At 43.0% G+C, this 134,984-nt stretch overlaps 2 protein-coding genes across 3 annotated transcripts; one reads left to right on the forward strand and one right to left on the reverse strand.

Annotated features, from left to right (window-relative positions):
• Positions 1-46,358: 46,358 nt before the first annotated feature.
• Positions 46,359-93,516, forward strand: CDCP1 (CUB domain containing protein 1). 2 transcript variants are annotated; one of them, XM_030551170.1, is made up of 9 exons: positions 46,359-47,962; positions 63,062-63,271; positions 68,330-68,686; positions 70,284-70,652; positions 83,968-84,195; positions 85,016-85,396; positions 85,860-86,225; positions 90,695-90,779; positions 91,880-93,516. In XM_030551170.1, the coding sequence occupies exons 1-9, from the start codon at positions 47,890-47,892 to the stop codon at positions 92,340-92,342; spliced, it is 2,532 nt and encodes an 843-aa protein (XP_030407030.1). In that variant the 5' UTR covers positions 46,359-47,889; the 3' UTR covers positions 92,343-93,516. The 2 variants fall into 2 exon arrangements, with proteins under 2 accessions (XP_030407030.1, XP_030407031.1); XM_030551171.1 differs by lacking the exon at positions 90,695-90,779 and having other exon boundaries at positions 91,880-92,114.
• Positions 93,517-122,176: 28,660 nt separating this feature from the next.
• On the reverse strand, positions 122,177-132,300 carry CLEC3B (C-type lectin domain family 3 member B). The gene is made up of 3 exons (XM_030551172.1): positions 132,079-132,300; positions 127,676-127,774; positions 122,177-124,298 (listed from the first exon to the last, which is right to left on the reverse strand). The coding sequence occupies exons 1-3, from the start codon at positions 132,182-132,184 to the stop codon at positions 123,898-123,900; spliced, it is 606 nt and encodes a 201-aa protein (XP_030407032.1). The 5' UTR covers positions 132,185-132,300; the 3' UTR covers positions 122,177-123,897.
• Between the last annotated feature and the right edge of the window lie 2,684 nt (positions 132,301-134,984).

A 134,984-nucleotide genomic window follows, 5' to 3' on the forward strand; every position in this document is an offset into this window, starting at 1 on the left:
TGAATTGTTTCTTCTTTCTTGGGATGCAGGCTTCTGATAGTTTATGCAACTTTGACTTGAAGTAATTCCAGGCTTCCTCCATGTTTAAATCCACAAGTTCTTCAGTCCAATCCACATCCTTAACTAATTTCCTTAATTTTTTTAAGTTAGCCCTTTTGAAATAAAAAAACTCTAGTCACAGATCTATTTTTGTTTATCCTTCCATTTAGTTTGAACTGAATTAGCTCATGATCACTTGAACCAAGGTTGTCCCCTACAACCATTTCTTCTATGAGGTCTTCACTACTCACCAAAACTAAATCTGAAATGTCATCCCCTCCTGTTGGTTCAGCAACTACTTGGTGAAGGAATCCATCAGCTATCGCATCCAGGAAAATCTGAGCCCTGTTATTATTACTAGCACTTATCCTCCAGTCTATTGAGAAGTTAAACTCTCCCATGATCACACAATTCCCATTAGTATTTACTTAATTAAAAACATTCAAGAGGTCTCTATCCATATCGAAATCAGATCCAGATGGTCTATAGCATACCCCAAGCACTATCCCAGGGGAGGCTCTAGTAGCTTTCTTCCCCAATGTGATTTTTGCCCAGACAGACTCTGTCTTATCCATTCCATCACTTCTTATTTCTTTACAGCAGTGGTCCCCAACGTAGTGCCCGCAGGCGCCATGTTCTCTGTTCCCAGCAGGTGCGGGTCCTGCCTAGCTCCCAGCAGGGGAGAGAAGCCACAGCCCCATGCCTGCCGGGGACACAGAACTCTGGGGCTGCAGGCGCTGGTGTTTTCAGTCCCCGGCAGGTGCAGGGCTCACCTAGTGCCCAGCAGAGAAGAGAAACTGGGGCCCTGCACCTGCTGGGGACCGAGTACTCCAGGGCTGCGGGCGCCGGTGTTGTCTGTCCTTGTGGCTTTTCTCTGGCTTCTCTCTTGATTCATATATTATGTAATATTAAATATATTTTTTTGTATTATTTAATGTACAAATACAAAATAAGCCTTGAAAAATTGTTGGCGCCCACCACGCTCTTCTGAAAACATGAATGTGCTACTGGTCACGAAAAGGTTGGGGACCACTGCTTTACAGTCTACCTCATCATGGATATGCAATGCTACTCCACCACCTTTGCCTTTATTTCTGTCTTTCCTAAACAGCACATACCCTTCAATACCTGTACCCCAGTCATGACTACTGTTCCACCATGTTTCTGTTATCCCTGTAATATCTGGTTTCACTTTCTGCTCCAATAATTCTAGTTCCTCCATTTTGTTACCTAGGCTCCTTGCATTGGTGTACAAATATCTTAATTTTTGCTGTTTGGATTCACTCACATTCTTTACCTGATTAGGCCCGGACATTCTACCACCAGTATCACCTATTAGACTGGTAGCTACACTACCCTTCCTCCTTATGTCCATTCTCCTACCTGCGACTGTATCATTGCTTACTTCATTTTCTTCCCTCTCAATGTTAAAGTCCAGCATGGAGATTACCTGGACAACTCCCAACCATTTTCCCCAAATTACTAGTTTAAAGCTCTCTTAATCGTTTGTGCCAGCCTCCATCTTAGAAGGCAATTTTCCTCCCTACTCAGGTGAAGTCCATCCCAAGAGAACAGTCCTCTGTCCATGAATGCATCCCAGTGGACATACATCCCAAAGCCCTCCTTATAGCACCACTGCCTAAGCCATCTCTTGATCATTATAATCTTGTCACACCTTTGTTGACCTTCTCTAGGAACAAGCAGAATCCCACTGAAGATCACCTGAGCCTCAATTTCCTTAAGCATCCTCCCCAGCCTGGCATAGTATCCTTTGATATGTTCCAGTGAGAATCTAGCTGTATCATTTGTTCCCACATGAAGGACAATCAGTGGATTCTTTCCCACTCCCTTTAGGATCCTCTTTAGCCTCAGGTCCACATCCCATATTTTAGCACCCAGCAGACAGCACACCCTTCTGTTCTCTGGATCAGCTCTGGTTACAGGCCTGTCTATTCTCCTCAGTAAGGAGTCCTGCCTTTTCCTGGTGACGGTGCAATTCTCCAGTCTATCCCGTTCCCTCTGGCTGCAAGTCCTCTCGATTCCTATTCTCCTTTGCAATCCTCTGTTACCCAACCTGTATCCTCCTGGGGCTCATATTGTGTTGTTATCTCCATTGACTCTTCCCCTCTTCCTATAGGACTAGCTGCTCTTCTTTTCTTCCTTGCCCTCCCACCTCCAGTGACCATCAGCTTTGCCCCTTCTTCATTTTCCAACTCCACAAATCTGTTCCTGAGCTCTATTTCTCCTTCAGTAGCCCTTATTTTCTTCTGTCTGGTTCTTTTAGTCACATGCTTCCACTGTCCACTTTCCTCACCCAGCAATCTCCCCTCAGAGTTCTTTGGTCCTGCTTCCATCTGCAAGTCTGAGCTTTTCCCTTCAGCCCCCTCATATCTTTGCTCCATCATCTGCTCTAACCCTCGTCTAAACTCAGCCAGAGTTTCCACCTGCATCTCCAATCCTCGGATCATTTCTTCCATCAGCTCTTTCAGGCAGCACTTCATGCATATGAAACTCTTTTCAGGTATCCCCGTCCAGGATCATGTACATATCACAGCTTCCACATCCAGTCATCTTCACTGTGTCTTCCACCGCTTCGGTCACTACCACTGCTGCCTCTGTATCTGTCATAGTCTTCTCACCTAAGTCCTGCTAGTCCAGGAAACACGAACCAAACCAAAACACCACCACCCACAGCAAAACGAACCTCCAACAAGCACCACAACGCTGCCAGACCACCACACAGTCCCTTCACTAGCCTGTCTGTTCCTCTGCCTGGTTCTCCTAGTCTTCCCCCCAAACTCTCCTTACAAACTCCCACTCAAAGTCTCCTGTTTACCGCTCTGTTTGCTAGCTCCTGTGCCACTGCCTGACTGTCTGGCTACCTTTACAGGACCCCTAATCAGCAGAGCCAGCTCCAGGCACCAGCTAAGGAAGCAGGTGCTTGGGGAAACCAATATCAAGGGGCAGCACTCTGACCGCTACTGGGGTGACACGTCCGGGTCTTCGCAGCAATTCAGCGGTGGGTCCCTCAGTCCCTGTCGGAACGAAGGACCTGCTGCTGAATTGCCATCAAAGAGTGGAGCGGCGTGATTGCTCTGCCACGGCATTATTATTTTTTTTTTTTGCTACTTGCGGCAGCAGAAAACCTGGAGCCAGCCCTGTAATCAGAGAAGCCCTGCACCATAATCAGGGCTCAGCTTCTCTCCCAGCACACTGCCTCTACCTGCCTCTACAAATGCCTTCTTCTCCAACAGAACTCCCACTCAAACTCTGGTTTACAGCTCTATTTGCTGGCTCCTGTGCCGCTGCAGCTGTCTAAATATGGAAGCAACAGACCCAAATAAACTGATGCATGTCTTTAAGAATCTGGATCATCAGCTAGTTTTGGATTTTAACTATATACAGAGTTGGTGTCTATGCTTTTTCCTCTTTCACTACCACTGTAATTTTTATAATTTATTTTAAAGGGATGAGTCTAAGCCATATTCCCACCTGGATTTGTTTTTAAAACCAGTTGTTATCAGTGACTGCACAAGAGGAGGATTAATAGCCCAAATATAATTATTCTTATTCTCAGTGGTTCCTATATGAGACCTTGTTTTGTGTAATAAGAAGTTAAAGTGGGGTGGGAGGGGAGGTACAGGGCAGGGAAGGATGATGAAAAGACAAAAAAAAATCAGTTATTTTTTCTCTGTTAAATATTTTGTAAATCTGGTTCTCTTATAAATTATACTTAGTTTATTCTAGCATTTATTTGCTGAAAAGCAAGGATTAATGTTGGAGCATTAAAATCTTTGTTTCTTTATATTTGATGCAAGTTTATTATCTTTTACTTTTTGGTTCCAAGAATCAACAAATTCTTTCCCTAAAAAGATTTAGCATTAGGGGTTAGTATACTTGTTGAGGTTATATGCTCAGTGCTAGACTAGTAAATTGTTGGTTCAGGTCTAGCATAAAGGATTGGTTTTATATATATTTTTAAAAAATATTTATGCTTTAAAAGAATAGTAGCAGGTAGGTACACAGTTTTTAGAAATGACATAATTATAGACATTGTTACTTAGTGCAGAGTATTTCAACATGATAAGAATATACATGGGCAACTGAGGCACTATTATTATACAAGAATGTATAGGGTTATTTGGAGCATTATTATCATATATTAATAGGTCAACAATAGTGAGTGTAGTCTTTTTTAATACACGCATAAGTACATATGTGTTCGGACAGAATTGCTGTACTCAGATAAATATACAGGTGTTATTTATTCAGAATCCAGTTCAGCAACTCTTATTACATTAATTAGTAACTACAGTGGCCCCACTGAGCTCAATAGGACTATTTGTGATGGTAAATACTGCTCAGCATGAGTAAGGGTTGCTGAACAAAGCCCTGAATGAACTTAGTTCATTTAGACTACTCAGCATCACTACAGGCTGCAGAATCCAGCCCTCCATATGGGCAAAGTTATGTGGTCCTTAGAGTTTTCTATTGATTTCAATGGGCTTTGGATCAAACCTTAATCAAGCAATGAAATCAATGGGAGTTTTGCTCAATTGAAAACCACAGAAGCTGGTTATATGATTCTGGTTCAGAATCTGGTTCTATAAATGGACTTCTTTCTAGTTATAATAGCAACTTTTGCTGGTGAGAGAGACAAGCTTTTGAGCTACATAGAGCTCTTCTTCATGTCTGGGAAAGGTATTTAGAGTGTCACAACTAAATACAAGATCAAGCAGATAGTTTAGCAGAACTATTAGCACATATTCTAAGAGACCACTCAAGGTGAAGCTCAAAAGCTTGTCTCTCTCGCCAACAGAAGTTGGTCCAATTAAAGCTATTACCTCACCCACTTTGTCTCTCTTAATATCGTGGGATTGACAAGGCTACAGCAACACTGCATAACATATAGTTTAGCTGAGTAGTTTTACCTGAAGTTTACTGTCATTCTTTTTTTTTTTTTAAATGTACTATGAGTAGATCATAACACAAAGGCCAGCATTCCTCAGACCAGTCTTGGGGCTGACAAATCTGTGCTGTGATTTCTTCTGTTTCTCAAACTGGTAGAAAAATTGCAATAATTTTTTATGGAATTTTTAAATTGATTTCTTTTTCAAAATTTCCCAAAATAATTTTTTGGTTTTTCAACAGAAAAAATAAAATCTGTTTTTTAGAAACCATTTTTGGTAAAACAAAATCAGATTGGAAGATTTTGACCCAGATGAAAAACTTCCTTTTTTTGGTCAAAATGCCATTTCTCATATTTCTTGTATGTCATTTAGCAACATTCTAAATGCAAAGTTTTCTTCAGTGATTTGGAGTCAGTTACATTTTGAAGGGTGAACATGCTTAGAAAAGCTAAGGATGGCTCTGGCTGATAAATTGCTCAATGTCAGTTTTGAAATCTTAAATATTAACATAGTTATGTTAGTTAAAATGAGCAGAATAAACTATCTCAAAGGAGAAGCCTGGGGAAAAATCTGGGATGCCAGAAATGTTTACTAGATATAATCAGATTCAGTTTGATTAGAATTGTGTCCAAACTAAACTGATCTAAATACCCTCAAACTCTGATAAAGTTTAGCTCCAGATCTTAACTTGGTAGCTGGTACATTTTTTTATAATAAGCCAAATCAATTCTCTAGATTAGAATACCATTGAATGTTTGGAAAGTCTGAATTCAAATCCATACTTCTAGTTTTAGTCTTTGTATTATCTCAGTAGGGTAGTGATTTAAGGGGTGAAGCTGGAATGGCTGACTTTCCCCCCAAATTCTGCCTCTGGTTTGCGATATCCAGTGCCTTGGGTATTTCTATACTTGACATGCACTTAGACTCTCTATGAATTCACTACTTCTTAGTAGCTTTGATCTATAATTCCTCTTTCGTTAGGTAATCAGTGAACCATAAATGCATCATACCTTGTTGTAGGAAGGATTTCTCTCTGTAAGTTAAATTGCATTTTTGTTCACTGTAAGGTGAGACCCCCTGGAAATACTGGGAGTTTTATCTATCTGATGTACCTGCTGGTGTTGCTAAGCAAAATGAAGCTGTTAAAATGGAAAGATAGGAAAGAAGAACAATGAAGAATAAAAGCAAGCAAAGAAACAAAAAGAACAGGAGAAAGACAATGTATGAATCAATTTGTGTCTACTAAGCAGTTTAGAAAAGAATATAGACTGTGGAAGAGACAAATTAAGATCACAGAGAAATAAAAAAAGTATACCGGTAAGATACACGGGTTAAAATTAAGGGGCCTTATTCTGCATTTCTTACTCAAGCTAAACTTCCATTGACTTCATTGAGGTTAGCCCAAAGAAGGACTGCAGGATCAGGCCAACAAACTATAGGTAGAAACTCATGGACAGACACAGACAAAAGAGCTGGAAAAGCAATGGATGGACAGAGAATAAGGCAGGCTAATAATATTAAAATGTATATATTTTTAATCAATGTAACAAGTGAAGAAGAAACATTCTACTAATTCTTGGAAATAAAACAACCCATATAACTGGTAAAGGGACTGCACTGTAATATCCATGCCAACTCTATTTTTGACATCTTCAAGGTTATAAGGAAACCAGGCTACAACCGTTTTTTATATAAAGTAATATTGCTATTGAATGCTCCTGCAGTTGCAGATCTAAGTAAGAGATAGAGTCCTATCCTTTACTCCAGCAAGACTTCTACTAATATCAAGGTTGGGCCCAAAGACTGTAATATAATTTGCACAGATGAATGAGAGTTCACAAATTATATCATTTTCTTGTTATTGCTCTTAGAACTGATTTGATGATGATTGGTACTAAAATTAATGCTGAGATTTGGTTAATCAAAGAAGGATGTTGCTGTTACGGAATGTTATAAAAATAGCAATTGTGTCACTCTGCATTCAGCTTAGTATAGCAGAAAGCCTGAATTGTCTCTTACTCTCAAATAGTTGACTATAGATAGGTCTTTGGAAGAGACCTTATTAACCAAGTTCTGAGTACTCTGAGCAGGCCTTGAAGAACCCTCTGCCCTTTCTCTAAGAGTAAGAGTTTGCCCTGGTGCCCTTGGCCCACTGCCATCAGTCTACTGCCCCATGACATGATCTGCTCCATGCCAGATGTGCACGTTTCTCATTATCTAGTGCTGGGCTTGAAACATTGATTTTAGACACCTACTAGCCCAAGAAGTAAGTCTGCTAGCCTGGAGAAAAAATACCTAGGTGACCATGTCTCCCAAGCCAGATCGCTGCAATTTAAAAGATTGAACAGGTGTGTTCTGTTTATTACGTATTGCAGCATATAGCCAATCAATCTATTATTTAATATATTTTAAAATGTCACTTTTTTAATGCCAATTGCTTGTTAATATATCATTTCCTCCCTTGCCTAACTCTTCTTTTCCTTTTCTATAATGTTTGAAGTGTTTGTTCTTTCTTTCTCTCTCCATCTCCCCTCTCTTTTCCTTGTCTTCTTTATCTCCTTCCCCATATTTTCTCTCTTCATTTTTCTCACACATCTTCCCCACAGATTTCTCTCTCAATAACATATATATTTTAATAACTTACCCCATCAATGTCTCCTGCTTTTCCACCCATTCCCGCACCCATCCTTCCACACAACCATACCTTGTCAGACGCAGGACTTGGAAATGTTACCCAAACACATAACCAGAGGATTAACAGACATCTACTAGCCAAAATCAACATGATAGAAGAAGGTCCCATCGTCCAGGGTCAAAACCCCAGTGGGAAGTTAATTCTTCTCCCTCATCAACTAACAGGAAAAGAGAAGCTGTTGGGATTTCTACCTGGGTACTGTCCCTTGACAGCGGTCAGGGCCCCCAACTTTTGTATGATCCTTTGACTTGTGAGAATCTAATACACTTGAAGCTGTCCCTCACTGCCAATCCTCTCTAGCTTCTGGGAATGGAGGAAGGGCTTTCCCACTCTCTGTTTCCCCTCTCTTCCAACAGCTTCCTGGGTGAGTGGTGGGGATTCTGTTACTCTACCTTTCTCCCAGTCCTGGGATGTGTGTTTATCATCAGATTGATTCTGAACAGCCATGGTCAGTTGCAGTTTGGAGAAGCTCTGCACAGCTGCAGAGGCACTGGAGCTATCTGTCTTCACACTTCGGAAGACAGTACTGCATCAATTTATACTCCATTCACATTTGCAGCCATATGAGTGAGAGAAAATTAATTTTTGTTTTGAATTAAAGTTTGGATTCATTCTGAAGAAGCTGACGGCCCTTACTGCAGGGAGTTATGCTAGTGGAATAATTTGTATAGTGAGGGCACTGAAAACCATTGAACCAAACGATAAACGCTGTATATGACGGAAACCACTTCAAGCCAGGGTGTGCGGCAGCGTCCCCTGCACCCCTAGTTCCAGCACCTATGATTCTGGAGCCACAGTTGTGTCCCATGTCAAACATCTCTCTACAAAATGTCACTACCTATTTCCTATCCAGGCAGTGGAACTCACAGCCTCCCACCAGCAGACTGTCATCAGAACAGTTCTGGCCATCAGCCTGCATGGAGTGAGGCAAGAGGAGTATAACTCTGAAGGATTTTAGCTGTAGAAGGAAGTCATTCCTGTGACAAGTTCCAGCTCTAGGAGTCTTGGCAGTGGGAATGACAACACACTTCCTTTTTCTGCAGAGTAGAGTGGTAGCCAAAGTTACTGTGATTGGAACTGAAGATGTAGACTTCCCCCCCGCCACACACAAAATACAGAAAGAACAGGACATTGGATACTCTGTTCTCCACATATATCTAAGGGAGCAAACCAGAGTGGATTTCAATGGCACTACAAAGGTGAGTAAGAGATGCAAGGCTTGGGCTCTAAGCAACCCTCCATAAATTAGTTCATAGAAAACAAAGAGCCCATTTCTGTATATGTAACTGCATTGACTCCAATGGGAACTGCACCACTCTAACTGAGGGTAGAAATGAGTCCTACAGTAAATACTGAGTATTTGATGGCATTTTCAGCATAGTCTATTTATTCTCAACCAATTATGCACGACTCTTTTGACATATCCTAATGTGCCTCAGGTTATCCTTTTGCTTACGTTCAGTTGATCCTGTACTATTTTCCATAATCTACAGGGCTATCAGACAGTGGCTCCATGGCCTTCTGTTTTCAGCCTTAAAAATGAATATGCAATACCAAATAATTCACAAAAATGATATAGGACAACATTGCTGGCCCAGTAACTGAGAGTGTTTTAAATCCTGGGTAAATCAGACTTACAGTTGGGAAACATGAAAATATTAATATATTTCTGTAGAAACTTTAAAACATCAAAATATGGAGTGCAAAAGGGTAAGGTCAACTGTAAGCCTCAAGCTTTCATGGCAGCTTCACAGCTTAAGAGTGTGTCTGTCATTAGCTGGTGTAAATCATAGTTGGGCTGCAGCTATTTCCAGATTTCTCTGATCTTGGGCTCTGCAGTGAAGCCAATTACCCATCACAGCACACACAAAATATCTTTAGAAGTACTGTTCCCAGTTCAGTACTGGAACAGCATCATTTACATTTCTGTTGGCGTAGCTTGAGGATTAGCGTCACAGAGAACACAAAATGTAGCTATTGTTTTCTCCATGGGTCATTTTCATTTTCTGCCCCCCCAAACTGCCCACACAGTTGTGGTTATTTAGGAAATACTGATCTCGTCAGATAGAACTTGCTACAGGCTGATACTAAACACAATTTCTCCGGACCAGAGGCAGCACATGAATTGCACGTTTGAGATTTCATTTTGCTGATATATTGTCATAGCCTGGAACACATGACTTGGGCAAAGAATTAAATCAGTACCATTTGGCATGATTTTAAGAAACTGACCTTTATTCATTCAGTCATGAGGCACTGAGCAGCCAGTCATGAGTATGTGTCAGAGGTTTGCCTCTGTGTTTACCCCTTATAGGTTTTAAAAGATGCTTCTGCCATTCCTTTAAAAAGAGTTCAGATCTGATGAATTCAATATACAAAGCTAGCAGGCTATACATTTCTACATTAGCTTGGAGGACAGGATTACTTCATGGAGCTGAAGGGAGGGACATTGCATGAAGTGTGTCTATCATGTAAGATAACAAAGCTGACTCTCTTTTCATAAATATCCAGTGAAGTCCAACTTTAATCAGCACTTTAAACTTCTCTCAGGTGCTCAGAGGTTACATCAAATGTCAATTCCTAAATAAAAAAGCTAAGACTCTCAGCAGACACTTAGGTAGTCTAATCATGGAAAATCTCCTGCTTACCCATCTCCAGACTCCCATCAGCACATAACCAACAATCTTACTCACTACATGACTGTTTTGAAACAGTGCCATATTGTAGGCACCAAGGGACAATGGACAAGGGCAGGCTTGCTCACAAATCAGATCCTCCTCACAATGACACTGATTCAGCACAGGTGGATTTTACAGTGACTTAAGCAAATGTTTAAGTGCTTTGTTAACCCAGGGTCTAAGTCATTAGTGAACAGCAGCCATTATAAGGGGCAGGGGAGGGAAATACCCCTGCCTCTGTGGGGAAGTAAGTGGAATATGTCAGGGAATAGGCTATCATTAGGGCATGCCTGAGTGGCACATTTACATGAGGGGAGGAATAGCTCAGTGGTTTGAGCATTGGCCTGTTAAACCCAGGGTTGTGAGTTTAATCCTTGAGGTGACCATTTAGGGATCAGGGACAAAAATCTGTTAAGGGATTGGTCCTGCTTTGAGCAGGGGGTTGGACTAGATGACCTCCAGAGGTCCCTTCTAACCCTGATATTCTGTGAGGGTGGGGATGCAGATAGCTTTATGCGGATAAGCATGTGCTCTTCTGGAGTGAGGACTTTCTATGTCTGAACATCTTACCAGCTTGTAGAGACAGAGACAGGCCTGGAGTCACTGCACCAACGTGGCTCTAGCGTGATCTTCCATCCCACACTGGGATTTACCAGCTGTGGGGAGGATAAGCTTGGCAGCAGAGCCAGAGCCAGGACCAAGAGTTGCATGAGACCGACCTCTCAGTTTGAAAGAGGAGTTGCTGGCAAAGGTAACCCATGTCATCCCAGAGCAATGCCAAGAGTGAGTAAGATGATCTTTATGGAGTAAATTACTTTAACAGCTTACTCAGGAACCAAGAGCAGGTCTTTAGCCATTGTCAAAGGAACAACAGCTTGGTGGCATAGGAAAGAGTTAAACCATGGAGCACAATGTGTTTCATATGTGTGACTAGGCCTTTATTCTTAACAGTCATTGCCTTGTCACCACCTGTGTAAACTGCATTTCACTTTCCCTAGTGAATGTGGAGATCTGTGACTGCTTCCTGCAGCATCTCAATCATTCTTCTATTGTAAATATTGGCACAACTTCACAAAAGCCCAGGTCTTCTGCAGAGCTTCAGAAACTAACTTCACAAACACTAAGCCGTGCAATGCCAAAGATTTTGGCTGACTCAGCAAGTTGAATTACTGAGAAATCACTTTCCTGAATTTTGAAAGCAGTTGTTTTTGGACCTCCTTAGCTGTTACACCAAAACAGTGTGAAACCATGTTATCTGACAAAGGTGCTGCCTTCAATATGGTAGTTACTGCACTGGGCCTTATAATTTCAAAACAACATCTACTGTGCTGGAAAGAATAGTACTTTCTGCAAAGGTTTGCACCTTACAGTGCTGCATGATTCATAGAGATATCAGATATGATGGCCAAAGGGCATTTGTGTTGCCATTGCCAGTTTGAGTAATCCAGTCTTCTTGATTGTTCAGGGGTTCAAGTTTTCTAAGGAAAATATCCTCAAGTTTATCTTTCACTGGTGGATGTTTGGTTTCTAAATTTCACAACAACTCCAAAGGCTTCCTGTTCTCACCAGCCAGCACTTCAGAACACCCTACATGCTGGGGTTTGAAATGATCAATGTAAAATCACATGCCATTTATTTCTACTGTATTTTGGCTTTTTCTTTCCTGAGCCCTCGGACAAAAACTGCCACTGTTCTTTTCACAAAAGGGATCCAATTTTCTCAGTCATCTTTGGCCAGAACTGAGCTCCAACTAAACAGTGGATGCAACACTGTTGTGTGAGGCTCAGCTATAGCTTAAAGCTCCCAGTGATTACAATTAACATGCCTGGTGTTTCAATTCAGAGATACATTTTGTCGTGATCTGTGTACAGGGATACTTATACCTCACATTATTAATAATCAATAATGAATTTGTACATGTACCATCTACAGAATATGGCATCTACAAAATACCACCAAACCCCACACACCATTTGGTTTAAAGGTCAAAGTTGCAATCAGATTACCAGCTGCATCTCAACAATTGCTCAGAACAAATGCAAAAATGGGTGAGAGAGAAATGTTAAAAGCATAGGTATGAATAATTGATTGAGGCATTTTAATACAAACTGGATCTCTGTGATTAATTATAGAGAAGCTGGAAATGGCAACAATATTTACTAACAGAATTGGTCCCTGCTGACACTCTAAAAAGGTTACTGAGAAAGCGGTATTGTGTGCAAAAAACCCCATCAAGATCACAAATAGACTTTGCAAATGCTACTTTCACCACCCCTCTTGGGTGAGTTAGACCTTTTGCTGATTTCATATATTAAATGTAGTCTATGCCAATCAATAGCTGTCAAAATGTTTGTGGAGGCCATAGCAATTAATGTGCCAGCCCACACATCACTAACACACTGGGTGTCAAATGATATTCCACATTTGAGAAAGAGCATCGACTGATTTCCAGAGCACTCACTCATGACACTGTTTTCCAGTGCAGGCATATTACAACAGAGCATACACATGGTTGGTGTTTTGGCACCCTGTGAGCCTGTAACATCTTTGTGGCATGGTTAGAGACTTCAGTTTCTCCTCAGTGCCTGGATGTCTGAAAAAATACTAGCACTCTGCACAGGTCTGAGCTGTGTGTCAAGCACACTGCAGATTCAATTCTGGCACTCCTGCCCACCCCACAGTCTGGTGGTTATAACTTCAAAAGGGACATTGGAGTTATATACAACAGTTCTAATGTATAATACTAGTTCTGCATGGCTCACATTTCTATAAAAATCTCTACAAATCATCTAGGTGACAAATGCTCAGGTGTTAGTTTCCTTATTTCCATGACAGTGATCATTTCTCTGGCATTGGGCATCTCTTAAACCCATCATAACAAATTACTGGCATGTAACTTCTAGGATTGGGGTCATTTGTTGTGCTAGTAATGTCTCCATGGGTCAGGAAAATATTGTAAATTAGTCAGAAAGCTGGGCAGACAACTCCCTTTGTCAAGCTCCCAGTAACTCCAGGAGCTTGACAAAATTGAATAGATGATCACAAGTCCTAGAACAACAGACAATGCAAAGGGAAGTGATGTCCTTCAACCGTTCCTAAATGTTTCCTCTGCGGCCTTTTTTCGTTGCTTTGTTGTTAATGGGGTGTGTGCTCATTTCATCATTTGACAGATAGGCCTCATTGTTTCGCATTCCTTGCAGCGAAGGGATCATGTCTGGAGACACTGTTCACTCCTGTATGATTTTTCAGGAACACCCTTTGGAGCGTTTCTCCATCTTCCTCAGCGCTCTTAAATGTGTCAGAAAACAAGTGACTAATACATGACAATTGGAGAGCACATACACAGCTCTATATATCCCAACAGGCCGTCTGTTGACAGGGACAGTGGAACAATCACATTAATCAGACACATCAGTGATTGAAAAAGACTTGTGTGATCAGCAATACACCTGTGAGAACAATGGGGGAGAACTCTCATTATTTAATCCTGGCAGCTTTCACATAACAGGTGCAGTGTGTTGTTCCCATGTACAGTGCATGTTTTCACCAACAGTAATTAGCCCACATTCCAAAGACCACACAGTGTATCATCCTGAAACTGAATTCACCTCTGATTTTATAAAGGGGGCGGGGAAGGTGGGAATCTATTTTCCAGCACATGGAGACACTAACTCCATGGATACTCCAGCCCTGGAGCGCACACAGAAAAAAATTAGTGGGTGCTTAGCACCCACTGGCGCCCAAGCTCCCCGCCAATCTCCATCCACTCTCACTTGTGGGCAGCTCCGCCAATCAACTCCTTCCCTTCCCTTCCAGTGCTTCCTGCTTGCTGCCAATCAGCTGTTCTGTGGTATACAGGAGGTGCCGGGAGGGAGCATGAAGAGTGGGGATGTGGCACACTCGGGAAGACATGGGAAAGAGGTGGGGTGGGAGCAGAGTGAGGGCAGGAAGAGGCAGGGTGGGGTGGAGGTTTGGGGGTAGGGGTGGAGTGAAGGCAGGGGCTGAGCCCCTCCCGGGGAAAATTAGAAGCCAGAGCCTGTGGCAGGTTGCATGAAATGGCGTTGTGGACGTGTGCAACCGGGGCTCGGCCCTCTCTGAGGGCGGAGGGGAGCGACACCGGCCCGCTACATGTGGTCGGGTCCAGCCCTCTGCTTCAGGGCTGGGCGACAATGCACAGTCACTTGGGAGATCAGGCCTTCTGCTGCAAGGCTGAGCAACAGTATGCAGTCAACTGGGGACTCAGGCCCTCTGCTACAGGGCTGAGCAACAATATACAGTCAGTTATGAGCTCAGGCCCTCTGTTTCAGTGCTGGGCAGCAATATACAGTCAATTAGGGTCTCAGGCCTTCTGCTGCAAGGCTGAGCAACAATATACATTCAGTTAGGATAAAGCCCAGGCCCTGGCTCAGGGAGGGGCAACACTCAGCTCCGGACTCAGGCCCTTCAGGAGGGGCTGAGCAAACAACTAGCCTTGATGGCCTCCTCAGGCCAGGGAGAGGGGGAGTCTGCCACCCTTGAAGGGGTGGCAGGGGGAACGCAGGCCCTCCCACTCCACTGCGTTCCAGCCCAGGGCCCTAGTAGCAGCTATCACTGCCAACGGTCAGTGGGGATCCTGACCGAAACACACTGACATAGGCTCAGGTGAATCTGCAGCCTGACTGGGGTCGGTTGCCCCCGGGCTACTTCCAATTCCCCCCTCTGGGCCTGCCTGGTCTGTGGTGTCCACTCCCGGGAAGTCCAACAGCCTGGGCTCCTCGCGGCCGGGGCTGGGTGGTAGGTCCGGCAGCTCCTCTGGGAAATCCGGCCAGGCTTGCTCCGGGGGTTCCTCGGGGTAACAGCAGGGACAGGGAAGTTCCAGCGGCTCCTCCCAGTAGCGGGCACGGGGAAGCTCCAGCCAGTCAAGGCAACTGCCCTGGGCCCCAGCAGCTTCCCAGTCCTGAGCTCCCTGTGGCAGGTCTGCTCCCAGCGGTGGCTGCGCTCTAACTGAGCTCTGACGGCCGGCTTTTATGCTTCAGGGTCGCCGCCTGACCCTCTGAGGGGCGGGCTCACTGCCCTGTAGCCCCGCCCACTCAGGCATCTGGCGGGGCTCGCCCTCTCCTGGGCAGGAGAGGAGCCACACCGGCCCGCTACAGGCGTTTACTACCTTTATAATAATAGATACTTTGTAACACTCTGACTGACTTACCACAAATCTTCTGCTAATGAATACAGACTAGCCAGAACTCTCAACCTGCCAATGCCCAACTGTGTGATGCAACATATCAAAGACCATAACAGAGGGACATAAATTATTTCTCTCTCAAAATGAGGTACAGTTAAGAGGTATGAGAGTTGTTATAAAGAATGAACCTATACATAGTGGGAGCAAAGAGACAGCCAGCCAGCCACAAATATTTATATGGCACATCCTCATTTGTTCTATGGAGACACAGACTTGCTTTACCAGTGGCATGATTTATGCTGTAATCAGCCTAAGTAATGATTTGCTATCAAATACTAGCCTGTCAGGTGAAAGAGAATGATTCATGGCAAGTTCGGTAGCAGATCCATAATGAAAATGCACATCAACCAACTGTCATTAATTCATAGTGTCATGATGCGTCACTAACCGCTGAGTGCACACAGCCTAAACAGAACTTACCAAAATCACTTTCATTGCCTCAGTGTCTACATGCTTTTGTCTGAACATTGAAGCACAGATATTGCTCTTTCCTTCACTAGAGTTGGAGCCTGTGCCTGTGATGGCCCTTCAAAAGCTATTTGTTTCACAGGTACATGCATCTCCTGGACGTTTCTTCTGGCATCATGCCACTTATATTTGCACTGTCACTTTGCATTGCCTGGCCTAGTAGGCCTACTTGTCTGATCAATCCCCAATGAAGGCTGGAACAATTATATTAACAATCCAGTGGAAAATGAATAGATTTCACCTTTATATTAAAAAAAGTTCTATTTACAAATGGCTTATAATGGGTTAATAAATGATACATGTTCTAAGCATGTTACAGACATGTGTAGTATGTGTTATACACGGTTATGAGCAACCTGGATCTGCTGGATTCTATAACAATCCACAACAATTGATTAACCATATATTAAAACATGTATTAATTATTTATTAACTCTTCATAGATCATTTAGAAATGGAACCTTAATATGAAATGTGACCAATAATTAGTAAAGGCTTGATTCTCTTCTCACACCAGTTTTATCCTGGGGTATATAACTCTGTCGACTTCAACAGAGTTTCTCCTGAATTACATTGGTGTAAATGAGATCAGAACCAGGCTCTTTGTATCTCAGCCAAACAGGACAAAAATCTTCTGACAATTCCTGAGAAGCCAGGAAACAGGCTTTCCTGATGTGCTCTACCTGAGAAGCCAATACCCCAGGCGCAAGCTTGGATCCAGCCCTGCCCAACAAACACAAATAATGGAAGACCCACAGGATCCCACTGACAATGGTCCATCATCCACCCACCATGGGATCAACTGAGGCTTCCAACCTCATGCCTAAGAGAGACTAAGGCTAAATCTGTACATGGTGCTAGGGGTTTGATTCCCAGCTTGCGTAGACATACTTGCACTAGCTCTTATTAAGTTAGCTCACTAAAAATACTTGTGTAGTAGCTCTGGTAACAAGGGCAGCCATGACTGGCGGCATGGACTAGCCACCCCGAGTATATACCCACAGGGTCCAGGCTGGTTTGTATTCAGGGCAGCTCACCTGTGCTGCTGCCGCCCATGCTACTGCAGCTACACTCTGGTTAGGATGCTAGCTTGATGAGAATAGCAGGAGTATGTCTACACAAGCTGGGAGTCACACCCCTAGCTATTAGTGTAGCCATAGCTTATGTAACAGTATGTAATTAACCCAAGACACAATCATACCCAGTCACTTGTTCTAACTGAGTTGTAAATTGTCCCCTGGCATTCTGCCACAGTAACTTGCCTACATGTAATATTAGTGCCAGTTAATAAGTAAATCACCAGTAGGATGGATACAGGGAATATTTACTTGCCTCACAGGAGTGTTTTGAGATAACTTACTATAGCTTTTATGTAACACTTTACATTTCCAAAGTGCTGTTTAAATGTTAACTAATTTATCATTACTGGAGGGAATCACTTCACTTAAAGCTCTGGGATGACATATATACTCATCACTATTGACATCTGTATCTATGTAAATACAGTTAAATCAGAATATATCTAGTTGTCTAGCTTGTGATAACACCTCATCTTCTGAACTACTGATTTATTGTGCAGGCTGGTAACGTAATAGAGGTTTGTGGTATTTTGCCAGTGCCAATGTGCTGAACTGTTTTTTGTGTACAGGGCCTGCTCCCCATTTGTTATTTTTCAGTTCCTTGTATTTATTTACTGTGTCTGATATATGTACAGTGGGTTCCTAAAGCCACAAAGTTCAGATACAATAAAGAATGACAAGAAATGGAACTTCCATAGCCAGTCAAAATATCCTTCATTAAACTTCACGGAGAGATTGTTAAAACTAACTGTTAGTCTCTTTGAGTTCCATCAATTAGAACAAAGATTTGCACAGTACATTAATTACTAATTACTATTTGCTGTGCTTAGAGAATTTTTTTCCCAGCAGTACAATCATTACATTTCCCATTTTTAATTCCCAAACACAAATGATGTACAAACCGTGTTTGCCAACAGCCCCAGCAAGTGTTCTTTTACTTTGACTATGGAGGATACACAAGAGAAAGAAAAACACAATCTGTCTAAACTTCATTGCAGGCTAGATGATTTTGCTGCAGATCTTTCACACTGATATTAACAGGACAAAAGTGAAGAATTACACAAAGGGTGAAAGCAGGAATGTATGTTGATAGTCCTCACCTTGGAAGTCTATAATGAGCAGAGGAAGTGCTACTGTAAATGCTACAGTAGGTTAGTACATTAGCCTTTGACATTTGGCAATCCAAGCTAAACATTTGGACTTGGAAGGTTGGTCTGGTGGTCACACACAAGTTCCCCATTTGTGCACATCAAATATCAGCATGCAATCTGATACTGACAGTCTCTGTTCAAAGAGACCCCAGAGCACCAGGATTGAGATGATTTAGTATAGCTCCATGTAGGAAAGTTTGCACACAACTTGATGCTTGGTTGAGCAAGTGCTATTAGGCATCCATTTTAATGAGAACTAAATGAATCTGCACAATTAATTAAAAAATCCATCCGGGGTAGGGAAAGCATTTGTCCCATAGCATTGTCACAGGATTATTATGATAAACCATAATAATCACTGGATCACATCAGTGGTCAATCCAATCCTTTATTGCAATCAGGTGCTTCAGAGAAAGTTCCTACCTAACTCCGTTAGTTAATGGCTTTTGTCCTAAAGCATGAGGAATTAGACTCCTTGTAAATTTGCATTGTCTCTAAAGCAAATGTCAGTGTTCATATAAAGGAACCTGTGTGATGTGCTGCAATTTTCAAAGAAAGGATCTATAGCAGGGTGGTTACCCTACTCCTGCCCTAAAAGGCTTAAACCAGCCAAGGGAGGGGGCTGTGGTCAAGAAAGCAGCTCTAAAAGGCTGGGCTGATTGGGGGAAGTGGCTGCAGCTGGGGCCATGCCCCAAACAGACTCAGTTGGCCCTATAAAGGCAGAGAAGCCAGGGGTAGACAACAGTTTTCCCACTGCAGGGAGAAGGACCTGGCTGCAGTGAGCTAGAGACTGGGTCCCTGAGTGGAGCAGGGCTGGGGCATTCCAGCCTGGAAAGCCCCAGGCTGTGGCCCAGCACAAGGCCAACAGGTACTGGGGGTTGCAGAGGGCAGCCCAAGGGTAGGCAAAGGCAGCAGGTCAAACCCAACCTTGCCAGTGATGAGTAGGCTGATACTGCTGTCTGCCCCAGCATGTGGGGGCTAGACAATGACTGGCAGTAGCCTGATACTGAGGCAAGGTGGGGACAGTGGGTTGGGAGTTCCCTGGTGACCCAGATTGGAGGGGTTACTGCTATGGGGCAGCACTCCAGGTAAATGGGGCACTGGGGTCCAGGGAGGGACATGGGGGGCCAGAGGACAGGTGGATCACTGACCTGCAGAGCGTGCTCCAGAGCTGGAATGAGCTACTTCCTGGAAGTGACCAGCAGGAGGTGCTGCAGGGGTGAGTCTGCACATCTACAGGATCCAAGTCCTATTTGGGTCCAGGAACAGCAGTTAAAGGTCTGTAACTCAACCCTTCTGTGCCCCCCCCCAATAAACAAATAAATAAAAATACTTCAGTTCAGGTCAAATAGAAAACTTTTTTTTATTTTTTTGGCTAAAATTTGAAAAAGTTTGTTTCAAGTCAAATGAAATATTTTGTGACCTCAAAATAAACTGTTACACTTTGGGGCATTTTAAGAAAATCGAAGGAAATAAAGAGTGAGATTCATAAAAACCAGAGAAGGAGAAAGTCATCCCCTAATGCCCACTAGCCCAATGGTTACCGTACTCACATGGGATATTAGAGACTTGGGTTTGAATTCCTCTTCTGGAGCAGGGACTTGAATCCAGGTCTCCCCTCTCCCATGTTGACTGTTAGGCCAATGGGCTCTTTGCCAAGTAAAGGCCTATTGTTAAGTGAACTAAGCCCCTAGCAAAGCTCTGAGAATAATTTGTAATAACAATGCAGCATGATGAAATTAAGATGTTGATCTTTATTATTAGTACTAAGAATTGAAAGCTAGTTGCTTCATGTAATATCCTGTTTATCAAAGCAATTGTTTTATCTGCAAAAATGTTCTAACTGCATTTTCATATGGAAAATCTGGTTATTGCAATATGTGCTTGGAAATGTTTCAAACAAAGGGGATATGAGTAACTGTTAACTTACAACTTCCTCCTTTTTTAAAATTTATCGACAGCTAATCTCAACATAGTCTTGTTTGTGGAATTGGTCTTTGAACCGCTTGTGACATCAATAGCAAGCTTGGCTTTCCACAAAGCTGAGGGTATTCTTAGCAAATATCTATTTGTGTTTGTGCCCTGTTTCAATAGAGGTGATCATGCTTGGAGGTGCCATCATCTGCCTCATCAATTAAACCATTATGCACTGCTACTTAAGGCTGATCCTGTATCCACAAAAAGTATCAAATATAAAGGTAGTACCCAGGTAAGTATCTTAAGCACTGGACTATTGGGTAGAAGGGTAGCAACAGCACTACTCAACCACTGGGTTTGTGAATGGCACCTAACTCCAAGCTGAATTTAGCCCCCCCAAATGTTTATGTACAAAACTATTGGATAAATTTGTGTTGCATTTGCACATAGCTTCAGTTGACCTGAAACTGCAATTTTTTGGCAAATCAACTATACGTCTGGAAAATTTTTGTCCAGCTCAAAATAGGAATTAATTCTCTGCGAGTGGAGCTACTGTTTTTAGTTGCTCAGACAAGGGAAATTGTTTTGGAGCTGTAGGTCCTGAATCTTAATACTACTAATGTTGCAGATCTGTGCAATGATGCATAACATTAGTAGATAGGTGTGGGAAAACAGGAATGGTTTCAACATTTTAGAAGCACTTCCATAGCCGGTGAAGCATGCTTTGAGAACATTAGATGGAAAGTGCTCTATGCTAGAAATATCACTCAGTATTAGAACAGGCTAACAATGCTTTTACACTCACAAGGTGGTGGTGTGCCCATTCCCACTGCAACAGTTCTTAACCTTTTCACTCCAGTACCATAGGTATCTTTGATTAAAGAAGAAAAATTTAGAAATGCCACATGGTGGCTGTTCCTTTAAGGGGAATCAAGGCGTAACCTTAGCTGTAACTAATCAGTTGCTACCCGGTTCATGTTGGAGGCCAGGGATAAGGTGATACCTGGAAGATCATCTGCTCCTCACACAAGCTAATAAGAGGTGTAGGGAGTAGCAAATCCTTGGATTAAGTCTTCAGGAGCCCATGAATTGAGGGAAAGAATTTAGACAGAGGTCTATAGAGTGTAATCATGCAGGCAGCAGACTAGGAAGGAGTGTAAGAGGAAGAGCTGCAGGGATTAGATGGGGTTTTCCAGGAGCCCAAATCTGGGGGAAAAGAACACAATTGGGATATTGAACTTGTGTGAAACTGTTTGATTTTGAAGAAATAAAATTGAAGAAAAGGGACTGAAATCCTGAAGCTGGAGACTTCTTTGGTGCACAAGCCTGTGTGGTAGCCCACTGGTTTACAGGAAACATTTCTAATGTATCAGGACACCGGTCTCAAAGGGGAAAATGGATTGACCCAAAAATAGTTCAGAACCAAGCTACACATATAAGCAGAATGAAGAATTATGGGCCATTGACTTGAACGGAGCTGTGTTGATTTGCCTGAATTGAGGATTAGCCCCTATATTTTTCCATTTAGGCTACATCTACACTGCACACCACTGGCAGTGCTGTGTAGGATACATGTAGCTACATGCCACAGTGAGAAGCCAGCTGTGGCCACACTGCAGTGTGTGGCTATAGGTCAGTTAAAGATCCCAGCAGGAGGGAAAACATTTAACAACTCCCCACTGCTGGAGCCCTTCGCTGCCAGAGCCTTTTCTTGCTGCAGTGGACAGGGCTGGTGCAACCATTTAGGCAGCCTAGGCAGTCGCCTAGGGAACTAGGATTTGGGGGGCACCATTTTCTTCAGCAGCAACCGCAGAGGCCAGATCTTTGGCCACCCCAGTCACCGCTGGCATTTAAGTGGAGGGAGCTGGGGCTGGGAAGTGCGAGGAGGGCTGCCTGCAGCAAATAGGGGAAAGGGGTCGACATGCAGGGGAACTTCCTGCCCTAGCTCACCCCTGCCCTCGCCGCCTCCCCGAGCACGCCATGGCTGCTTCACTTCTCCTGCCTCCCAGGCTTGCAGTGCCTAAGCTGATTGGTGCCACAAGCCTGGAAGGCGGGAGAAGTGAAGCAGCCATGGTGTGCTCGGGGAGGAGGTGGGGCAGGGGGGGTACCTCAAGGTGGAGAGCTGCTGCAGAGGGGAGGCTCCTCAGGGCAGGGGAGGGCACAAGGTTAAAGTTTCACCTAGAGTGCTAAACATCCTTGCACTGGCCCTGGTAGCAGGAAGGCAGCAGGGAAACCGCCCTGGCAGGGTCTTTCCTTGTGGTGCAGAAATCTCTAGCTTCAGGGATGCAGCAGGACACTACAGTGCTAGAAATAGCAGTATAACCAGGGAGCCGTGGCTTGGGCAAGCAGAGAGCCATGTAGGGTATGTACTTCAGGTGCGTCTGTCCTCTACTTACCTAAGCTGTATGTCACCAGCTACATTGCTATTTATACCTGTGCTGGGGGAGCTACATGGGAATGTAGCCTACATGCCAATGAAAGAAGTATGCAGTGTAGAGGTACCGTTAAAGTTCTGTGTCCAAACTTTATTTTGTGTAAGTCAGGCATAACTCCAATGACATCAGCAGAATTACTCTAGATATACACTAGGGTAACTGAGGGCAGAATTTAAATCCATGAATTTATGAGGATCTTACTTTCGTGGACTCCCAAAACAAGAGCCCTGTATCATCCATAAACACACATACATCTGGAATAACTATAATTGGAGCTGAGGGAATAGCAGAAGGTATCTTCTGCAAATGAGCTGTAATTTGAAAGCAAATTTCAATGCAGTTGTGTTTGCAAACCTATGAGCAGTCAAGCTTTACTGGCCCATATACTCATGAAAAAAATTGTAGATCACATCTGATGGTTATACAATTGTGCAATATATGATTCACACTGTTGGTTAAAATTGTCAAACTCTCATGGCTTTTTTTCTATTCCTTGAGAGGACAGTTTATGCAACTAACCAAAAGAGTGACTACTGTGACAGTTAATATTACAGTAAATAGCTTACTAATAATGGCAAGGTTGAGGGGCAGTTTGGGATGGTCTATGTAGCTAACATAAAGCTATAGCAATAATTGTAAACTATCAAGACCTTGCCCACTTATGTTCTACCCCTTCCCCTACCTTTGTTCATCTGACCTTTTTAGATTGTAAAACCCAGATTCTCAAGTATTTAGGTGCCTAACTATTTTTGAAAAGCTGAGCCTAAGGTCTCTGGGCTAGGACTGTGGCTTCCTATATGTTTGTACAGTGCCAAGGAAACTTGTGGTGGTGCTCAAATAATAAATAAAATACAAGAAAAGATACCACTTAAAATGTGTGGGGTTCCTAACAGGTGTTCTTCCTGGGGCAACACAGCTATGTGTTGCTCCAAAAGGCTCCATCTAGCCCATTGTATGTCCAGTACCATAATGAACTACTGTGTAGTATGGGTATGGTCCAGGGCCAGCTCTAGGTTTTTTGCTGCCCCAAGCAAAGTAATTTTTGGCTGCCCCCCACCCCAACCCTGGGCTTCCCCCACCAATGCTGACTCCGCCCACTCCTCCCTTGCCTCCAGCATTGGCAGAGTTGGGGTAAGCAGCAGGGCTCCCAGGCTGTGCCTCAGCCCAGGGTCCCAGAGCTCAGGTCTATAGAATCGGGTTCCCAGGGCTCATGCTATGGCACTAAAAATAGCAATGTAGACATTATCCCCCACTTTTCTGGGCTTCAGAGCCTGAATGGAAACATCTACATTGTTGTTTTTTTAGTGGTGGAGCATGAGCCCTGTGAGTCCAAGTCTGTAGACCCTGGCTCTGTGACTCACTGCTGCTGGGGGGTTTTGTGCAGGGTGGGCCCAGCCACAGTGTATCACCTGCTATAATGCTTAATTTTTTTTCTCGTGTCATTCAGAAGAAAATGCCATTAAAGTCAGCAGAACTACATCAGTGTGAAACCGATATGAGATCAGAAAGAGGCCTTTAAACTACAGAACTTTTGATCTTCTAAGTACTTAACAAAAAATAATTAATGACTTAAGTGGCCAAATCGCTGCTTTGCTGCTCTAGTACAAGCAATACAGTGATAAAATGAACTCTTAAAAATAAGAGGAGGTACCTTTTGATATAAAGTTCTGTTTTCCAAGATCCTGGTGTTAACCCCATCTTGAATTCATACTGACTGATTAAAAAAGATGAACTGGGGCCAATGGAAATCCCAGATGAATTACATTCGGAAAATATCTAGGTAATGGACTATAGATTTCACTCCATTTGTCTGACCCACAAAAACATTGAGAAGTCACACACATCACTTTAAAAAAATATCTTAATATAGAAAGTGGTTGAGGTGTTTGGGGTTTCAGTCAGCCTGGTATGGGATTGTGTAACTGTCTGCCCTGAAAGTATGGGTGCTTCCATGAAGTGCTGCTTTGGCTCAGAGTCCTGCCATCAGCAGCACAGTGACTTCATCCTGGCTTCCACCAGCCTGCTGACTCCTTGCAACATGACACCAACAACCCTTCCAGCTCCACATCCCCAAAACTCTCTCTCACAATGTTTAATCCCTCTCACTGGACTATCACAGAAGTTATCAAGGTTGCTGCCTCCAAAGAGGCAGAGCACACGCTAGCCTGGTAGTTTGACTGAAGACAAACACTTCAGTTTAATACACAGCACTAGCTTTAGACACTCACAAAAATCAGTGACTGTGAAGGCCCTTGATCCAAAAAAAGACCCCCAGGGCAGGTGATAGATGTTCAATTTTATTTTCTAGTAAGTAAAAACATGATTTTTTCATTTGCATGTTGAATATAGTGCAAGTGAAAGGTCAGACTGACAACCCTATCAACTGAGGGCTTTGACATACTCACAGAACAGGTATGGCATGAACAATACTCTCCATTCACACTGCCCCACCAACATGCCTCAGCCCAGACCCAGAAGGCTGAAAGAAAGGATTGTCCAGTGGTTAGGACACTAACCTGAGGCTTGGGTTCAAGGTCCTGCTCTGCCACAGACTTTCTGTCTGACTTTGGGCAAGTCATTTAGTTTCTTTGGGCCTCCATTCCCCATCTGTGAAATGGGGATAAACAGCACTGTCCTTGTTCACAAGCCACTGAACAGTTGATAATACATTTTTACTACTACCCATGCCAGGTTTGATACAGTGAGTATGACTCATGCTTACTGTATCAAACCTGGCATGGGTAGCATGTATTGTAAGTTCTCACTGAAATAAATGCTGCTCCCCCACATAATGGCTTCTCCTCCCAGCCTGCCTTGTCCTTGCCCCAGCTTTCCCTTCCTCCAGACTGCTTCTTCCCCACTGCTCCTGTTGCCCCCTCCCTGTCCTTTTCTCCCAACATCCAACTCCCTCAGAACAATGAAAGTTGTTTTTTTCCCCACAGCTAGAGACCTGGCTTTGGGAAATTCACAATTAAACCACTGTTTACAGCGACTGTTTCAGAAACAGCGACTCATTCTAGTGCTCACATTTTAACTTCAATTACCTTTCTCGTCCCAAGGAAACACACAGTGCACATTATTGGGGGATAATTGTTAAAAGCTGAAATAATAGCACTGCGATTCCCAGCATGCAATGTGGGTAGTGCTTATTTCCCAGAGTGCAGCAGATACATCACTGCTTGTTTTCTAATCAGGCAATTGAGCTTATGCTGATGTGATGATGGCTATATTCACTCTGTAATCAGCAGCCACCTCTAAGCCCCATTTTAAATTAAATTGGGGCCTCGTTTTCTTCTTGCTTTACAATAAACATTAACATGAGTGATGCTTCATTTAACAGAGAGAGCAATCTGAACACTGAATACTGGGAAGCCCTTTATCTACCAAGCGCAATTAAAAAGTAGAAAGGAGTGTTACAATTACAGGAAAATCTATGCTGCTAAAAGCTTCCTTCAAACCCATCACTTTGAGACACAGTTAGCCCTGTAATTTTTACCCCTCAGTATAAGTTCACTTTTTTTTTTTTTAAGGGGAAATAATGTTCTACTTCTATTTCTTATTGCAGACTAGCCCTCCTGTGCATTACTCCGAGGTATGAAAATCCTCACCCAAATGCAATGTTTTTCAGAATCTCAAATTGACAAAATGCAGTCTGAGCTTCATGCATTGGGATTCCTCATCGTGCAAATTCTTCTTGTCTGGAAACCTCATGGAGGGAGATTGGGTTTATGCATAAAATGGCCTGGGTGATAACTTCTTAACAAGCTGAAGAACATGGTTTCATCCAATTCAGTCCCAAGTTTGTCCTGATCTATACTAGAAAGTTTTGACAGCATAGCTGCCAGTCAGGAGTGAGTGATTCCTGCCCCCTAATCTTCTGACAAACATAGCTGTGCCAGCAAAAGCCACAGTGTAGATGCAATTACATTGGCAAAAAACAGAAAATCCAGGTGTTTGCCAGTATATCTTATTCCATTAAGGAATCTGGCATCTCCACTGGTGGGCAGTGTGTGGGAGTGCCAATATAGCTATACTGGTATGTATATAAACCCTTTTAAGTATAGACAAGGCCTCGGTTTCCTCAAAGTGCACATCTGAAGTATAAGTGAATGAATATACCCAATTTGTACAAAGCTACAGAGCTACTATTACATTTTCATACAGTCTTAATGCATTATCAATGAGGAGTTGTGCAATTTCTTTTTGAAGCTGGAAGGATTACTTATTTTAACACAGACACAAGAACTATCTGCAGCTTTTCAGACACAATTTTTCTTAGAGCTGGTCAAATTACTCCTTATAATAATTTATCTGATGAACTGTCCCCATTTTAGTGTTCGCAAATTGTCTATGAGCACAGGCCGGTTGTAATTTTTATGAATTTATTCATTACTCCTAATTGTTGAAGGGACAAGTTATGTGAATTCATTGTAGCCTATGGTTTGGTCACAAAATGGCTGCTAGGATGACTGCCATGTGCATTATAAGCCTGGTACCCTAGCCAGGTCACATGGTGTTTCTGTACCCTGACTCAAAGTTCTAGGCTTTATAAACAGCAGAAACCTCTCTCTCTTTCTTTGCAAATTGTTTGTGAACATTTGTAGCTGTTTGGCCAAATCTAATGGGCAAATAATAAAAAGAACATTTGCAGTTTCAGCTCAGCTGTGCATTTCTGCTCTGCCCTTTGAAATGTTCGCCAGCCAGCCAAACTCCCTCAGGTTCCAAGTGTTCATTTATTCATTACTCTAACTTCACTGAGTTTTGTATTAATTACCTGAACAGCCTGAGAGCTTTGGTTTTGTTTCCTTTCTTATGCCTGAGTTTGTTTTTATTAGTATCAGAGGGGTAGCCATGATAGTCTGGATCTGTAAAAAGCACCAAAGAGTCCTGTTTGTCTATAAGGTGCCACAGGACTCTTCGATGCTTTTTATTAGTAGTTTCCTTCGCACGGTTGTTTACTAAAATCAAGAAAAATGATGGTTTTGTGGAATTTTAAGATGTATCTGTCTATTATGCGGTGATTTTTCTTGAGCACTTGCTTGCATAAATGGAGTGATTAGACACATTCAGGCCAAATCCTGCTCCTCTTTGCAAACCCTTAGTGAACAGACTTTGGCCAGGGTTTCTCTGTAGGAGCTGGGGGGCAGAACCCCTCCCTCCTCTGTCAACCAGTCTAACACCAGGGGAATCGCTCTTCAGACTTTATTGCAGCTTATGAAGAAGGAAAGCATTGAAATGATACCTGAATGTTACCAAAGAAATCTCATTTCATTTTTCTATTTCAATGGTTTTTTAGGCTTTCCTGACAAGGCTTTGGAGCCATGCTAACAGAACACAGCAGTGCAAAAAGAGCAATTGAAAATTAACACTTAAAAAGCATATAATAAGCAGTACAATATATATTTTGCCTGCAAGTCTCCTTTTATATAACAGGATTAATTTTTAGAGACACCGCAATTAAACTAAACAGAACAAGGTGAGATACTGCATGTGATACAGAGCTAGCGAGAGTCTGAGTAATAGCTGAAGGAGGTGGATACAGGGAAAAGACTTGAATAGGCATATTTTTGTGTACATTAGTAATAGAAAGGAAAACAAAGAACAAACAGATGCATAATAGTTGTTTCAGGTAAATAGCTGCTGAGGGCAAGTTCAGTGAGAGCTTTCTAGAGTGGAGAAAAGATGAAAGACAGGAGTGACTGCAAGAATAAGACTTCAGAGGCAGTGAAAAAGGCTGGTTTGTGATTAAGGCACTGGACTGGGCCCTAGGAGATCTGGTTCAAATCCTAGCTCTACTGCAGATTCCTTAGCCTCTCTGTTCCCCATTAGTAAAATGAGGCTAATAATACTCCCCTTGTCTATTTCGACTGTAAACTCTTCAGGGCAGTGTATGTGTATCAAGCACAACGGAGTTCTTTCGGTGCTACCTCTAAACTGTTACAGTTAGCACAAATAATTAGGGTGACCAGATGGCTCAGTTTTTATAGGGACTGTCCTGATATTTGGGTCTTTCTTATACAGGCTCCTATTAGCCCCCCACCCCCGTCCCAATTTTTCACATTTGCTGTCTGGTCACCCTACAAATAATACATTTACAAAAGAAGTTTGCTGGCAACCAGAATTAATCTTAGTATTTCAAATTATGATGGCACTTGTTTTCTTGAGAATCACATCCATTATATTTACCAGAAGGAAGCACCGTGGTTGTCGTCATCACTGTGACTGTGACAATGCATGGCTATTATAAAATTTCAAGACAGAAGCACTGTAGGCAGTGAGAAATTTGAGGAGCTCTCAATACTCGGAGAGCTCTGAAGCATAAGGAATTCCTTGAAAGTCAGTAATTCACAGAATTCTTTCTTCTTGCTACTTGAAGGGAATCCTTTTCAACAGGACAATGAAGGGTAGTTGCTGCCCAGTGGCGTTAGTTCACTTTTAGAGGAGTCATGTGGACAACCTCTTTAGCTCTACCTCCCACTTTAACCGGCACAATTTTTTTATTTTGAACAAAATCATATTAAGTTAGTGAAAGACACTCCCAAATTTGGTTGTCTCCAACAAGACACTATACCAATGAATGAAATATAGAGAAATATAGAGCTTTTCCACAAGAAAAGAGTGATTTGGAGCCAAAATATCTCAGAGGAACCCATTCATTTCATGGTATAAATGGTTAATACCACCAAGTGTATAATTGACTTATAATCATGTTGGAAATCCTGATGTAGAAATAAGTTAACGAGTAATTCCTTCCTTCCTTCCTAGCATTTAGATATCTAATAGCCTTATTTGCAAACTTAAATACAGTCGACAGATATCTAAATACTATAATTTGCATACACAATTAATTGTACCTTCAATTTTCATCCAGAGTTAGTTGAAGCCACAAAATTGTATCTACAAACTTAGGGCCCCGTTTGGGAAAGTACTTAACAAGGTGCTTAAAAACCTTTCCTAAATAAGGATGTTTTCCTAAACTGGTGCACTAGAGGCTATCTTTTCAAAATGTGGCCCATTAGTTGAAGTCTCTATTAAGCATGCATAAACTGTAATTTTTCAAAGGATTTTAATGTGGCCAAGTTTGGGCAGATTTTCATGGGGATGGCAAAAGGCACATCCTGACAAAGGCCACTCCCCTGCCAAATTTCAAGACCTACTCCAACACAAAGAGGTACCACAGCTTTTCAAAGAAGAGGTCATCAGAATTTTTTTAAATGGGCAAATCAATGTATTTTTCCCTAGTCTCATTCTTGGAAACAGCTGAACCATTTTGACTGACATTTTCCAGAAAAATTCAGCCTGAAGCACATGGCATGGAATATTTCAACCCAAATGGATCAAGTTTGCAAAGTTACAAGCAACTGAAAACAGGGTCTAACAATGGGACCTGCCAGGCAATCTTAATAATAGGTGGTGCTACCAGACCTGCCTATCATATAATAAATTAATACCATGTGATACATTTGGAGTATCTCCTACTATATAAGACTTTCATCTCATTCCTGGGAGGGGTCCTATGATAAGGCTTTCAGCTTCTCTTGAGTTTTTGGGTCTCACCTACCATGTACCTCCAATTGCATATATACTATTAATTTATACAAAACATCCAGGTCTATTTATTGAGTTCAGCTTCACAGCAAGAAAAGAAATCACTGTGAGAGCATTAGTCAATCATTTCCTCAACCGCCTCTATTAAACACAGAGAAATGTATAATCCAAAATAACTTTTAAACCTCAATTTAGCATATTGTTTCATTACAATTAATGAAACACACTTTTTTAGGTTAGCTTCAATGCTAAAATGATCTGAGGTGTTTCCAGATTTCTGTGCTGTATTTCCTCACTAAGCAAGCTGATGGGGGCACTGTGATATTACACAGGGTACAATCTGGACTGTTGAACCGCTGTGTCACCTTAACTCTCTAGCCTGGGGTGCCTTTTATACTGCTTTGCTGTCAGAACACTCACTCTTGGCCTGCTCACAAAGCACTCAGCATGTAAATTCACTCTCAGATAAATACAAGGGCACTCTAAGCAGTCATTCATGAATTACATATAGGGCAACACACACATGGTCTCTAGTCCCAGCCTTGTTCCCCCAGAAATGTGCATCTTGTACTGTCCAGCACACTACTGAACAATGCAAACTCACAGAAAGTCCATCATTTCATCAAAGGAAAATGAAATATGCACCAGTTTTATTATCCCAAATGGAGTTTCCCACACTGTAATCAGAGTGATCAGCTAAAGTGAACTATTACCAGCAGGAGAGAGAAAAACTTTTTATAGTAGTAATCAAAATGGTCCGTTTCCAGCAGTTGACAAGAAGGTGTGAGGAACTGTGTGTGTGGTGGGGGGCGGGAATAAACATGGGGAAACAAGCTCTAACTTCAGCCTAAACTCGTAGTGTAGACCAAGGCTTAGTCTCACTTAAACCCTAGTTTGAGGGCTAAAGTGGTATCTAAATGGCATATAGATACTGTATCACAGGATCTCTGTGCAGGGGTGAATTTCATGCTGGGAGACTTAACTGAGCAAGTCCAGCAGGATTGCTTCATAGGGCAGAGGGGAAAGCCAAGATATCAACACAGCTAAAGAAAATAATTTTCAGACATAGACTAGATGCTTATAACATATCCAACTAGGCAGCAAGAAGCCAAAATTCTGCTTCTCTCTTTTTCAACATGCTTCTGCCAGTTATAGGGAAAATTTGAATTTGGAAGACGATTTCAGTGATTTTTTTACCATGGAACTTTTCTGCTGCAGCAATATTCTAAAAAATATATTTTCTCTGTTCAGGTCTTATATATAGCTTTGCTAGGGAAAACGTAGCAGGCTCACTCTGTAAATGCTTGTCAGAGAGAGATCAGTACCCTCTGCTGAAGTGGCTTGAATAAGGAAAGGGAAAAAAATTGAGTCTTTTTGTACATGTTTACATTTTCTCACCCTAGCCAGCATTATTTCCTTGGTCCCCAAATTTATATGTAAAATAATTGTTCACAATTATTCGATTTCTTAAAATAAATCTTCCAGGAGTTTGATAAGCCTTCTTCATATAAAATAAATGTTAGCAAGGTCTAACTTTAAAATCTTAGGATCACAGTTCCCTAAAAAGGTGGTGAAATTCTCTACTCCTTTTCGGGAACATTGGTTGCTATTGGAAAGTCAGCATCTGGCAACAGTTACCAGCATACAAATCTCCGTAATTCTCCCCCCCCCCCCATTAGAAAGAAACTACATGGTATCTGTTGGCAAACATTAATTTTCTAGAAATGACCAGTGTACTCCTATCAGATGTATGTTTTGACCTGAATTTGATTTGCAGCCATATCAGTTTGTGTATTAAGTAGTTTGTTGTCTTAATGTTGGTAGTACAGTTATTATAAATTATTGTTATGAGCTGGGTGAAACCTAGTTATGGGCTGAGTTAAAACCTCATTCAAACCGATGTGTAAATACACCCTTCATTTAAGATAGCTGTAAGAGACAGTTAAGGGACCACACCTAAAACAAGGCCTAACAGAATCTGCCAACAAACTAGGTGGGTGGAGGATTTCAGTATTGTGACCAGTTGTGGTCACATAGCAACTGAGAACAGAAAGAAAGGCAGAGGGAAGAAAAAGCAGGGAAGCCAAACAGTAGCCTGTGAGAACAGTGTGATCCTGGGAAAAGCCATAGAGAGAACTTTTAGGTCTACTGGCTAAGGAGGGCTGAGCCTGTAAGCTGAGAAACTGCTCATTTGTTCGTGGTTCCTGCTGTGTTCAGAGAAGCAGGACATTGTAAATTCCTTGTAAACAAACAAGATAGCATCAAAGAGAATACCAGACTCCATCAATTTCTCCTTCTAACTGGAACATTCCTAGAGCCCTGAAAGTTGACTGGAGGTGGGGTCAAAAAGGGATAATGTTGTTTCTTATTTGCATAGTGCCCAAAAGAGTGGTATGTGCTCTGCAGACATATAATAAAACAAGTCCTTGCCTCAAAGAGTTTACTGTCTCAGTAGTACTAGATTCTGCAGTCTTAGTTTTCTCTACTGTGTTTATGCCTTCCACATATATATTTTCAATTTCCATGTTATTTTGCTGCTCTTCCTCTCCCCTCCCGTCTCCTGAGGGAGAGGCCATTGTTGTTTCTGTAGTGGAGCCTTTTTTGGGGGGCCCCTGCCTCCTCCTACCAAAAGACAAGGTAGCTCTGTTATCTAGCTGGTTTTGAAAAAAATAAAGACAGAATGGAATCCATAACTATCTGTGGTTCTTATATGGCTCTCCTTCCCATAGAATCTGAGCGACTCACACCTTTAGTGTATTCATCCTCAAAACATCCCTGGGAGGTAGGGAAGTGCTATCATCCTCATTTGACAGATGGGAAAATGAAAGGCAAGGTAACTTGCCTAAGGTCCCATAGGAAGGCTGTGATGAAGTGGGGAATTGACCCCAGCACCCTAACCACTGGACTATCATTCTTCTAACAGCAGGAATTGCTTCTATGTATTTTTGAAACAACCATCACTGTAGAGGCACTGGCTGAGGCCAAATTCTAACCTTCTGCCTCAATAGAGAAAAATGGCTTCCTGTCAGCCTATTCACCTGGTGTTTTAGAATTAAAGGACTACCAGGAAATAGTTTTCTTTACTTTTGGACATTTCCGAGCACTCATTATCTTGAATCTTGCCAATAAAACAGATCACATAAGCATATGAGTATTCTTATATAGTGGGGATTACATTGTTGGGCTAGGACTTTCAAAGTGCCCCAAAGGAGTCCCACTGACTCTCAAGTAAGCCTTAGCCCCCAGTGAAAAACTTCAATGTATAAGAAAAACAGAGTTAGCTTGTGCTGTGTCCTGGCTGATTGATTGTTGGCCCTGCCTTCAGCCCCATTCAAAATCTACAGCTAGATTTCATTTTGAATCATGATTTGCTGTTATTACATGGAATAACTAGTGGTGCCTAAAGAGAAGAACTGAGTCAGTCCTGTCATGTTAGTAGACATAAAATGAGATCACTTTACAACTCTGTCCACAATTTTGTGATGGTGGCAACAGGTGAAACAAGCACAAATGTCCATGTAAAGCTTTTAGTTGTATAAAAATATTGTTGTGACTTTCCTTCCTCAATGACAGAAAAAAAATCCACTCACACTGACCACAAAAGCAATCCATTAGGTAATGTAGAAGTGTATTTGATACATAAACAAATGCTACTGATGATGACCATAAGTATTGCATCTAAGGGCATGTCTACACTACAAAGTTGTCAACTTACTGTAAGTCGACATCCAACCGTTGCAGTAATGAAGTTGGTCATGCATGTCCACACCATTCTCATTGTGTCAGTGGAGTGTGTCCTCATTAGTAGCGCATGCATCGATGCAGAGAACAGTGCACAATGGGTAGCTATCCCACAGTGCAACTAGCTGCACAAGGTTTGGAGAAGGGCTTGCAATGCCTCATGGAACCAAAACATTATTGCGGGGGGGGGGAGGGGAAAACGGTTTAAATCCCCCACAATGCAGTTTCCTTCCTCCCTCCCCTGATATCAACAACAAACAACCCATACTTTTCCGTGCCTTTTTTCAAAAGGCTGGCTTAGCTGTGTGTAGGCCATAGCCTGAGAAGCGTGAAATCTGCTCAGCTGTCCACTGTTGTTGTGAGCATTACAAACACCTCGTGCCTTATCTTGCAGTATTTCCAGAGCCAAGACAGGAGCTGTTGTATGGAACATTGCAATGTCCTTCAACCAGCCCTACTGTAAGTCGTAGAATGAAATAATTCTCGGTTGCTGCTGTCAGTCACGCACAGCTGAACACGATGGAGCACCATTTCTGGTCCTGAGAAACAAGCACTGACTGGCGGGATTGCATAGTTTTGCAGGCTGGAGTGCGTTTGGGGCATTCAACCATCATGATCAGCTGAGCTGGTGAACTCTCCAAGCTGATCAAACAGGAAATGGGAATTCAAAGCTTCCCAGGGGAGGGGCTGTTTCCTGTGTACGTGGCTGCTGTGCAGTGGAGTTGTAAACTATCAGCAGAGCAGTCACAGTAGAGCATTGTGGGACACCTCCTCAAGACCAATTCAGTTTACTTAAACCATGCTGCGTCTACACTGCCTCTCTGTCGACATATCAACATTGAATTAAGCACTATGCCTCTCACGAAGGTGGGGTAATTAAGTTGACATAGCAGACAAGTTACGTTGGCAGAAAGGACCTGATAGTATAGGTCAATGTAAGGTGGCTCCAATCGACCTAAGTTTGTAGTGTAGACCAGGCCTTAGTTCTGTCAATTCTGAGAGGGTACTAGTGTGGTCACATTCCTAAAGAGACTTTGTAATACAGTAATCCATCCTGACAGACCTGAGCCAGTACAGTAGAGCTGAATTCCCACAGACTTAGGGGAATCATGAATTTGTATCCAGATGAGATCTTCTCAGCTCTGCATCCATCTCTATAAGGCCCTTATTTTACATGAAGATCTGTGAAGGGAGACACCCAAACTCCTGTGGAGTTCCACTGGGGGTTCTGTTCGGGTGACCAGACAGCAAGTGTGAAAAATTGAGACAGGAGGTGGGGGGTAATAAGAGCCTATATAAGAAAAAGACCCCAAAATCAGGTCTTTGTCTTATGTCCCTATAAATTCGAGACATCTGGTCACCCTAGGTTCTGTAAAGGTACAGGGATCCATGGATTTTCTTGCAAGATTGGGGCCTAAAATGCAACCAAATAAGAACACCTGATCCAACTCCCCTTGGATTTTAGTGAAGTCTGGATCAAGCTCCAAACTTCTCAGATTTTATAATACAATGTGTTTGGGGGATCCTCACTTTCTTGCCACTTTCCATATTGCTCAAAATAGTTTCAGCATTTGCTCACATCTTTCCTATAGTCAAAGCAACTATTTCCAAGGAAGTCTTGGCAGTTTCAGATGGGGAGTAACATCTCTAGCTCTGGTCTCCTAGACAACCTGCCTTAACTTTTCCTTGATTATACATCACCACAAATTTCTGTGCGAGCACAGTAGTATCTTTAATTATTCATTTTGCTGTTAAGACACATTCAGCTGGGACTGTAAGTATTTTACCAGGCTATGATTGGATTCAAATGACAGCAGGAAATGTGGGAGTTAAAACTCATCTGGGGGTTCTGAACCTGGGAAGGAAAGACCATGTTAAGCTCTAACTGTGTCTTCTTGAACTGGATCATTTAAGTAGCTCTCTCTTTCCAACATGGCTGTTTTTAAAGATATAACAGGTATAGCTGATGTAGGTTTCTAACCAGGCTGCAATTCTGCATGGAATTAACTGCAAAAAAGTCTGGAATTTGCCAAAAGTAAGCAAGTCCATTCTCTGTTAAAGCACTCTTTCTCTGTATGCAAAACAAAGCCTCTCTAGCTCTCTTCAGAAAACAGACATTTAAAAATATATACACAGCAAGTTCAGTAATCTTTCCACATGCTGAACTGACTTATTCCTTGACTACTTACAGTATGTCAGAATGTCCTTGTCAATGTGAGAAATAAAATCTGTAACATATTCAAATCAAGGATTGCACAATTTGGACCTAAGGAATGGCAACTTTTGCAGCACAGACCAAGGATGTACAGCAAGTATCCTAGCGTGATTGGTTATGAAGTGTCTGTTCAATGAAAACATTACAGTTACAAACCTCGACCAAATTGTGTCTTTGAGTAGGAACTCTTTTTTACCATCTGATAAAAATGGGGGTTTTGCCTGCATAGGGACTGGAAAATCAGGCTCATCCATTTCAACGGACGCATGGGAAAATTAGACAGTATCTGTTCTTACACATTAAACATTTAATTTAAAAATAGTGTTAAAGGAAATAAAGATGCGTAAACTGTCAGTTCTCCATTGTCAATAGGGTCTTGCAGGAAAATAGAGTATACCAGTGGTTCCCAAACTTGTTCCACCGCTTGTGCAGGGAAAACACTTGGGGGGCCGGGCCAGTTTGTTTACCTGCCATGTCCAAAGGTTCGGCCGATAGCGGCTCCCAGTGGACGCAGTTCGCTGCTCCAGGCTAACGGGAGCCACTGGAAGCGGCGCGGGCCAAGGGACATACTGGCTGCTGCTTTCAGCAGCTCCCGTTGACCTGGAGCAGCGAACAGCGGCCACTGGGAGCTGCGATCGACCAACCTGGAGGACACGGCAGGTAAACAAACCAGCCCAGTCTGCCAGGGTCTTTCCTTGCACAGGCAGGGAAACAAGTCTGGGAACTACTGGAGTAGACAATACCTGAATTTCTACTCTAAAAACCAAAGAGACCCCTAGGACCGACATGACTACAACTACACTGCAAAGAGACTCCTGTTACCACACATTCCCTATCTCTTGTTTCTTTGTTTTTGTTAGTGGAAAAAAAATCATTGCAGCCCTGATTTAGGAAAGCATTCTTTTTTCAGGACAGCATGTAAATACATGCTTATAGGAAAGGACTTAAGTGTGTGCTTAAGTGCTATCCTGAATCAGGGGAAATATTCCTTCTCTATACATTACAAAGAAGCAAAAAAGGCTCAAAATTATTGGTTTTCTCTGTAGGTCCCCTTAAAAGTGGGACTGAGCAACAGGGGATGGATCACTTGATGATTACCTCTTCATTCCCTCTATGGTGCCTGGCATTCCCTCTGGGTATCCTGCCCAGCATACTGGTCTAGATGGATCTTTGGTCTCACCCAGTATGGCTGTTCTTGTGTTAGTAAGAAGGAGATAAAAGGTATAAACATAAGGTAAGGGAAGTCACTAGAGGCAGCAATTATCTCCTGTGCTACTATAACCTTAGGGCATATTTCACACACTCATTTTCACAGGAAAATTGCAAACTATCCATTCGATTAAGCAATCAAGCTAATTGATCCAAAAGTAACTTTACTCTGCTGTGTATTTTTTGCAGCACAAAATCATTTAACAAATTACAACAATTTTTCCTAAACTTACTGCAAAACATACCTGCTAAGTCAAATTGGAGATATCATCAAGAGAATATTAAACATTTTGGCCAGGATAACCTCTTTTAAAAGCATAAACTGAATTGATGTGTGATTTTTTCGATGAAACACACCTGAACCAAAGCTCCAGATCCGTGCACCCCTAATCTTTGAAGCTGCTCAAAATCTAATCAGAATCTGGATCCAAATTGCAAATTGTCCCTACCAAGGATGGTTTTAAGATTAACTGTGGGTTGGGTTTTTGACCAAAAAATTGCATACCGTATGCCATCAGCCTATGAAAGAAGGTGATTAACTATCTAATGATTCCAAATTGTTACTAAAATGATAAGTATCATTATTATTATTATTATTGGGCCCAATTCTGCCATCACTATTCCTCATGAGTATTACATGTCCAATTCTCAATTCTGAGTTTAGGCCTTGTTTACGCTGACAAGTTTCTGCACAGTAAAGCAGCTTTCTGCATTGTAACTCTCGAGATATAAACACTGCCAAGCCACGTAGTGCACAGAAACTGCGCAGTTGCAGCGCTGTAAAAATAACCACCCCAATGAGAGGCATACAGCTTTCTGTGCTGGGGCTACAGCACCACAGTGCCAGTGTAGACACCCTGGTTGATTACATTGCTGCAATTGGCCTCCGGGAGGTGTCCCAAAATTACTGTTATTGCCTCTCTGGTCATTGGTTTGAACTCTACTGCCCTGCCCTCAAGTGACCGTCATCCTCACCCTGTAAATTCCTTTGGAATTTTGAAAGTCCTCTTCCTGTTTCCTCAGTGATAGGTGCAGTGGTCTCAGTGCATCTTTCCAGATGGCCAGCCCTGCTCCACGCACCAGGTGATCCCCCACTTGGAGCAGTGCCGAGCTGCTGGACCTCATCAGCATTTGGGGAGAGGAGGCTGTTCAGGCCCAGCTGCGCTCTAGCCGTAGGAATTATGATACCTATGGACAGATTTCACGATGCATAACAGAAAAGGGCCATGACTTGGACCCACTGCAGTGCAGGGTCAAAGTGAAGGAGCTGTGGAACGCCTACCACAAGGTGCGGGAAGCAAACTACTACTCCAGTGCTGTATCCCCGAGCTGCTGGTTCTACAAAGAGCTGGACATGATACTCGGTGGCGACCCCATCTCCCCTGCAAAGGCCACTGTGGATACTTCGGTGGCTCAAGTGCCAGTCAAGAGTGGACTGAGCCAGGAGGAGGAAATCTTGGGCAAGGATGTGGAGAGGGAGGGGGACCCAGAGGCAGAGGATGACTCAGAGGTCAGAGATGCAGCCAGGAGCTCTTTTCTACCCCAGAGAAGGCCAGCCAGTCTTTTCAGTTGGAGCTTGGTGAAGCACAAACAGGAGAGGAGGCCCCTGGTAAGTGGATTTGATTTTGAGAATTGCTGAAGCGAGTTGTTGGGGGCAGGAGCAGGGCTGTCCTTACCCATACGCAAAGTACGCAGCTGCATAGGGTACCAGGAAATTTGGTGCCAACCCCTGCTCTGGCTCTTCCCCAGGGCCTCCGCCGCACCCCAGCCCAGCCCTGCCCCCACTCCCCTGAGCTCTGCAGCAGGGCCAGGGCTGCATTCACCAGTGGCGGGAAGTGTAGCAATCCAGCCCCAGCTGTGACACTAGTGAGTGCTGGAGAGTGGTTCCCCTCTGCCCCCCCAAGCCAGTCCCGCCCCCTGTGGAGGCCTGGGGCCCACCTTGCAGAGGCCTGGGGCCAGCCCCCCTGCTCTGCCATGCAGAGGCCTGGGGCCCCACCCCACCCCATGAGGGGGCTGCAAAGGGACCCAGAATAGCTAGGGATGGCCTGGGCAGGAGGATTGCAGAAAGCAGGCTTATGTCTGTATGAGGCGTGTACGCCACATGCCTAGTCTGAGCGGTGAAACAGGCTGTTGATTGACTCACTTCACAGGAATCTGCCTCAGAGATCTCCATGAAACTCTCATGGAGATACTGGGCAATCTGCTGCTGCAGGTTCTTTGGCAGAACTGGTTTGTTTCTTGCCCCAGTTAACGGTAACTTTCCCATACCACTCTACCACCACAGGGCGGGGACCATGGCTGCACACAGGTGATCTGCATAAGGGCCAGGGCAGAAGCCGCAGTCTTGGGGAAGACCCTCCCCTGATTTCCTGCTCACCCTCAGCAGTGAGATATCTTCAATAATGAACACAGCCTGTGGAAAATGTGGGGACAGGAATGATCATCAGGCGCCACCTGCAGTGCTGGCTCTCCGCAAGAGCCACATGCCCAGTGTACAGTAGGGTCCGTCCGGGAACACTGATTTACCCTGCCCCTGCGGCTACTCACCATTTTGGGGGTCTTATGGCTCATGTGCTTGCCTGGGGTCAGCCGGTTAGTGACGGGTATGTGAATAGAGGCTGTGTTTTAAATCACTGAATCGGTGGTCTGTGTGTTGCAAACAATACTGCTTCTGTAAAATGTTGCATTTTGGCTTCACAGAGAGGACCTTGGGAGCGCAGCCTCCCTCTTTATCACCGGCTGAATGGCTGCACAGAATTAGAAAGAGGCCATGAAGAACTAAGGAGGACTTCCTGCGTGAGGTCATGATGAATTCCGCGGCTGAAAAACAGGCCAAAAGGAGAATGTGGTGTGCCAGAATGAAGCCACAGAGCAGCTCTTAAACATTCTGGAGTGCCAAGCGGACACGCTCCAGGTAATACTAGCACTGCAAACTGAGCAGCTCCGTGCCCGCCCTCTCCTGCAGCCATTGTTGCAAAACTCTTTCCCATGCACCCCCCAGACACCGCCGACACACTCTTATCAACCTCCTGGTTCCAGTCTGTACCCGCGGCATTCCACTCCTCCCCACTCACAGTCCAGCACTGTGAACTCCCAGTACCCACTGCACTCAACACCTGTCCCTCTGCAGTTTAGCCCTGTTGAAGTACAGTACCTGCTGCACTGTACTCCAGAGGAGAAGGTTGGATATGATCCCTGGACATACACAAATCTTTAACAGTCCCAGGACTTCACCTCCTCCTGGGACCATCCCTTCTCCCTTCCCCCTCAGTGCTGATGTGTTTTTGTTTGTCTCTCTCCTCCAGTTGTTTTTTAATAAATGAATTGTGTTGGTTTGAAAGCAATCTTTATTCTATTGATTGAAAGCAAACGGAGCCCTGCAAAGCAACAGGCAATTATCTTAAACGTTCATATTGCATCGTCTGCCCCAATCACAATCACCTCCCAGCATTACAAGCACTGCACTCCTGAGCATAGCAACAAATATTAGTGGCTTTCAGCTTCAACTTGCTGCCTCAAGGCATCCCTGATCCTTATGGCCCAGCACTGTGCCCCTGTAATAGTCCTGGTCTCTGGCTGTTCAAATTCAGCCTCCAGGTGCTGAGCCCTGAGTGAAGTGGTCCAGCCCTGACTGAAGCTTTCACCCTTCCCTTCACAAATATTATGGCATGTACAGCACACGGCTATAAGCATAGGAATATTGTCATTGGCCAGGTCCAGCTTCCCATATAGGCAGTGCCAGTCGGCCTTTAAATGGCCAAAACCACACTCAACAGTCATTCTGCACTTGTTCAGCATATTGTTGAACCTCTCCTTGCTGCTGTCAAGGTGCCCCATGTATGGCTTCATAAGCCACGGCATTAAGGGGGAGGCAGGGTCTCCCAGGATCACAATGGGCATTCTGACTTCCCCTATGGTGATCTGGTCTGAAAAGAAAGTCCCTGCTTGCAGCTTCCTGAACAGGGCAGTGTTCCGAAAGATGCATACGTCATGCATTTTACTGGCCCAGCTTGCGTTAATGTCCGTGGAATGCCCACAGTGATCCACAAGCTCCTGGAGAACCATAGAGAAATACCCCTTCTGATTACTGTACTTCATAGCTAGGTGGTCTGGTGCCAGAATTGGACTATGCATGCCAACTATTGCCTCTTCGCAATTAGGGAATCCCATTTGTGGAAAGCCATCCACAATGTCATGCACGTTGCCCAGAGTCACGGTCTTTTGGAGCAGGATGCGATTAATGGCCCTGCATACTTCTGTCAACACGAGTCCAACGGTCAACTTTCCCACTCCAAACTGGTTAACAATCGATCAGTAGCAGTCTGGAGTAGCCAGCTTCCACAGTGCAATCGCCATGCGCTTCTCCAGTGGCAGGGTGTCATAACCTAGTCCCAGATTTGGTCCTTAGCGTCCAAAATATGGGGGTTAGCATGAAAACCTCCAAGCTTAGTTACCAGCTTGGACCTGGTAAAGCTGCCACCACCCAAAAAATTAGTGTTTTGGGGCACTCTAGTCCCCCCAAACCTTCCCTGGGGACCCCAAGACCCAAATCCCTTGAGTCTCACAACAAAGGGAAATAAACCTTTTCCCTTCCCCCCTCCAGGTGTTCCTGGAGAGATGCACAGAAGCAAGCTCCGTGAATCTAAACAGAGGGATTCCACCCTCCCCGTTTCCAGCCTTGGAAAACAGAAGTACCGAGAGCTAATCTCTCTTCCCCCCTCACCCAGAGGGAATGCAAAGTCAGGCTAGTAAATCTAACACACACAGATTTCCCCCCGACTTCTTCCTCCCACCAATTCCCTGGTGAGCACAGACTCAATTTCCTGGAGTTCCCCACTAAAGAAAAACTCCAACAGGTCTTAAAGAGAAAGCTTTATGTAAAAAAGAAAAAAAATACATAAAAATGGTCTCTCTGTATTAAGGTGACAAATACAGGGTCAATTGCTTAAAAGAAATATGAATAAACAGCCTTATTCAAAAAGAATACAATTCAAAACATTCCAGCAACTATACCCATGTAAATACAAAAGAAAACAATAGAAACCTTACTGCCTTACTATATTTGTACTTACAACTTGGAAATAGAAGATTAGAAAGCAGGAAATAGAAATCCTCTCATAGCCGAGAGAGAGACAGACAGAAGACAAAGAACTCAGACACAAACTTCCCTCCACCCAGATTTGAAAAAGTCTTGTTTCCTGATTGGTCCTCTGGTCAGGTGTTTCGGGTTACTTTTTTTCAGGTGAAAGAGACATTAACCCTTAGCTATTTGTTTATGACACAGGGCAGATCTCATTCTCGTGTCCTTGTGCCACAGGGCTGGGGCGAGCTCATTACATAGTCCCATTAATGTGAGTTTCCTCATCCGAAAGTTCTGCAGTCACTGCTTTTCATCCCAGATGTGCATGATGATGTGATCTCACCACTCAGTGCTTGTTTCCTGAGCCCAAACATGGCATTCAACTGTGATCAACACCTCCGTGAATGGCACATGCAGTCTTGTGTTGTAGCTAGTAGGTGTGGCAAGATCAATGTCACACTCCTCTTGCCTTTGTAGTTTAAGGAATAACTCCACTGTCACTCATGACATGTTAGTCAGAGAGAGCAGCATACTGGTCAACAGTTTGGGATCCATTCCTGCAGACCGAAGAGGCAGAGTGCGCTGTACACAAATTGTTGAAAGATGGTGCCAAATGCAGATGGAAGCACAGGGATTGCTGGGATGCAAAGCAATGCATCACAGGGCATTGGGACAGAACCCAGGATGCCCCGTGACCCCCTCCACCTTCCCACAACTCTTAGTGGCAGAAGAGGAAAAGATGCTCTGTAGCATAGCTACCCAGAGTGCACCGCTCCAAATACCGCCGCAAGTGCCGCTAGTCTGAATACACTATTGTGCAGGCAGCTGACAGTGTGAACTCACAACAGCAGTTTCCCTTCAGCACTCTCTGAGCAGTGTTGTAACTGCCTGCGCTGTAACTCTGCCAGTGTTGACATACCCTTAGACTGGCCTCCCAGGTTCTCTAATTTTTCTCACAGAAAGATTCATTAAATACTCTCCATGTCTCTTTAAGCTTGTTTTTGTTTATCTGTCTATCTGGATTAAGAGCACTGTGATAACTACTGGCTTGAAAATTAATCAAATGAACTTTTTCTGGTTAGGGCAGTGACAAAATTTAATTGTGACTCTCACCAGTGGTTTAGCAGCATATTTTATTAGCAGAATTTTCTCCCCGGAGACCGTGGGAGTAAGCCTATGTTCATATAGTTATTGCTTTAATGATTCTCATTATAAATGAAAAAAGAGGGAAATGGAATCTCTCATTAGTATTTCAGCAGGCAGGAACCATTGGTTCATTACTGGGCTTGTTTGCTTGTCCTGTATTTTTTTTATGGTGGTAAAAATGTTGAAAGAGAAATTTTTTACCCTCTCAAAAATTCTGATTTATGGGGGATTTTTTTAACTCCATTTATAATTTTTCAATATTTCTATTAGGCAGTTTTTTCTAAGGGTTTCTCCTCAAAACTATGCAGCTCCTTCCCTCAAAGGATGAGGGAAGGAGCTGCCCCAAATGGTATGTGCCCCATAAAGCACAGAAGAGGAACTGCAGGAAAAGTTTTGGAATATTATATTACAGAAGCATTAGCTGCCACTGCAAGCTCTGAAAAATGCATCTCCATGAGGGGTCATGGAGAGAAATGATAGGGTGACAGCTGACAGCAACACAGTTACTGACTCAGCTGTATTTTTATGTCTACTGATCAGACACAAGAGGGTGGAAAGGATGAGTCTCTTGCTGGACAGTGATCTGTAATGGTGGGGCTCGGTATAGCTATAGCCAACCCCCTGGCTTCTTGCAACACTCCTTCCTTCAGTCTTGTGGCCCAGATGAGAGAAAACAGCTGTTTGAGAACTTCCCAACAAAACAGATTTTCATCAGAAACTGCTGATTCATCAAAACCTAAATGTTTTGTGAAAAAGTACTGGTTTTGATGATCTTCTAATTAACCATCCTGGCTTCCTACCAGCTTGTCTGGTGGGCTGCTGAGGAGCCCAGGCTTCCAAAGTAACCCTGCTATGTGGACTGCTTTGTGGCCAGGGACCCCCGAGTTTCTGGGGTCTACAGCTCTGGGGCACTCCCACCACATGATCTGCCTTAGAGTTGGGGAATCCAGGGGGACTGCCACGTAGACTGCCCTGGGGCCTTGGCTTCTAGTCCACATGGTGGGACTGGCATAGAGCGATGGATGCTGGAAGCCTCTGATGGCAAAGGGCCTGAAAGCCCTGTTCTAGCTGGGGTTTAGCTCCTGGCTCCACAGCATGAAGCCTTGGAAGCCCTAAGAACCCCTTCTTGAGTTGGGGCACTCCGGACTCCTGAGCTTCCTGCCATGGAACTGGGAGCCTGAAAGCCCCAACTTACAAGCTCTGAGGTTCCCAGCTACTAAGGCTCCCAGGGTTTTGAGCATCCTGGCTCCCCTTCACTGATTCAGCATGATCAGGGAAGAAAAATTCTGCTCTGAATCAGGCAAAGCAGAGACTTGAATCTGGGTTTCTCATATCCTACACAGCATCCTCACATCACCACACACACACCCACCTTCCCAAATAAAAAAGCTCGGGTTTTGATCCAAAAGCGGATATTTTGACTCAATTCTTTTTTAATGAAAATGTTCTAGAGGTTTAGGTTGTCTACCAGGGTGGAACAAAACCTTGAAAGTTGCAGCTAAACAGAACTGCCATCCTCCAGTCAGCTATAGTTCTTAGTTTAGATCAGAAACAAGTAGGAGGAGCTAGTGTCATGTGACCCACAGTTTGAAAATCAATATTCTACAAGAATTCACTGGAGATAAACAAAAGAATCAACACCATTTCTTCTTCCTAGGTCAGGCTAATGCAGTAAATAAGCATGTGGGTTGTTGTGTCAGATGTATTGTAATTATTGTGAATTTAGGGAATTATTTGTCAATTGCATTAGGAAAAATAGACATAGGGACAAATTCTGCTCTCAGTTATACACATACAACTGCACTGAAGTCAAGCAGAGATCCTGAGAGACACATTAGGCCCTATCATCTCCAACTCTAAGGCTCCTTTTCAGAAAGGATCTTCCTTAAAGTTCCTTAAACAAACAAAAATCACAAGAATGTTCACCCTTTCAGCCAGGCATTCTCAAGCTAAAGTAATGGCTGTATTTCCTAGCAAAGCCCTGTAACAGGACACGTAAAAGGGAGAGGTTCATCTGCAGAGGCTAGCAAGCAGCAGCTTGAAAGTCTGATTGATCACATCCAAGTGTTAGTCAATCATTGGTGACGAGTGCTTCCCCAGATCTCTGCACTGACATGGTATATTGGTGACTTTAATAGAATACTTTGTGCAAAAAACCCTTGTTTTCTGTTTCTTCTCCCCGCCTTTTTTCTTATTTCTTCATTTAAAAAAATAAGATGAAACAATTAAGGTGACCACAATGCTGACTGGATAATGTAACAGTAAACTGAACTCAGCATTTCGGTAAGCTTTGCGAAGAGAACAGTATTAGTCACCCACCAACTGACTGCCACAGTAGGGCCTTGCCTTTGCTCAGGAATAGCTCCAATTCAGCAACAGGGGCCAGCAATCAGAGTAGTTGCACCAGTGCTGACCCCTCAACAAGGGCAAGCCAGGGCTTTGCATGCACTGATTGAGCTAATCAAGGTTTATCCTAAATAAGAGGCTGATTTTCAAAAAGGACTGCCATTCAGAGGTGCCCACAGAGAAATTAAGGATCCCAACTCCAGAAGATATTTTTGAAGCCCAATTTTTGAATCTCTTGGCCTCCATTCCTCCCTTTCTTGTCTGCTTAATCTCTTACTTTGAATACAATTTAGATTTGTTTTGTAAAATTGCCACTGTAATACACAATGGACTGAGGGAGTACATGAAAAAATGTATACACATATACATATGAGTTTTCTTCTATGAATTATTTATTTATCATGGGCCTGATCCAGCTCTATTTAATGTTAATGGACTTTTTGCCACTGACATCAATAGCAGCAGGATTGATCCCTTTTGCATCAACTTTGGAAAAAAGTGCAATTACTTTACTTCATAGAATCATGTTTTTCCCCCCCTCTCTAATTACTATCTCCTAACAGTAAAGGATTATTCTTTATAGTATATTCTTCAGTGCTTTTCAGAGTCCAGTTTTACATGATTCAAGCAATGGTGTTTTCACTTGTTTCCTTAAGAAACCACTATACAGTATAGTTTAGTACGTCTCACGAGGTAATTATTCTTGATGTTTCACCTACATTATTCCTTTTCAGTTTCATCCCATTACTTCTAGATACAGCCCCCTTTGCCCACCCTAAACATGACATTTTATGGAGCTTTCACATTTCAAATCTTTTAGGCAGCTTAATCCATCTTCCCTCATTATTCAGGGAATATTAAAAAGTAAATTGGCAAAACTGATAGATTTAAAGGAGCAAAGCAATACTCAAAGCGTCCCTTTGAACCTTCAGAAAAATAAAAACAAGCCTAGATGCTAGCACATCAGCCCAATGATCCTCCAGAATTCGTCAGAAACTCCAAAGAACTTTGAGATGATCTCAAGGCTCTTACAGTATACAGTCCTCTGGGGAAAAGGCATGTAACTTCTAGTAAGTCTGAGCACAGGTCTAGGGGAGTCAGCAAGTCGTCTTGGTTCTGCCAATGGCTAGCCGGGCAGCACTGGGCAAGTATCTAAAACTCTGTGTCTCAGTCCCCCATCGGTCAAATAGGGGTAATGCTTAGCTACTTCTAAGGGGGGATGCCATGAAGATTAATTAATTAACGTTTGCAAATCATTCGAAAATGAAAAGGGATAGATAAGTCACAGTGCTAAGAATAATTACAAACATACAGAGGCTGTTCAAGACAATCCGCACCCTGCGCTAACCTTCAGTGCGATGCCCTTCTCCTTTCCCAAGAACACAGATTTACAATGCAGGGGGAGAGGGCAGAAGGCAAGTCTCTCTGGAGGGAGACTTTCGGGGGGGGGGGCACCTCAAAGTGGAGGCAGTCCAAGGTGCTGCCCAGCTTTCAGCGCTGTCCTGAGGTATCCTGTGGCAGCTGTCATTCAAATGGGGAGCCTCACGCCTGGCCCAGTGCCAGCCGGGGTAACTCTCTTCCGCCAAACTAACCCGCCTCCTTCCATCGTTTCAGCGGGACTCGGTACCCTTCCCCGCTTCCCGCCCTATAGCAGGGGCTGTGCGCTGTCCAACAGCTGCCGCCCCCCAGCGCAGAGGTGGCTGCCCCCAGTGCTGGGCAGGCGGCGCTTGGAGGCCGTGGGACGGAGCAGTGACTAATGACCGCTGCAGTGCCCGCTCCCGGCTCGCCAGCGGCGGCTTCTCCGCAGCGCAGGAGGAAGGGGCGGAGTTTCACCTGGAGCCGGCGGGGAGGAGCGGGGCCGCCTGCTGTCTCGCAGGTACAGGGCGGAGCAGGAAGCAGCGGGCGCTCGTGGCTGTAGGGAGCCCCCCCCCACGTCCGCACCTGAGGAGCAGCAGCAGCCGCCTGCGCGCCGTGGAGGCCCGTGCCCGGCTGGGGCTGCTGATGCTGGGAGATGGCGGGTGGCCGGTCCGTGGCGCTGGCGGCCGGGCTCCTCCTGGCCGCGGCTCAGCTCCTGCAGCTGGCCGGTAAGCGGCGAGGGGCGCGGGCCGGGCGGTGCCCCCAGCCGGGGCGGGAGAGGCGGCGCGGGCTGGGCTGGGCTGGGAAGTTACGGGGCAGCCTCCCTGGGGGGCCGGGGCGCGGGGTGCAGCGAGCCCCTGGCGCAGGCACCGCTGCAGAGCGTGCCCGGGAGGGCGCCTCGGGGCTTCAGCCTGGGGCTCTCCACGAGCCTTTTCTCCCCGGCCCGAAGAGGTTAGAACCGCCTGGCTGCTGGCCGTGCTGTGGGTCCCAGGCTACTCCCGAGCCATGGTGCGGGCCCAGCTTCTGTCGGTGGGAGGGACGCGTGTCCCAGAGCTCTGGCCTGGACCCGAGGAAGAGCTCTGTGCGGCTCCAGAGCTTGTCTCTCCCCGACTAAAGTTGGTCCAAGAAAAGAGAGTGACTCTCCCAGCTTGCCTCTTGGCCTTGTAACTATTCTAAAGAGCCATCAGTCATCACTGATGGGTGCGGGGATGGGCTTACACCAGGCATGTATTTAGCCCTTCACCCCCACCCCAGGTTCTTGCTTTTCCCTCTCCAGAGTCTTTCTTAACACTTCAGTGGAGGAAAGACAGCTCAGTTAGTTTCGGTCTGGCCTTCTTGGACAGAATTTACAACAGTGTTTTGAGAGGAGAGTCACCAGTTGCTTTTATTTGTATATCCCTGTGCAAAAGTTTTGGGTTTTGTGTCTAAGAGGCAGAGCCAACTTTTTTAAAGGGGGCAGCAGCTCTTGGTGCCTTGATGAAATTGTCCATCCTGTTAAAAACTGACTCGTGCGTGTGTGTTTCATGCAGACAGAAAAGCTATTCATTGCATGCTCATTTTTTAAATAATACATGAAGATCTCATTTAGATGCTAATGACATACGCCAGTAATTTGTTTGCCAAAGATGATTGCTCCCTGCTTTGCCCTTATTTCATGTGGCTGTGCTAATGTGTTGCAGTGAGCTGAGAAAAGCCGTTAGCTTTAAATCTCAGTCAAGATACAGTGACAATTGTAGATGCAGTGGTGTAAAATAAAAGTAAAGTTTGTTTTAGCTTGGAATACTTTAAAACTGCATTCATAATTGAATAACTGCATAGTATCTTAATTTTAAACTGTTGCCTTCATATCTAGAATCCCATAAACGTTGATGCTCCTCTCTTAAAAACTTTCAGATAGTCTAAATCTGAGGTAATTTGAACTCAATGGTACTTTTAAAAATGAGAAGTATTTTAATACTTCCACTTTTCAAAAAGCTTTTGTAACTTAGAGCTTTAACTGCATACAGTTCTTATCTTTTCTTAGCTTTCTTTATACTACCCCACAATGGGAGCTATATTTCCTATGATGTGTGTAAATACTAATAAACCCTATGAGAGTTTGATGTGCACTAGTATTGGCATTCAGCTGCCAGAATTAGTGTGGTGCATTTCTATTTAGGGTGACTCTGAGTTTTAAGAGAAACAAGTTCCTTAAATGACTCAAATTGTGTTCTGGCATTTTGGGATATAATTTCAACAATAATATATGGAAAGGAGAACACATTGTTTTTTTTCTTACCTGAAAATGTCTTGATTTCTTAAGTATAGGAAGAGAGAGACATTATCTGATCCTGCAACCCGTACTCTCGCAAGAAGTCTCATTGAAGCCTTCCAAACAGATAGAGGGAAAGGAAAGGGAATTGCTACCATAAGTAAGGGTTGCAGATTTGTGCCCAAAAGTTATATTGCATTACTGGGATGCTTGATATTACCCAGCACCACCAATTATCTCTCATTACAAATTTTATTAAATTCTGTCCTATAACACTGAAGAAATTCAGACTTGATTTTTGTAAATTTCCATAAACTGTCTGCTGGTAGGACTGGAGTAGGCAGAGCAGAGATACAACATGATCTGCATGCACATCCACAAACCTTTAAAAAAAAAAAGTTTTTTTTAAAAAAGCATTGAAGCTTACTTCTAGTATTATCAGCCTTGATAATTGCAAAGTTTGAATATGGAAAAAACACAGGGTCCATACAGTGTGACCTGAAATTCATGCCTATTCAGTACTTCCGCTACCTTGGAGAGGGATAGGCCATATTATTCAGGATAATCATGGCTTTGCGCCAGGTAAGCATAGCTAAATGTTGACTAAATAACCAGACAGCATTGTGATTAAGCTTGTAAACTGTCTAGTCTAAAATTTCCAAATGATATATTTTCATCTGTTTGGAAGGATTTGTGAACATAGCCCCTAAGTATCAAATTATAACTATACTCCCAAGTCTCTTCAAAGGATGATGAAGCAATACATCTATGGGGCACCCCTTCTTTAGAAAAGAAACAGAGCTCAGTTTCATATATTTCTTTGTAAAAGGGAGAAAACCCGAGCATCCCCAAGGCCTCTCATAACCTCAGTAGCTAATAAACTTTAAAATCATGGTTTATTTTTGGCATATGACACTATGGATCTAGATCTTCATTGAGGTGTAGGGCACCCTGTTAACCTTCTGGGAAAACAAACTTCCTCCTTTTTGGTCTCCCTGGCACATAATGTTGCTCTCTCTGGTCTCCCTGGCACATATGACTATTCAAACTCTCTCTCACCTACTGATTTGGCTGTGCTACCACCCCCTTTGTGTCTTTGCTCTAGTTCTCTCTTACACACCACATAACGTTTAAACTTCTTGTCTTTGCTTTTAAGACCCCACTCAACTACATCCTCTGTCACCTCCTCTTCCTTTATACCTTTTATGTGCCTGTACAGGGTGGGTAAAAAACATCCAGATCAGAATTAACCATTCACTTGCCCTGCTGTTATTTTTTTACACCTATTTTATGCAGGAGTAAATGACTACTTAGATTGCAAGGCAGTGGGGAATTGAGTCCTCCAAGTATGTTTGGTGATTAGCAGAACCAAGCTGTGAGACAGAAAACTGGCTTGTTATTTGAAATGGGAGTTCTGGTTGCTGTCTCTATCCCCAATTTATTTTGATCTTTGAATTCTAAAAGCCTTTTCTGAAATTTAGAATATAAAATAACATGTGCATAGTATACAATTGTCTTAGAGTGGTAGCAAACAAAATTCCAGAGTAAAATTGTACATATGCGGAATTGTTGGGGCAGGATAAATTAGAGACTGGAGGGCGAGGTAGGGAAAAGGACAAGTAGTCTATTTTTGATTTCAAAAAATATGTTTTGTTGTTTGTACAGAGGCATAGTCTAGTGCTTGGAGTGCAGGTCTGGAAGTCAAGAAATATAGGTTCTTTTTCTTGACTGCTGCTGACAGTATGACCTTGGACAACTCATGGAACCACTGTGTTCCTCAGTCTGTAAAATGAGGTTGATATAGTTATCTACTTCGCAGGGGTGTAATGAAGATCAGTAATGGTTGTTTGTTTCTTGGAGATCCTTCACTAGATAGTACAAAGTATATTTACTCAGGCTGGTTGAAAATTTTCTATTGAAACAGTTTGAGGGAAAACGGGGGTTTTGATTAAACAACATTTTAAGAAAATTGTCTGCCTCTTGTGGATTATTTTTTTTAAATGATGTAAAAACTGAATGCCAAAAACTGAAATATTTCAATTTGGATATGCTACTGTAGGGCTTCATGGGAGTGTTAGTTTGATTGCTTCATGTTCTCATTCCTTTGTATGGACTGTACTGCCTATTGGACTACATCTCCCATAATGCAGCACAGCCAGGGCTTGGTGTCCATGGTGCATCATAGGAGATGCAGTCCAGCCAGGGAGCTCAGCCTATGGAGGGGAATGGGAACATGACACACCCAAACTACAATTTCCCAGAAGCATCATTACAGCATTTCTGAATTGAAATATTTCTGTTTCTGGATGAAACACTTCAGTAAAAAAAACAAAAACAAAAAACAACTTTCCATGAGAAGCAAAAATAAAACACTTTCTGACCAGCTTTAATATTAACTTCAGTTTTGGATTTACAGTCTGTAGTTATATAGAATGACTCTTCAATCCAGAAGGGAGTTACTAAGGAGGAAAGGGATTCTTCACCTTTAAGAAATTCTTGCCTGGTCTTGGGAATTGAAAATAGAATAGAACATTCTTTTTCTTTGTGTTTGTATTTCCCTTTCTTTGCCTTAAAATCACCACAGCTGGAATGTTGTTCTTTCCCCTATTGTAACGTGTTCATGTGAATGAGTCATTTTTTAAGGGAATTTTCTTTTTGTGATTCAGAACACTCAATACAAGGAATCTTTCATACAAATAACTGCATATTTCAAAACACTTCTTAATGCTTTGCCTTCTGACACCCACCCATCCCCATCACTTCAACCTATCTTTTCCTCCATGGGCCTGTCTACACTTGAAACTTTACAGCTGTGCAGCTGCTGAGAGGCACCTCCTTAGAGGCAGTAGCTAAGTCACTTGAAAAAGTCTTCTATCAACCTAGCGCTGTCTACAGCAGGTATCAGGTAAGTTTGTCGCTTAGGAGTGTGGATTTTTCACACCCCTGAGTGACGTCACTAGTTTGACCTAACTTTTTAGTGTAGGCCAGGCCTCATCAAACTACAGTTGAGAGGCTACAGTATTTCGTACAGAGGGAAAAGTTGCAAAGTGGGCATTCTCATGGATTCTACACTGATATATGGCTGGAATTACAGTCGCATCATTTCTGTTAGCTAAATTGTTTTATAAAACTAAACTGAAGTGTAAATCAAGAAGCAATGATCTCTACATCATGGTGATGCTCATTCCAGTCAAGTACGGCTGATTACAGATCCATCTGGGGTGCCATCAGCACCATTCATGGGTTTAATTAGAAGCAGTGTGTGTGTCTCTCTCTCCCCCACCCCTCCCGCCCCCCTCTGGAACTGATCAAGGTCTTGCTGCTAAAAATCCCCTGGAAGAGCTATGGATTTTTTTGCTACCCATGATTTAAATTATTTTTTGCCATCTTCAGAAGATTCTCTTGTCCCCCCAACATATATCATGCTAAAGGGCCCCCTACTCAACTACACCTTTGTTGATCTTCCTATCAGGATCCTGTGCCACTCATTCATTTAACATGCATTATTCTAATTATTTTCAAAGCAACCTCCATGTTTTTCAGATGCAGTTTTGCACTCACAGTAAATTACCTGTAATTAGTTTCTTAATTTATTAAATAAATAATATTTATTTAAATGATAAATATATATTTATTTAATAAATTAAGAAACTAATTACAGGTAAATCTCTCCCTCAGAGATGGTTCAATAAGCTTCTTTCACAGACTAGACTCCTTCCTAGTCTGTGACAATCCTTTCCCCTGGTACAATTCTTGTTACTTTATTAGGCTTAGACTTGCATGTTTTTGCTTTATTTTGCTTGGTAACTTACTTTGTTCTGTCTTTTATTACTTGAAACCACATAAATCCTATTTTTTATACTTAATAAAATCTCTTTTGTTTATTATTGAACCCAGAGAAAGTGATTAATACCTGAGGGAGCAAACAGCTGTGCATATCTCTCTATCAGTGTTATAGAGGGTGGACAATTTGAGTTTACCCTGTATAAGCTTTCTACAGAGTAAAACAGATTTATTTGGGGTTTGGATCCCACTGGGAGCTGGGTGTCTGGGTGCTGGAGATCGGAAATGTGCTGAGCAGTTTTTAGTTAAAGTCTTCCGCTTTGGGAGCTTGGACCAGACCTGGGTCTGCGCTGCAGCAGACTAGCATGTTGGGCTAAACAAGGCAGGGTTATGGACTCCCAAGCTGGCAGGGAAAACAAGCTCAGAGGTAATCTCAGCACATCAGATGACAGTCCCAAGGGGATCTCTGTGACCGAACCCATCACAATGTGTCTTATCTGGATTAAGTTGCAGCCAGTTAGCTCTTATCCAGGCCCCACGTTCATAAAGACATAAGGATTTGTTCCACTGCTCTGGCCCAGTAGGCATGATGGAAATAGAGCCAGCTGTCAATAGTATTCTGAGCGGATCACAGTCCATGTCTTGTCACTAATTCTCCCAGAGGCCCCATGTACACATGGGATGACCATATGGATTACTATGTTATCCTGCATGAGAGAATGCTCAAACCGGAGGATCAATTGCCCACAGGTACCATCTGGGCTCTCTTGGTTTAAAAAAAAAAAAAAGAATAGAACCATTTGAGCAACTCAGTCTACTTCTGCTAGAGTCTGCAAGCAAGTCAAGAAAGACTTTTAAACAACAATATAAACGGCTGTTCACTGATCTAAAAGAATCAGCATGGACACCTCATCCATTACCTGGAAGAGATGCCACAGCTTGTGCAGTTTCCACCTTTATAAATAAGCCTATAGCCAGATTCTCCTTGTAAAGGAAATCCGAAGACTCTGGTATCCACTTGAACTGCCTTGCCAAAAGATCCTCCATTACTCTTCCAAAAATGGGAAATGGACATACATTGATAGCCAGATTGTCAGTTCCAGAAGTTGGTTCCTTAAGCAGTGGTCTCACAGTTGCTTCTTTTGAGAACCACTTGTACCCTTCCCTCACCCTGTGGCCAAGCACTGATAATCTCAGCCAACAAAAGTCCCAGTATTTCTGTAGCAATTTTCACCAGCCAGAAAGGACAAGGCTTTGCTAATTATAAATTCACTATATTGGAAGCCAAAGAACAGAGGGAGAGAGTAGCAGGACTGTGCATGAAAATGGAGAGCCCAGTTAGACTAATGCCAACCTTGAAATTCCAGTTCTGAGTTCTCTCTGGGATGCCAACTTCTCATTGTCATGTAGACTCGGCTAGGGATACACTGAGTAAGAAAGCTCAGTCATGGGTAGTCTTATTACAAAATAGGTTTGATGTGGTGGCTTAATGTTTGTAAAGGTTATAGATACCAGAGTAAACATGTCTTCGTTGCGTTCCTTTCGCTGGGGCCAGTCTGACACTTCTTTATCCTGTTGCTGTGTACTCAATATTTTTTGTCTTGTGCTGCATACTTTTACAAAATTAGTAGTCAGCACAGAACTAGCATGGTGACTAAACTACCACTTCCTATGAGAACCCTACATGGGACTATTTTTTTTTTTTTTAATCCCACTCACATCCCATCCTGCAATACCTACTTCCACTCCCACCTGCTCCTGCATTGCTTTTTGCCTTTTTATTCTGCTCTCACCTGCAAAAACCTTAGATCATGCTAATCCCTCAAGAAACAGAGTCCTCCATGCTACTTTTAAAAAAATAGGGGGGAGGGCGAGTTTGTTAATATATTACATAGATAAATGGAATTCAGGCACAATTTTTATGTGGTAAACTGACGAGAGATTTAGTGTTTTCCTGCAAATTACTGCAGTCTAGGTATTTTGCACACCCAATCCTGCATGCTACGAAGTACATTTTACCCACTCCTGCTCCTATGGCAGTGGGTCCTGCAGGACCTGCGGGATCCTAGTCCTGCTGCAGGGCTCTACTTCCTACCTTTTTATACATGTAACAAAATGTAGTGTTTTCCTGGAGTAAAAGGAGAACTTCTGTAATAACAATTAATCTTGACAGACCCAAAATGTGTCTTAAAATTTTTAATAATCTTCATTCAGAAAAAGGATTCATTTCTCAAAGTCAAGTGCTGAAACCTATGCAATTAAAGAAACACACAAGGTACTTTACAAATCTTAACTACATAGACCCCTGTTCTGTAAAGCCTCGTGCTTGTGCTGAAAGTTAAGGATGTGAGTAGTCCCACTGGACTCAATAAATCTTTTCAGGATTGGGGCCTCAATTGTCACCATGACCTCCTGAAGACAATCTGCTTTCCATTCTGTAGTATGAATCCTCTAACCCTAATAAACTAGATGCTAAAATTAGGCCCAAACTGAAAAAGGTCATTGAGTTACCAAAGGAACAAGATTGCCACCAGAAAAATAAACAAGTACTGTAGGATGTTTAGATTGTACGTGTAAACAACAGCCTGTTTCCTTTGTAAGTGAATACTTCAGACTGATCCTGCTCTTTGCTGTATTTGTGACGAACAGATAAAATCAGTTTTAGCCACCAATGAATGTGACAATGGGGATCTGAATCCTTGTTTGTACTATTTCCCTCAATCTTGGCTTGTTTAGTTTTGATTTTGTCAAGCGATCATTTTCAAATGGCCCAATAGGTCTGTAGTGTGGTGTCAAGTCACTAACATCTTGCTCTGCTGGTTAAGGTCGCTAAACAAAACAAATCTGGTTAGGTGGCTCATTTTATCTTCACTATCTTAGAATATCAGGGTTGGAAGGGATCTCAGGAGGTCATCCAGTCCAACCCCCCCTGCTCAAAGGAGGACCAATTCCCAGATAGATTTTTGCCCAGATCCCTAAATGTCTCCCTCAAGGATTGAGCTCACAACCCTGGATTTAGCAGGCTAATGCTCAAACCACTGAGCTATCCCTCCCTCCACTATATCTTTCAAGTCATCAGCAACACTAATCAGCCTTGCAGATGGAATTGGGAGGGACTGCAGATTTCATTGGAGACTACAGATAAACTTGATAAGTTTTAAACTCAAGAAAACGAGCTTCAATAGGCAAATGTAAAAAGGGTTCGTTGAGGAAAGTATAATGAAATAAACGTTTGTGAAATAAAGGCTAATCAATAACATACTACAAACAGATTTTAGAGTTGTTATTTCAGTATCAATTTATTTTCCACAACATCATTACCCATTATTATTGCAAATATAAACAAATGCTACATTGGGATGTAGTACAAGGAGACTGCATTGTAAATCAAGTGAGATAATTCCACAGCTGTTACTGGTAGTTGGGCTGCTGTTGAGGTTGTGTCTTTATTAAATTGTATATTATAAGACAAATCGGAGATTGTTCAGAGCAATGAAATTGATGAAAGTTCTGGAAGAGTAAGACTGACAGTGGAAGGCTGGCGGAGATGAGTGTGTTCAGACTCAGGGATAGGGTGACCAGATAATAGCTTAAAAATATCAGGACCACTGTAGGGGGAGCACCTTTTTAATTGTTACACTCACCATGTCTGGGTCTTTGGTGGCACTCCAGTGGTAGGTCCTTCAGTCACTGATGGTCTTCGGCGGCATTTCGGCAGCGGGTAATAAATCTTGCTGCCAAACAAAGAAGTACCCGCCACCGAAATGCCACCGAAGACCATCAGCGAGTGAAGGACCTGCTGCTGAAATGCCGCTGAAGACACAGATGTGCCAGGTGAGTGTAAGAATTGAAAAGGCACTCCCCCTGCCTCTCACTGCCGCCTAAGCAAAAAAAAACAACCCTGGCCACCATGCCTGAAACCAAATGTCGGGACGCCATTTCTCCCGATCGTACTTCAGTCGGGACGTGGGACAAACTGCTCAATATTGGGACCATCCCGATTTTTATCGGAATGTCTGGTCACCCTACTGAGGGAAGGCATTACTGAGAAATAAAGGGACATTACCAAGAGAACAAGGATCAATTATTAATAAGGAGCCTAGGCCTGAACAAAAAGTAATGAGTTTAAGTGGTAGTGGGAAAAATTTAGGGTTAATATTAGGCAGTGGAATAAACTGTCAATGATAGCTGCAGAATTGCCATTGTTTGAGGAAGCCAGGGCTAGATTAGACACCTGTCTGTCCGAGATGATTTAGGAAGTCACTTAAATCAATCCTTCCACAATGCAAGGGCCGGACTGGGTGGTCTGCCAAGGGCTCCCTCTATCTCAAAATCTGTATGACATTGTGTGGATGAAGAGTAACTGTCTTTTTATTTCTTCTTGCTTGTTAAATATCCTGTGAGTCATTGTACCAAGCAGCATTTAAGGTACATGGAAATTCCGTCCTTACAAACAGCATATACAATTCTTGGTATCCTTATAAGGAGACGTGTGGAGAAAAGCATAGACAAAGACAGATCAGTATGAGTCATGATCATGGTGCTTACAAAGCACCACAATAGAAGTAATTTATATACTCTTGTCTGCCTGCTCTGTAGTATATTTTCTAAGCTATTCAGTCCAAAATGTTAAATGACTCTGGGATCACTGGATGCATTTTTGTTTGTGTATGAGCTTCTTTCTTTTAAGGTCTTAAAGAAGATGACATTTGATTCAGTAAATTACACTAATCTAATGTTTGTAATAAAGACATTGCTGATGTTCCGGTACTGTGCTCTCAATCATTTTGGACAGTAAGCATATCTTCAGAGTTTTATCTTAGGACGGTGTTTATGCAATGATCTGGCTTCATGTGTCTCTCTATGCAGATTTTTAGTAGCTGGCCCCAGCAAAGATAAGAGCCTGTTACTTTGTCACGGTCAATAGCATTATCTCTTTCTATCTCAAGATGGTAAAGACTCCTGCTTTGGGGCCCTAATTCAGGAATGCATTTTTAAAGTTATCATTAAGTAATCATGTGTTTAAAGTTAAGGATATGCTTTAGTTCTTGTGGGATGTGGTGAATAGCAACGTACACGGATGTGCTTTCCGGAATCATAGAGTTTGGTGCTTGATCTCTGTTAAAGACCACAGTGTCTGTGCTCTGTCCTGGTTTGTTGCAAGAATAATTATGCTATTTCACGTTTCCAGAGGCTATAAAGGGAAAAGTGAAAGCTAGGACCATTATCCTTGGAAAATAGGCTTTTTTTATTTCTAACCAAGAGTTGAATGTGAAAATCACTTTAAGCAAGGAAAAAGTCTGTAGATGCACACAATCAGTCAAGCCCTGTTAACTCCTTCTGTATCCAGCTACCATACTAATAAATATCAGCAAAATTAAGAACTGTCATGGTGAAAGTATATTCTTTTGTACATCAAGTATATGGAATAGCACAAAGCCGAATGAAAAAGTAAAATAGGGATTAACCTAAGAATAGTTTATCAAATTTCCCCTATAACTGCTTTGTGTGGGAGAATAGGAAGCAGAGAAGAGAAACTCTCTTGTGGCTCCCCACTGAACTCGCCTAACTTCCTGTGTGGTGGCGTCAATGTGTTTGGAGAATCAGTGCCCTAAAGAGAAGATAGCAGGCATGAGCAGTTCACGTTGACTTCAGTGAGACTAGGATTGGGTCCAAGCAAGGAATTACAATGTTAGTCTTCGCTTCTTTGCTAAACTGAGTAAGAATATTTTTATTGCATTGATATGGGGGAAGAACAGGGTCAGGATTTTTTGTCAGTAACCATTTATAATACTGGTTCTTCAGCAGTTTTAGAAATGAAGAGGAGCAAATGGATGAATTAGGATGTCACTGCTGGGATGAATTGAAGCGATGGCAGTGATAACGCTGCATTAAGTCAGCCTTTTGTTGCTTCTGGAGTGTGCAAATTTGCTCCCTCTAAACCTTCCCATCAAATGTGTTGCACTGATATTGATGAAACCTGTATGCAGGGCTCCTGGAATGAAAAGGTTTCCCTCTGTTCCCTGATGTGACCCTGTCATGGTATAATTCCCCAATCTGAACCTTAAAGTCCAAAAGATGGGGTACCAGCATGAATTCCTCTAAGCTTAATTACCAGCTTAGATCTGATATGCTGCCACCACCCAAAAATATAGTGTTTTGGGGCACTCTGGTCCCCCCCAAAAACCTTCCCTGGGGACCCCAAGACCCAAATTCCTTGAGTCTCACAACAAAGGGGAATAAACCATTTCCCCCTCCCCCTCCTTTCTTCCTCCCAGATCTTTCCCGCCCTGGGTACACTAGGAGATCACCGTGATTCAAACTCCTTGAATCACAACACAGAGAAATCAGGTTTTTTTCTCCTCCTCCCAGGCTTTCCCTCCGTGGGCTATCCTGGAGAGAGAGACAGATTCAAGCTCTGTGAATCTAAAAACACAGAGGAAATTCACCTTTCCTCCCCCACTCCTCTTTCCCTTCTCCCACCAATTCCCTGGTGAGTACAGACTCAGTTCCTTTGAGCCTTAACAAGGGAAAAACTTAATCAGGTCTTTTTAAAAGAAAAGCTTTTAATAAAAGAAAGAAAAAAGTAAGAAATCTCTGTAAAATCAAGATGGAATATTACAGGGTCTTTCAACTTATAAACACTAGAAAGAAGTCTCCCCCCAGCACAAATACCAATCAAAATCCGTCCAGCAAAATACACATTTGCAAATACAGAAAACAATCAAAAGATTATAAACGCTTTTTCTACTTAATACTCACTATTCTGAATATACAAGAGACTGTAGCAGGAGATTGGCAAGAAACCTGGTTGCACGTCTGGTCCCTTTCAGGACTCAGAGAGAACAAAGCAAAACCCAAAAAACACAAACAAAGGCTTCCCTCCACTGAGATTTGAAAGTATCTTGTCTCCTGATTGGTCCTCTGCTCAGGTGTTTCAGGTTCACTGTTTGTTAACCCTTTACAGGTAAAAGAGACATTAACCCTTAACTATCTGTTTATGACAAACCCCTTCTTCCCCCATAAGAGCAGTAGTGCTCCTGGAGGTAGGTGTATCCCCAGGAGGCACAGCAAACCTCAGTAGCACAAAGGTACATTTCAGTTTCTCTGTGCTGGTGAATCAAGCCCCCTGTTCTCAGTCGTTGCATAATAAAATTATACACATAATTCTCTTTAAGGGTTAGGAAGACAAGATTGTTTAATTAAATCCATGCGGCAAAACAGATTTTTCTTCATAAACATGAACTGGCCTGGTCAACCCACTCTGGTATTATTTAACCTGAAAAGTCTTTTAAGTTCCCCTGGAAAGTACTTGTGACTTATATTAAATACAGCACAATTGAAAGCATTGTTGTAAGCAAACATTTAAAATTTCAAACATTTGAATTTTTTTGATAGCCCACGAAAACAATATAGGGGTGGGGAAATTGAGTATAGATTGTCATTTTTGATCCTGTGGGGATGGCATGCTGTAAGTTACATAGAATATGTAAGTGACACAGAATAGTTTGGGCAGATTTAGCTTTTGGAAGTTGTGTAAAGTAAATGCAGTGTTGTCAGCTTCTAAGAAAATCATGAAATTGGCTTAAAAATTAGACAGAAAATACACTTGGAATTCCTTTTATTTACTTGTGGCTCTTGAGCCTCTAGGGTTCGTGTTTTCAGGCTTAGTTCTGTACCCATGAAGGCTAGAAACTTAATTTTTTTTTCCTTTTATTTCTTTTCTTTTTAAAAATGAAAGCTGGAATTCTAGCATAGACACGTGACTCCAGGGTCTGGAGCTTTACAACTCATAATAAAATCATGAGAATTGGCAAGACTGCCCACTGCGGTAGTAGGGCCACAGGTAGGAAGGAACAAATGGTAATATAAGCAACTAATAGGTGACTGTAAAAACAAAGTACTCTTACTGTCCCCAACATTTCTGGGGCTATATTCAGCTATGGCTAAGTCCCACTGACTTCTATATAGATTTCACCCACTTACCCCAGGGCTGAAACTGAACTTTGCAGAATACCAAAGTGGTGACAGTTACACTCATATTCTCTCTGAATGCCAGATCAATGCAAAGTTATGCTACGTTGCTTTTTACACCCCATGTCATTTATGCCATCACCCACAGCATTGTCAAATTTGTCTCATAGATTCAGTTGTTGGCAAACTACTACCTGTTCATTGAATATTCTTACCCTACTAGCCAATTGATTCTGTGATTTTTGGTGTTTTACACTAGCACTATACCCAGCATACAATAATCTGAAGATTGAACTCTTGCTGGCAGTGCAATTTCATTATACAGATTGCTTAGACTTCTGTTGTATTTCCCAAGAGCTGAGTCATATGACAAGGAAGGGTCAGCAAAAGGGATACACGGAGAGCCCTGCAGGAGTCTGAATCCTCATATTGCAGGACTCTGGTGTGGAGCTCCTTGCACCAAATCTTTGAGGTGGACTGTGAAGGGTGGGGAAGGTGAAGCCGTATGTATGTGGATCCTTCAACCAACCGTCCCACTCATGGAGTAAATGGGGTCACCATATCCACAAAGGTCTAACAGAGGGGATTGTTCCTTTAAAATGTCTCCTACTTAAGTTGTGGCCTGGAAGGAGGATTTGTCCTTAAGCACACTGAATTGTGGTGAGACCAATGTATCAGTGGAACTGTAGTCAGAGGGCCCATGTTCCCTGGAGGGACTGTTATTGAGAAGATGTCAGTGGAACAGGGAATGCAAGGATTTAGGCTGAGTGTAAATTCAGCCACATGGACAGAGCAGTTCACAGGGTTTAATAAAGTTCCGTTGTTCAATTTAACATGCATTCACTTCACTCCTTGTGAGCAAAACTGGTGAAGCTCGCATTTAGAATCCAGAATTTTTTTATATTTTAAAAATGTGTATTAGGTTGTGTTACTCCCTTCTACTTTTGTTTCTCAACATCGTGCCCTGCCCATATGTATTGCCACTAATAGTGGTGAGTAGGTGTATAGCACTGTCACTGCACTCTTACTGATATGAGTGCTTCCAGCTATGTACAGTTGTTCCAATTAAGGCTCACTTTGTAATCTGACTGCAACATACACTTCTTGAATTGAATCATAACCTCATCTGTGCCTGCAGACATGGAAACTGATTGTATATTGTGTGGTAGAGATAACCGGGCCGAAGACAAAATCTGGACACTAGCAACTGTGAGTAGTAAGGCCTAGATCCTCAAACGTATTTAGGCATCTAACTCCCATAGGGATCTGGGCCCAAACATTGTCAATGTCAGTATCTCAATTGTGAGTGGACTAAAACAATGACAATACAAGTGAACTGACGCAGGAGTGATACTGTGTGTGACACAGGATAGGTCCATCAATGGCAATTATCCAGAAGTCGCAGGGATGGTGTCCCTAGCCTCTCTTTGCCAGAAGTTGGGAATGGGTGACAGGGGATGGATTACTTTGATTACCTGTTCTCTTCATTCCCTCTGAAGCATCTGGCATTGGCCATGGCAGAAGACAGGATACTGGGCTAGGTGGACCATTGGTCTGACCCAGTATGATTGTTCTTATGTGACATTCAACATCTTTCTTTTCTCATTTAGCATAACCAAAAAAATTGACAGATGCAACAGGCAGATTTTTTGCAGCTGTTTCAACTAGGTATAAAGAGTGTTTTGTAGGCTCAACATTTCAAATTTTAAGGGCATAGTTAAAATGTTACTCTTTAAAAATGTAGCATCCTTGGCTGTGTGGGGAAATTATCTGATATTCACATGAATTACTTTGAAGCATATTTATTTTTTCTTTTCAGTTTCTTTTGCGATACACCTTCGTGCTGCGGACAACATCACTGTGACAATTAAACCTGGGTCTTCTGTTCCACCACTAAAATACTGTAAAATCTGTACAAGACAAATATGCAAATCTGAACTCAGGATAACTGCTGCGGTAAAAGAAGATATTTCTTTCAATTGTGAGACACCAGAGAAATATTTAGTTATGGAAATCCAGAAGAACATTGGTAAGATGTGTGTTTAAAATTTCCCCTTTTAGAATTTCTGAATCCCCTTGACATTCTCGTTTAGTGTCTGGTTTATAACAACACGTAGGAATATCTTGTTCATTATGCTATCTACTACAGGCAGAGCTAGGGAGAAATCATTCAGGGTGGAAAGTTGATATACAGCTGCTTATGTGTGGGAACTGCAGAAGCTGTTTGCTGAACTTTGCATGTTTGTAGCTCAGAATGTGAAATACGGACTTGCCACCTTTGAAACCAAGTTGTTACAGAAATAGTTCTGAATAAATGAAAATATTATATACAATTCCTTATTGTTCTTATTAATTTACAGGCCCACTGCAACTGAATCTCCTAGCATAGACCTCACAACATCTCCTTTGACTTTAACAGGTTTCTGCAAGAGAGCAGGGGCCTGTGCTAGCAGATCTGGCAGCGATAGGGGTGGCCTTTGTAGGTATGGTGTAGACTGAGTTACTGGGATGAGTCACCGTGTGTTGATTGTAATGCATAAACATTCATCCATGCATGTTGGCTCACAACACAGTGATTATATATCTTTTCCACATTGCAAGCACACAGTTTAATATATGGTCGTTAAAGTTAACCATGTACAATAGGACTTCTGCATAGTATAACAAATTGATAGCTACCTAGGACTTAATGGTTATCACCACGCTGCGCATCTGAGCCTCTCGCTGTGATGATCTGACAGTGGAGATACTCGCATCCTCATACTCCAAAACACAGGCCCCTATCCAACATCGGGAAATCAGAACTAATCCTTGGCTGTTAGCAGTATAGGACCTCTGATGCACGTTTGATTCAGCTCAACAGAGGGCAATATGCATACATACATGCACACAAATTACAAAGTCAAAGCAGTCAAAAGCTAAGAACAGGGCCGGCTCTAGGCACCAGCCCTCCAAGCATGTGCTTGGGGCAGCACTCTGCCCCCCTTTTTTATCTTTTTTTTGCTTCGGGCATTGTTGCTGGGAGCCGGCCCTGGCGCAGCCACTCGCCCAAGCCGGATCCGTGCCCACTGCCCAGTCCGGTGGCACCCGGCAGAGCCCACTCGGACACGCGGTGCCGCCGGGAGTGGCAGCGGAAGCAGGACCCCCTCCGTCCCTGGCTCCTCGCACATTCCGGGAGCCCCTCTCACCGCCGCCGCAGCCCGGGCTTGGCTCCCCCTCCGTCCCCGACTCCTTGCATGCTCTAGGAGCTCCTCACACAGCCGAGCCTGGGCTGTGGCGGCGGTGAGAGGGCTCCCAGAGTCAGGGCCACCCAGGCGGGGGCGGGGGGGGCAAGTGGGGCAATTTTCCCCAGGCTCCGGCCCCACAGGGTATGTCGGAGGCTTCCCCCGCCTCTGTCTTCCCCCATCCCCCGGTGTCTCAGATGGTAAGGGGGCGGGGCTGTGAGCTGCAGCCGAGCGGCGGGAACTCAGGCCCTACTGGAGACACCACACCACTGCAGCGCTGTCGGGGAGAGAGGGTAAGTGGCATGGTAAGGTGCTGGGCTGGAGCCGGGCACCCCCCGAACCCATCCTGCCCAGCTGCGAGTCCAGCCCCTCTGAGATGGGCACCCCCCTAAACCCATCCTCTCCACCCAGCCCAGACCCCCTGCTCCAAGCCTAGCCCCTTTTAGCTGGGAACCCCCCAGACCCCATCCCCCCCACTGCCCTGACCCCCAGCTCTGAGACCAGCCCCTCTGAGCTGGGCACCCCCCCGACCCCATGCCCCCCCAGCCCTGACCCCCAGCTCCGAGCCCAGCCCCTCTGAGGTAGGCACCCCCCAAACCTATCCTCCCCACCCAGCCTTGACCCCCAGCTCTGAGACCAGCCCCTCTGAGCCAGACACCCCCCTGACCCCATGCCCCACAGCCCTGACCCTCAGCTCTGAGCCCAGCCCCCTCTGAGCTGGGCACCCCCCACAGCCCTGACCCTCAGCTCTGAGCCCAGCCCCCTCTGAGCTGGGCATCCCCCACAGCCCTGACCCTCAGCTCCGAGCCCAGCCCCCTCTGAGCTGGGCACCCCCCACAGCCCTGACCCCCAGCTCTGAGCCCAGCCCCTCTGAGTTTGACAACCCCTGACCCCATCTCCCCACAGTCCTGAGCCAAGCCCCTGTGAGCCAGGCACCTCTCAACGCAGAGCCCAGCTCCCCACCCAGCCCTGGACAACAGCAGCACCACCCCCAGGCAGTGACAGCCCATTGGCACCAACCATCACCATCACCCAGCAACAGCCCATTATGTAATTGCAAATGTAGACATACCAGTAAAGCGTTTAAAGTTTTTAAATCATGTATTTAGTGTATTTTCAAATTATTACAAATTAATTTTTGAATGTATTTCACTAGTTATTTTTTACATTTCCAAATACATATTACTATAGTATTGCAACTTTTTTTTATGGAAGGGGCCCTTGAAATTGCTTTGCCCCAGTCCGCCTGAATCCTCTGGGTGGCCCTGCCCAGAGTGTGTGAGGAGCTGGGGAGGGAGGGAAATGGGGTCCCCTGGAGCTGAGCCCGGGCTGCGGTGGCAGTGAGAGGGGCTCCTAGGGTGTGTGAGGAGGTGAGCGGCCCGCTGGGCTCATCAGTGCTGAGCAGGTAGTCCCTGCAACCGGAGATCCTTGCCTTCCCTCCCACTGGGGCTGGGCCAGAGCACTGTGAGGCTGAAGAGCAGTGGGTCCGGGGGGGCTCTCCAGGTCCTTGGCCTCCAGCATGTCGGGAGTGAGGGCGGTGAGCATGAACTGATCCACCTTGGTCACCAGCAGTGCCGCAAAGCCCAGGGAGGGGGCCATGTTCTTTGCGCCACCCCACAGCCGCGCCGCCACCTGGAAGTACTCCCACTCCGCGCTGCCCAGCAGCTCCACCCACATGGGGACAGAGTCGCATCTGGGCCGGGGCTCGGCTGCAGTGTGCTGGTAGCGGATCCCATGTTTGGGGGGGAGTCCAGTGCTGGGGCAGCACAGGGTGTGAGTGGGGGGGCACTGGTGGGCAGGAGGGGGAGCTCATGTCTAGGGGGAGGGGAGGCAGCCAAAAAATTTTTTGCTTGAGGCGGCAAAAAACCTAGAGCTGGCCCTGGCTAGGAAATGCCAGAATGAAGGTTGCCCATTCACTTGAATTTGTCCTCATTGTGCATGTGCATTATGATACAATCTTTAAATACAGAATCGTACTGTTTTTTCTACAGGTCCTCTGCCTCATTCAGTGCACAGGATGGATGCTGTGCACTTCATGAGCAGCTATTCAATGCTCTGGTTTGTGCTCACTGTGCAATGTGTGGTCCTAGAACTTATTTACTGCACACTATTAAACCTAACTCTGAGGACAGAATTATTCATTTCCTCCTGGGCTTTTCTGTGGTACTCACCCCTATCGTATCTGAGAGCTTTACAAACATTAATGGATGTATCGTCACAACACCCTTGTGAGGTGAGCGTGCGATATTATCCCCATTTTACAGTTGGGTAGCTGAGGCACAGCAGGTAAGGGCAAAGGTATTCACTAATTTTTGGTGCCCAATCTGAGACTCCAAGGACCTGATTTTTGAGAGTACCTCGCACTTTATAGCTCCCACTGACTTGCAGTTGAAGTTTTGAATGTTTAGCACTTGTACAAATCTGACCCCAGCATCTCAAGTTGCGCATCCAGAACATGAGCAACACACAATTAGTGATTCACACCTGTGAAAAATTTCATTTAAGTGGTTTGCTTAGCATTATATAGGAACTCTGTGGGAGAGTCAGGGAAAGAATCCAGTTCTGCAGGGCATCATTCAACTGGCTTAACCACTGCACCCCTCCTGTCTTCCTGTAATCTCCTGCCTCATTTACTGCCAGCTTCTTCAGCAAATGAGGTAGGGTTCCTACAGACAGCTCTGCCCATCCAGTCCTACACCCCCTCTCCACCGCACTCCATGTTCTTGTCAGATCTGTCTCTTTCTCCCAGTTCGTAGTCCCAGTCTCCCCAGCGCCTTATCTGGCTTCATTGTCCTCCCTGCTTTTCTCTCACTAGCTCCCAGTCCCAGCCTGCCCTCCTGCACCCGCTCAGTCTCTTTGCCCAGCCAGTCATCCCCCCAGTCTCCATTTTTCTCCTTCTCCACTTCTTCCAGTCCCAATCTTACCAGATCCCTAGTCCCAATATACTCCCTTCACTCCTCTCCGCATTCAAACAAGAGACAGTGAATATTTCCAGCCAATGGGTCATTGAGAGCAGAATGCTCAGCCTCACCCTGATCTGGAGAAATTACTTCAGAGAAAGTTCTTCTGTGGCCTGGTGGTCCTGGGCTGGCACAAGCTCATTTATTCTGTGGGGAGGGTGTGTGCAGAGTTGGTCAGCACTAGGAGTTGTGAGGGGTTGGAGCATGCTCAGTGAGGACAGAATCTTTGTGGACGTAGCTTTTAAGATCTAGCAAGTCTCTATCGAGCATGCCCAAACTGCAGTTATTCAAAGCCTGGTACACTAGTCCCTTCCGGATGCCTGGTAGTGCACTCTGTGCAGCATGCTTTCAGAGGCAAGTCTTGTATGTGCTTCAAACACTCAAGCAATGTTGCCAAGTCATATGATTGTGTCAAGAGTCTTGCTATATTCGATGTTTTTCTTAAATGCCCCAGTTCCTGGAGTCACGAATCTCAGCTTTCATTTAAAAAGAGCATTTTTTGCCCTCATGGATGTGGAGGAAAGATTGAAAACATGAACTATAAAGGCTCAAAAGAACCCAAAATGTACTTGTTTTTTCAAAATCTGACTCAAAAGATAATGAATCGCATTATTATGGGGGGCCTGACTTATGGTTTTTGAACACCCAAGGTTGTCAATACTGTTCCAGCTTTCTCAAGAGGCCTGCAGGGAAGTGTGCAGTGCATGTAATTTCATGTCTTAAAAACTTTGCTTTGATTTGCTAGCTGTTAAAACAGGGTATGTTGCACACTGTAATTTAAGTGGTGGTGGGAATTTAGGTATAATTTAATAGAAAAATCTGAACACAGTGGGAGGGTGGGGAAACAGCAAGTTCCTCAACTGTTCATGGTTTGTGCACCTGCTTTGTGTGTGTCTATTTTAGACTGTATGTCAGGCCCGTGCCCCTTTGGAGATGTTCATCTTCAGCCATCAGGACTGCCTCGCCTTAACAGGACCTACATCTGGGATGTGAAAGCCAATAAGAAGGTTGGACTTGAACTGAAATTTTCTACACCATGGTTAAGGCAGATTTGGCCCACAGACACTTGTCCAGATTTAATCACTTACAGTATCAGCAGCTCTATTGACGCTACCAAAGTCAGCATTGGAACCTTCTGCAGAAATGGCTCAGTGTCTCGAGTCAAGGTGCAGGGGGGAGTTGTCATGGCTTTACAGCTCCCATGGAATTCAGATCTCTCCACCTCTGGCTTTAACATAGCAAACAGATCTTCCATAAAAAGTAGGTACAGTATACTGTTTACTTATTTATTTGCAGTTATAATTAGCTCCTGTAGCTTGCAAAAGGTTCTTGTAATCTTTGTACTTGGTTAACTCGAAACAGGAAAAAATCACAAAACTAAAAATCACAGGCAATAAGGTCTAATCATTAGTACTTTCCTATTTTCTCTACATCCTCACACCTTAGTCCCATCTAATTAAAATCAACAAATATTTCCAGTACTCGGTCATGTTCCTTGCTTCAGAGATCCTTGCTATCAACTTTTAGTTTGTAATTACTCCTAATTTACTGATTTCCATCTCCATTCTTGTAGTTATCCTATTTTTAAAAAAGGTTTTTAGATTGTCCTCTTACTTTCATGATTTTTAGTTCAATCAGTTCACCTAATAATTATGAAAAATGATGTTTCTATTTGTGACTCAAACAGTACTATCCAAACTCTTCTTAAATTGAGACTTTATAGGATTTTAAAAATAAACCAAAAATATTTGCAAAACAGTATAAACATATGAATAACAAAAAGGATGAGAATGGATGAAGACTGCTATTGAATCTATTTAACAGCTTCTTTCTTCATAACTTGCTGAACTCCTCAGGCTTACATTGCAATTTAGGAAACTGGAAGAAGGATGCCTGGAAGGTACATCAGCCTGCCTGCTCATGTTTGCATATGCATAATAGTCTGTTTCAGCCCATTCCCTAATGTGAAACTTGCACAACTGGATTTTTCATCTGTAGGAGCCATGGCAAAGGATGGAGCCCTCTGTATCTTGCTCAAACAAATACCTTTTGGTTGTGAGACGTTCCCACCTTTTATCTGGATGCCTCAGTCAGCATTAGTTGTGGTTGGAAACTGCTTCAGACACACAACATAGGTTAATCTACACAGGCAAAAATCAGATATGTAATTTATCACTGATGCAGTACCACTAGTTTTAGCTGTTGAGTAGATAGGGTGTTGTCCTCCTTGCTGCTGCTGATCAGCAATGAATCCTGAATATATTAGTAGTTCTCTTGCATTTTGCTTTCTGCACTGATGCCTGCTTAGTCAGGGAGTTAGTTTTTAATTCACATATCAGGCATGTTACAAGGCCATCTATAGTTGGATTTCAGCTACCGCCTTACATATTTGAGACTTGCCTTGTGTACTCTTTCTAGAGCTCTGAAATCCTTGAACTCAAACCGCTACACAAGTTCTCCAGTGATTTGAATGTCCTCTCACTTGTAATATTGTACATGAAATTCAGAGAGGCAGTGTAAGTAAACACAATTATACAAGTCACACACATTCTCCTGTGGAGCCAAGCTGAAAGTTGGATCCTTCACTCATGTGGTAGACAGGCCTGTGTTTTTGGAGCTTAACTCTAAGCCAACAACAAGAGCAGATTCTTTACCTTCTCTGTAGATCAACCATTTGAGGAGGACATCACCAACTCCAATATATGCACTCTTGTTTTCTTCTATAATTTAACCTATTGCTGAGATGTATATTAAAGGCTTTTTTATTTGAAGGTACTGTTTGTCCATTGTTGTTGTACTGTACTGTGCATGTGAATATGTATCTTCTTTAATGGTACCTTATTTTTTTCTGTAATAGGGTTGTGTATTATTGAATCTACTTTTAAAGGAGAGATGTCAGCAACCCTAATGTCTGCCAACTATCCACTTGGATTCCCAGAAGATGAGCTCATGACATGGCAGTTTGTTGTTCCTTCTAACCTTAGATCCAGTGTCCTCTTCCGCAACTATAGCCTTTCCAACTGTGAAAGGAAAGAAGAAAGAGTGGAGTATTACTTGCCTGCAGTATACAGTAGCCCTGAGGTTTTGAAACTGAGTGACAAACAACCTGCCAATATTCCTGGCAATTTCAACTTGTCCCTGCAGGGCTGCGATCATGATGATCAGAATCCTGGGATCCTCAGTCTGCTTTTTCAGATTGTAGTTCAACATCCTCAAAATGAAGAGAGTAAGTAACCACTTGTCCATTATTCCCTCTTTATGCTGATTATTTCATTTTCTCAATTCTTTTGTTAATGTAAACTGGGCAAAAAGATCACATGAAAGTAGGCTTCCTGCTTTTGTTTATAAACATTGGTGTTGTGCTACACACAGAGTGATTTTTGGTAGTGAATACTATTTCTGACTGCCTGCTGTTGGAATCTTTGAATTTTGGATGCAACATGAGTTTAAGCAAGTAGGTTGCTAAGCAACATTGAGAGGTCTGTGGTACTGTGTTGGATGCTAGGGGGGGTTTCATTACAGCAAGGTGAACAATATTCCCTAATCTGCAGGGAGGGATAAAAGGTACTACAAATTCACACTGCATTTTTTAAAACAAAAGCAAATTAAGACCCCCTGCTTCTGTTTCAACATGTTTTGTGTTACTTGTATTGAGTAACTGAAATCTTTCTTTTAAATTGTCTGTGATGTCATATCTTGCATTCTGTACACAGTAACTATGCAGTAGGTAGCTTTTCAGTAATCAGTACATCCCCTCTCTTGGGACCTGATTCAGTTCTCACTGAAGTCAGTGGAAAGACTCCCGTTTGCTTAACTGAACTGGTTAGTCCTGCAGTGTGTTCAGTATAGAAATCAAGGTCCTTTTTAAACATAGTCATGCAACTTTATTTATTATTTGACTCAAACACTTTCATAACTTGCTGCAGGGTTGGAAAGCTAAACACAGCTGTGCTGTGCTAGTACATGAGAGCCAGAGACTGGAGCTCACTACAGCATAAACCGCCCAGTTTAACTGATCAAGCTCAATAAAATGAAAACCAATGACAAGAGCGTTGAAAAGTAAATTGGATATTAAAAATTATTTCACTTTTAATCCTAGATGTGGTATTAGTAATATAAATAAGGACTTTTTTACTATTCTGTGCAAGTCCTGTACAGTGCCCATTACTATATCATTTGAGAACCTTCCAGTAGGGTAATAAGCCAGATTACTTTTATCTGGATCTTGTCCCTCTACTAGTAGGACTATTTGAATGTGTAGAGCATTCTCCTATATCATGCCATTTGTCACTCAGACTAGGTTAGCCAGGTCATTTTGTATCTGCTAATCTCCAACTGTGATTGGAATAACACATACATCAGCTGTTAGCATCTAAAACAGAATAAATTGTTTGACCAACTGTTGCTAAAATCTATGGGGTGGTGGGCCATACTACTGGATATCAAACAGACTATCTTTAATAGTTTTAGTGGTCACTTTAAAGTCAATATAAAGAACTCCATTTAAAATGCTGATTGAAATTTCTTATCACAGAGGAGCCACGTGGCCTTTTCACAGTGAATGATTTTAGAGGGAAACCTGTCCTTGTCTGCAAAACACAAGAGACTTTAACAACTTTGCAGAAATCTTTGCTCTTTTTGGGAAGAAGTGGAATCAGTTTCCGAAACTCAAACACTTGAAGAGAGCAGCTGTGATATTTCAAAAGTACTCCATGTTGGCTGAATTCTGCTTTCACTGGAATCCTTGAATTCAGTGGAAGCCCTGTTAGGCCAATATGAAGTGCTTTTTAAAAATCCAGATTCTGTTTTTATTGTACTATATGCCTACTAATCTAAACTAACCTCACTAGAAAAAAAAATCCTCTTTGTACATGTACTTAGTTACAGAGAATATGTTTCGATAATGTTAAAGGTGTAACTTAAAAAAAAAACAACCAAAAAACTGTGCTGTCCCAAAGTATAGGATCAACATCCAACATTTTGGAGACTACCATAATATCCAGCCAATATAATGAACTGTGTTAAAGGTCATTCCTACTTTTTTTTTTTAGATTTTGTCTGATGCTTCATATTCTTTGCATGGAATTTAAATTTTCTTTTCTTGTTTTATTGTGACTATAATTGTTTCTACCAGAAACATTAAGGGTCAGAGACTTTTAGATTAGATGTGTTGACTGCTTTCTAGAGTACATTTACAGGGATTTTGTGGTTCTATCTATTTGAGTGAACAAATGAATGCAAGATCTGTAACTAACAACATCCATGATTTCAGAATAGAGGAGGTGTCCTGACTAGATGATGATGATGGGGGTGGGGAAGGAGGGTGTATGTGTTTGAATTTTTGTTCTATTTGTCTCTAGATGGTTGCTGACTCAATATTAGCCAAGGAAGAGTTTGAGAGATGGTATAAAAATTCTGTTGTCATGTGACTTTGTACAAAGGACCTTTTCCCATTCCACACTTGTATCCAAGAGTGTGCCCTCTTGTGAGTCCCAAATTAGGGTTATCACAGAAAATGTGATGGGCATATGGGGTGCCCCATTCTACCTTACAGTTCCTCTTGGTATAGACAAACTTCTTGTCCATCATGTTAGAGTCAGCACACCTTGTCCTTGCTGATATCAACATTGATGATTACTGTTCTGATCATTCTCTTTGGGGCACCTGGCATCGGAAGACAGGATACGGGGCTAAATGGACCTTTGGTCTGACCCAATATGGCCGTCCTTATGTACTTATGTAGATGACTGTTGGTTTAGTTTAGGATCTCATGGTCTCCATGATAAGAATAGTATTGCCCTGTTGGTTTGTGTCTCAATGTACAGAGGTGGGCAAATTCTGGTTCTCCGAGTCCCAATTCAAAGGCATATTGGAGGGATCTGTTGTTATCATGGCATTATTGCCTACTTCAGACAGAGGCCAGGTACATCATGGTGGTGTACTACTTTATTGGCCTATTTAGTTTCAGAATTCTGTGAGGTGGAACACAGAGAATGGGCCATTCTGTCAGGCCTTGTAGGACATCATAACTATATCTTATACTTGACTATCAATAGGTCTCCTAAATTTTCTCTCCTTTTATAGCAGCAAAGAATCCTGTGGCACCTGATAGACTAACAGACGTTTTGGAGCATGAGCTTTCGTGGGTGAATACCCACTTGGTCAGATGCATGTACTGGAAATTTCCAGGGGCAGGTATATATATGCAGGCAAGCTAGAGATAATGTGGTAGTTCAATCAGGGAGGATGAGGCCCTGTTCTAGCAGTTGAGGTGTGAAAACCAAGGGAGGAGAAACTGATTTTGTAATTGGCAAGCCATTCACAGTCTTTGTTTAATCCTGAGCTAATGGTGTCAAATTTGCAGATGAACTGAAGCTCAGCAGTTTCTCTTTGAAGTCTGGTCCTGAAGTTTTTTTGCTGCAGGATGGCCACCTTAAGGTCTGCTATAGTGTGGCCAGGGAGGTTGAAGTGTTCTCCTATAGGTTTTTGTATATTGCCATTCCTAATATCTGATTTGTGTCAGTTTATCCTTTTCCGTAGCGATTGTCCAGTTTGGCCGATGTACATAGCAGAGGGGCATTGCTGGCATATGATGGCATATATTACATTGGTGGATGTGCAGGTGAATGAATCGGTGATGGTGTGGCTGATCTGGTTAGGTCCTGTGATGGTGTCGCTGGTGTAGATATGTGGGCAGAGTTGGCATCGAGGTTTGTTGCATGGACTGGTTCCTGAGCTAGAGTTACTATGGTGTGGTGTGCAGTTACTGGTGAGAATGTTTCAGGTTGGCAGGTTGCCTGTGGGCGAGGACTGGCCTGCCACCCAAGGCCTGTGAAAGTGTGGAATCATTGTCCAGGATGGGTTGTAGATCCCTGATGATGCGTTGGAGAGGTTTTAGCTGGGGACTGTATGTGATGGCCAGTGGAGTCCTGTTGGTTTCTTTCTTGGGTTTGTCTTGCAGTAGGAGGCTTCTGGGTACACATCTGGCTCTGTTGATCTGTTTCCTTATTTCCTCGTGCGGGTATTGTAGTTTTGAGAATGCTTGGTGGAGATTTTGTAGGTGTTGGTCTCTGTCTGAGGGGTTAGAGCAGATGCGGTTGTACCTCAGTGCTTGGCTGTAGACAATGGATCGTGTGATGTGCCCGGCATGGAAGCTGGAGGCATGAAGGTAGGCATAGCGGTCGGTAGGTTTTCGGTATAGGGTGGTGGTAATGTGCCCATCACTTATTTGCACCATGGTGTCTAGGAAGTGGACCTCCCATGTAGATTGGTCCAGGCTGAGGTTGATGGTGGGGTGGAAGCTGTTGAAATCATGGTGGAATTTTTCCAGAGACTCCTTCCCATGGGTCCAGATGATGAAGATGTCATCAATGTAGCGTAGGTAGAGAAGGGGCGTGAGTGGACAAGAGCTGAGGAAGCGTTGTTCCAGGTCAGCCATAAAAATATTGGCATATTGTGGGGCCATGCAGGTGCCCATAGCGGTGCCACTGATCTGGAAATATATATTGTCCTCAAATTTGAAATAGTTGTGTGTGAGGATCAAGGCACAGAGCTCAGCAGCCAGTTATGCTGTGGCATCATCAGGGATACTGTTCCTGGCAGCTTGTATTCCATCTGTGTGTGGGATGTTCATGTAGAGAGCCTCTACATCCATGGTGGCTAGGATGGTGTTTTCTGGAAGGTCACCAATGCATTATAGTTTCCTCAGGAAATCAGTGGTGTCACGGAGATAGCTGGGAGTGCTGGTGGCATAGGGTCTGAGTAGAGAGTCCACATGTCCAGACAGTCCTTCAGTGAGAGTGCCAATGCCTGAGATGATGGGGTATCCAGGATTTCCGGGTTTATAGATCTTGGGTAGTAGATAGAATAACCCTGGTCGTGGCTCTAAGGGTATGTTGATTTGTTCCGGTGTTAGTGTAGGGAGTGTCCTGAGTAGATGCTGCAGTTTCTTAGTGTATTCCTCAGTGGGATCTGAGGGAAGTGGCTTGTAGAATTTGGTGTTGGAGAGTTGTCTGGCAGCCTCCTTTTGGTAGTCAGACCTGTTCATGATGACAACAGCGCCTCCTTTATCAGCCTCTTTGATGATGATGTCTGGGTGGTTTCTGAGGCTGTGGATGGCATTGCGTTCTGCACGACTTAGGTTATGAGGCAAGCGATGTTGTTTTTCCACAATTTCTGCCTGTGCATGTTGTCGGAAGCATTCAATGTAGAGGTCCAGACTGTCATTTCGACCCTCAGGAGGAGTCCATGTGGAGTTCTTCTTCTTGTGCTGTTGGTGGGAGGGTACCTGTGTATCAGTGCGCTATTCAGTGTTGTCCTGAAAGTATTCTTTGAGTCGGAGACGGCGGAAGTAGGCTTCCAGATCGCCGCAGAACTGTATCATGTTGGTGGGGGTGGCAGAGTCCCCGAGATAGGACAGACTTTTCTTCTGGGCTGAGTGTGTAGTTGGATAGATTGACAATATTGCTGGGTGGGTTGGGGGTACCACGGTTGTGGCCCCATGAGGCAGGTAGGAGTTTAGACAGCTTATAGTCCTTTTTCCTTTGTAGAGAGGTGAAGTGAGTAATGTAGATCTCCTGTCTTATTTTAGTGAAGTCTGTTTGTATGGAAGTTTGGTTATTAATGAGAGTCTCCAGGTTGGAGAGCTCTTTTTTGATGTTTTCCTGTTTGCTGTATAGGATGCTGATCAGGTGGTTCCTCAGTTTCTTTGATAGAGTATGGCATAATCTCTCACTGTGGACTGTGTAGTATGTAGATAGCAGTGGATTTTTTACCTTTAGTCCATTTGGTATGATGTCCATCCGTTTGCATTTGGAAAGGAAGATGATATGTGTCTGTATTTGTGCAAGTTTCTTCATGAAGTTGATGGATTTCCACTCCATACGGCTAAATGCAGTGCCTTGCATGGTATCAAGTATCAGAGGGGTAGCCATCAGCTCAGGATTAAACAAAGACTATGAATGGCTTGCCAATTACAAAACCAGTTTCTCCTCCCTTGGTTTTCACACCTCAACTGCTAGAACAGGGCCTCATCCTCCCTGATTGAACTACCCCATTATCTCTAGCTTGCCTGCATATATGTACCTGCCCCTGGAAATTTCCACTACATGCATCTGACCAAGTGGGTATTCACTCACGAAAGCTCATGCTCCAAAACGTCTGTTAGTCTATAAGGTGCCACAGGATTCTTTGCTGCTTTTACAGATCCAGACTAACATGGCTACCCCTCTGATACTCTCCTTTTATGACATCCTCATGAGTCATTTTGATATGATGTCTGTCTTTCAAAACATGTGGGGAAGCAGTTACTGCACCAATGGTGTGGAAACTGCATTTGGAGTCTGACTGATTTATAATAGAGAATTTCTGGAAGAACCATGCAATAGGGAAGGCTAAGAAAACTTTCATGTTCTCCACTATCCATGAGGTTGTGGTGATTGTCCTCAATCAACACATGCGTGGTGATGTACAGAATATAGCTCAGACAATAAGATAAAATCCCTGCTTTGAGGAACAGATCAGTGGAACTATTACCGGTAGCAAGCAAGTTAGCTAATGTGAGATGCCTCTACTTAAAAATAGGGCCCATGGTTATTCACTGTGAAGAATTTTCCAACTACTTTATGGATAAGACTAATTGATTGGATATGATTTGCCTCCATGATAGGGCATACCTGTAGGTAGCGCAAACAACATTTTTTGAGTGAGTTTATTATGGAGGTATTTTGGGGCTTGGAGCGCTGCAGTTTATAACCTCCAAAAAGGATCCATGTCTCTTTCTTTCTTTTAAAGAAAGCATGAGGTTTAGGGACCATTATTGGGAGAGATCAGTAACTCCCTAAGTAGTTGGTGGTAGGATTACTCAAGAGAGAAATTCTCACCCTTGCTAAAGAGCCCATTGTTTGTTGGTGGTGATTTTTCCAATTACATCCTTGTCTCTAACTTTCTGATTTGGGGGTGGTATCAAAAAGGTGGTGGGAAAGGTGTGGAGGTCTCTGATTTCCTTAAATTCTGGCAAATTCGGTTTTCAGCCAGGATATCATATGGTTACTGTACTGGTCTTGTTTGGCTGATCTTACCTTTGTCCATTGCTAGGAGGTGTAGATGCTGATTCTTTTAATTCTATCAGCAGCCTTGAATCAGACGGGCCTCCCATTGAGATTGTGTTAACTCATCTGTGAATCTTGATTGAGGTGAACAGAGCTGTGCTTGAATGGCTTGAACCTTTTAGGAAGATGCCCGTGGTAACTATGGGTAGTTTTGTCAGCTCTCTAGCGCAGAGGCGCCGACTTTTTAATGAGTCGGGGGGGTTGGTGCGCTTGACCTCTGCTCCGTCCCCCCTCCATTCCTTCCCCTACCACACCTCTTCCTACCCCTGCCCTCGAGTGCGCCCTGCCTTGCTCTGCTCCCTCCCCCTGCCAGCGCTTCCTGTACACTGCAGAACGGTTGATCATGGCAGGCAGGAGGCACTGATTGGTGGGGCTGCTGATGGATGTTCAGCACCCACCATTTTTTCCTTGTGGGTGCTCCATCCCTGGAGCACCTGCGGAGTCAGCACCTATGCTCTAGCACAGGGTTCTTGTAGAGGTCTCTTGTCACCCAGACTGCTCTGTGTACTGGGAGCTGCGGTAGGAGACAGTGAAGTGTATTGACTGTAGTGCTGTCAGCATGTTGATGACGCTTCCTTGTTTTTTGTTTTGTTTTTTAAACTAGATCCAGGTTGTAGAGGGCCTCTGAGTACATGATACCTTGCCAAGATAGGGGCATGAATGAGAGCAAGATGACATGAAGCTCAGTCCAGGTGTTATATTAACTGGTCAGAGGAAGCCACTTGAAGATCTAGACATATAGTTACTTATATATATGTAGGAATGGCCCTTTGTTTTTTTTTTAAAAAAAAAAAAGGCTAAATTACTCTTAACCTACAGTAACTTCAAAATCACAGGTTAAAGTAAGTTGATACTTCTGGGTAAAGTGCAGCCCTGTGAAACCATTTGATAGAGGAAATGACTTATAATACTGTTGCCTGTATTAAAAATAATAATCCTGTAACGGAAGATTAGATGGTGCAAGTAATAATGAGCTATAAAGTTATTTATCTGTAGCTGGTCTGGCTTCAGCTCCTGTTGGCAGAGATTAAAAAATTGACACATGACAGTTGTCTGGCTAAAATGAGTTGGTGAGTTAAGAACAAATGCTAGTGGACAGAAGTCCACTTTGCAAAACCATCACTGCAGCTGCTGCTAATTTAGCAGGCCATCTCTGCAGGGAACAAAGCTGAAATGGATTCACCCTAGAGATGAACCATCTAGGCAGTGGTTGTGACACATCAACAGTGCCCCTTTTTTGGTTTCTGGAGTATGATTTAACCTTTAATCTGGCTCCATTCGTGAGCAGGAAATTCCTCATCCTCAGAGTGAGTTCATATTTGACAAAGCATGTTTGCTTATATTCAATGTACAGTGTGTCTTGAAACCCTAACTGAATGAAAGTATTCAGTTAATCCATCTTTGTATCTTTTCTGTTTTGGATAGTAACGTGGAACTTTAATGCATTATGTCCTGCAGATCAGATGTTAACCTAAAAATCCTTGCTGACTGTTGTATTTTATAAAATGCAAATAATCTCCTGAGTTTAAATAAGAACAGTGGTTTCTGTGGGGATTTTAGTGGATTTCATGGGTAGTTTTATATAATTTTTTCTTTCAAAGGCTACAGATACCTCTTACGCGTCGGGTCTATTGAAACTGTTGATTGTTTTTTTGTCTCTGTAATGAGAAACTAATTAGAACCATATTTAACTTCCAGATTAAAAAGAAAATTGATATCTGCGTGTTCTAAAGGCATCCCAAACACTTAGATAAGTTTTACTCCTGTCTGCAGTGCTTACAGTTGGGTGCCAGGGAAACATATATAGCTGTTCTCAATTAAAATCAAATATCCTATCTGTGCTACCACATATAGCTGATACAAATCATGGAGGAAGCATGACCTGGTGGTTAGGGCACTGGACTGAGAGTTGAGACCTGGATTTTCTTCCTGTTGAGCCATTGACTTACTCTGTGACCTTGGGCGTGTGTCTATCTTTGTGTCTCTGTTTCCCATATATAAAATGGGGATAATGCTGCTCACCCACCTTTTTGTAATGGGCCCCATTTTTATGCACAATGACTAAAATTTTCAGATTTTGCCTACACAGTGTTGAGCACCTAAGTAAGCTGCCTGATTTAAGTACTAAATGCTCACAATCACCTTATGTGGGTCTTGTGGTTGTGCAGTGCCTCTGAAAATGCAGGCCTCTCAGTCCATACTTGATGTAGGTGCTTAGCTCTTATATGCACATCCTCAGTGCCTGCGTCACCGCCACTTATCCTTCTGGTTGAGGACAAACTTTGGAGTCCATCAGTGGTACCACTCAATTGGCCAGAGAAGTCACTTAACCACAGTGCTTCTGTCCCTTGAGAGGAGTTTAATTGATTTCTTCACTACTAAACCAGTCTAGTAGCTCATACCTTAAGGGAGCAGAACCTTACAAGCTTTTTCTCTGACTGAATAATAGCTTTTCAAAAACTAGACTGAATTGAACAGAAGGTAGTTGCTGTCTGTCAGGGCAAATGCAGCAAAAAGCCACATTTAACAGAATCCTCTTCCCCTTTGATTTCCATTTAGAAAACATTGTGTGGGACCTCACAAACTGAGGCTCTTACCTTGCAGTTAATGGAAGAGGCCCAAAAATAGGTGCAGTAGGACTGAGTAGTCCCAGTCTTCTTCTTCAGTTAGTCACACCCCCCACCAGCTCTATCATTGACCATATACACTTCTACCCAATATAACATGGTCCTCGGGAGCCAAAAATCTCACCACCTAATAGGTGAGATCACGTTATATCGGGTTTGGGCCGGTATGCCGTGCCAGACTGGACCAGCTTCCCTGGCAGGAATTTAAAGGGCCTGGTCTCCAGCTGCTGTGGGGAGCCCCGGGCCCTTTAAATCACCGTGAGAGCTCTGGCAGTGGGGATTTAAAGGGCCTGGGGCTCCCCACAGCAGCCAAAGCCTCTCAACCTTTAAATCACCCTCGGGGCTCCGGCAGCTGGGCTTGAGTGGTGATTTAAAGAGCCTGGAGTGCCACACGAATTCGGATATAACGCAGTAAAGCAGCAGGGCTCGGGTGGCTCTTTAAAGGGCCCGTGGCTCCCCACTGCTTTACTGCGTTGTATTTGAATTCTTGTTATATCAGGTCGCGTTCTATTGGGGTAGAGGTGTATCATGACACTTCCTGAGCTGTGGGGAAAAGCCTTTCTTTACTCCTGCTGGAGGCACACACGGACACATCCCCCGAGCATTCAGATGATTGGCATTCTGAAAAGAAACAATATTCTCTGGGTTTAAAAACAAGCACAGGCCTCTTACAAAAAGCTTATAGTCCCTATGTGTGCCATAGACCTGCAAAGACAAATGGCCTGGGATCCTAGCTACCTGAGAGACTGCTTAACTCCCAATGCCATAGTAACACAGCTACAGCCAGAAGAGCTGTTTGAGCAGGATTGTGCTCTTTATAAAAGAGAGGGCGGTTATTGGCAGGGCATTCTCTGCGAGGGCCCAGGGACTCTGGAGCTTGCTCCCCACCCCCCAAAATAGCCCATATTTGATGAGCAAGCCTTCTGCAGAAATCTTGTGTGTGTTAGGGTTTTCGGGAAAAGATAAAGGTCTGTTGTGTGGGCTGACAGACAATTTTTCTGGATTTTTTTTTCATGTTTGCTGTCTGCTGGCTGAGGCAGATTGTTAAATACCAACTTTTGATTACTGAAGGCTAATAGTTGGTGTTGTCAATATATTTGTATTTATTGCAGCTGGCTGTAAATTTTCCGGTGAAACAGTTTTGTCAGAAAATGATTCTACAGAATCAAAATGTTCTATATGAACATGTCAATTCCATCTGCACTTTTGATGGAAACCAGGCAGGCTGTCCAGCTTGCAGGCTGTCCAGCTAGCCAGCTACCTGCTTGGAGGACTCCCCATGTTCTCTGCCTGGAGTTTTTCAAAAAACTCTCTTTTGGTGCTCTCAAAAGAGAACTTTCTAAAACTTCTGTTCCATAGAAAAGTTGACATTTCCAAGTCTTTCTGATTCAGAACAAAAAGACTTTAAAAATACCAAATTTTTCATGGAATGGAAATTCCAGTGCTCGCAGAGTTCTAATATTGATCGTGCTCGGTGGTTATTGTAAATTAAATTATAGTTAGTTGCTCACAGCTTTGTACATGTGTGCATTTTAAATGTCTAATCTAAAGAAATAAGTATTGGGAGGCCCTCTTTTCATCTATATGATCTCAATAAACTAACTATTTTGCAAATTTACCATATTTGGCAGCTTCCCCTCGACTTTAGCTGAATTTGATTATGAATAGACTCTGAGCAACCGGACAACTTTGTTCACAGCTAAGCTAAAGAAACTTAAATTGTCTGATATGCTTGTAAATGGGGGGTGAAGACAACCTTGCAATCGATGTAAATCTGAGAAATGAGAACTCTTCCATTTCAAATCACTAGTGTGTGTGACCAGTGAAGCTGGTCAAAAAATGTAGAAAACCTTTAGCAAACTGTTTTTGCAAAAGTTTCATTTCAATTTTTCAAAATTTCAAAACAATCGTCAGTTCTAATGGCCATTAGTTCTCGGTTGTGGCTCAGCATGAGCAGTGCTTTTTGATCCATCTCTCTGTCCTTCCCTGGGACCTCTTTCAGGGGACAGGCCTACTCCCTGCACTCCTCTCAGGGTGAAATCTGATGATTCGCCCAATTTTCTGCTTGGCTTTTGAGACTGCAGCACAACTGTTTGGCAACCGTGTTTCCTGGCAGGTCCAGCTGGTTTTGGTTTCTAAAAAAAAAAAAAAAAACACAAAAAACCTCTTCAGAAGCTGTGATTAGTATGAAAAAGCAATATCTCCAATTAGCTTCTTGAAAACAAAGTACTATTTATCCATAGGAACATAGCATTCACAGAAAAGGGCTAAAACAACAAAAGGCCTACATGCATGACTCTTTTTTACCTAAAACTTAGCAATTCCCTCAATTTAGGCAGGCCTACTTATCCTAAATTCACTATCCACCTTTCCTCCACCTCTGGGGATCAGGGTTCCATCTGCATTCCTGCAGATCCTGCCTCTATCAGCTTTTGGACTGAGGCTTTCTTTTAAGCTTTTCCAAACCATTTCATTTTCCCCATTTGGATTCCCATCTCCCCTAGTCCAGTTACCAGCTGCCCTGTTGATCAGAGGAGGTAAAACTTCAAAGGAATTGACACCTGTATTGTTTAAGTACAGGTGATTGGCTGTCTGGACCCCATCATGCAAAACCACCTGGCTGATATAATCCCTAGTTATCCTTTAACAAGCAGCATCTTAACCATCAAACAGAGGGTCACACAGTGTTCAGAAAAAAATGTACCACTATCTCCCGAGTTCTTCATTCTCAATTTTGTTTTTAAGGCTTAAAATAAAAACAAACAAACCCAAAATGTAAACATCACAGAAAAGTACTTTATTCCTTTGTGAAAGTAACATCAGAACAGTATTGCTGTAGTTTATGGTATGTAATATGGAGAAATGAAATTAATTAGCTATATAGTACCAGTACTCTGTACTTACTCAGCAAGTTTCATCCACAGATCTCAAACCACTTTACATGGGTAAGAAAGCATTATCTCCATTTTACAGGTGGGGAAAGTGACACAGAAAGGTGACTTTACTTGCTCAAGGTCACACAACAAGTCTGACAGAGCTGGCAATAAGACCCAGAACTTCTGACTGAGTCTGGTGCCCTATCCATTGGTCTTTTATGACCATTCTATAGCACCTACTGTGAATAATATTGCTGTGACCTAAAGAATTTTCTATAGCAAGCTCTTTATATTCTTGCGTAGCCTTTTCAGAAGGGACTAGCATACATGAGATTGTGGGAATTTGGCAAATAATAAGTTGGCTAAAAATGCACTTGGGGGGGAGGGGCATCAAAACTATTCACAAATTCATATCAAATTCAGCTGAAAGTTTCATCCAAAAAGAAAAATCTTTGGAAATATTGAAACATTTGACACTTTCAGAATGAACCGTATTGACATTTCCAAAATGAAATGTTTCAAAACGACATTTCTTGTCCTGTGGATCGAACACTTTTTGTGTGTGTGTTGTGTTTCGGGGACTTGAAACGAAACTGAATCTTTCCAGTTTCAAATGATCTGATTTTATTTTTCCAGAACCAAAACTAAATGTCAGCTGTTTACTCAGCTGTACATATGATCCTTCTGAAGTTCGAAAGGATAGAAAGTGGAATTGGACTTTATTATAACAGGCTAACTCCTAACCCAGAAGAACAGTTACTTGTATTAATTCCACTAATGTAAAAAGTAAATAATGCTTTCTTAGCTAATGTAAAGATAAGTCGAACATCTAATTTTTGTAGAAGAGAGGAATGGGATGAGGTTCCAGTTCACCACATTTATTTAATTGCTGTGTTTGATCTAATTCTTTTTTATTTTCCCCATTTCAGATGTAACGTACTTGATTGACTTACGGAAAGAGAGGGACATAAGTATAACCATACAGCCAAAATCACCACATAGTGGGCGTCCATTGCAGTTTGAGCCAGAATGTTTGATCTGTAAAGATCTTAGAACCTGTGAACGTAATGTTACTTTAACATCAGGCAACACATATGAGATTTTCTTCCTGTGTTATGATTTGGAACATCTGAGGATCACAGCTGAAAAAACCATAGGTATGACAAGAGTCTTGTATTTTGTTACCTACAGAAGGGTTCTACATGTTCTCATTTCCTCAGTATTCTACTGAAGGTTCAGGCTTGTAAATCCTGTCTTTCACTTGTGCTTAAGTGTGGTTTAGCTTACAGACAGGTGCTGAACAAATAGGTGGTGGGTACAGTAAGTTAGTAAATAAACCAGTTTGTGTTTAAGATGTAGGGATTTGGTAACAGAAAAGAAGAGCATAACTAGTTTTTGGAAAAATTCAATCCTAGCACATGGAAGACAAGCAAATGAGGGAAGCTTCTTGCTTAGCACTGGAACCCCGTCTTAGGACAGAGCTGTAGCAAAGCTCTTCTTCAAACATGGGGCAGGTGGCATCCATACTTCTTATACCAGATGTCTATACAATTCTATGGAAAATCCCGTGAAGTGTGTAGACAAATGGTGAAGGGAAGATAATATCCTGTGTGCTGACCAAGTGCCATCAAGCGAACTCTGTGCATTTGTATTTCTTGGTTTTCTTTAATATCCTGTAACAGTCAGGAGAAAAGCTTTTGAAGTACATGAGATACACACTCATTAATAGTTACTATGGAAAATATAATGGGAAAGGTGACTATATGGATGTACTCTATAGTGCATCCCCACAGGACCAGAGCTAATGGGGAATCTGAATTATTTCCATCTTTCAGCACATACCCAATACCAAACAATGGAACTCTGTTGTTTTGTGTTTGTACAGACCTAACCACTCTAGCACATAGAAAAACCTCATTGTAATAGCTCTGCTCAATGTGAAAAGTATAGCTATAATCTGTGTCTCTGTAACTGCAGCCTGTTGGGATCTCAGATACTGCCAAAAGAAGATCTATGACCTCACTGTGCCCAGGGCTATTTCCCAGCTCCCAGTTCGGCTGGATAAGTTTACTTGGAAGCTGTTGGCTCCAGAAGAGATCAATGTGGAAATAAGTTCTCCATCCTTGAAGCTACAGCAACACATCCAAGAGCAAAGGTGCAATAAAAGTTACAGCTATGGCATTGTCAGCACCACCCAGGGAAAGGAGTTAAACCTTGGTATATTCTGTCCTGGTGGATCCATTGAAAAGATTCAGATGAGAGACAATATCACCATATCCCTAAAAACATTTGGCAGAGGATTCCTCAATGATTCTCTTAATCAGGATCTGAAAATGTCTTTTGTGCCATTTATTAAAGGTAAGGTGGAGGTCTGTTCCTTCACTCCATTCCCCAACTCCTTCAATATATCCGTTAACAAATAGCCATTGTACATCTGATAATACAATAACAGGAGTTACATTTCTTTGAGTCCAATTCCGATGTCATTACTTGAGCAAAGCCTCCTTTGAATCAATGGGGAGTTTTGCCTGTGTAAGGAGGGAATAAAAACTTCAGATTTGGAGTTGTGGGTGGGTAGTTATGAGGGAAATCCTGCAGGTAAACCATGTTATAACTGTGTTACCCAAAAATGATAAGTGACGTGTTACTACTAATGAGATACTGTGATGAGATATTGTGATTTTTCTATGTGAATCCCTAGTCACCATTGTAAGTGATGCATGTTTTATTTTAGAAAAGAGTGGCTAAGTAATGTATTTAAAGAGAAAGCCAAGAGCATTGGCAATACTATGTATACAATCTATCTCTTCCTGTACTACAGAGGAATGTATCTTCACTGTGACCCCAGACCCAAAAGCTCAAGTTTACCTACAGACCCCTAACTGGTTCGAGGGTTTGCCTCCTTATGTCTCCGTGTCCTGGAACATCACAGTCCCCAGTAAGCAAGTTGCTCGCTTAGCATTCTTGAAGGAGCGGATGGACATTACTTGTGAAATAGGGCGTGCCTATGTCAACATAAAGGAACAGAAACCAAAGGCTGAAGAAACTGTGCGCCGTGAAGATGAGCTGCTTTCTGAGCCCCTGCTTATGTATCACCACTTCTGGGTAAACATCTCTAACTGTAAACCAGTGAATAGGAAACAGCTGAGCCTGCAGTTCTGGGTGACATTTGTCTCACAAAAGACAGGTGAGTTGTCGCTGTCTTTCTGTACTGAGGGAGGATAATGCTCTGCAGTATGGAGGCTCTGGTGTTTTTTGTACACAGGTGTGAATATTCTAGTAGACTATTTGCTTCATCAATTTCTTGTACAGAGAAATGCTTCTCAGCAGCTTTTTCTACATTTTGTAGAATACAGCATCAGATGCCTAAACTCTGTCAGGATCCTCTCTTTTTTAGTTGTATTGTCTTAAGGAACAATCAAAAGAAGTAGAAAGTGTTAAAATGCTGAAGAGATTGAAGTAGCAGAATTGAGATATGATTCTGAATTTAGTTGAAACAGAGAATGTAAAACTTGATGTATAAATTCCAAGACATTTAAGGACGAATCTGTATATTAGACACCATATTCGAGAACGTTTAGGAATATATATATATTAATGATGTTTGCAATTGCATTATCAGTCTTGGTTTTTCAGTTTCTTCTTTGCTATATTTAGCTCAAAAGTAAGAGGAGGTTGTTCTCTTCTTAACTGAAGATGGACAAAAGAGCTGCAGCCTCCTGTGGGATTAGATTCCAAGTCTGAACATTGATATTTGGATGTGCTAATTTCAATGGGGCTGCACACAGATCGTCACTATTGGATCTAAGAGATCAGGGCCTAGATCAAATAATCCACTGTACAGTCATAAAAAAAAAATCAAATAAAATTAAGGACAATACCTAGAATCAGTTCCCTGAGTCTTGGAGCTTTTTATTAAGTCAGTCTTTGCCACCTAAATTTGGCAATCATTTTAAGCATTGGGAGAGCTCTGAAATAATACTGAAATCCTGAAGTCATAGTGTATTTAATAACTGAAAAACAAAACAACGCACACATTTGAGATTGGCAAAGAACCCACAGAGTGATACATGGGTAAGGACTTCTTAAAATCTCATTGTATCCTTTCCTCCAACTGCCTTTCCTCTTTGTAGGATGTCTAGTTAGGCACAAATCCAGCAATGTGATCTGGTCAGGACTAATGGATCCTTGCAGTCACATAGATCTGATTGTAGAAGTGGGGCCTTAATCTGTACATAACTTGGTATAGAAACTTATCTTGTGTGTCTGTAAGAGACCTGGCCTGCTTTGGCACTGTGTAAATAATGAAGGTACATATTAAATGCACAGTGTGTGTCTGTCTGTCTCTGTCTGCTTTTTAACAAGCATCAATGAGAAAATGTGGCACAGATTTTTTTTCTGGAATGGCTACTAATATTAGTCCTAATTAATATTAATCATAAAATCCATGCACTTTGACACACCTGAACTTAAAAAAATCTTTGAGAGCCATAAACATGTACTTTAGAAGATTTTTTCCCCCTAGACATCAGTAATTGTCTACATCTAGTGTTTTGTTCTTATTGTCCTAATTCTTCCCAGTCCATCCACATAAATTAAAATTTACTTATGAATTTGGAGAACCTTCCTTGCTCTAGAAACAAAGTAGGTGATTGACTTCTGTCTCTGATCTTCATTGTACAAAATATCATTAGCACTTATGTAGTACTCTTAATCTTCAAATCGCTTTACTGACATTAACTAATCATTGCAATAGTGCTATGAGGTAAATAATAACTATTTAATTATTCTCATTTTTAAGGATGGGGAAACTCAGGTAGAGAGACTGGGTGTGTTGCCAAAGCTGCAGAAGGAATCTTTCAGCTAGGATTAGAACTCAGGAGATCCTGGTGCCCTGCCCGCTCCTCAGACTAGACCACACTTCTTTCTGATTAGTATTATTCCTTGAAATCAGAATATCGTCGTCATAATAATGTACCGTGCTTCCCATTTTCAAAGCCCGGCTGCAAACTCTGGTATCTATCATGTATGGGTAAGCACCAGTGGTAGCCAGCGGCGACTCTTATGTATTTTGCCACCCCAAGCACGGCAGTCAGGCTGCTTTCGGCAGCATGCCTGCGGGAGGTCCACTGGTAATGCGGATTCGGCAGCATGCCTGCAGGAGGTCTGCTGGTCCCGCGGTTTCGGCGGTAATTTGGCAGCAGGTATGCCGAAGGCATGGGACCAGCGGACCTACTGCAAGCATGCCTCTGATGGAAGCCTACCTGCCTCCCTCGCGGCAACTGGCAGGCCGCCCCTCATGGCTTGCTGCCCCAGGCACGCATTTGGTGCGCTGGTGCCTGGAGCCACCCCCGGTGGTAGCAAATTTGAGAATCATATCCATCTGTCTTTGTTGTACACAATAATGCCATACATCTACTAGTGGCTTTGTGTGTGTGTGAAGACACAGGAACTAACTGCTAGGAAAATAGATTTATAAAGGAGGCTCTTTCTAAATGAAAGACACACAATGTACTGTAAAAGCAGCAAAGAGTCCTGTGGCACTTTATAGACTAACAGACATATTGGAGCATGAGCTTTCATGGGTGAATAGCCATTTCGTCGAATGCATCCACCCACAAAAGCTCATGCTCCAATACATCTGAGAGTCTATAAGGTGCCACAGAACTCTTTGCTGCTTTTACAGATCCAGACTAACATGGCTACCCCTCTGATACTTGACAATGTACTATAAAAATACTACTCTCTCCGCTGGAAAATGAGGCCTGCAGTATGTAATGAATCTTTGATTACTCATGTTTGGGAGTTCACATAAGTAAGAACTTCTTGGATGAGTAAAATTGTATGATCATGTCACTAACAGCTCTGCAGCTGTGCCACTGTAGCGCATAGTGAAGACGCTACCTACGCCAAAGCGAGGGCTTCTCCCATTGGTGGTGGTGTAGGTGTAGGTACTCCACCTCCCCGAGAGGAAATAGTTAGGTTGGTATAACTCCCGAATGTAGACAGTGCTATGTCCCCTGTTAACATAGCTCTGTCTAGTCGGGAATTAGGTTGTTATAACTGTTTTGCTCAGGGGGGTGGATTTTCCACACCTCTGAGCGACAATTCTACTGACATACGTTGGTAGTGTATACCAAACCTAGGTCTGTGACCTTGGGAATTAAAATGTCACTTGACCTCTGTGTGCCTTCTGGGTATGTTTATTAAAAAAACAAAAAACTTAAATACCATGTAGAAAAAACAAATATTGTGGGGGGTTTTAAGCTACTCTCCACATTAATGAACAGGCAATGTTCTATACTGAAAGGTAGGTTTAGAAAGAGACTCACCTAAGAGTCTGGGACTTATTTTCAGAGTGTACAATAGTTAAAGCATTACCTCTGACTCTGTATACCCATATAGAAACAAAATTAAATCCTGCTATCATATGGTCTGCTTGCCAAGTGTCAATTCTGTGGTAGCTGATTAAAAAATCGCCACTGAATTTTCAGTCATCTGGCAAACTGAGATCAATAATTACTCTTCCTTTGCACCTCCAGATAGTGCATATTGTGTGGATCAAAGGCACATTCTCTGTCACGATCACTTCTAAGGCTATGTCTGCACTGGCAATTGAACGACAAAACTTTTGTCTTTCAGAGGTGTTAAACCTCCCACCCCCGGAAAGACAAAAATTTTGCTGAGACAAATGTCAGTGTGAACAGCGCATTGTTGGCAGGAGAACTGACAAAATGCAGCTACACTGTGTGAATTTTAGCAGCACGGCTGTGGCACAACAGCCATGTCACTAAAAGCTGTGTAGTGTAGACATAGCCTAAGAAGTGCCTCTCCGCTGAGATTCAATGTCAGAACTAGGATTAGGATTTGGGAGTTCCTTGCTGCAACTTGTGTGTCCAATCTACAAGAACATCCTGCCTGTCAGAATAAAATTTAGTGCACCTTATTCTTCAGCTTCAAGGCCCTAGTCATGCAAAACCCATATATCTGTAAGTAGTCCCGTTCAGCTCAATGGAAGTACTTGCGTTCATAGCTGTGCATGTGCCTACAGAATTGAGGCCTAGAGCAAGAGTTGGCAATACAGATTAGAACAGATTACATCACCTTCTAATGAACCTCTAAATCTTTTCCTCTTTAGTTCACTCTTCATTACCTGTAAACTTATTTCTTTAAATGTGTTTTTTTTCTTTTTTAAACTTTTCTTTTTGTTTTAATTCGATAAAACTTCTATAGCTCCATTCCTATAAACTCCTGCACCTTGGGTACATTGACCGACTTGCTTGCTTGCTTGATTTTTGTGAGGCTTTCATTTATGGCACCTTAAAGATCTGTCGGGTGGCTTTCTGTTTGCTTGTTTTTTACATCTTTAAATAGGTTGAAGGAGAGTTAATGAAATGATCCTGCTATTTTACGCCTTTGCTGTTAGATCCTTTTCCCTTCCTCTTCACACCTGTGTTCAATCAGTCAATCAGATGTAAGTGAGATGTAGGAGTTAAGTGTAGAGGCAAAAGAACTGGCTGATTTTCTGCACAGACCTGGTATGTTAAGCAGCAATGATGCAAGTCAAGTATGGCAGCTGGATTTCAATAGGTTAACTGTGGTTGCATATTCTTGAATGACTTTATTTCTCTTTCTTGTATCTATTTTTTTTAATAGATCTGTCACTGATAATTGCTGTGGTAGTTGGTGTGGCTGGAGCGCTCTCAATTGTCGGAATCATCATATACTGCGCTAGAAAGAAGTATGTTCATTACTACAGATGCTGATTTTAGGCTGATTTAGTAGTAGTTTTGCCAAGGGGTTCCATTTTGCTTATTTAACATCTTGGATAGTTAGCCCTTGGAGAAGGTCTGGAGTGTGCAATGGAAGGTGTAGGATAGAGAGGCACAAGTTGCAGCTAAAAAGCTTAAGACTCTTGCAATAATATTGTAGATCACTTTACTAATGCACTTTGCACTAGCATAGACTTCTAGTGTTTGTTTGAATGTATTAAGGTATATATCACCTGAACTTTAATAAAGGTTTCCAAGTTAATTTGGCTGCTTTCCCTGAATGTGCTGTACAGTCACTATTCAGATAAGTGTCCCCCTCCCTTTACCGATAGATATTTCATAAAACAAGTCAGTTTATGCATCAGTGCATTGCACAGCACTCAGTCAGGAGCAGATTTGATTTCCTAATTCTGGGTGATTTAAGGAAGTCACATTACTATGAGTCAGTAATGTTTCTCATGGTTATAGGTAGCTACTGTCTACAGACGATACAAACTGAAAACGTCATTAGTACATATTTGCCAGAGAGTGGGATAGAAAAAGGCCAAAATCAATCAGCTCCATCTAGCTTCTAGCCCTAGAAAATTCTCTTGGTTTTCATGGCCTGGGAGGAGTAGTTTTAATTAAATTTGAGCCCTGAAAGATGGAACCCAATCCTGCAAATACTCATAACTTTACTCAGATGAAGCCACTGAGGATACTTGTGCACATTAAGTGTTTGCAGGATTTGAGCCCTCATTTGTAAACTGTAATGAAGATGTTCTAGGTGGTAACTAGAGCTCTGCAAAATCATCTCCCTTGAAACAAGCTAGAAAATTGTAGGACTTCTCACTAGCTTGAGTGTAAAAAGTTGGGGCACTTGGTCCTAGGACAATGTTTCTAACTGTAAACATCTTTACTGCTTGAGAACAAGCTCTGCTGCCCTGCAGAGAAAATACTTGAGGCATAGGCTTAATGGAATATAATTAAATATAAATATAAGTAGATGTTGCCTTACAGAGTTTAGAATACACAAGTAACGTATGGATTTACAGTGGTTCTCACTTGTTAATATTTTGTTTTATAACAGGAAGAAGGAAAGCCAGAATCCTGAAGTGGGTACATACAATGCCAACATCAATACCCAGATGCCTGGAAGACATGGCTTATTCAAAAAGAGGAGGCAGGACAATGACTCCCATGTCTATGCAGTCATTGATGATGCCATGATCTATGGAGATTTGCTGAAGAAATTCAATGGATCAGTCAATCCAGAGATAGATGTGTACCGGCCTTTTGATGGGCCTATGGGTGACACACCACCTACTCCACCTCCCATCTCTTTCAAGAAAGCCACTGAAATATCAAACTCTGAGGAACTCCCGTTCTGCCCAGAGAGGGACAGTGAGCCATACACTTTTGCACATCGCAAACCAGAGGAGACCACAAGCAACGGAGACACAAGTGTGAACAGTACTGGAGATGTGGGCATGTCCTTGTTGGAAAGTAAGGAACAAGAAGGCTTGGTGGAACAACTTATGCCAAAGGAATGACTTCGGTTTGGAAATGAGGGTGACACTGTAAAGAAAAGTGCTCTCATGTGCTGTAGAAAAATCAGAAGAGGAGATTTATTTTTTTAAGCATGCATAGACATGGGTTGTTTTTAATCGCAACTGCTGATGTTTTCAAATTTGTGAATGAACCTTTAGGAAACGTATCAACAGTTCATGTACCATCCATGAATGCAAGTGGAAATGGAAAGCAAAGATATGCTTCCACTTTTATCATAAAGCCAGAGGGAAACTGAATTTTTAAAAACTCAGGAACTGAACATAACTGGGAGAATATTTGCTCAACAGTTTCTCTCTTCCAAGTAATTCCTCCTTCTCCTGAAGATTGCAGGGTGTTGACTGAGGATGTATCCCACACCACTGTCTTAAAGCAGCCCTGAAATCTATGGAATGTTTTTACTAGAAGCTGGATTTCTTCCCTAAAGTCAGAGCATAGGAAACCGTATCGTATGCCAGTTCTTCTCTGTGCATCTCCTAGTTTAGCAGCAAGCATAATACTCTTGTGTATTTGTTTTAAAAAATTATCATTTTTGAGAGCTTAAAAAAACTTGGACTCCTGCTCTGATGTCTATAGAGTTCAGATCTGTCTTATTCCACTGTGCTTTCTTGTTCCAGTAATGACAGAAGGTGTTCTAAAGAAATAATAATGGCATCCCATCTGCTACTAATGCTTTGCACTTGACCTGCAAGAGAGATTTGTTTATTGAAGCAAGCCAAATATTGAAGTGGAAAAATGTGTTCCACTTCCCATGTGCAATTACTCTGTCTGACTCCTGTGCAAAATGCATGAATTAATCCACAAAGCAGGCCTCGGTATTTATTACAGTTTTAGTGTTGGATTTACAGGAGCACAAGTCTTGTGGGTATTTCCACAGAAGTGGTCAGAGGCCTAGCCACTTGTGTGTACAAGTGCCTGATTTATGTATATGCACAATCACTATGATTACACACATGCTTTTGCATATGGAACTAAAGCTGACTACTTGGAGATCTGGCTCTGCTCTTCACACTATGAACAATCTCTTGCTTAACAATATTTGAAGGGCAACATAACTTATAGAAGAAACTATATGACTTATGCACAGTAACTGGAGACTTCAGAAGCAGCAAAGAATTCTGTAGCACCTTATAGACCAACAGACGTTTTGGAGCATGAGCTTTCATGGGTGAATACCCACTTCGTCGGATGCATCCACCCACGAAAGCTCTTGCTCTAAAACGTCGGTTAGTCTATAAGGTGCCACAGGATTCTTTGCTGCTTTTACAGATCCAGACTAACACGGCTACCCCTCTGATACTGGAGACTTCAAGCAACTCTAACCGTCTATGGCTGAAATCCTGTTCCAGCTGCAGTTAATGGGGATTTTTCTGTTGACATCAACAGGGCAAGGATTTTCACTTTCTGTGCTAAATATTTTATCATAACTAAACACAAACAATACATTCTCCTTGATTCAATATCAGTTGCATACTTATGTTGCATGTGAAGCAGTTTCATCATAGAATTTCTGTTAGCATATTGTGAGATCCCTGTCATCTGAGAGTACTTTTAATTGTGTCTTAGGGAAATTAAGTGGTTATATGTTGCACTTGGATATAAGAATACACGTCTCCTCTCATCTCCTCTTTGTTGTTGGGATCACATATGTCAATGTATAGTAGAACATTTAAATGCCATGTGAGAACTTAAATTATGCTATTCTGCCTTGATTCTTGCAATAACTATAGTTATTTTCTCAGGCAAGTAACTTCCACAATATATTTTTCTTGGGGCAATAAAATTCTGTCTCCAGCTGGTCAATGTTACTTAATTTCCATCTCTTTGGGGAAAGGGCTGAGGGGCTCCGTAGAAGCAAACCCTGTTATCCATCTATGTTGTTCTTTGCAATTTATTAGGCAAGAGCCTTTAGGTCTTATTCTGGCTAACAAACTGCAAAGCATATAGCATAGGCCAAACTTTCTCTATTGCTATGTCTTGATTTTGAGGGAAGAATGTGACGGTCAATTTATCTAGCTTTTCTGGTGGCTGTAGGGTTTAACTTTTTGGTTGTACGAAATCAAAGTTACAATGTGTTTATCATGGTTTACAATTCTCTTTGCCAAGTTTGGACTTCCCTGCATTAAGTACAGGAACTGTAACATTGGCTACAATTTCCTTATTGTTAGGAAAAATTGCAATTTAAAAAAAATAGAACTCAACTATGAACACAAACTGGAGTAGTTATCAGGGCAATTTCATCCCTTTTATGTTTCTTCTTTCTTTTGTAAATTGGGGTTTGAAATAGCTAGAGTGGCGCTAAATGAGAGCCTAAGAGTTTTTTCTCATGAGCAAGCTGGAATGATCACTTGGGCAGTTCAGAACAGTACCTCTGCAGCTCTGCTATCCTGTGATATTAGCTCTATTCACATGAACCACACAGGAGTGATCAAGGAAATCTGGTAGGGATTTGACATTTTAGTGTATGCCAGTACTGTACTTAAGTTACATGAAACCAATAGTTCTCCTGTGAGATGATTTCTGGGTTAAGTTTACTTTCCCAGAGAGAGGGGAGGAAGAATTCTATCAACTAACATAAAGACTGAATCCTGCAGACCTTATGCTGGCAAAACTCCCGTTGACTTAAATGACAGTCTCATCTATTCAAGGAATGCCAGATCAGCCTTGTGTATTTTTTGTATCTGACAACTTATAGTAAAGAGAATCCCAGGCATTAAGAATGTATTTCTGTAGAACAAAGTTTACCATGATGATAACTTATTCACTGAATGTATATATCTATTTTGTTTTACAGCTGTGGTGGTACACTGTTAATTTCCTTTTTTTAAGAAAGAAATGTGTTTTAGGTATGTATTTTCGTATTTTAGTTATTTCTTTTGTAAAATGTTTATATGCAATGGAATACATGATCCAACAGTGCCTTAGTAGGATCATAATGTTTGTAATTATTTAAGCCAAATTGAGACGGGCGTTGGGTTCCAGTGGAATCATTTTTGGGGGAAATAGTGCAAAAGTTCACCTTGCTGCAAGCATCTGATCCCAAAGAGAGCCTTATTAAAATGTATGAAATTTGTGTTTTGATTGCAATAAATTTTATGGAGTCTGTATCCATAGCCGCTTTCTTGTTTTAATGGTAAGTGCACTTTGTGCTCATTAAAGAGCCTGCTTGAAATCCCTGAAGACTGAAATATTTGCATTTATCTGCAGAACTACAGGGTAGACAATAGCAGTTCAAGCTTCCCTGCCTCACCTTAACAGTTGGCCTCAACCATGACCTCGTCAGATCACCTCTAGTCATGAGAAGGAAGTTAAGCTGACATGTCCAGTCAGTCCTTCACTCCTCTGAGATTGCAAATTATTATTAATATGTGGACACTTGTCCACTAGGAACTGGATGGAGATTGCTTCATCTCATGTGAGCCACCAAACTGTTTCTGTGCAGTAATGACACCTGGTCTCTACTTATCTGTGCCAGATTTGAGATCTTAAACTTTCTGAATTCTGTTAACCATGAATTCTGTTAGTTAGTCCCCTGAGATAGTTATGTGGCTCTAAGCCAAATCTAGCATTCTTTTAGAGCAGTAGCTCTTAACCTTTCCAGACTACTGTACCTCTTTCAGGAGTCTGATTTGTCTTGTGTACCCCAAGTGTCACCTCACTTAAAAACTGCTTACTTACAAAGTCAAGTCCTTAAAATACAAGTGTGTCACAGCCACACTATTACTGAAAAATTGCTACTTTCTCATGTTTATCATATAAGTATAAAATCAATTGGAATATAAATACTGTACAGTACTTACATTTCAATATATAGTATATAGAGCAGTATAAAGTCATTGTATGAAATTTTAATTTTTTACTGACTTCGCTAGTGCATTTTATGTAGCCTGTTGTAAAATTAGTCAAATATCTAAATGAGTTGATGTACCCCTGAAAGACCTCTGTGTACCCTCGGGGGTACGCATACCCCTGGTTGTGAACCACTGTTTTAGAGAGTACAGCTAAGCAGAAGCTTCTGTTTCTAAGAGCCGAGGACCTAGATGAATAATCTCTCTTATCTAGATGCTGCTAGGTGCTTAATACTCAGGCCCCAATACAGCAAAGCACCTAAGAACATGCTTAACTTTAAGCATGTGAATAGTCCTGTTGATTTCAAAGTGAAGCAAGTGCTTAAGTGCTGTGATTTGGATCAGGGGCCCCATAGCCCAGTACCTTGTAGGAATGAGTCTTTTTGTTGAGCTTAAACTGCTATTGAGGATTTTTAAAAGGGCAACAGTGCAGTTAGTCCACATCATTGTGAAGTAGAAACTTCACTGGGATGGGTGTGTGGCTGACAGAGAATAAACTATAGACTGTGGATATTGCATAGATAGGAGGAGGAAAAGTGAAGATTTAAAAATCTAGTCCTGGGCATACTTCTCAACCTGCCGAGACCAAATGTGGGATGCCATGCATGCGAAGACCCAGAAACTACTCCTGCAGGAAACATAAAAGTCTGTGGGATTACTTCATTTAATGTAAATAACTGTTCTGTACTTCTAGCCCCGTGAGTCTTTATTTCTGATGTAAACAACTTAAAAAAATTAAAGGGGAAGGCACAAAATTTTGTTTGGAACACAGGGGACTCTTGGGTGAGTGAAGGATGGTTGAGAGGCATGGTCCTATCAAAGTGACATTGATGAGCCACTGCAAAGCTGCTCAGCCAGCAAATGTTCCTCTGCCCCACTAGGGGGCCATAACAAAACCTCTTACTCATTGGTCAGGCTGGAGTCATCTCATTCCTGACTGCTCTCCTGTTAGGATACAGTAGGGTGATCAGATAGTATGAAAAATTGGGATGGGGGTGGTGGGTAATAGGCACCTATATAAGACAAAGCCCCAAATATCAGGACTATCCCTATAAAATTGGGACATCTGGTTACCTTAGGATACTGTCACCCTGCCCTACACAGCTCAGGCTTTACAACATTTTTGGATAGGTACAAGGGAAAACTCAGTATATGTTTCCCTGGTATTCACTTACCCAGCCACTCACAGCAGTGGAGAAACAGTTCCCTGGTGGAACTGGTCAGAGAAACACCAACAGAATCACATGCCTTTTTGTCAGAAACAAAATTGTTTTTGTTCTGTTCAAAAACTGAATGAAGTCAATTTTTCCAAAACTTCTTTTTGGAAGGAAACCAGAGGAAAAGTTCTGACAATGTGGAAATGTCCTGTTTTGACACTGTCGGAACTGAACACGTTGATAATTTTTGTTTTGAAATGACTTTTCAGGTTCTGTTTTTTTAAATTTGGTACTATATATTATAGTACAAATCAAAAGTCAAAACTGAAAAACATTTTGATTCACCTAAAATGGAAAATAATGTGGAATTTTCCTTCCTGAGAATTTTGAAATGGGGGTGAGGGCAGTTATTCTGATTAGGAGCAAAGACAAATTTTGAAATCTTGAAATTCTTCAGGGAATGGAATTTCTGTTCTCTGCACAACTCTGTTCCCAGAGTGACTCCATCCCGAGCTCTTGCTGAGGCAGGAAATACCAAAACGTTCAGCTGTGTCCTATTCACTTTTGGGTGTCTCCTTGATGGGAGCCCATGGCTGTTTCATTCAGCATGTCCCTTTGACTTCAGTGGGAGCAGGATTGGGTTCAATGTTAGAAAGTGACCCTAGAAGGGGGACAAGGGACATATCATCTTAACATGTCTCTTATGGATGTCCCAAACACCTGACATAAGGGATTCATCAGTATTGAAGGGACTGCTACCCTTACTGCTAGCTCTTCTTAAGGTCTTAGACCCTGATATTACAGAGAACACCATGCGGATAGATCTCTGTTTAATTTAAATCAGTGGGACAGTACCTGGGCACAGGATTAGGGTTTTAGAGTCCAATGTTTATATTAAAGTACTTGATCTTAATTTCATCTAATAGTCACAGACTATGAACTGCAGACCCCTGACCACAATTTTTTTAAATCCAGGTCCTAGTCCATCACCACACTAAAGTTTTTAAACATTAAAGCTGTTCCCTCATGAAAGCAGAATCAATTAAAGTCCAGCTTTTTAAAGCAACATTTGTATGATTGTTTTTTAAATTAAAATCTAAAACCAAATATCCGTAGTTTTTCTGTCATCTGCTGTAATATGCATGTCACAGGGTTCACTCATTGTTAGTGGCGCCTCCTCCTGGCTGTACTAGGTATTAGCTCAGCCAGAGGTAGCACCCTCCTCTAGTGGTGTCTTCACCCATCCTGTCTCACCCTGCAGCCCCTTCCATTCCAGGAACCGCAGCCTCCTCCTCGTGATTCTGCCCTCCAACTGGGTCACTACATGGTTTTCCCTTCCGGGGGGTTACCCAAAGACCTTCCATGTGAACAATCTCAGGCAGTCTTCTTTGGTGCTGCTCTGATGGTGCCATTTCCCAAGTGCCCAGCAGGGGAACATGGCCTCACCTGCTACTCTGGATTCCAGTCCAGGGACCCTCAACCCAGCAGTTCTGGGCTTTCCTCTTCCAGCCCTTACTGCTCTTCCCCTGGACTGCTTCCTGCTCTTCGTTCCCCCACCTGTTTCTGGGCATACCAGCTCCAATGTCCAACTCCCTCTTCCTAGGGAGTGACTGCAGCCTTTCCTGGCCACCTGTGTCTGTTACCAGTTCCCTGGCTTTATAGGCCCAACCTATTCCTGCCCAGCTAAGCCTGTTTTCAGTCAGTTGCCTGCTCTCTGGCTTCCCCTCCACATACAGCCTAAGGAATTAATTGCCTGCCAGGCCATTTTAACCCCTTCCAATCTTGTGTGGAGCAGGCACCCCATCACAGTGCAGTTTACTATATATCCAACTAGTCATTTTCTGTCTGAAGAAAACTGATTGCTGAACACTCAAGATGATGAATAGAGTTTTGTTCAAAACAAAATGTACATTTATGCTTCAGGGTCTTCTAATGTCAAAGAGCTGCTGTCTCCACCAGTTCATTATTACGTGACATGGTGAGGGATATTTAGAAATTTTGAAGTTCTTTGCTGTTTAGAAGAATAACTCAATGCCGGATCTCTTTAAAAATAAGTTGAAAGCTACTTTCTAATTTTCTTTGGTATAAAAATAAACACCTCATTATAATTTTCACAAACCTAAGAGCTTGCATCTTAAGAGAATTGCATTTCTGATGTAAATTAAGAAAGGTACTTTAGCTCCACTCTCTTAAATCAAATCAGTTTAGATATTTGGTAATTTATTTTTTCAGCTTGATGTCTTATCTGTTCAAAAGCTTGAAAAGGTTCTTTCCCTTCATTCATTTTTTCAAACTGAGTGGGGGGGGGTTGGTTTAAAAAGTGGCAAGCTATTCTTAAGCTATGCAAAGATGTAATGAAACCCTTTACTGTAATTGCTCCATTAGCAAGCATTTACATCTGTTAGTCTCTTCAAACAAATTCAGAAATTAAAAAGATGGTTCATTACAATTCACTGTCTATTCTCTGTTCTGCTTGTTAATGAAGAACAAAATTTCAAATATCTTAAATCAGCCTTGAAAAATTGTCATGAAACTTTACCAGTGCAAGCATAACTTTACTCCTTGCTTATCAAATGGAGTGGGTGGTAGAATTTTATGAGGTTGCTTTTAAATTAATTTTGGTTTGATCAAAAAGAACATTCACACCAAACTCAAACGTTATTAATTTAGGTTTTTAGTGGCCCCTACAATGAGCTATGGCTTGAAATGCAGCACCTTTGAAAATCAAGCCAATAGGACATTTCACCATTCAGATTTGCAGTGACATAAATAATCAACTAGTAGTGTGAGATCATAGGTGAAACCTCCATGGATAATCTCATCATTGTGCCCCAGACCTGAGTGTGTAATCTAATCAAGGGCCCTTGTAAAACTGGTTGGTTTTTTTGTTTTCTATGTAGGCCATCTACAAATACAACGGAGACAGGGGTCCATGGTTGGCATTGGTAATGTAGATATGTCCGAGACTTTGACCCATTTATGGAAGATAGTTAAGGTTCTGTTTACACTACAAATTGAGAAGTGTTACCATGTTCGCTTGACGTGGCTGTCTTTGTAGTGAAGCTGGGAGTCCGGTTTATTTGCCCCATTTAGACTTACCTCTAGGACCCAGCATTCCAGAATAACATGGTCTGCTTAAAGGAATACAGTTTCTCCTGTCTCTCTACCCTATTTAAACATATTTCCTTTCCTGTCACATTAACCATTCAGGATTTCTCTGATGCTATCAACAACTTATGGTAAGAGAGGAGATGAGGCTGGGGTTCATTTACATGGGAGACCACCACATTTTTGGAACTTCCTGTTTGAGCTACTCAGCCTGTTCTTTTCTCTGCCCTGTTCTGACTTCGAGAGAAGTTGTTCTCTCACTGAAAGGCCTCAGGCCCACGACTTCGAAGCCATAGATGTTGGTGAATGTTAACCTGTTCTATACGTCCTGGTGTTCCTGAAAATTAAATCAGCATCTTTGAGGCAGCAGCAGCGTAAACATTAATTGAATCAGAAAGGCAGTAGCAATGCTGTAACTATCTCATTTCTAGAGAGTCTGTTTGTACAAAAGAAGCCTGCAATGAAAACTATAGAACAGTTTATTGAATATCAGCCAGCCAACATGATTACACCAGTCTCAGATTACTGTAACAAATTGTGTTCCAGACAGTATGAAGGTCACTAAGTTTAAATGGATATGAAAGTGGGAGGATATGAAACTCTTCTTATATAAATGACTACATGATATGGGGAGTGAGATGAGCCACTGTAATGAGATTAGCTAGTGCTGCACAATCAGATATAGGGGCCTACATGCTTCCATCTCTTCTTGGTGCTCGGAAGAGCAGATGGATGTAACTGAGGCAAACGAGGGTTGGGGTGGAGATGTGATAGTACGGCTATCTATTATTTCACACAGCTGTGCATTGATGCTGCACACCAGGCCCTCAGCACCAAGTAGAGGGACAATGCCTCTACACGATATCTTCCCTCTGATTTCATGGATGCAATGGATGACAAAAATACTCTTTGATCTTTGTGATCCACTTTGGAAGTGTTGTGATCACAACTAAGGGGTTGTGAAGGACAGTACTGAACTCATCTGGTGCTGGAGAAGGGGTGTAGGCATGTTTAGATGTCTTCCACCCTGTGCCCCTAGGGATCTTTGGCCTGTAAATAGATTTAGATCAGCCCCGCCCCCGGTCCTCCTACGTTGACACCAGTCCTAGGGTTTGATGGGATGATCCAGCACAAATATCAGCCCTTCAGAGTTGTGGACCTAATATGTAATGACCACTGTTGGGCACTTAGCAGATATTTGCATTGACTGTCCACAAGGAAGCCCACATTCTCCTAGGTGGTTAGTTTAGAATCCATTAATATGCATAAATAGTTCAAATCATTCCAACCACTGTGCTTTACCTTGCATGCTTCTGCAATGAATTTTCAGTCACCCAGTTGGCAAGCTATGTCGAGTCTTTCCAATATTCTTCATTTCTGTAGCCTTAATTAACATAAGTAATGTCATCCACAAACACTGCTGCCTCACTGTGTGTCTTCTGCAGCTCATGAATAAATAGGAAGTCCTAGAACAGATCCTTGGAGCATTCTGCTATTAATACTCTCATATACTTGTAGCACAGCTTAATATTGTGTGGTGTGGATGCAAACTGCAATACTTGCTTATAAAGTAAGAATGAGTGTGGTCTAGGATGTAGAGTAGATGATTGTCAGGAATCATTAGTTCAATTCCCAACTATATTGCTTTTACTCTAGCTTTAGAGTAAGTAATCTAACACCTGTGCCTCTGTCTACCTACCTGCAAAATGGTTATAATAATTTGCTGCCATGGTGGTATAAGACGTAATGTTTATAAAATGTATTGAGATTTAGTACATAGTGTAAATGTAAACAATTATAACTGGTAGGCTTTGCAAGTGGTGGTATCCATAGAATTCATGGGCCTGATTCTGCAAGATAACGAGTTCCTCCTGCAGGACATCAATTCCTATCTGAGGTGGATGGGAATTGATGAGGCTCAACAACTAGCGGATGTTGCTCTTCAGTTTGTGAGCTGATCCTTACAGCAGTGGTTCCCAAACTTGTTCCACCACTTGTGCAGGGAAAGCCCCTGGCGGGCTGCACCAGTTTGTTTACCTGCTGGGTCCACAAGTTCAGCTGATCGTGGCTCCCACTGGGTGCGGTTCGCTTCTCCAGGCCACTGGGAGCTGCTGGAAGCGGCAGCCAGTACGTCCCTCCGCCCATGCCATTTCCAGCAGCTCCCATTGCCCTGGAGCAGCGAACCGCAGCCAGTGCGAACAGCGATCGGCCAAACCTGCAGATGCAGCAGGTAAACAAACTGGCTTAGCCCACCAGGGGCTTTCCCTGCACAAGCAGCAGAACAAGTTTGGGAACTACTGCCTAAGCTGTAGATGCAGCACCTGAGACTCTTCGCTGCTAGCCTAAATGGTCTTGCTCCTTCAACTGGAGGCAACAACATTGGCAAACATTCCACATACGAATTGTTCTAAATATTTCAGCTTCCACTTTTGGGACTAGCAGTCTTGGGTACTTTGTGGAATTGCTCCTTTATACCCAAAACACTCTGATACTATAGTGATGGGGTCCTCCATGACTTAGCAATATTGTGGGGAAATCTTCCTGCCTGTAAGAACTCACTAACTGTTTTAACTTCTGGCTGTGACACACACTTCTTCATATAGCCATGCCTGGACCTGTTTGCTTTTACTGTAACTTCTATCTAAAATGTCTTTGCTAACTCAGCTTCCCCTCCCCATTGGAGGGACTACATCAAAGGAACTGGATGACGAATTCAGCAGTGAGTTTTCCAGGTAACTTGGTGTGAGCTTGCTGTGACCAATTGACTATAGACCTTGAACGTGATGACAATGCTCTAAGTAATAACTTCACACTGATTTCAACTGGCTGCAGAATTCTTTATGAAAGCACTAATATAGTTCTAACACTTACATTCTTCCGGTGGCTCTCACTTCTCTTTAGCTGGGTGGCCTCCTATATGAGTAATGCCCAATTAGAAGCACAAAACCTGCCGGAAGTGTAACGAACATTAGCACATGCTCATGGAGTGGTGGTGTGAATCACTCTGTTACCTGTAATCCATCTACATCCAGGACAAGTTTCACGAAAACTGTCCTGGCTTAGTTGAAATTTATAATAGGAAAAATATGTGCACCATTCACTGAGATCCGGTGATGATGGCTTAATGCTTTCTGTTAATGTGGGTCAAAACTGAAACTCTTGTTACCCTGCCTGCTCCAGCTCAAAGTAGGAAGACTGTAGTGTGTGTGTCCCTACCCCCTGTAGACTGTATTATAAATTGTGGATGGGATACCAGTTTTAGCTTCTGTTCATTAAGGGTGAAATTTGGTCTAGTTCAGAGGCCTGGTACAAAGTGAAATCTCACTTAATCCCTATTTTGAGGGCTTAAGTGGGATAGGTTTTGTGCCCGTCCTGTGTACAACTCACCCTGTCTTTGAAAGACAACTCTCTGGTTGGGCTGAACTTCCATATAATTCCAACTGCGCTATCCGCAGTGTGTGATCAAGAGACTTAAGGAGCCAATCTTCAAAGAAGTCCTAAGGGCAAGTGGCGACTGGCTGTTGAATGTGACAAGCTGCAAGCGCTGGGGTGTGTGTGTGTGTGTGTGTGTGTGTGGTTTGTTTTGTGCTGGTGGCAATGGCTCAGATCCAGTGCAGATTTATTGTAAAAGGCAGCCCATTTCCCTTCTGAGAGCAATTTGTCCTTTTTTGGCATTGTAAATCTAGGCAAAGTTTTCCCTTATCTTGCACGAACATCCTATGAATGAAGAGGGCCCAAAGAACTAGTTCCTTTCCACTCTCCTTCCTGCTCAGCCCTGCAGGAGCCCTGCAGGATGCTGATGTTATTCTAATGCACCTCAATATGTGCCACTTTGGTATTGGGGGAAGGGGCTAGCTGGTCTCAGGGCTTGGCTCAACCACACCAGTGGGCCGTTGTTGGCTAGAGGGGCAGATAAGTGTGGGCTGCACCTTTCTGAAGCATCAGAAAGGCTCGGCGCTGAATATGCTGCCTCAGGGCCTTCTGGAGCCAGCTCATACAAGCAGCATATCTCTGTGCTGCGCAGTCAGGTTGTATCTGCCATGACTTGTTTTTAATTTGCACCTCTCCTTTACATGGAGGGAAGTCCCACCAGCTGCTGCAGAGAACGGCAGCCGCTGTATGCCACGTTAGTGCCAACTGCCTGAGAAGATGCAGGCAGCGTGCTTCCTCTGGGGCATGTTTTTAGTCTACTCAAACTGAGGTGATGCTACCTGAAAATACCCCATCGGTCTTTGTGTATGTGAAAAACAAACCAGGGAGCCTTGGCTGGCAGATTTGGTCCAGCTGCCCCTCCATGACAGAGGGGTGGTCAGGCTAAATCTGCTGCCCTTGGCCTAGGAGGAGGGGGGCAGCACACTGAAGTGTCGTCTATGGCAGCAGATTGTCCTGAGCAGCTTCTGGGTATGGAGCACTCGCAGTTGTCATCATCTGCACCTCTGAAAATCAGGCCCTTAATTAGTACATTGAGACCTTAGCAACACTATAGACAGCTGTGGAAGAATGACTGTGGACTAAGGGTAGCATATATTCCTAAGTTTGTTGCCTTGGACAATAGATCCTAATTCAAACCTTTCAGTCCTTTCCACAGGGCCGAGTTTTGCCATCTGTTTCAGAAAATGCCACATTTTTACTGCCCATCCAAATAATGGCATAGTTTGTACATTTATAATTCATGGCCAGGGGTTTACTTTAAACCCATTTTTGGTGGCATTTTGTTAGTAGCTTTTTGTAGCTTAAGGGACTGTAGCTGGACAGCTGTGGCCATGAGCCCCATCCGGCTCTCTTTCAAAACCTGCATTTCCCTTCAGTACTGTTTGCACCGCAGCTGAGCTCAGCCAATGCGCTACTGGGACTGAACCCTGAGGACTGTGGCTATATAATCTAGGAATTCCTTGCTGATGAATTGGCTCCCTTTTGGCAGTGAATCAGAACCCCGCCTGCGACACTCAGAGCATCACATGAGGCACAGCTTTTCAGTCATGCCGTGGTTCAAACACACATCACTTTCTTAGGATGGGTTGATGGCCATACAGGGGCAGCACATGTGATTGTGCCTGGGTACTTACACTTTGACTTGTCTGTTCTCGTGGTGGTCCTGAAACAGTAGCACTTACCGAGCTACCCTGTGCACATGGTACTAAAATAGTCAGGAGGGGTTGCTGACATGTACAAGCTCTTCTCCTCCTCCACAGGATTCCCTCTAGCACGATTGGACGATAACAGTGGAGGCGAGAGGTTGCCCACACCATTTTCTCTCTGTTGCTGTGGAGCTGGCCATGGCCAAGGGGAACTTATTTGCATTCCAGGTGCAATCAGTGTGTTAGGTGTATGTATATGAAATGGTGGAGGCAGTAATTGGGCCTGCTTGGTAAAGGTGTGTTGGGATATGAGGACATGTGTGGATTCCTAGGGCCGGGGGAAGGGTGTTTGTGATATGAGGAGATCTATGTTTTTCACCTTCTTGTGTGTGAGGAAAGGAAAAGAGGTGCCTGGATCCCTTCAGTACCCGGCATGCATCGTGTCGGTGCAGTATTGTGTAGGTTGTGTCAGGAGCTGGGCTCAAGGGCTGTATGACAATGGCGAGCTGGGATATGAGAGCAGTCTAAGCATTTATCATCTTCATGTCCTCCATGCAAAGAGTGCGGTCTGTGTCTGGTGACCGTGTAGTGAACAGCAGAGGTACTTGATAGAGCTGTGTGCGTAAGATCTGTGGTTTAGTTGGTGGTTTGCGACAGAGCTGTGACAGCAATAGGAGGAGATCTGTGCAGTTCCTGATGTGTGTGAGCACAGGGGAGAGGTGCATGCAGTACGCATCACCTATGTGCAGAATTGTGTAAGTTACGCCTGTGGCAGGGCATAGGGCATTTATTACAATGGCTATTGTTGTCAGTGAGGTGGAATGTGAGTGGATTTGAATGATGGGCAACTGAAAGGGTAGGCTGAGCTGGTATCCTGCAAGTAGGCCTAAATGTGTACGTGTACACCAGGATCAGGGACCTCCTGAATCTGACAGAGCCCATGGAAGTCTTTGCTGTGTGCCTACTGAGACATTGCTCAGAGAGGGGGGAGGGAGGGGTTCTGGGCAATCTTTGTTGTTGTTCCCCTCTTCATCCTGTGATAGTGCTAAATGGAATCCTATGGAGGAGAGTGAAGGGGCTATAAAAGGAGGTGAAGAGTTTGTACATTTCAGCTGGGTTAGCGGAGTAAAGATGTGTGTGTGTTAGCTGAGCATACTGGGGCACTGCTGAAAGAGGGCAGAGTTCAGGTTGTGTGGGCACCCTTCCCTGTGCATTTCCTGGGTTTCAGAAGCTTCAGTTTTGCTCCACTCACCGTTCTGCAAGGAGACGACATGCCACCAAGCAACGTTAATGTAGCTTTTTTGCCATTGAATTTCCTAGCCTTTTGAACAGGAAAAGAGAATTGTTGGTAGGAGTTGGTAGTCAGCTACACAGCTGTATAGCATCTCTTTCAATTTGCATACCAAGCCAGCAAGCCCCTCCTCATTCCCCTCACCCCACATATGAGCTTCAGTATGCCTCTCTAGCCACGTCTCTGACCCGTTCACTACCCCCCCCCCCCCCGCACCTTGTTTCACCCTCGCTACTCAACCCAGACTCCCCCATGGCAAGCAGGAAACACATCTCTCTGAAGTCTTCACTCCCTTGTACGCAAACGTTTGTATTTGTTACTTCCCTCTTCGTATAACCTGACTCATCCAGAGTGCGTGGAGCACAGGACATCTGTGTTACAGTGGAGCTGTGTTTCACAATGATTAGAGGGTGGAGATTGTGGCAGGGCCAGTGACAGAAAACATAGACTGTGTCTGTTCCAAACTATTTAAAGTTTTAGGTTTGAGACACAGCTCCTCTGACTCCTGTCCATCTCTGAGGACAGTGAGGTGTCAGAGCTTGTAGCGTTTCTATGCCATACTGTACACATTTTCTGGTCAAGCATGAAACCCTCCAATTTCCCAATGAATGTCCTTCCCACACTTACTAATAGCTTCCGTATTGTCACTGTAGCTATTATTCAGATGCTCCTCAAATCAGAGAAAACTGTCACAGCTCCTGAACACAAATCTCGGCTGTGGTCAAAATTTGCTCCTATGCATTGTCTGAGGTGCACAGGAGGAATAAAGCCCACATCATTTCTGCCACAATGAACCACCACCATGTTCGGTAGATCACAACCTCTTAAGTCACTGGTTAGAGGCTGCAGAGTGGGCAAAAAACATGATGGCAGCGCAGGCCACCTCTCCCCACCCAAATCAGCCTGTAGTCAGCAATCCCCATGCCATAGCATATTCCTTGCTCTTCCACAAACTTCTGCAACCTCGTGATCTAGGAGTCCCCCAGAATCCCCTTGTTGGCAATCCTGGCAGTGCACATATTTCTTTTCCTTCAGTGGACAAGGTACCTGTCCTGTCAGTCCCAAACCTCCATGCTACGTGTCTTTGGAAACATCACAGTAATTTCCCATGAAATCAGAAAGTGGCCACTCCCCTTCCCTTCCCCACCACTGCCTACTCAAATACACATTTTCACAAACAGCTACTCCAAGGCTTGACTGCCAACAGTCCTCATTTCCCGCCTCAACCCCGTGCCTGTCCCCCTGTCCTTCTCCTCCACTAGCCCACAAAGTCCTCTGGCTCCTCCTCCCCCCCCCCCGATATAACAGAAATGAGGGCTAGACTGGCTTCTGCCTAGTCGACTGTGTTCACAGCAAACCTCTCCATAAAATAAAAACAACCTATAACAGAGACAACTTACACTCACTAACATGAGTTATTACATCTTTATTGAAATCTACTTTGATCTGTACACTTATTACTTACAATCACTTAAAGTCTATCTGTAGTTAATACATCTGTTTTATATTTTAACTAAAAGCAGTGTGGTTTGAGTGAAGTGCATAAAAAAAAATCTTAGCTCGGTTAACAAAGACCTGTGTATCTCCTCTCAACATTGAGGGAGGAGCAGACTGGATTATACATTTGCACTGAGCAGGCTTCTGACCAGAGCAAGACAGTACGGTTCTGGGGTCCTAGGCTGGGGAGCTGGGAGGGAACTGGCTGGAGCCTCTCTATTGTTGGTTTATGAGTGGCTGGCAAAAGCATTCATATAACACAACTGGGTGTATCCCTGAAAGTTTGTGTAAATGCAGGACCTGGAGGGGTTTGCAGATTGTCACATAATCACAGTGTGAGAGGGAGCCTAGGTTGGTTAGACAAAGGTCTCAGTGGTACCCCAGTTCCAGGTTGCACCCCAAGAAAGCATCTCACAGCTGGGCAGTATAAGATGCACATTTCTGGGGGAAAGTCTGGGACTGGGAGTTTTCTGGTGTTGCCTGCAGTGTGATTTTAAGAGTGGCTAGCTATAGCGCTCATACAATATAGCTGGGAATGATTTACATGCTAGAAACTGTGTGTGAGCAGTGGTTGCTCTCACAGCAAAGCAACGTCAGAGGCACCCCTGGTTGGAGAATTGAGGCGACACAGCTGTCCATCAGTCCAGATTGTACCCTGGGCAATGTCACACCTTTAAACATCAGGTAAGCAACTGAGTAAAATTAATCCTTTCATTTTCATCAAAGAAAGGTCGTTCTGAAAATAAGAGACTAATATTTTGCCTCCAGAGGAGAGAGACTTTAAAGGTTTTCATTGTGCAAAACAAACAATCATTCAATTTCAGTTTCAGTATAAAGAGTTGTTTTAATTTCTTGTTCTTTCTTGTGTTCAGTCAATAAACTTTAAACTTTACAATAAACCCAAGACCCCTTGTATCACTGTTTTTTCTGTTGGACAGTGAAAGAATTTATAACACCTTCAACTCTTTTGACCCTTGAAATTTAACACACCTCCTCTCAAAATATTACTCTTATGGGTATGCAACTTTTTTGACAATGAGTAAAACAGTATTAGTGTCTTTTCATTGTTGCCATGGTAAAGAGCTGATGAGCAGCTTTGGAGGGGAGGGAGTGGTGCTGTTTAAATTTTTCATGCCAGCTTTGCAAGGCTGGTTTAAATGTATGTCCTTTGCCCAGATGCTACGACAATGGGCACATTTTAAAAAAAAAAAAACCAACAAAGCTCTTATCAGAGAGAAGCCGAGAGATGTTCTCCCTAAAACTACAGCCCAAGAGCAGAATGGAATTGCAGTTCTCTTCAGCTGAAATGCTGTGCTGCTCTGGCTGTGAGAGAAGACAATGACATCCAGTGGTGAGATAGGGGAGCTGGTTGGTGCTTATGGTTCCACGTAGGTTTAAGCTTTGTTACAGTGATAGGAATTGGACTAGAAATGACTAAAACAAGCTGGACTTTCCCTATGGTTCTAGTGAGAACAGTCAGTGCACAAGCAGGAGTGAATCACTGGGGAGCTGCAGTGTTAAATGAGCAGAGGGACAAGAAGGGGTGTCAAGTATCAGAGGGGTAGCCGTGTTAGTCTGGATCTGTAAAAGCAGCAAAGAATCCTGTGGCACCTTATAGACTAACAGACGTTTTGGAGCATGAGCCTTCGTGGGTGAATACCCACTTCCTCAGATGCATGTAATGGAAATTTCCAGGGGCAGGTATATATATGCTAGCAAGCAAGCTAGAGATAACGAGGTCAGTTCAATCAGGGAGGATGAGGCCCTGTTCTAGCAGTTGAGATGTGAAAACCAAGAGAGGAGAAACTGGTTCTGTAATTGGCAAGCCATTCACAGTCTTTGTTCAATCCTTGACCTGATGGTGTCAAATTTGCAGATGAACTGAAGCTCAGCAGTCTCTCTTTGAAGTCTGGTCCTGAAGCTTTTTGCTGCAGGATGGCCACCTTAAGGTCTGCTATAGTGTGGCCAGGGAGGTTGAAGTGCTCTCCTACAGGTTTTTGTATATTGCCATAATCACTCAGCAGTGAATCACTTGGGAGCTGCAGTGTTAAATGGGCCTTAGGGCTTGTCTACATCACAAAGTTGCAGCACTGGTGAGGGGGTTACAGCGCTGCAACTTAGGAGGTGTACACATCTGCAGGGCATCACCAGCGCTGCAACTCCCTGTTTGCAGCGCTGGCCGTACTCCCGTTTTGTCTCGGGTGTAGAGGATCCAGCGCTGGTGATCCAGCGCTGGTAATCAAGTGTAGACACTTACCAGCGCTTTTCTTGACCTCCGTGGAATAAGCAGGTATCCCAGCATACCTGAGGAAGCCTCTGGTAATCAAGCAGGTCTCCTTCCCCGGTTTGCTCTCGCGTTCCCCGAACCCCCGAGCAAGCAGGTCTCCTTCCCTGCGGTTTGCAGGGGGGTTCGGGGAACGCGAGAGCAAACCACGGCGAAACTGGTCTCCTTCCCCGGTTTGCTCTCGCGTTCCCCGAACCCCCCTTGAAGCCGCCCAACATCGCTGCAGTGTGGCCACATCTAACACCACTTGCAGCGCTGGTTGCTGTAAGTGTGGCCACTCTGCAGCGCTGGCCCTATACAGCTGTACTAATACAGCTGTAACAACCAGCGCTGCAAAATTGTAGATGTAGACATACCCTTAGAGGGACAAGAAGAGGAATAAATCAGTTACCTGAGGGCTACGTTACTTGCCCATTTTTTATGCCTCAAGAACTGTGTGTTTAAAAGTGAGATTTGAAACTCCTGCACCAAGGCTGACTTGAGGTTTTGAAATACCTCATTCCTCTTTGTGTGTGTTATCTTAACAGCCCAGTGCTGCATCCATGCCCATCATCCAAACCGAAAATAAATACCCCCACTTGCTACATGTCCCAGAAATGCTGCTGAGGCAGCAACGTAGGAACTTCCAAATATGACAGAAATAGAGCCAACAGGATACAATTCCCACGCAAGCGTAACGGATGTATTTCTCAGTGAAGAGCTGGATCCTAGATCTTTCTGGAAAAAATTCTATGCAGCGTTCAGCCCTGGAGCCTGAAGCAACTGACTGTAGCATCAAAGATGTCTGAGTCTGGGGCACGGAGACCAGGGAAGAAGGTGATGAAGGAATTCTCTCCAAGTGAATCTTCCAGCGGGGGTAGGCAGATTTGTCATAGAGTTTAAGCCCAGAAGGGATCATTAGATCATCTAGTGCAGTGGTTCTCAAAGCCAGTCCTCCACTTGTTCAGAGAGAGCCCCTGATGGGCCAGGCCAGTGTGTTTATCTGCCGTGTCTTCAGGTTCGGCCAATCGCAGCTCCCAGTGGCCACGGTTCGCTGCTCCAGGCCAATGAGGGCTGCAGGAAGTGGCAGCCAGCATATCCCTCTGCCCATGCAACTTCCCACAGCCCTGCATTGGCCTGGAGCGGCGAACCGTGGCCACTGGGAGCCACGATCGGCTGAACCTGCAGATGCAGCAAGTAAACAAACCGACCCGGCCTGCCAGGGGCTTTCCCTGAACAAGCAGCAGACCGGCCAGTGGTTTCCCCAGGAATTGAAATTAGGGAGGGTGTTCGAATTTATGGGGTGGGGTGTCAGGACCAATGAGATATATATAAAAGAGATATGAATAAAGTAAATGTTTTGTTAGGATAATGCAAATTTAAATTAAGGATAATGCAAGTTACCCCAAAACATATAACAGGTCTAGATTTCTAAAAACATATAATTTTTTTTAAATTGACTTTTGAAAAGTAAGCCATCATGGGATATGAGGGAAGTCCTCTCATGGATCAGTAACTGGTTAAAAGATGGGAAACAAAGAGTAGGAATAAATTATCAGTTTTCAGAATGGAGAAAGAGAAATAGTGGTATCCCTGAGGGGTTAGTACTGGGACCATTACTGTTCAACATTTTCATAAATGATCTGGAAAAATGGGTAAACAGAGAGGTGGCAAAATCTGCAGATAATACAAAACTACTCAAGATAGTTAAGTCCCAGGCAGATTGCGAAGAGTTACAAAGGGATCTTACAAAACTGAGTGACTGGGTAACAAAAATGGCAGATGAAATTCAATGTTGATAATTGCAAAGTAATGCACATTGGAAAACAATCTCAACTATACATACAAAATGAAGGAGTCTGAATTAGCTGTTACCACTCAAGAAATAGATCTTGGAGTCATTGTGGATAGTTCTCTGAAAACATCCACTCAATGTGCAGTGGCAGTCAATGATTCCCAATATTCTATTTGCTTTTTTAAAAAGAACAAGAGTACTTGTGGCACCTTAGAGACTAACAAATTTATCTGAGCATAAGCTTTTGTGGGCTCCAGCCCACTTCCTCGGATGTAGCGCACGAAAGCTTATGCTCAAATAAATGTGTTAGTCTCTAAGTTGCTACAAGTACTCTTGTTCTTTTTGCGGATACAGACTAACACGGCTGCTACTCTGAAACCTTTGCTTTTTTAAGAAGAGGATAGATAATAAGACAGAAAATATATTGCCTCTCTATAAATCCATGGTACTTGCACACCTTGAATACTGTATGCAGATCTGGTCACTCCATCCAAAAAAAGATATATTGGAAATGGAAAAGGTACAGAGATGGGCAACTAAAATGACCAGGGGTATGAAACAGGAGGAGAAATTAAAATGACTGGGAATTTTGAGCTTAGAAAAGAGATGACTAAGGGGAGATATGATAGAGGTCTATAAAATCTTGACCGGTGTGAAGAAAGCAGATAAGGAAATGTTATTTAATCCTTCACATAACACAAGAACTAGCAGTCACACAATGAAATTAATAGGCAGCAGGTTTTAAAAAAACAAAAGTAAGTATTTCTTCACACAACATAAAGTAAACCCGTGGAACTCTTTGCCAGGGGATGCTGTGAAGACCAAAATTATAACAGGATTAAAAAAAGAACTAGATACATTCCTGGAGAATAGGTCCATCAGTGGCTATTAGCCAGCATGGGAAGGGATGCAACACCATGCTCTGAGTGTCCCTAGCCTGTTTGCCAGAAGCTGGGAATGGGCAACAGGGGATGGATCACTCGATGATTACCTGTTCTGTTCATTCCCTCTGACGCACCTGGCCTTGACCACTGTTGGAAGATAGGATACTGGGCTCTATGCACCATTAGTCTGACCAGCATGACCATTCTTATGTAAAAATTAATTATAATAATAGAAATGTTTAGTACAGAAACTCCCCAACATAATGACCTATCAAGATAGCAACAATGTGAGATAACAACCTTGGCAAATACTTCATTTTAAAAATCTTGGGCTACTAGGAAACATATTTATATAAGTTTCCATTCCCAGTCACAAATCTAGCATTCTGGATCAAAGTCAGTAAAATATAGTCCAACAAACAAATGTTTATTTAACGTGCCCCTTATTTAAGCCATCAGAGGTACTTTCGCATGAGTACACCTCCCAGGTGGGGGGCAAGAAGGCACCTTGCTCGTTTCTCCAGCTGCTCACTGTTCGCTCTGGTCACGGCTGTTCGTTTTGCCACCATTCACTCCACCAATCTGTTGCCAATGGCCCTGCACAGGCATTTTCTGCTGCCACCTGGCACTGTGACCTCTGCGAGTTGGTCTCTTGAGGTTCTATCCAGCTCTCAGTGATTTCAGCTGAGCTCTCAGTGGGGGAACCTCGCTACTAGTGCAGTCTGGGCTGTCTTTTACACAAAAACACTGTACCCACAGGAACACTGTTCCCACAACAGGACTAAGCACTTAGACCTGATTATCAGTGATTTCAGCTGCAGTGGTCACTTAACAGAACAAAAGACTATCTATGGAGCCTAATCAGCTCTGTCTTTCAACAGTGGAGAGGGGCAGGTCCCCACCCTCTCTCTTGATGCCCTCAATCAGCACAGGCTAAGTACAGTTCTACTGCCCTTTACTCATACAATAAGAAAAACATAACCCAACCCCAGCCATAATCTATCACTTGGGTGACACAGCTCTGTTTGTTGGATACCTAGGTAGATTAGGTGTGAATGTAAATACAATCTGGTCCTGAAGCCTTTCCCCCCAGCTCATCATTATCTGTCAGGAAGAGCTCATTTAGACTTTGCTTACAAATCATCATTTGAAATTATTAGGTTGGCCAACATCACGGAAATGAATGCAATGACATTGTCATAAAAAACAGCTATATAAGGAAGCTAGTCTATGTTCATACTTTCAAATATATTATACTTTCAGATACACGTATTTTTATCATACACTGTATATACTTTTAAAGTGTATATTAATGTTTCAATTTCAATTCAAATTTCCAAACAGTCACTAAATTGGCATGTTTCAGAGTAGCAGCCCTGTTAGTCTGTATCCGCAAAAAGAACAGGAGTACTTGTGGCACTTTAGAGACTAACAAATGTATTTGAGCATAAGCTTTTGTGGGCCTACTTCATCGGATGCATAGAATGGAACTTACAGTGAGGAGATATATATACATACAGAGAACATGAAAAGGTGGGAGTTGCCCAACCAACTCTAAGAGGCTAATTAATTAAGATGCGCTTATTGTCAGCAGGAGAAAAAAAAACTTTTGTAGTGATAATCAAGATGGCCCATTTAAAACAGTTTGACAAGAAGGTGTGAGGATACTTAACATGGGGCAATAGATTCAATGTGTGTAATGGCTCAGCCATTCCCAGTCTCTAAGCCTAAATTGATTGTATCTAGTTTGCATATTAATCGAAGTTCAGCAGTTTCTAGTTGGAGTCTGTTTTTGAAGATTTTCTGTTGCAAAATTGCCACCTTTAAATCTGTTACTGAATGGCCAGAGAGGTTGAAGTGTTCTCCTACTGGTTTTTGAATGTTATGATTCCTGATGTCAGGTTTGTGTCCATTTATTCTTTTGCATAGACTCTCCGGTTTGGACAATGTACATGGCAGAGGGGCATTGCTGGCACTTGATGGCATATATCACATTGGTAGAAGAGCAGGTGAACGAGCCCCTGATGGCGTGGCTGATGTGATTAGGTCCTATTATGGTGTCACTTGAATAGATATGTGGACAGAGTTGGCATCGGGCTTTGTTGCAAGGATAGGTTCCTGGGTTAGTGTTTTTGTTCGGTAGTGAGTATTTGCTTCAGGTTGGGGGACTGTCTGTAAGCGAGGACTGGTCTGTCTCCCAAGATCTGTGAGAGTGAGGGATCATCTTTCAGGATAGGTTGTATATCTTTGAGGATGCGCTGGAGAGGTTTTAGTTGGGGGATGAAAGGTAACAATCAGTGGCATTCTGTTGTTTTCTATGTTGGGCCTGTCTTGTAGTAGGTGACTTCTGGGTACTCTTCTGGCTCTGTCAATCTGTTTTTTCACTTCAGCAGGTGGGTATTGTAGTTTTAAGAATGCTTGATAGAGATCTTGTATGTGTTTGTCTCTGTCTGAGGGATTGAAGCAAATGTGGTTGTATCTTAGAGCTTGGCTGTAGACAATGAATCGTGTGATGTGGTCTGGATGAAAGCTGGAGGTGTTGGGTCTAAACTTTTGGTGAACTTTGGGGAGCCAAAACACACCCAGACTGGCTGTCTCTGGATAATCCTTCCTGAACCCTTTTGAACAAAACACTGACCTGCAAACTACTCATGACACCCCCTTTCTCAAGTAGCCATTAGCCTTTATCTCTATGCATTTACTTGTTAACTTGCTTTTCCTGTAAAATCTTGATTGATTATGCATGACCATTATCTTTTATTAATCACTTTGTTTACTTCTGTGTATAAATATTGATGCTCACCCCTAATAAAGGGGTCACACTTAATCTAAAGCTTTTAGAGCTAAGGATAGTGTGAGCCCGTTGATCAACGCATTGGTGTCTGGTCTCTGACAGAATTGTGTGCCCCATACCAACTCCGCACGAACTCGGGTGCTGGAGAGGTGAGTGAGGACTTGCTTTATTTACTTAACAGAGGCACGTAGGTAAGTATAGCGGTCAGTAGGTTTCTGGTATAGCGTGCTGTTTGTGAGACCATTGCTTATTAGCACAGTAGTATCGAGGAAATGGACCACTTGTGTGGATTGGTCTAGGCTGAGGTTGATGGTGGAATGGAAATTGTTGAAATCATGGTGGAATTCCTCAAGGGCTTCTTTTCTATGGGTCCAGATGATGAAGATGTCATCAGTGTAGCGCAAGTACAGTAGGGGCATTAGGGGACGTGAGCTAAGGAAGTGTTGCTCTAAATCAGCCATAAAAATGTTGGCATACTTTGGGGCCATGCGGGTTCCCATAGCAGTGCCACTGACTTGAAGGTATATATTGTCCACAAATGTGAAACAGTTGTGGGTGAGGACAAAGTCGCAAAGTTCAGCCACCAGGTTTGGCATGTAACTAGTTCACAAAACTGGAAGGGGTGGTTGGGGAAATTCGGGGGGGTATAGGGAAATCACTGAGACCGGCTTTGAGAACCACTGTTCTAGTCTGACCTTCTCTATATCAGAGGTCACCAACCCCAGCCAGCACCGGGCACTCTAAGCCCAACTTGTTAGCTGGGCTCACGCTAGCCTGGTACAAATAGCGGCATGAACAACATTGTGGCACTGGTGGAGGCTCAGGCCAGCCACCTGAGCTCAGACCCACCCTACCCCCTTTGTCCAAATTCAATGGCTAGCCCAAGCCTCAACTAGTGCTGCAGCTATATTTAGTGCACAAGTGAGCCCTGCTAGCTGTCTATATGGTGGTGGGGGGGCGTAATAGGAGCCTCTATAAGAAAAAGACCCCAAAATCAGGACTGTTCCTATAAAATTGGGACATCTGATCATCCTAACTGTTTACCTGGGCTGAGAGGCTCGCTCCCAGCTGCAGTGTAGACATATCCTAAGACTTTTGTGAGCCAGATCTGCAGCCTGAGCAAACCAGCATAACTCCACTGAAGTCAGTAGCCAAACTCAAGAAATCAGAAGTCAGTGGCACTACAACTGTTCATCCCTGTTGAGGATCTGGCCGTGTAACTTCATCTATTGCATATACATACACCTCAGGCTTCACCTTCCCATCAACCTCTTACAAGCCCACAGCCCGCAGAGCAGCGTACTCAGCGGCCCAAAGTCTGGCATGACGTCTGCATATTGTTTTAATAGCAGGTGCTGCCATAAATGTTACTAAAGTCCAAAGCTCTTAGTTGAAATGTAACTTCCATAATGATTTTCCTAGGAAAGAGCAGAGATGTGTCTCTGTTAGCTAGTGCACCTTTGGTTAAAACTGAGAGTAGTGAACAACAGCTGTCTTCTATCTGTTTGAGTGTTAGTACTGTCACACAGCTGAGGAAAGATCAAAAGGTGATGTGTGCATCAACTCCCAGCAGATGGGATACATCTGTTTTGGACAGTTGCCATTAAGCAATCCTCAGTGCAGCCAGGCTTCATGCTTTAAAGTGATTTTGGTGTATTTTATGGAGGCCCAGAATCGTGGGTTGGCCTCAGAAATTAGTGACAAAGGCCCAGCTCCACAAAGGGATATAGGTGTTGCAACTCTCAGCATCACAGCAAAATCACAGGAACAGCACTGTGATTCATGAAGTCTGCGTTAGGCAGCTGGGCTCCTTGCATGCTGAATGTGGGGAGAGAGGCACCTTACAATGCGATCCACAAAAGCCAGCAGGCTGAGTGGGAGGCAGCTCAGCTATCTGCCAACCAGTGGGGCATGGGCGGTCCATATAAGAGGCTTGGGAAGGCTCCTCAAAAGAGGTTGGCAATGCAGACAGGCAAATGCTATGGATGCAGCGCGGGTCACTTCCCTTTGACATCGTGCTGGCCTACCACTTTGGGAGTGCTGGAAGCGAAGCTCCTGAGAAGTGCAGGCAGGGCACCAGTGCCCGGACTGTGGCCCTACCCATAAATTGCCGTGCCCCTGTTCTGCCTCTTTCCTCTAGGTGCAGTCTGCCCGCTACTTGCTCCTCTCTGCTGCTCCTCTGCTTCCTCTCAGGTGACGAGGCGGAATTGGGTCAGGCCCTTGGGGAAGCGGAGTCATGATCTAGGCACGGGTGGGCCCCCCACTTCTAGGGAGCTTTTGGCACTCGCATATAAGCCTCCCTCAGTGGAAGACATACGTGCCAGCTATGCAGAGGAGGAGGGAGAGGTAGCTCCTCCCCTGTCTCAGAGGTAGGTGCCCATCTCTGCTAGTGATCCACGAATGAGAACCAGCTGTCTGGAATAAGGCAACTTAGGCATCTAAGTTGTTTCTTGGGGGAATGAATTAGGCACCTCCCTTACGCAGTATAAAATGGCTGGTAGAGGTGGTGGTACTCACCCTTTAACCCAGGGGTTAAAGCACTCACCTGGGAGGCAGGAGACCTCTGTTCAAATCCTTCCCTGCCCCCACAGGCAGAGAGGAAAATTGAACCGGCATCTGCCGCACCCTCAGCTGACTGCTCTAACCACTGGGCTAAAAGGTATAAGGTGGGTTCTTCTAGCAGTGGTCAAATTTTGAACGGGTCCTGATCCTACCAGCTTGGGTCCTGCATGCAACAAAAGGGCTGAATGCTTGTCGTCCCAGGCTGTGTGAGTTGCTCTGGGGCTTAGGCAAGAGAGAGGCATCTGGATACCTAGAGGGAGGCAGTAGGATGTCCACAGGCAAAAACTAAGGCCTGGTCTACACTAGGTGTTTACACTGAATTTAGCAGAGTTAAACTGATTTAATCCTGCACCTGTCCACACAATGAAGCCCTTTATATCAATATAAAGGGCTCTTAAAATCGATTTCTGTTCTCCTCCCTGACGAGGGGAGTAGCACTGAAATCGGTATTGCCATGTCAGATTAGGGTTAGTGTGGCTGCAATTCAATGGTATCGGCCTCAGCATAGACTGCACGATAATGCGCGAGGTGTTTACAACATCCATGATTGTGGTCTTGAGCTGAGTAGGGTCCATGCTTGCTCTGCTATGGTGTTTGCACAGTTCACCCAGGAAAAACGGTGCGAAACAGTTGTCTGCTGCTTTCACGGAGGGAGGGGTGAGGCTGTACCCAGAACCACCCGTGACAATGTTTTTTGTCCCATCAGGCACTGGGATCTCAACCCAGAATTCCAAGGGGCGGGGGAGACTGCGAGAACTATGGGATAGTTATGGGATAGCTACCCACAGTGCAATGTTCTGGAAATCGACACTAGCCTCGGTACATGGATCCACACCACCAAATTAATGTGCGTAGTGTGGCCACGTGCAGTTGACTTTATACAATCTGTTTTAAAAAAAAAAAGATTTCTGTAAAATCGGAATAATCCCTTAGTGTAGACATACCCATAGGTGCCTAGGGACCTTTTACCCTGATAATTTAGTCGCTAAGTAGATTTAGGCACCTACAGGATTTGGCAGCAGTTTTGTGAGATGACAAACCCCAGATTTCAGTATCTGAATACCTTTGTGGATCAGGGCCAAAGTGCCATCAGTGCTATGTTGTTTCTCATCCTCGCTCTTTCCCTCCATCAGTTTTCCATTGCATTTGGAGACACTGGTGGAAGCTCTGTAGGCTGTGCTAACACAAATCATCTAAAGGAGAAGAGGAGAGAGAGGGCCAAAGACGGCTGGGAACCTCAGAAATGTCCACATGTCCACCTCTTAGAGATCAATGACAAAGAGCCTTTCAATTTGTTATGTACAGGACTTCTCTGGGCAGTTTTAAAGCTCACAGTTCAGCACCTTCAACAAGTAGTAAAGGTTAGAAAAATAATAAAGCCACAGATAGAGCTATCAAAACCCAGGACCAATCCTGGCATCTTACACACAAATATGGGAAGAGACAAATATTTTTGACTTTCAAATGGCAATATATTTATGAAGTATGATTTCTTTATGCTAGTATAGCATGTGTGCATACATATGTATTTTTATAGAGAAAGAGGCAGTGAATCTACTGAGAGCAGCTCATTATCCTGTAGATTTTGACTTCTCTATCTCCTATGCTCATACTATTTTCTTTTGGCATCTCCCATAGCAATTTTTTAACCTTTGCACTCCAAGCAGACAGATACTCCAAGCCATAAAGTTCAGAACTTTCCCAGAGCTTGGAGTTGTTTGCATCTGGGGGTTTCATTTTTTCCACATCCAGTTCCAAGCCTCCTTTTTAAAAGACCTAAATTAATTTCCCTGATCATAAATCTGGGCCCCAAGACTTGTCACTTGCATACAGTCAGTGATCAAGTAAGTTAGCCTTCAAAACATGGACAGTATTTGTGGGTGCACATGTCCCAGTATCAAGGGAACCAGCCCTTAGCGTAGAGTGTCAGACTATATACAGTGGGGTCACTTATACTGAAGCTGCCTTATAGGGCCTGAGCTTGAGCCAATGGGAGGGTTCTCGGGATCTTGCCCATAATTAAGTTCTAGACTGCTTCAGTGCTCTTGGTAGACTTTCACTTCTCTTGCACTAAATGGACTTAACTCTATTTTCAGGGAAGTTTTACATCACCATGCTGTGACCAATACGGCATTTTTCTGCAATGTCTTTGCAACTACTCTGTTAAGTAGTTCTATATCATTGTGGCCCAGGAATTGTATGTAATGCCATGGGGGAGGGTGACCACAGCTCCTTCAGGAACTAAGAACAGTGAAGGGCAATTAAGCAAATTCACTTAAGTTGCAACATCTCCAGAGAAATACTGCCACCTGGAAAGGCTCAAATTTACTGGTTCAGACTGGGGTCTCCAGAAAGGAACAGAGACAGAAAGGACTTTTGGATAAATAACTTGAGTTTAAGCTGACTCAGGACCTGCTTTCTGATCCAGGAAACAGACAGGACCTTCTGTCCAAGGACGGCCTCAGTCCTTCTTGGGAAGGATTGGAAGGACTGTGGCCTACTGAGGCCCCATCAGACTGAGGTGTGACCTCTGGGAAGCTTTTAGCAAGTGTATAGGAATTTTTTTCCCCTCAGTAATGTTTGCATCTTAACACTAAATGTGCTTGCTTATAAAGAGCTGTGTGATGCCAGCAGTCACAGGTTAAGCTGTTCATAGCCCTTGGAGAGAAAGAAAAGTGCAGACTCTGGCCTTTAAGGCAGTCTGGCTTGCTGCGGATAGCACAGCATAGGCAGGGAGCTGTGAAGCCTGGAAAAACCCCAGTCAGGAGGGAGAGAGACATGGATCTCTGCCCAGGAGAGGTGACGGCTGAGGAGCTAGGAGCCCAAGTGGATGCCCTCAAGAGACCCTGGAGGGGGAGTACAGATGCAGTGCCCTGAACAGTGACATGTGCTAATCCCTTTGGCAGTGCAGCAATTGTTGCCCACCAGGCAGATATTCAGTTCTGCATTCTAAGGTGGAATGTTGTCTCTTCTCCACTCAGCTGGAGGAAGGGGAGAAGGAAGCAGGCACTGCCCTAGGAAGGGGAAGCACTAGGAGGAATTGTTGGTTCCCGCTGTTTGCTGCAGCTACTCCCAGTGTGGAAAGGGGAGGAGTTGGCCTTGATAGGGCTGCTCCCTCTTGAGAATGAAGACATAGCCTTCCAGAAGCCCCCAGCCAAAGCTACCTGTGCCTCTTGTGACCAGAGGCCCTGCCACCATTCCTGGGGGTAGGGTGACCAGATGTCCCGATTTTATAGGGACAGTCCTGATTTTGGGGTCTCTTTCTTATATACGATTCTATTACTCCCTCACCCCGTCCCAATTTTTCACACTTGCTATCTGGTCACGCTACCCGGGGGTGGGTGAGGGGATCAGAGATGGGTCTTTTGCCAGCAGGCCATTCTATTGTAGTAAAATTTCTCTTATGGAGAAGGAAGGAAATCCCAGTTTGTTATAAAAGGGTTCACTGAATGTATCCCTGTCTTTGTTCATGTGGGATACATAGTATGTGTGTATATAGCCTGATAACATAAGGAAGAATCCTGCAAACCATACCATGTAATAGGTTTCTTTCAATCTTTAATGCCTCTGATCCTCACACTGGTCTGAGGAGCAGCTCTGAAAGGAAACGCTAGCAGCTGAAGAAGAAAGCATTCCATTAAAATCAATTGACTTCATTCTCTGAGCAAAGCTATATAGATTTATTTTATAGTTGTGTGAACAGCGGAGAGTTTGGCAGTAGTATGCTCAGAAGTATGCACTGTCTTCCTGTTTCGCCCTCCTGCTATCAATTCTGAAATACACCCAGCTCATGTTGTTTATAGAAGAACATGTTACATCTGAGGCCTTTGCATGACAGTGCAAGGAACGAGTAACCTCAACTAAATGGGTTATCATCAAGCACAGCAGACTTAAAGAACCAATGATACATTTCAGCAAACTTTAAGAAAAACAACTTTTTGTATCAAAGTCTCATTAAACTGTCATGGTCCAGGCCTGCCATTATTTTTCCATCATTGCTTCTTTAAAACAAATGTTTTTATTGAACTGTAATCCTCTTGCTAGCAAACAAATACTGAGGCCAGATTTTCAGCTGATGTCAATCATTATAGCTCCATTGTAGCCGGGAAGTGAACAAACTACACTGATTGACAGCAGCTGAAAGGCTGGCCCTGAGTGGAGAGGCCATTAAGCCAAAGCCACAGATATGAGAGCATGTCAGTTATGCAGTCAGATGATAAGAGTCAGCTAGGGTAACATGGTCCAGTGCTAAAATAGATCATATGATCCTTAAAGTGGCTAAATCTGATTTTCTTGAGATTCAATTATCTTTTATATCTCTATAGTTCCCAAAGAGCCCAGCCAATGATCATAGAAACAAACTATATTTTAATGAATTAGTTAGTAAATGATCAGCACTTTCTCCAAAATAAAGCTGCCTGGTGGGATTTTTCAGAAGCACCTGGACTAACCACTCCCACTGAAATCAATTTACTTCAGGCCAACACTGAGTTCTTCTGAAAATCCTACCCTCCTTCTTTATAGATCAGTCTACTTCTTTCTAATTAGCACGAGGATGTCCTATTATCAGAGGGCCCAACCCTACCACCATCACAGCAGTACTTTACTCTGCAAGTAGTCTCAATTTTAAAAGTCAAAGCCAGGGGAAAAGAACTTGCCCTACTGTTTGGAACAACATGTTCATCAGCATGAAACTGATTCTGACCTCGATTACAGTGGATTCTGATTTCACTGAATGAAAGCTCAGGCCGTCTCTCCTGACTCCAAACTCCCAGAGTAAGGAGAACAGGATTGGGCCATGAATTGGCAGGAGGAAAAGATTTGATTAGTTCATGGATAGCTTGATAAAATCAGCAATGATGGAAAAGGAATTGCAGGAAAAGTATCTACAGCAACAATTTAATGTGGCTCATGTAACCTGCTCTATGGGTTGCAAAGTTGGAGTGTTGCACTGGTTCTTTATTAAATCACATAAGCCATCCCAATACGTTTCTGATGTAAAAAAATATATCTATAAATCATGCCTTAGTAAGAATAATGCAGCTGCTGTGGAGTTGGAAGTAGCTTTTAGCCAACTAAAATGCAGCATAGATCTAATGTGCTCTCTTGCATTACCAGGCCATGTTGACTTTATCTGCAAATAGTTTATCTACTTGTGTATATATATAATGTATATATGTGCAAACAGATAAACTATTTATATATATTCCTGATGCCAAACAGAATAACCTGGCCTACACGTCAGCAGTAGGAGCCCTGCTGTTACACAATCATGAACTGACACACATACGGCAATTTATCCTTGCATTTCTTGTCAAACCACTTGCCAATGGCAACCCCTGACAAGGCTGCACAGTTCTCCAGTTTGCCGCCATCCGGCTGGGTGGTGATCTCAGTCTCCCAGTTCCGGTAGCGGATGCTGCTGCCTGTCATGTCCACCCATTTGCCCTCAGCTGCCAGGTCATTGATGCCGAGCCAGACATCTGCTTCTGACCCAATGCTCTTCCTCATGTACTCATAGAGTGCGTCGTTTTCATCCCCGTTCTGGGGGGTGCTGAGGGTACCGCCCTGGGAGATGCAGTCTTCACTGGCCTCGTGATAGGTCTTGGTGTCAGAAAACGCAAGGAAGCACTTGAGGTGAATTTTAGTGCCCTTCAAACACACTAAGAAATGACAAAAAGACGAAAGTAAAAACAGAAAAAGAACATGTTGTAAAGCCAGTGCCTGAGAGGGGTCATCAACAGCAAATGTTACAGTCGAATTCAAAATTTCATTGACACCCTGTATAGGAATTGGGTAGTAGTGTATCACTGACAGCCCCCGGTCGTTGGCAGGTGGGGGTTAAACCTGGGACCTCTGTAGCTAAATGCATGAGTCTCTACTGCATGAGCTAAAAACCACCAGGCTCTTTAGCTAAGGCTGTAGCAGACTCATTACTCTCTAGATCAGGGGTTCTCAAACTGAGAGTCAGAATCCCTCAGAGGGTCACGAGGTTATTACAAGAGGAGTCATGAGCTGCCAACCTCCACCCCAAACCCCACTTTGCCTCCAGCATTTATAATGGTGTTAAATACATTAAAAAGTGTTCTTAATTTATAAAGGGGGGGTCGTACTCAGAGGCTTGCTGTGTAAAAGGGGTCACCAGTACAAAAGGCTGAGAACCACTGCTCTAGATGGCCTAGGTACCACTACAGGGGGACAAGGTGCTACACCAAGTAGGCGTGGGTTACAATATCCCTTTAAATAATTTGGAAGCCCTATAATGGGCCACTCTGTCTTACACACACTGCTGCTTTGACAGGGTATAGATGTCACGAGGTCTTGTATGGTTATGTGGAACCCCAGCTGTGTCCATGAACCTTCCAAATTTGCACAGAAAGCAAGAACTCAAATCCCCATTTCCCTTTGTTTTAAGTTGCTCCTAAACTTTCCCAAACAAATTCCTCATGGATTGAAATTTTTCATACTTGGTCTCGACCCAACATTGCAGAGTTCTGGAAAGCTTGTGCATATTTGATGCAGCTGTTTGAGTTATGCAAGCATGAAAGAGACTCCTTTTTTCACAGGTTTTGATCAGAAATGTTGCATTTGCATAACTTAAGCTCTTCAGAAAAATTTCCTCTCTGCCCCATTGCTAAGAACTTTTAAGCTTTCTAATCTCTCACAATGGTATAGTTGTTAGTAGAAATTACACATTTTTAAAGTTTTAAGCACTGAAAGCCTCTAGGCACCTTATTAAAAAAAAAAACCAATAGGAGCCATATATGAATATTCAAACTGTTTTTTAAAGTCCCATTGTGTCTGAAACCTAAATCTAACCCATATTCTTTTTCAAAGAAGATATGGGACAATATTATCCTCTTTAAGCCACACTGTGGGTCTCAAGTCTATTGCATATTCTGCCAACACACCTTCCACTGATGTCGGTGGAAGTTCTTCACATGATATTAGTGTGGAATACTTACGTTGTAAACACTTTGGAACAGGGACCATCTTTTGCTATGTGTCTGTACACTGCCTAGCACACCAGGACTCTGATCCCTGATTTGGGTGTCTAGGTAATAATGTATTACAAATCATAATAATAGAATATGCTATAGTGACCTGATTGCAATGTGGGTCAGACAAAAGGGTGATGGCTGGCTGCACAGCAAAGAGAAAACTGTGGGAAATATTAAAGTACAGGAGTGACAGGTTCAGTCACAGAGACCCCCTTGGAACTGTCACCTCATGTGATGAAACTATCTCTGAGCATGTTTTCTTTGCCAGCTTGAGACTCCAGAACTCTGTCTGTTGAGCCAGACACGTTAGCCTTCTGCAACACAGACCACGGTCTGAAACACACACTTAAAGCTGCAAACTTAACTGAAAACAGCTCAGCAATTACTCCTGTCTACAGCACCCAGACACCCAGCTCGTAATGGGATCCAAACTCCAAATAAATCTGTTTTATTCTGTATAAAGCTTATACAGGACAAACTCATAAATTGTCCACCCTCTATAACACTGATAGAGAGATATGCATAGCTGTTTGCTCTCCCAGGTATTAATCACTTACTCTGGTTTAATTAATAAACAAAAGTAATTTTAATTAGTATAAAAAGTAGGATTTAAGTGGTTTTAAGTAAAAACAGACAGAGCAAAGTAAGTTACCAAGCAAAATATAACAAAACACACAAGTTTACGCCTAATACATTAAGACACTGAATACAGGTAAATCTCAGCCTCAGAGATGTTCCAATAAGCTTCTTTCATGGATAGGGTGACCAGACAGCAAGTGTGAAAAATTGGGACGGGGGTGGGGAGTAATAGGTGCCTATATAAGAAAAAGCTCCAAATATCAGGACTGTCCCTATAAAATCTGGACATCTGGTCACCCTGTTCACAGACTAGACTTCTTCCTAGTCTGGGCCCAATCCTTTTCCCTGGTACAGTACTTGTTAGTTTCAACTCAGGTGGTAACTAGGGGATTTCTCATGACTGGCAGCCCCCTTTGTTTTGTTCCACCCCCTTTTATGGCTTTGGCACAAGGCAGGGATCTTTTGTCTCTCTGGATTCTCCACCCCTCCTTCTAAATGGAAAAGCATGAGGCTTAAGATGGATTCCAGTTCAGGTGGCATGATCACATGTCTCAGTAAGACCTCCTTCTTCATTACCTAGTAGCTGGAAGACACATACATAGAAAGGCTTGCAGGTAAACAAACCCATTCACAGTTCATTGATTCTTAATGGCTTCCACTTAACATGTTTAAATCAGTAATACAAGTTTGTATCTTATTCTCCTAATTCCAGACATAGAAATAATACATGCAAACAAATAGGATGGACACACTCTGTAGATCATAAGCTTTATAATGATACCTTACAAGTGACCTTTTGCATGAGGCATATTCCAGTTACATCATATTCATACTTATAAACATATTTCCATAAACATATGGAGTAAAACATCACAACTGGATCCCCTATACTCTATCCCTCTGACTGATGAAGGAAAAATGACCATCTGATTTAGCTTTCTGTGTTGTTGTAGCTGTGTTGATCCATGGATATTAGAGAGACAAGGTGGGGGAGGTAGTATCTTTTATTGGACCAACTTCTGTTGGTGAGAGAGACAAGCTTTCGAGCTACACAGACGTGAAGAAGAGCTCTGTGAAGTTCAAAAGCTTGTCTCTCTCACCAACAGAAGCTGATCCAATAAATGATATTATCTCACCTGTCTTGTCCATCTGATTTAGTGCCACTGTAAAATTCTCAATGTTTTTAATGAGAAGTTCCAGCATATAAAGAATTATTGAGCCATATACTGTACAGTTAATGCAATTAAAAGTCTGAACAGCTGCATCTGTCTGGAAATGATGTGAAAATACCATACATAGCATTTATCTAATTATGAATGCATCATTAATGATGGAATTCTAGCCCAAATACACCAGGACCTCTCTTAACACCCTTGTCAACATGTACAGAGAGATTGTAACCATATTTTAATTAGCACCAATCTCAAAGCAATAACTATATTCATCAGTGAGCTCTTTACCTGTCTGAAGTGCTTGCTTTTCTTTCAGTAAAGCCACCTCCTGAGAGATGTTGTCAATCTGAGCCTTAAGTTCTTCAATCATTTTGAGGCTCACACCATCTGTGGAACAAATCAAGAGATGAATGCAAACATCTCATGTACATCTAATGAATGCAATTGAGGTTATTAGAATAACCAGAGCTCCTTCTCTCTCCTTCAAAAGACTCCTTAAAAGACACTGGTTCCACAATGCATTCTATTTCAGGATGACCACCTGGCATTGCATTTGTATTATAGTGGCCTATACACGACCACCTTGTGCCTGGACAGCATTTGCCCATGGAAGGTGTTACTACTCTGCGACAGTGAAGGGACAGTGTGTGGAACTATGGATCCGATCCAAAGCTCACTAAAGTCGATAAGAATCCTTCCACTGATTTCAATGCGCTTTGGATGAATTTCCTGGATCACTAATACAAACAGAAGGGAATTGTCGAAGAAGTCCTTAACAGAGTTCTTCTGGCTCTGTCCATACACTTTAAAGAATTTAAAGGATTAATATGTTCTCAGAAGCTTCTGAGCAAGTGTTCTCTGCCCTCTGATAGCATGTTCTAATGGAGTAATGCTTCTCAAGTATGTCTTTGTTAGCTGAGCATATCAAGCTTCTGTATTCTTGGTGGAACTGCCTGGAATGGGTTCCTCCTGCTTAGGAAACACTAGTTCCTGTGTGTGTGGTTGAGCTGAATCTATTACTAAAACCCATGTATTCTGTTAGGTGTTTCACTCTTCAGACTCTTAAAGACTGTTTGCTCCATACACTACAATTCTAATAGGGGAATAGTAAGTTCATACCGAAATTTGAGTGAGAAATCATGGTTACACATGTAGTTAAAGAAACTGTAGAATCCACAGAGTTTGCCAATGAGTGAGAATGAACAAAACTTTCAAGTAGTGTATTCCACACAGCAAAGATTCTTAGGGGAAGAAAGGATTTTGGAAACAGTCACTGTGTTCAGTAGGGCACCTGAAATAGTCTTATCTATGCTCAAGGATCCATTTTTCTCCCACTGTTGATGGAGTACAGGACGCTCACCAGAGGCCATCAGCACTGTTCTCTGCTTCCATTCTAGGTGGACAGTACAGAAGAATATGAAGCACTAAGTCCCCCTGCACCCCGCTTCTGGAGTCAAGTGCAATTTCCCTGCTGCACTCCTAGCCCCTGCTGGCTTGGAAGCTCAGGACACAAACATGGGAGATTTGGCATGCTCATAGGGCTGGCCCAGTTTATTCTTTTTATTATTGCCTGATGTTTTCCATTTAAAATATGCATGGTCAGCACAAGGTCAAACACCATTGCATTGCAACTAATGACAACTCAAGCAAAACATATTCAGATGGCGTAAATCAACATAGTTGTATTGAAATTAGCGGCGCCATAGTGATTGACACCAGCTGAGGCTCTAGCCCAGAATTTTTATTTTGGAGAACATATCTCTTATAATCTTTACAGACAGACTAGCCTGAGGGTTTTTAATTTTGTTTTTCATGTTACTCCATATTCAACCACTTTTTTATTGAAAGTCACCTCAGAGAAAACTTTAAACCAGTTCCCAAAGGTTTCCTAGGAGCCCTGAGCAAGGTTAGATCCTCCCTCTCTTTTTCCTTCCCCACCACCACCCCTCGGCCAACTAGTTTAGTTTTTCTAATGATCCCTATCTACATACTTCCTGAGCCCCTCCAAACTACTGTACCCTTCCTTTCCCTCCAAATCTTGTGCTCTTGCTTTTTTCCCATAGGACAATGGCTTAGTTCATTTTCTTGAAGTAGGGTGTGAAGAACTTTTTGAGAGAGGCAAATCAGAGAGATGAGTTTTGCATTTAGTCCTGAAGAGACTGAGGCCTGTAATGGCTGTTATCTCTTTAGAGTCTAGTCTATAGCTTTGGTCCAGCTCCTGGGAGAGTCTCCCTTGTCTCCCATGATCATGCATCACCCCACAGCCCATTGGATGACATCTCCGTTGCTCCAGTGGAGCATAGTTCTCATGATAGCCCAGGATCATGCTGGGAGAGAGGTCTCACTGGTAGCTAGGGCTAGTCCCATAGAGGGCTTTGAATGTCATGACAGAGACCATGAACTGGATTCCATATTCAGTGGGAAGCCTGGGTCATTGTGTCTTTGCTGCTGTTTTTAGAATGTGAGCTAGATTAAAGCTAGCTGGAATATGCTGCCCCAAGCTGCAAATCTCACCTTCAGCTGCCGTGTGGACATACCCAGAGAAGGGGAATTTTCTAGTAGTGATGGCTCTGCAGAAGCTGGCCTGCCAGAGCGGTTGGAGGGAGCAAGAAGCTACAGGGTCTCCACAGGGATGACCCCTGTCTTCAGTGGCCCCCTAGCGATCCATGGGTTTCATGGATTTTAAGACCAGAAGGTACTGTGATGAACAGCTGGTCTGATCTCTGTTCCAGATGGCCTCACTGTTAAAAATGGGAAGCCTATTTTTGGGGACCAGATCATTTGGTCCGTCTATGGGGATTTCATACCTCACTCTCACCAAAGAAGTGATCCACTGGAGACTCCATGAGGTTTCCCTCCTGATTTTCTGTACCCTACGTGGGGTTTTCTGGGTGTGCGGGTGATCTAGCCTTTAGGAGTGATAAGATTATAAAACAATATTTAGTTCTTCTTTGGTACTCTCCTACCACTCTATTGAAGCCATTTCCCATGTAATTAAATCTACCATTATCACTAATGTCACTGATCTAATGGCTTAATTAGAATAATTGCAACTGCTGTAAACAGCTACTAATTGATACTCTGGTTACTCTCATTTAGAAATAATTGAGCTTTTATCCCTTTGATGTTGCAGCAAACAGAACAATAAGGGGGTGGTATTCACTGTATCTACAGAGCTGCTTCCAAGAAACTATTTCTATACCTATCCTGCCATAAATGTGATGGCGTTTTTATGGGGGAACCTGATGTGGTAAAAGCAAATGTGACAATCTGTGCATGCAGACTATAGGCCAGGTCTCTCCTGGAAATGCCAGCTATGGTGAATTGGTTAAGTAAGCAGAGTTACTACATGAGACCAGTTGGAAAGCAACACTGAAAGCCCTATAAAAGATGAGCAGTGGAGATTATCATGTGTCATGAATAGGAAACAAAAGCATCAAGAGGAGTTTATTGAGCTGCTTTAATCATTGCTCAATTAACTTTAATGAGTTCCATTAACACTGAAACATTAGTTATTATGTTGGTACCTTTGAGGAAAACACGTCGTGGGAAACTTCCCATTAATACAGCTGCTTTTGTAAGGGAGCCTCCCTAGCAATGTAAAGGCTAGTAGCCTTAACCCAACATATGACCACGAAAAGAGGAAGGATGGTTTTATGGCTAAAGCATAGGAGTTCTGGCATCTATTCCTGGCTCTGCCACAAACACTGTGTGCGTTTCTTGGGGAAGTTACTTGTCTTAACCCCTCTATGCCTCACTTCCCCCATCTGCAAAGGGTGACAGCAATTCTCCCTCAGAGGGTGTTGTGAGGCTTAGGGCTCCTCTGCACAGGGCATAATTCCCCAATCAAGCTCTGTATGGGGATTTAAGCTGAAATAAAAGTGCCTTGTTCTAGGTTAGTTTAAGGTTGTGTAGTTAAGGTACTGCAAAGGGATTTAGGACACTTGAAAGTAGATTAAGCTAAACAGCAGCACGGTACTCTTATTGCGGAGTTTTTCAGGAACAGCTGGTGGACTTTAAATTCACACCCTACCTTAATCCAAATGAATTTTCAAGTGCAGACATGCCCTAAATTCATTAATGTTTCTAAAGAGTTTTGAGGATCTAGAATGGAAGATGCCATGGAAGTATAATTTTTTATCACATAAAAAAATTGATAAGAACTTGAGACAAATGTTTTAAAATAGGATTTGGAGACCACTGCTGGTATTTGTTACTAAAGTTATATAATCATCAAAATTCTGTACTTTCTCTATTTCTTGGAGTAAATATTCTATCTATTCTGCCTCTGAATTTACATCAACTCTTTTCCTCCTGTCATTTTATTTTCCGCTTAAAAAGGAATGGGGGAGATTAAGGATTATTAAAATGAGATTTTTATGCAGGAAAAAACAAAGAATGTAGAAACATAGAGATAATATATATAGTATGTTGCTATCTGAATTTTAGAACAAATGGTTCACTATGGGGACATCTCCTAGAATTTAATAGAAGACAATAACTTTGGGAGGATTTTTTTTTTAATCAAGCAATAGAATTTAAATTTCCTTGCTATAGAATTCTGCAGGATAGGTCAAAAATCCTGTAGAAAAAAAAGCTGATGGTCTATTAAAGGCTGTACATTTTTAGAATACTTTTGATAAAATGCTGTTAAATACAGGCCCACCAAATGAACCGTCCCAGCTCCCTACCTTTCTTGGAGCTCGTTGGCTTTTGCTTGAATGTGGAAACTTGCTGGACTGTAACCTGCACAAGGCAAAAGAGGCATAGAAGCAAGCAGGAGCCTCGAAACTCCATTCTGCTGCTGCTCCTGACCGAGTGGATTTGGAGTGGCGTTGATCTGCCCTGAGCCAGCCTTCTTAACACAGGCTTTAATCAAAAATGTCTGTCCAAGAAATCCTTCCAGACTCACTCACAGCATTCCAGGGGTGAGAGGGAGAAAGAATTCCACTGAGGGCTGGGACAAATACAGTATCATGGGCTTAGAGAAAGTTCAAAGAATTCCAATGGACAAAGATAAAAAGGGACGATTCTTTTATTTCTTAGGATGTTTATTTTAAGCATGTCAGATTGTGAGGCAAATTAACCCTGGTTAGTGATTAAAAATATAGATATTTATTGTGTCCTGAATTGTTTCCTGTGGATTTCAATAAAGCTCTAAGGGATCGATCCTGTGTTCCTTATACATCGCAAACTCCCACTGGAATCACTGGGAGTTCGGAGTGCAAAATCAGTGTAAATTTGGCTCTTAAGGCTATAGACCCCAGATTGTCCCCTTCCATGAGGATCCCCCCACAGGGCTCCTTTCAGCAGGAAAACATTGGGAGGGTCTCATCATGGTATTTCCTCCAAACTGTTTGGCATGGGCTGCCCCTTGCCTGCAACAAAGTGAGGGCTTTGGACCCTGGACATTGCAGATTCTCTGATACTAGAAGCCAGGGCCATTCATACGGAAACCCTATGCCTACATGTTGTCCATCTGCCCCCTTTCAGCTCTCTCCAACTGTCCACCATGGCTTTCTCTGCAGGCAGCATGGTTGCCATAAAAAGTGGGAGTTAGAGGAGAAGAGTGGAGAACAAATATTGTTCCATCTCCTAGGTGCCTAGGGAACCATCTCAGAAATTCATATAGTTGGACCAGCTTCTGAGAGGTGGGATACCCCAGGGGGCTGAGGGGAGGAACAGTGTGTTTCCATCATCCTTTCCTCTCCCGATCCCACCCCTCACATGTGCTGGCGCACTATGTCCAGGAAGAATGGGAGATAATGCCATGAAGGGGGCTGGTCCCTTTTCCCCTCCGTTTGGGCCAGTGAAGCCTGCAGCTGCACAAGGCTTGATCTGGCTCTAGGGCATTTAGTGTAATTTTCAACATAGTTTTGTATTGGTAAATGATAAAATCATAGAAATATACCTCTGGAATGGACCTCAATAGGTCATATGTTCCAGTCCCCTGCACTGAAGCAGGACTAAGTATTATTCTAGACCATCTCTGACAGGTGTTTTTCTAACTATTTTAAAAAACCTCCAGTGACACAGATTTCATCAACCTCCCTAGATAATTTGTTCCAGAGCTGAAGTAACTTGACAGGTAGAAAACTTTTCCTAATGTTTAATATAAATCTCCCTTTCTGCAATTTAAGCCCATTGCTTCTTGTCCTATCCTCAGTGCATAAGGAGAACAATTATCACCCTCCTCTTTATAACAACCTTTTATGTCCCCCTCTCAGTCTTCTCTTTTCCAAACTAAATAACCCCAATTTTATTAAATTTGTCCTGACAGGTCATGTTTTCTAGCCCTTTAATCATATCCGTTGCTTTTATCTGGACTTTCTCCAATTTGTCTAGGTCTTTCTGAAAGAGGCCTTATCAGTGCTGATTAGAATGGAAGACTTACTTCTCGTGTCTTGCTTACAACACTCCTGCAAATATATCACAGAATGATGTTCACTTTGTTTGCAAACATGTGTTATGTTGTTGACTCATATTTAGTTTGTGATCCATGAAAACCCCCAGATCCTTTTCTGCAGTGCTCCCTCCTAGGCAGTCATTTCCCATTTTGTATTTGTGCAATTGATTGTTCCTTCCTAAGTATAGTACTTTAAATTTGTTCTTATTGAATTTCATCCTATTTATTTCAGACAATTTTCCCAGTTTGTCTAGATCATTTTTAACTGTAATCCTGCTCTCAAAGCACTTGCAACCCCTCCTAGCTTGGTGTCCTCTGAAAACTTTAAAAGTGTACTCTCTCTGCCATTATCCATAATCATTTATGAAAATATTGAATAGAACCAGACCCAGGACAGATCCCTATGAGGCTCCACTCGATATGCCCTTCCAACTTGATTGTAAGCAATCGATAACTACTCTCTGAATATGGATTTTCCAACCAGTTGAGCACCACCTTGTAGTAGGTTTGTCTAGACTATATTTCCCTAGTTTGCTTATGAGAAGCTCATGTGAGATAGTATCAAAAGCCTTACTAAAGTCAGGGTATATCACATCTACTGCTTCCCCCTATCCACAAGGCTTGTCAAAGGAGGACATTAGATCTCTTCAGCCAGTTTCTCAAGTATTCTAGGATGCATTTCATCAGGCCCTGTCAATTTGAAGACATCTAACTTGTTTAAGTCATTCTTAACTTGTTGTTTCCCTATTTTAGCTTCAGATCTTGTCCCATTTACACTGATGTTCACTATGTTAGTTGTCTGATCACTTCTAACTTTTTTTTGGGATGAAAACAGAAACAAAAAAGGCACTTAACACATTGTCTTTCCCTCCTCATTGAGTAATAGGAATACACTGAGTGGTCTTCCTCTTACTTCTAGTGTATTTGTAAAATGTTTTCTTGTTGCCCATCATGTCCCTAGCTAGTTCAATCTCATTTTGTGCCTTGGTCTTTCTAATTTTGTCCCTCCATGCTTGTCCCTCTATTGATCCTTTGTAATTTGACCTAGTTTCCACTTTTTGTATGACTCTTTTTTGAGTTTCGGGTCATTGAGGTTCATTGGTTAAGCCAGGGTGACCTCTTACCATACTTCCTAGCGTCAAAGGAAGTGTAAAGCCAAGCATTCTTTGTGGCTGGGCACTCTTTGCATTG

Source organism: Gopherus evgoodei, chromosome 2 (genome assembly GCF_007399415.2).
Source record: "Gopherus evgoodei ecotype Sinaloan lineage chromosome 2, rGopEvg1_v1.p, whole genome shotgun sequence".
Classification (NCBI taxonomy): domain Eukaryota; kingdom Metazoa; phylum Chordata; order Testudines; family Testudinidae; genus Gopherus; species Gopherus evgoodei.

Bases quoted from the DNA above. Each gene is read 5' to 3' on its own strand.
- CLEC3B (XM_030551172.1), bottom strand. From the start codon at position 132,184: ATGGAGTTTCGAGGCTCCTGCTTGCTTCTATGCCTCTTTTGCCTTGTG. The intron at 127,775-132,078 runs GTAGGGAGCTGG...TTTGTTCCACAG, and splicing joins GCCAACGAGCTCCAAGAAAG to ATGGTGTGAGCCTCAAAATG. The intron at 124,299-127,675 runs GTAAAGAGCTCA...GTCATTTCTTAG, and splicing joins AAAGCAAGCACTTCAGACAG to TGTGTTTGAAGGGCACTAAA.
- CDCP1 (XM_030551170.1), top strand. From the start codon at position 47,890: ATGGCGGGTGGCCGGTCCGTGGCGCTGGCGGCCGGGCTCCTCCTGGCC. The intron at 70,653-83,967 runs GTAAGTAACCAC...TCCCCATTTCAG, and splicing joins ACATCCTCAAAATGAAGAGA to ATGTAACGTACTTGATTGAC. The intron at 86,226-90,694 runs GTGAGTTGTCGC...TTTTTTTAATAG, and splicing joins ATTTGTCTCACAAAAGACAG to ATCTGTCACTGATAATTGCT.